Here is a 144,179-nt window from a genome sequence, read left to right on the forward strand (position 1 = left end):
GATGTGGGTAACGTCCGAGTGAAGAATGGTGACTTGGACCGCTATTATCATCACTCTTCTTGACCGGCACATGAAATAGAGGATCGGTGAGTTGGGGAGCCGAAATGTTGAAAGAAGTTGGCCTCAATGTTGGGGAACAATAAGACTTCAGAAAAATGGTGAGGTTTCTCAGAAAATCTGAAAGGGAACGAATGAGTATTGTCGTTATGGAGGTTCCTCCATGACTGAAGGAACAGAGGCAGAGGAATGGATGTTTGCCGATGGAGAGATTAGTTCCTAGGATGACCTCTTGGATGTTTGCCAAGCACAATTTGAGACATTGAAACTGCACCTTGGAGACAGGCTTGAGGTCCGACTTCTTGCGCACCGACTATGATGACATGTTGTGTGCAGTCCTCCTGTCCCGAATCTCCTTGCTCGACCCCTTGAGGCTATTGTCATTGTCATGGCCGTTCTCCATTAATGTCAAATGCTCCTTTGAGCCCATGATGCTTATAATAAGCTCTACAACCAATTCAAATACAACCAAGAAGAAGAAGAATGTAGCAAACCGGAGATCTTTGGTGAAAAAGGGAGTGGTGCTACTATTAATATAGAGAGAACTGTGTAAGCCATTGATATCTGTTGTAAAAATAATAATAAAGGCAGAATGGAACCTATCGATAAACGCTTTCCAAACCGAAGTTACAGTGATGTGAAGTTGTTGTAGGAACATGACACTGGGAATTGCGGGAAGAAGGAGGGATGAGTCATGCCACTTGATCACTCTCCTTAAAACCGCATTTGCCTCTTATGGTGCAGCCGGGTGATCGCAAATCGGTCATCAAGATAAAACAACCCATAGGCTTTTGGTAGGCGTGCACTCGCTTACCAAACCTTCGCGAACCACAGAAGTATGATGCTCAGGTTTCACAGAGAAGACAAAGAAGAAGAATGTCGAAAATGGTGTGTGTAACCTCGATCAACCATCATCCCATTTATAGATTGGTCTCAAACACGAATGGACACAAATGTGTTAGAAGAGACACAAAAATGCTTTGATTCAAAAATGAATTCGAAAATGAAGAGGCACAATTTTAAAAATTGAAAAAGTTTAATTCAGTTAAAACAAAATGATTCGGTGCATCATACGTACAAATACACGTACATGCTCCTGCACCCTTGCCTCGGCCTAGCCCAACTCAGCTCGGCTCGAGATAAAGTACCATGTACTACAGGAGATTGTTGGAAGAGAAGACATTCAAATTCAAAAGGTAGCATCAACAGAAAATGTAGCAGACTCATTGACTAAGCCACAGACATAGAAAGTATTTGAGAAAACATGTGGAAAGTATGAGACTCTAGCTTATACCCGATTGGACCTAAGTGTAAGTGGGAGCTGTTAGACAACGTATGCCCTTAGCTCCAATCATCTTGAACGCATGTGGCTTATGTGGAGATCAATGATAGGGTTTCACACCATATAAAGAGATTTAGCTACCCAACATTAAAAGGGAAAGTGAAATATGTGACTAAATGGGCCTAAAGCCCATTTCGAATTGGGCTTGAGTTAATTAAAAAGGGGCAAATTCTTGTTTATAATCTGATTAGGATTAGCTAAAGGATAAGATAAGTTTTATCCATTTAAGAATCTAGATCCAAATACCATATTTGGATCAAGAAGCTCTTTCCTAATTGGATTAAGAAGTTGATCCAAAAAAGGCTATAAATAAGGGCGAATTCACCTGTTTCACGCACTCACCAACCTGTAGAGTTCTCCTCTAGTTCTTGCCGCCCCTACCCAGTTCGATCTCCTCTTTTGGATCTGATTAAGAATAGTTCTTGATATTGTTTCTTGCTATAAAAATTAATCTAAAGTCATGCTCACTCACCCTTTGCATGATTCTTGCTGAAGAATTAGGGTTCTTGTTGAATAACCACTTTGCTAATCCTGCTTCACCATACGTTGTGCCATCTTCAGTGGAAGCGGGTTTTGGTCACCTCTTTGGGCATGAACACCTATGTTGAGAGTTATTGTTATTCCCTATCAAGTAAATCCCTACCTGCTTTCTTTTGGTTTCAGATTTGGTTCATTTATTTCAAGAACGAACTTTGAAAATGCAATTTTCTAAATTAGGGAATAGGATTCCCGGATGGATCTCCCATCCTTGCATGATTCAGCCATCCATATGATGGATCTCCCATCCCTTCAAGAGCGATCGTACCTTCGCTGAGGTAATGTCTTACCAAATTATGCCTTAAGCGGATGTGCCTTCTTTTATCGTTGTACGTCTAGTTTTTAACTCTGGCTATTGTTGTTTGGCTATCACAATGGAGAGATATGGACAGAACCGGCCGTGGCCAAAGTGGTATCTCTGCCAACAAATTTCTTATCCACTCTGCCTTGTACCCCGCCAATTCTAGTGCAATGAACTCTACCTCCATTGTTGAATTTGTATTGGATGACTGTTTTACCGATTTTCACGATACTGCTCCTCCACCTAGAGTAACACATATCCACTGGTGGAAGTACTATCCTTTCAATCTGAAATCCAATTCGCATTAGTAAAGCCTTTTAAAACAAGAAGATAACCTGAGTAGTGTTAACCAAAATTTATGGTTCCTTTTAAATATTTTAATAATCTTACTAAAACTTCTCAATGTTCATTTCCAATATTATGAGTATGCTGACTTAATTTTGCCACAGCTATAGTTATGCCCGGTCTTGTACAGTTCATTTAGTAAGATACAGATCCAATTATACTTGCATATTTCTCTTGTGAAACAAGTTCTTCTACGTGTTTCCTTAAGTGAATACTACAATCAAGAGGTGTTTTAATCGGTTTACAATCATAGTGTCTAAATTTTCCAATGATACTCTCTACATAATGTGATTGTGATAAAATAAAATTTCATTGTTCTTTATAGATTTTAATCTCCAAAATTACATCAGCCTCACCTAAGTCCTTGGTATCAAATTTGGACATTAGAAATTATTTTATTTCTTTTACTACCTCTACACTAGTTCCCATTATTAGCATATCATCGACATATAGACAAATCATGACCCCTCTATTATTTTCAAATTTGCTATAGATACATCTATCAAAATCATTTCTGTTATATCCATTAGTTACTAACACATTATCAAAATTTTCATGCCATTATTTGGAAGTTTGTTTTAAGCCATACAGAGACTTAATTAATTAGATACTTTATTTTCTTGTCTTGACATTATGAAGCCTTCAAATTGCCTAAAGTAAAATTCTTCCTCTAATTTCCCATTTAAGAAAGTTGTTTTCACATCCATTTGATGAACTACTAGTTTGTAAATGGATGCTATATCAAACAAAACCCTAATTGTTGTTAATCTTGTAACTGAGGAGTAAGTGTCAAAGAAGTTTATATCTTTCTTTTGTCTAAACCCCTTAGCAACTAATTTGGCATTGAATTTATCTATTGTGCCATATGGTTTTACTTTTTAATTAAAAATCCACTTACATTCTAGTGCCTTAGTTCCAAGTGGGATTACAAGTTCCTAAGTGTGATTACTAACTAAAGAGTATATTTCACTTTTTATGATTTTTTTCCAAAATACTGCATCAAGTGAAGTTATAGCTTCCTAATAGGTTATTGGGTCATTGTCCACTAGAAATATGAACATTCCATCACCCAAGTTTGTTTCTCTTCTTTGTCCTTTACTTCTTTTTAAATCTGGTTCTTGCCTAGGTGAAGTACAAACTCCTTGAGCATTCACTTGTTATTGGTTTCTAATTTTGTGTTGGGAAGATTCCCTATTTATTATTTATTTTCTCCAAGGAAAGATGTGCTCAAAGAACTCTGCATCTCATGACTCTATTGTTGTGTTGTTTTCGACAACATTATCAATTGTTTTAATTAAAATGAACCAATAAGGCGCATTGTTTTGTGCATATCCAATGAACACAGTCACAAGTCTTCGGTCCTAAGTTCTTTTTTTAACTTTTGCTAGACAACCCTAAACTCTTAGATGGTTCAGACTAAGTTTTCTGTTATGCCAAATTTTAAAGGGTATTTGTCATTTCTTCTTGGGTGGTATTCTATTGTAAAGATGACAAGCCATCATGATTGCTTCCCCACACAAATTCAGAGGTGCACATGAACTAATTAGCATTGCATTCATCATTTCTTTTAATGTTCTATTTAGTCTTTTTTCAACTCCATTAGATTCAGGTTGACAGTAAGCTGTGGTTTCATGTATGATTCCATTTTCTTCAAAGAATTTTCTAATGGTTTGTCCATCTTATTCAGTTCCTCTATCTATTTTAAATCTTTTTTATTTCCTTTCCTAAATGATTTCTTACTTCATTTTTGTAGTTTTTGAAAGCTTGATTAACCTCATCCTTTGATCTAAGTAGAACTGCTTTTGCATATCTAGAGAAGCCATATGTAAAAGTTATATAGTATATTTTTCCTCATCTAGTTTCATGACATTTTAGGTCTCCTAAATCATTGTGAATAAGTTGTAGTAATTCAGTATCTCTTTGTACACTTGTATGTCCTAGTCTAGCATGCCAAATATCAAAAGATTCAACAATATAAGCAGAAGAAAAAGCAGTTTTATTCATGATTATATCAGAAATATTTAGTACAAATAATCCTCCTATATTGTATCATTTTCCAATAAAAACATTATTCTTAGTTAACACAACCTTGTCTGCTTCAAATGTGAGATTCAGTCATATTTTGTTGAGGAGTGCTCCCGATACCAAGTTCTGTCGGATCTCCGACACATGTAGCACATCATTCAGCACTAAGATTTTTTCTGAAGTCAATTTCAGGAGCACCTTTCCTTTTCCGATGACCTTCGAAATTTATAAGTTTTCCATGAAGACTTGCTCTCCTTCAAACTAATTTGTATACTCATAAAAGAAATTGTGGTCTCCACATATGAGCTTGGTAGCAACGGTATCCAATACCTACTCCTTTGGCTTATCAACTAAATTTACCTCAATTACTACTGTTGCGATAACATCTTTAGTCAAATTAACTTTCGGTTTCCCAGAGTTCTTTTTCTTTCGGTATTGGCAGTCCTTCTTATGATGTCCGGGTTTGCTATATACATAATAAATTCATTTCTTCTGTTGCTTCTTGAATTTCTGATCATTTTTCACATTCAAGTTCTTTTGAATTTTGCAGTATTTTCCTCTATCATATTGGTTTTGGAAAATTGGTCATCATCTTTCTTTCTGTTCATTTCTTTTATCTTAATTCGGACCACTACTTGGTCCAAAGTAGTGTCATTTCTCTTATGTTTCATACTAATCTTGAAGTTATTCCATGTATGTGGTAGTTTCTCTATGAGAGAATTGGTAATGAATTCATCTGAGAGTATCATGCCATCCTTTGCCAGTTCCTCCACAAGAACCTGGAACTTATCTATTTAGGTCGACACATCCATGTCTTTTTTCATGGTGAAATGCATGAAATTGGCAATTACATATTTCCGACATTTTCCAGAGCATACTTATTGCCCAATGCATTGTAGATTTCATAGGCATAGTTGTAGGAATAATAAGCATTTTATAATTCATTAAACAAGCAGTTTAGGATATGGTTGGTGCAGAGGTAGTCAGTTGTAGTCTAGTGTTCTACAACAACAAAATGGGTTGGTTCCTCCATGTTTAATGGGTTCAGTTCAGTCAAAGCAAAAGCAACCCCTAACTGTTCTAAGGCAAACAATAGGCGTTGTCTCCAATGCTTGTAATTGATTCCATTAAAGGGTTCAATTTTAGAGAAATTAAGAACTTTTGACAGTATCTGGTTCCTCATGAAGGGGTTAGCAGGGATAGGTTCCATAAATGCAGTTTTAAGATTGTTGTAAAAATAATAAACAAGGCAGAATGGAACTTATTGGTAAACGCTTTCCAAACCGAAGTTGCAATGATGTGAAGTTGTTGTTGGAACTGAGAATTTCAGGAAGAAGGAGGATTGAGTCATGCCACTTGGTCACTCTCCTTAAAACTGCATTTGCCCCTTACGGTGCAGCCGAGTGATCGCAAATCGGTCACCAAGATAAAACAGCCCACAGTCTTCTAATAGGCGCCCACGCCCACCCCCGACCCGGCTCTTCCCAGCCCGGGTGATCGCAAATCGGTCCCTTTCACACCTGCGCCCCACGCCCAACCCCCGACCCAGCTCAACTCGACTCGACGTGCATGTTTGGAAAGCACCCCCAACCCCTCTCACACGCATAAAATATCTATAGTGCTCGCTCTCCTCTTATGGATCCCTACCTATAGAGAGAGCAAAGCTACAAATATATTCAACTTCCACTCCTTTCCCAAGCAATGTGGGATAGGGAGTCTTCCCATGCACTCAAGGGAGAAGAGGAAAAGACAAAAATAAGAGGGAGGAGAGAGATTCTTGAAAATTTTAATCTCCCTCCAATAATATCTCAATCAAGATTTGGGAGATAAGGGCAAGATTTTGCCTGGAATATCAATGAAAAGTAACATTTTTATAAAATAACTAAAATAAGAGAACTTTTTAGAAAAAATATCAAAAAAGGGCAGTGGCACCGTTCATAGTCTTCCTCTGCCTTCCTCTGTATTCATGCCAGCCATTTCAATGAATCAACGGGTCTTGACAGTCTATCTCGCATGCCGGAGGTTCCAGAAATTGGAAATACAATGGGCTCTATGCGAGACTGGTTCTTCCAACAGAAGAAGTAATGCAGCTCCTTGGAAGGGCTGGCAAAAGGACCCCAGGTGAAGTCAGGTTTGCCGGTGGAGTTTTGTTGTAAAGAATGAAGTAGTCTTCAATGCTGATATCATAAATTAGCCCCAGGTTGGATGCTCTCTCGGGGTTAACATGTCCTGATCCAAATGCAAAAGGTGTTGCTAAATCTGAAGAGGAAGAAGAACCAGCAACAACATCTCTGATTGGAGTAAATTTGTCATTTAGCATATAAGCTGTTGTCATTAGAGCTGATTTGATCGCTGAGGGAGACCAGTCTCTATGTACAGATTTAAGGAGGGCAGCCAGGCCACTCACATGTGGACATGACATGGATGTCCCTGAGATTATGTTGAACTCAACACTTCTTTTATCACTCTTCAGCCATGTCGGGCTCATTGTAGGAGGCCAGGCAAAAAAATATATTCATCCCTGGTGCCGTAATGTCTGGCTTCATCACATCGGGTCTGATTGGGTTGGGTCCTTTTGCCAGCCCTTCCAAGGAGCTGCTCTACTTCTGCTGGAAGAACCTGTCTCGCATAAAGCCCATCGTATTTCCGACTTCTGGAACCTCCAGCACACAGGATGGACTGTCAGGACCCATTGACCCGTTGAAATGGCTGGCATGAATACAAAGGAAGGTAGATGAAGATGATGAACAGTAACACTGCCCTTTTTTGATATTTTTCTATAAAAGTTATTTATTTTAGTTATTTTATAAAAATATTACTTTTTATTGATATTCAAAGAAAAAAGTTGCCCTTATCTGCTAGAAACCCTTAAAATAATAACCTTTCGCTGTTGACACAGCACTGTTCATCAACGCCTTCATTGTCCAGGATCCGACAACTCCTTTATCGTATAGAGAGGTCACTCTCCAAAGCTGTTCTAGCCACCTTCAACCGTCTGTAGGTGCTCATCCTATTTCTCTCTCTCTCTAGTTGTTGCAGACTTACAGGCTTGCAGATTGTACATGGTTGATAAAGAGCATTAGGTGACACTTGAAGGGTATTGGTATCTTTTTCTATGACACTTGAGGGCTGGTTAATAGTAGGTACTATATTGTCGCATTTGAAAATTCGAGTACTAGATTGTCGCATTTTAAAGTTCGTGTACTAAATTGGCACTTGGCCTAAAGTACAGGTAGACCTGTTCATGGGCCGGGCCGGGCTTTGACTCTTTATTAACAGAAAAATGTTAGGCCCGAGCCCAAGCCCAGCCCTAATAAAAAGCCCAAAGCCCAACCTAATAAAAGAAATTCAAAATTTTCCCTATTCAAATAGACATTATCTATTTTAATTCAGATTTTTTCTCCTATTTAAATGAACAATGGGCCTACAAGTGAATCAACAACCTTCTCAAATAAAAAAATTTATTCAAATGGACATCACATAGGGTTTTTACTTAGGTTTAATTATAGATCGGGCCGGGCTATTTTGGCAAAGCCCGAGCCCAGCTCGAATTTTATGTGGGTCGGGCTTTTTGGCCCGAGATTAAACCCTCGTGCCAAAAAGCCTATTCAAGCCTATCCAAGGGTCGGGTCGGGCCGGGCCGGCCTGTCGGGCCACCCGACCCATGAACAGGTCTAAGTACAGGGTACCTATCGGGAATTTTCCCTTTTATTTCACCAAATTTCTTAAGTCACCCTTATGATTTAGTTAATTGAATGGTTCTCCTTTACTATTTAACTATTGTCTACCACCACCATATTGTTAGATAGGAAGCGAATCAATCTCAGTATATGTTTTCCGTTTCCATCTCTGTCTCTACCTCCGCATTTGTCTCCATTTTCCATCTTCCTTTGTCTCCATTTTTTGTCTTACTTTTTGTCTCTACCTCCACCTCAGTCTCCGTCTGTATCCTTTAGGTCGTCTCCCTTACCTGAGTAGAAACTGCGTCCTTCTTGTTGTCTTTGTCTCTGCCTCCACCTCTGTCTCCCTCTCCGTTTGCCTACGCCTTTGCCTTTGTTCACAAGTTTTAAAATATTTTATATTATCTTATTGTAAAATGAATTACTCTTTCTAAAGTTCAAAATTTTTAAATAGAAGAGATGAAAAGGTTGGAGCCTTGGAGGAGGTGGTTACTTTGTGGCGTTTGTGCCAAAGTAAGAGGAAACCGTTGGAGGAAACTCAGTGCAGCAAAGCTGGCACCACCATCACCACTCTTTCTTTATTTAATTGAAAAGGAAAATCTACTCCAAAAGCAATAAAATGGACATTGCCTTTTTTTTTTTATTCCCAGCTCGGAAAGGCAAATGGCAATCGAATGGACAACAAAGCAGAACCGTCTTTGTCGTAGCCCTAACTTTGTGTAGATGGAGGCAGGGGCGGAGCCAGGGGGACCAGGGGAGCCATGACCCTCTCTATGGTTCAGAAACTCCCCATTGAAAAATAGCTTTTCATGTAAATTTTTTCCTTTCCCCACTCTCCATCTCAATGGTTGGCCCCTTCTATGAGCCCATCCATACTTCATTTATGTTTTGGCCCCACTTATAACAATTTCCTGGCTCTGCCCCTGGATGGAGGTGATGGTGATTCTGGTAGATGCTCCCTCCACGCACAGACAAAGCCATGTCTTTGCTAGAAGGTGGTGAAGTAGGATGATCTTGGCAGTTTTGGTGGTTCCCTCCGCAGTATTGGGGAAGAGAACAAGAGGGATATGTCAAAACGGAGATTAAAATTTGGATATATCAAAACATTTTACCCTAAAACGTGTCTTCCACCACAATGAACAACTACAGAAATTCTTGTTTGCCACGTACGATGGGTCTCAACAATAAAAGCAATGATTGTTTATGCTTGTGGCGGCCCTTTCTCGAGTGAATAGGGATGTCATTGGGTCACAGTAAATCCAGTTTTGCTTGACACTATAGGGCCGGGTTAGGATTAAGTATATTTGGTTTAGGGTCGAGTTTGCGTTTGATTCTTTGACCCGAGTTGAGTTTAGGTTTTGACCGATCCGCCCCATCGGGTCATGGTACCTTGCATATATACCAAGTATTCTTGCAATTTTTTGACTTCTAATTTCATAATTTATTTATATGTTGATTTTCTTATTTTTTTTAAATGGAAAAAATAACACCTTAGAATCTATAAAACAATTTCCTTATTTAAATTAATGTAATTTAGGTCTTCAAAATATGTTAAAAATATATTTAAAACTATACAGGTCAAGTCGAGTCAGGATCAGGTTAGACCCTACTGGGTTGGGTCAGATTCGAGAGTCATGTATTTTTAAGCTGGGTCAGGGTTGGGGTTGGGTTGGAGGGTTAGGTTAGGATTGAGGCAAAGCTATACCAAACCTGACTTGTTGACATCCTTACTGGTGAACATCATGTATCGAAGTCAAAACAAACAAACGATGGGTATCAACAACAACAACAACGACCATTTTATTGGCGAACACCGGATCCCTACCGGAGTCGTAGGAAACAAATGATGGGTCTCAACAACAAAATGTCATTGGTTTACTATGTTTTCCAGCAAACTCGCCATCTGGACATGCTTCAACCGCTGAAACCGATTTCATGCCCCGACTCCTTGAACCCATTTTCAAACGGTAAGCATTGGCACCATGGTTGAATAGAAGCAAGCTCCTACTCCTAAGGTTTAGATGGTAGGCACTGGCACCCCCACATTTCAGACGACAAGCATTGGTGTTGGGGGTGAAGACAAGGGTATTACTATCATTTTTTCAAAATATAACAATCACATGGTGTGGCATATGAGCAAATTATGATGTAACCTAATGATAGGGGAGTAATTAGTCAATTATCAGAAATAATAGAGGTGCTTTAAGACAATATATAAACAATAATGATATAATTAGTCAATTAGCTAAACAGTAGGGGTAGTTTGAGAAATTTTCCCCTTTTTCATTGAAATTATATGCCTGAACCAATGAACCGTGATAGGGGTTGTAAATCTTTTTATCTTTTTTTGGTGCAATATTGCAAGTCAACAACACACAATTCACTCATAAATAAACGTGGCAACCAAGGTATAGACTTGGTTAGGTATCGGGTTATCTCTAGTGGGTATTCAATTGAAAATTTGCAATATAATTTCCATGCAAATATTTGAAATCTAAAAGGCATTTTGACCTTCCAAATGGATCTCCATTGAAACAGATAGAAGAATGTATAGGTTGTGATGAGAATGACAATGCTCTTGTGAGACAAAGATAAGCTGATTTCATGAAGAATGTATAGGAGTTTGGGTGCTTCTAAGGAATTTATCATAATTTAACTCATAAGAATGTTGAAGCTTCAAGATCTCAACAATTGTGCTTTGTATTAAGAGTTCTTTTGAGAATTGCAAATTCCAACAACCATTTTATTATAGCATATGTTTAACTTGGATTCTTATGGAAAAATCTCTTTCCCTATGTATCACTTACCTGCACCTATCTCCTAGGTGGGTAAATAACTTTCCCATGTGGGGGAAAGGTTGACAAAACATGTTGGGACAATTTTGCTCACTTTAACATTGACTTTTTATGTATAAAAGAGTCATTGTATAATTTACCTATGAATCAAAAAAACATGGGAAAGTTCACTTGCCATGGTAAGTGTTTCTCAAGTAACACTTACCCGAATAAGTGAACTTACCTAGGCAATTAGCTTGTGTGGTTGCATTGTGTCCTCAACTTTTTTGAGGGTATCCTCCATCTAGGGGTGATCACGATCCGAGCTTCTCACAAGTTATTCAAGCTCGGATTGGCTTGGTTTAAACTAAGCTTCAAGCCAAGCTCGAGCCTAATATATAGGTTTGTTTTCTAATCAAGTCGAGTTCAAGACCAATGAAGCTCGACTCATGAGGCTCGCGAGCCTAATCGAGCATAGTATCATAAATAAATAATTTTCATTATATACATACATACATTGATACATACACATATAAATATATAATAAATATTTTTTATTATATATAATAATATTTTTTATTTTTTTATGTATAATAGTAAATAATTTTTATAATTCTTATTTTTTTGTTATTAAAATAATAATATTTTTATATGTAAATTTTTTATTTTTTAGAAAAAAAACTTGGCTTCCAGTCAAGTTCAAGACGAGCCAAGCCAAGCTCGAAATTGTGAGCTTTGAACCTAGCCGAGCTCGAGCTCAAGTCTCTAGCTTGAACTAAGCTCAAGCTCGAGCCTAACACAATTTCAGTGAGCCGAGCTTGAATAGCCAAGTATTCGGCTCGACTCAGCTCAAATCCACCCTTACCTCCACCAATAGAGGGAACTCAAGGATCATCAACAAGAAAGATTTGACTTCCATTATGGAATTGCCATATAAAATCATATTTAAGGCAATCTGCAACACAGAGCATTTGCCTCCATCATATTGATTGTCTAAAATTTATTTGATTAAAAAAGGACTCATTATTTATGCAATTTATCCTTAATGACTTGGACCCATAATTTATTTGGTTCAATATCGAGTCTCCAAATCTGTTTGGCAAAAGTGCTTTTGTTCATTTATACTTGTTGAGTCTCCAAAACATAAATTGAAACCCAAATATTTGTCATTCATACTCAATTGTTTCATCTAGGGTTGGCATCTTTGACCCTAACCCACCCACCCATACCCACCAATTTGAGTAGTGGGTCAATATGGGTTGAGTTGAGGGTGGCAATTGGGTCATATGAATTTCACATTTAGGGTTTGAAGCCTTATTGGATTTTGTTCATCGTCTTCCTCATTTGAAGACAATAGTGAATAGAACCACTAGCTGCTAGGGGTGCTCACATTTTGGTTAACCGAACGATGAGATAATTTTTGAAACTGAATTGGTACCACCAGTTTTTGAAAAAACAAGAACAAAAAATGAACTGAAACTAATCAGTTAACTGATTGATTGGGTCATATGAATTTTACATTTAGGGTTTGAAGCCTTATTGGATTTTGTTCATCATCTTCCTCATTTGGAGACAATAGTGAATAGAACCACTAGTTGCTAGGGGTGCTCACATTTTGGTTGACCGAATGAGATAATTTTTGAAACTGAATTGGTACACCAGTTTTTGAAAAAACAAGAACAAAAAATGAACTAAAACTAATCAGTTAATTGATTGATTGGTTTGGCTTTTTATTGATTCCATTCATCAGTTTCTCTTTTTTATATTTCAAGTATATATATTATAAAAATATGTAAATATATATTAAAAATATATAATGTATACAAATATATATCAATTGGTTCGATTAACCATCGATTTTTCTTATAGGTTAACTAAAAACCAAACTTCTACCGCTGATTTTTTTTTGCAAAACATTAAAACAATTGTATGGTTAATTGGATTTTTTTGGTTTAATTTCCTCGATTCCATTGGTTTGATTTTTCAGTTTTTATTAAAAACCCTACCAGCAGCCTTTTTTATCTCACATGGAAGACATGATGATCTTTCTATTCTAGTAAATCTCTCTCTCTCTCTCTCTCTCTCTAAGAAGCTTGATCAATTCTAGACTCCTCAACCAATCTAAATCAAAATGAATTTGAACAGATTGAATGGTCCAAACATTGAATTGGACTTGTCCAAATTGGTCCAAAACATTTATTGGATTGGATTGGACCTGGTCCATTTATAATGGACTCACATTGGACTGGATTGGATTGGACAAAATCTAGTCTAATTGACACCCCTACTTCAACATGATAAGGTTTCTTTCAATTATTAATTTGTGCTTTCCTTTTGTATTTTTTCCATGCAAGCACAAGGCCCTCCCATTTCATTGTCTTCATTGATCAACAACCATGTGCAAAATGGTAGAAGCCATGGGGAATTTGCCTAATTGATTGCTCTTAAAGTAACTGAAAGTTGAGGATGAGTCATCATTGATGCTAAGTTCATTGATGCTCCTCCTCACTCAATGGATTCTTTTGCTACGGAAAGAAACCATTTAAATCACATCGATATCAATAGTTGTTGTTTTATGATCTTTTTATTTAATTTTTTCTAATTTCTTGTCCGTTTCTTATAATCTTTCTTTTTTTGCATTTTAGTATTTTTCTTTAATTGTTGGTGTTTTTATAATCACCGTATATAAAGCCTAAAGCCTAATCTGAACATAAATTTTATAATATATTAGTAATAATAAATTATATATTATAATATTATATAATACTTTTTTTTCTACTAATAACATTATCACATAATAATATATAAATACATTATTAATATATATATATATATATATATATATATATATATATATATGTATTGTATTTTTTATTATATACAACATTATTCGACCAAGCTCGAGTTTAGACCAATCTTATTTGGGAAAGCCCGAGTTGGAGCCTGTAGTCTTAAAAATTTGTCCAAGCCCGATATAGAACGTGTTGGGTTGAGCTAGATCATTGTGCTACCTAACCCATGAACATATCTAGTTGTGACCCACTAACAAACATTTTTAATGGGTCATTAGTGGGCCAATGAGTCAATATGGGTGGGTTGGTACCCAACTCGCACCCAACCCACCCATTTTGCCACCCCTAGTTTCATCCCAAACCTTTTTGCAAAATGAATATCCTCTTCTTCCCATGAATGTTGGAATTGAAGAAAATAGAGTGTTTTTTATGTGTTTATTCTTTCTCTTAAGAGTGATTCAAATTGAGCAATCAATTGTTTCACATTTTGCAGCATAATAGTGAAATAAAAGACAATATAAAAAAGGGGATAGAGGATCCTAGGGATGAGCAAATGGGCAGGTTCTACTTGAAACTTATGGAATTGAATTGACCTTGAACCAGCTTTGAACCAACGTTGTCCACTTTGTTATTGGGTAGGATTCAGTTCCAAATTCTTGGAACTGGCCTCCACTCAAGAAGAGTTCCAAAGTCTAAAGGTTTACCCTACCTGAACTAATCTAAAGAACCAACCTTGGAACCAAACTTGCCTTTAAAAAATTCAAACAACAGAAAATGAATTTTTTCTTATATTTGGTCTTAGTAACCAAACATATAATGCAAAACTGAAAAAACACAATTTCTTTTCTCATCCAATCATTTTTATCTTGTCCTTTCTCGACAACCAAACAATATGCCATTAAAGAATAACTTGAAAAGTGTTCATTTTTTACAATCATTTTATATGTAATGCAAATAAACATTATAAAATATTGATCATTTTCTTTTACATGAAAACAAATGGATGTATACATTGCCTTTATTTTTCAGATGCACAACTGAAACATGCTGTAAGGTTGGTGTGAGGTGCAATATGTTGCAGCCTCTCTCAATTGAAGGTGATGTCTTGGACATAGTCTGTGCCCTGTCTCAGAAGCCGGTAGCCACTCCTCATTGGTGAGTTCTCTAACTTCTCCCCACCATCGCTAGGTAAGAGATCCTTCAAATCAGTAAGTTTGTCATTGTCAATCGCTTAAGAAATTCCACCACTCATTTTCTTGTCCACTTCTCTCTTGATTGTCATTCTTTTTTTTTTTTTTAAATCAAATGAGGAAGTTACAAAAAAGAAACAACAGGAAACAAAAGAAAAGAAAATGGCAAAAAACAACAAACACCGTAAGTAGGGAGGTCTGCTGCCAGAGAAGGTAGAAGCCAAGGTGGAGGGCAACACAAACACCCTAACTCTCTTGATTGTCATTCTGTTCAATCTTGGCTTTGGCCTTTAAAAAATTGAACAAACAAAGAAATAAAGAAAGAAAAAGGCTATAGTTTATGAGTTAAAATCAGATTGTGCCCCACAACGTACCACATAGGGGTGTAAACGGTATTTGAGTATCTGATTTCGAATTTAATATCTGATATAAATGAGTTGAATTCAAATTATTCGATTAATTTAATGGTCGAATTCGAATCAAGTTTTAATACTGATTAATTTATCAAATCGAATTCAAATATAGGTTGATTTGATTCGACAAATATTCAAACTTTATTAAATATAAATATAATATATTAAAATATAAAATATATAAATATATTGTAATATAAGATTTCGTGTCTTATACATTTAATACTCTTATACCTTTTCAGGAAAAAGGTGTAATAGTATTATCAAGACAATTAAAGATGCATAGTCTTTTTCAGAAAACTGACAAAACCCTCTGTCTTCATCGAGCCTCTCCCCACTTACTTTCACAAGACTTTTTTTTCTCCCCTTCCCCTAACCCGCAACTCTTTCACTTTTATAGACTTTTCCTCTCCCCATCTTCTAACTTGTAGTTGTGTTTCTCCCCATCTTCATCTCATCTCCCTCTTCCCTGGTCGTGTTATCGTTCTTCATTTTTACTATTTTAAACTTGCAATCAGAGATTCAAAGGTAGAAGAAAAAAAAGAAAGAGCACCGGGTTTCATCGAAGACAAATGAGCTTTATGGCGTTCTTCTAACTTCTTCCATTCATATTTTAGCTTTTTGATTTGTTACTTCTTTATATATCTTTTTTATCTTTAGATTTTTCATGTGGTTTTTGCTATTATTTTCTTCTTATTCTAGTCTTTTGAGGCTTTTTCTTTTTTTTGCTCATAGTCCACAACAAATGGGTTTCTTCTTGTATAATCTAATTTCTAGATTTAGGATTTTTAATATTTATAGAATCAGTCGAATTCAAATCAATTCGAATATTCGATATTTTAATCTAAATCGAATTCGGTTGGAATTTCTAAATATCCGACGGATTTCAAATCGAAATCGAATAAGTTATTTTGTAACCGGAATTGAATTCAAGCCTAAACTAATTCGATTCAAATTCACTCCGTTTATAGGCCTAATTCCACAATACATCTCCGCCATGTATTAGGAATATCTCCAGATGATGACATCATCATTTCTGATACTATTATCGGGAGATATTTCTAATACACGGCGGGGATGTGCTATGAAACGATGTGGGGGCATAGTCTTGTGAGCAGTTGATTTGATCTCATAGTTTCTCTGAGATGACTAAATAGATAATGAATCAGTGGAATGGCGGCCCAATTCCTCCAATTACTCCATTTACAAGCAAAACAACTAAACAAAAGTCTGGAATTTGCTCTCACTCAGTGTTCCTCACACCGACCTTACAACATGTTTCAGCTGTATATCGGGAACATCTCCTGCTTTTTGTATGTTATTATTATTCAAGATAAATGTTCTCTATACAGGGTGGGATGTGACTATAAGGTGAGTGTAAGTATACTGTGAAAAACATATCCCAATTGGCAAAAGAACACTAATTACAAAAATATATACATACTCCTACGTACCACATGTCACTCAAAGCTATATATTTTAAGCAAATCATAAAAACTGGACCAGTCCAATATTTTGCCTTGTCCACTTATTCTTTTATTTGCTATCAAAACAGAACCCATGTGCCAAATTACCCAAGTCTATGTCACTACGTGTAAGCATAGAGGAGCTTTAGGGAATGGGTCATTGACCCTTGTTTTTTTCTTTTTTCCTTAGTTTCCAAAAGCTTTACAGGTATTTATTTATTATTTATTTGTAAAGAAGCATTACAGGTACTTACATCATAATTCATGCAAAGTATTATTCTAACATGGGGTAGTACATCATTATCACACCAATGTTTATAATTATTGATTGAATCGATAACTCTAATTCGTGGCCAAAATTGATCAAAACTTTTATTAAAATACTCTCAAAATCAGTGAGTCTAAAACAATCTGCTCCTTCAATTACCTTATATTTTCAACGTGCTCAGGTCAAATAAAATATACGTCTTCACCATCTTCCTTCATTCAATTAAATTGATTGTTTAAGACTACTTTATCGCCTGAACCCGTACACGACTCTCACACACCTATTGTTTCTCATTTCTCATTCTCATCCTATGGAGGATTTATTCTCAAAAGAAAATCAAAAGTCAAAATAAAAAAAATAAATAATGACAGATGTAGAGATAAAAAAAAGAAAAGCACCAATTGTTCAACCTGGTAGGCTACAGAATCATCCATGTGAAAATATTAATATAATAATAATAAGATACACAACGCACTGATATTCTAATCTATCCGCAAACATACATGGGCATGGGTTATACAGTAGCACTGGCAAATGATTCCTAAATCATATATATTGGGTCAATCCATAGAATATAGATTTTAATTTTACACAAGAAAACTTATTTCAATCCCAAAATATTCTTGCAGAAATGTGCAGAACAACAACTAACTTCTAGGCCTCTAGGGGCTGTTTCGTTCCGTTGTTTTTTATTTAATATATGTTGTATATGTCATTCATATTGCAAAACGAGAAAAACAAAAAGATTGAAAATTATTCTTTGATATTTTTTAGGGAAGTCATTAGGCGTTATTAAGCACCATATACCCAAGTCCGATATGGTCCGGCCCAATTTCATGCCGGGTGGTCGACACGATTTACACCTCACTTCAATGTAAAGCTACGGCCGGGACTGTGCGATATGCGAACGGTGTGAAGACAGTCTGGTGAGAATAATCATAAATTTCCTCCAAAATTTATCAAATTATCATTGACGGTTTGACACCTTGGAAATGAGGAGGGATCCTTTGCATAGCGTCGGCGGCCGCAGCCAAACGGGTGAGTAGGATCCTTTACATAGCCAATGAAAAGCCACCACGTCATTTAAGACGCTTCCGTAAATTAGTGATTCACGTGGTTGGTCCTTGGGGTTGTCTTAAGTGATGCGATATTTTCTTTTTTTATTATTTGAATGAGCCAATGAGGTGGCTTTAACAGCTCCTGGCCCTAAGACCTTGGAGTTGGGGGAAAGTTCGAAAAAAGCAAACAAACCTCCAGCTCAACCCGAACAAACACAGGATAGATTGGGAAAAATTTCCTGTCTTCATCTTATACATATTCGTATTTTAGTACACAAAAATATCTTTTAGGGCCAAAGTTGGCGAGTCCCGACATGCTCCTCAAATAAAGCGCCTCACACCGATCTCTTTAGCCGCACGTCGAGAATATCTTTCCCATTTGTATTTAGGGTAAATTACAAAGACCCCCTATATTATGATCGTGTGACAATGAACCCTTCCAGTCTGCCGTTACAATATTTATTAATCTATATACTACTCTTGTAATAATTATTCGAACAAACGAAAGAAATTCCTCGACCTTACGGTACATGAACAACAACAACAATGTTGCAGCGGTGGTGAATTTCCGTTAAAGTCCTCCCTCTCTCTCTCCCCACCTCTCTTCTTCCCCTTCCCCTTTCTCTCCTCCCCTTTATTCTTTCCGATTTCCTCTGTTTTCTGTTCCTTGCAGATGGAGAGAAATCGGACTGGGCACACCAAAACAAGATCCCTAGGTGAACATCGACACCGGAAGCAGGTTGAGTTGGGTTCCACTAACTGCTCTAAAATTACAGTTCAGCTGATGATTATATAGAATTACAACGACAACAACAACCATGATCTGAGTTCATTATGATACTAACCCATCTCTGATTTGTGAATGTGAGAGGAAGAGCCAGACATTCACAAATTTATAAAAGGTTTGGCTGATTGTCTCATGGCTGTGATTCCAAGCGACAGGCGGTAGTTGGATTGTTGCAAAGATTCTCTGGCTCTCGTCCTCTCTTCACCAGTCACCCCTTTAACACTCCATGATTACTATGTCTATGTAAGTGAAAAAAGAGTCAAGAGAGAGAGAGTATATTATTGTTTGAACATGACAATTGATCCATCCATTTAATTTCCAAGTGGTCCTTAAAAACTTTACCTCAATTGATACCCGTCTCCCTATCCTCCACACCTTCATTTTTCCCTCCCTGAGTCCCAACATAGCCAAATAGCCATGCTAGCGAAAGAAACTGGATTATTGCTGTCATCGTCGTTGTTTGGTATAGATGAGCTTGATTGGAACAATACTAGACGAACGGACATGGCTAATATAAGAGGATGGAGTAGATAGGAGAAGGCGTTCGAGATTGCAATGCACTGGGCTGCTGACGACTCAAAAGACCGATGGAAGAAGATTGCTTCCATGGTTCCAAGTAAGACTGTAGCTGAACTGAAGAAACACTATGAGGTTTTGGTCGAGGATGTAGATGCAATTGAGTCGGGCCAAATCCCGATTCCCACTTACGTCAAGGAGGAGAATGCCAATAGCAAAGATCAACTCTTTCTTGCTTCTGCTTCTGGGACTGTAGATAAGAGGTTGAACTATAATTTTGGAATTGGGTTTTCTGGGTTGGGCACTGATTCAGGCAGGGTTGGCATCAGACCCAACTCAAGCTGCTTCCGGTGTCGATGTTCACCCATAAATCTTGTTTTGGTGTGCCCAGTCTGATTTTGACTGTAGTTGGATGTTTCGACAAAGTGGCCTAACTTGATTGGAACTTTGGTCTTGAAGTCTCCTTCACCCAGAGGGGATTGTCTGTTGATAGTCGATTGGATAGAGCGAATTCGGAGTTCTTCTTGGAGAATGATTTCATGGAGACCGAGACTTGCTTTGCCTAGTGGTGAGTAAGGTCCAGTTATGCCCACTAGATGCATCTTTTTGTAATGATCCGAACTTGCATGCAGAAACCATGGAAAGCTCACTATATTATTAGTTTACCCTTTCTCTCACTCAGAGAGAGGGAGGACTTTAACGGAAGTCCACCGCCATTGCAATAGCTACCGCCGCTGTTCGTGTATCATGAGGTCGGGGAAGATAACGGAATAGGGTCTTTGTCTCACGGTCATACTACAGGTCTTTGTCGCAAAACAAAATATAGGGGTCTTTGTCACATATCCCATAGTACAAGGGTCTTTATAATTTATACTTGTATTTATTATTATTTATGGAGAGACGTGAGGCGCGATTTGTAAGGAGCAGATCCCAGTTCAAAGTTGACTATCGCTTGGCTGCGGTCTTCATTTTCGTTGAATTTTCTCATATTCGAAGATCGTAGAATAGGATTGCCCATGTGTTAACTGGTTTTTGTCGTTTTACTACTCTTGAGAAGGATTGGTCTGAGGTCCCTCCATCTTCTATTAATCAGTTCTTTGTTGATATTACAAAATTTCCTTTCAGCTAAAAATCAAGAGCTACTGGTTCTATTTGCGGTGGATGTTGAAGTTAAACAACGCGTTTCGGCTTTTTCCTTGAATTTTCTGCTTCGGATAGAATCAAAAGTCTTTTCCCTCCCTTTTTAAGTTCGTTTGTACAATGAATCGCTTCTAACTAGAAAAGCCATCGAAATTCTCTTCAGATCTCTGCAATTGACTTGTTTTCCCGGTAAAGCATCTGTTCTCTTTATATTAATGAAACGATGATGAAGCTGCATCTTTTTTCCCCTCCTTTATTTTGCTCGAATTCCTCCTATCTTTTCGTTTTCCCTTCTCTTTTTGTTTGTGAATAGCCTTTCTGGGATTCACCTTTCTTCACCTTTCTCTTTTTGTCTTTCTTAGTATGCTTCTGAAAAAGTGGAATTTTCCGAGATACAGTTCCCGGAATATGTATCTTCGTTTTTGTTTGTTTCTTTTTCGTTTGATGTGCGTCGATCTTTCTTTTACTATATGAGATTATGCAAGATACTGCTCAGGAAGATTATTCGTTCTTATTGGTAATGACAGATATTATTTTTCTCGATTGGATTGGGTCCTCGAGAACAATCATCTGATTCTTGTTTACTCTATTAAGTTCTCACAGAATTTGATGAATCTAAGGCTTTTGGTAACGTTTTGTTGGAACCTTTTTGTTGTTCTGGGGAACAGAAAAGAATTGATTTCCTTCCAAGAAAAAAAGAAAAGAAAAGCAGTTTCTGATCCCCGGACCAAAGTTGACTAAACGTCACCTAACGCCGTCAAGTTACTACTTTCAAGTGTTTTGGTCCTGAAAAATAGGTTTCATTTGTATGCTTGAAAAGGGACATTCTGTTATTGGGATGTAACATTTTGTAGGTTGATTTATGTGCCTGTAGAACAGCTTGAAACTCAAGCCATGCCCCAAAATTTTGTCGGTTGATTTATGTTCTTGGGATGCAAATTTTTTTGTGGGTTAGTTTATATGTTTTGCAAGGGAAATTATGTGCTTGTTCAGTTTCGGCTCGAGAAACTGAAATGACCTAATTTTCTTATGCCAATTGATCTCTCATGGAATGTGGTAAATCATACTTTCTTCCTGATTAAGTCTTCGGTGTATCCATGATCTGGATTATTATAGGAAGAGGGTATAGAAAAGCAAGTTCGTAATGTGATAGATTGACTTTCTTATTTATTATCATCGGAATCCAAATTGGCCAGTTCAGATGCCAATGAGAAGTGGCATGTGAATTTTGGAATTGGCTTATAGCGTGGAGCGTTGGAATATCTTTATGTTCACACTTTGGCTATGTTTGGTTTGAAGGAAAATGTAGGGAAAGGAAGGGAAAGGTAAGGAAACCTTTACAAACCTTGTATTGGTTTCCCTGTCTTTCCCTTCCTTTCCCTACATTTTCCTTCAAACCAAACATAGCCTTTATGCATCTCTCTTTAGGACATCTTAGGTTGCGTTTGGTAAAAGTGAAAATGTAGAATTAAAGTGAATTTGCACTCAAGTTCAGCTTTGCAGTTATTTGGTAAGAATTCATTTTTGAAGGTAAATTTTATTTTTCTCAACTGTTTTTGGATTCAAAATGGGAGCAAAGTTTGCTTCAAAAAGATGGAAACAATCTTTGCACTCAAAGTTGGTTAGTGCAAAATAGGTTGGTTTCAGCCCCAAGATTCATGTTTGCAGCCATCACAACCAAACATGATACTCTAAGTTTCTCAGTGCAAAACCAAACCGGTTTTGCATTTATATGAACAAATTTGCATTCACTTTTTGTACTCTTGCCAAACACAGCCTAAGTTCTTATGATGTTGATGTGATTTAATTTATATAGTTTATGCATGCATTATATAAATAATATGTCACTGCTGCCTTGTATGTATCTATTTGTAAACTCCAGTGGCAAAAGATAAGGTAGGTATAAATGTTTAATTTTCCTATTGATTGTTGATGGTTGATCATCCACTTTAATGCTGTGAAAAGGGTAATAAAAAGAATGAAAGAAAAAAGTAAAAAACAAAGAGGAGAATGCATAAGATTATGTGGTTTGTCGCTTTATACCTATGTCCGTGGAAGATCCATGCAGAATTCATCATTCCCAATCAACAGTGTACAACTAGGAATAGTTGTATATTGAAAACACCCCTCTAGTTCTTTTGGACCTCTTGCTTTTCTTGTTAATTCATCCCTTTAATACAATGTACTATTTACTACATAAACTAATTAAAGATGTTCGGCAGCCTAGTGCACGAGGCTCCCGCCAATGCGGGGTCTGGGGAGGGATAGATGTTTGCAGCCTTATCCCTGCACATACAGAGAGGCTGTTTCCAAGATTTGAACCCTGATCACCCAGGTTGCAATGGAGCAACCCAACCATTGTGCCAAGGCCCCCCAACTAATTAAAGATGTTCATAGATTGAAAATCATATTCGTAGGTGATGGTGTGCGATCTGACTATTCCTAGCTGGACGGCGAGCTGGATCGATCTGCAAAACAATCTATCAAAGAACCTGGGGTAGCTAACCTGGCGAGGTCGCTCCGATGCTTAAGTCGGTAAGTATGCTGTAAATGCGAGCTGAATGCTTGAAATAGGCTTGCCAGGCTGAGCTGTCATCCCTTGATCAGATAGTGCCCACGTGTCCCCTTCTTGCTAGGTCGAGCCAAATCACCCTTCATCAGTAGGCTAGTTAATTATGTAAATGGGCTTTGACATTCAGAGTGGTTTTTAGCGTAGTGGAGGACAATATGGTTGTACAGATTTAAAGTTTTAGGTGACATTATCATCTTTTGCCAGTAGTATCAAGAGAATGGTACTAGGAACTTGAAAGCCATGTCCACTTGTTTTAAAAGGATATTAGGATTCAAGGTGAACTTAGCAAATGACATTTCAGGCATAAACCTTGAGAATGGATAACTTAAGGAATAAGGAGCATGCTAAATGCATGGATGTGAAATCTTTGAGTAGCCACATGAGTACCTTGGTTTTGTTCTTGGAGATCAATAAATTTCTGGAATGAGATAATTGAAAGTTTTTTTTTTATTTATTTTTTTGGAAGAGATGGTGGCATGAAAAAAGAACTACATCTCCTTAGGGGGGAAGGATCATCCTAACTAAGTGTTTTTCTCTAACTGCTGGTTTATTCTTAGTCTTTAAAGCTCCTATCAAGGTGATAAGACAGTGGAAAAAGTTGTGGACGATCTTTTTTGGGATGTCATGAAACTTAAGAAGACCACCTCAATAACTGGAGATTGTTGTAAAATGATAGTGGATGGTGGTTTATGTATAGGATAATGAAGTATATAAACATGCTCCCTCTAGGAAAATGGCTGTGGGAATTTTTTGGAGAGTTCAACAGTATGGTTTTCAAAATAATGGGTGAAGATAGTGGTTCTACCAACAATGTCACTGTGGTATACCCTTGGAATATGCATTAGAATTCCTCCTGTCTCCTTTCTGTCCTTCAGATGTGTTGTTATTAGTATGGGTTGGGAAAAACTTGTGGTGGGGAGATTTCCCATAATACAGTCTTGTGTACCATTTGATATAGTGTTTGGATGAGGCAATTTTGCCTTTTGGAATGTTCTTTCAACACTCTTTCATTCTTGTAAATTCTCTTTCTTCATTTCATTAATGAATTTTACTCTTCTATCAGGAAAAATAAAAGGATTTCACAATGTAGGTTGTATTTTATTTCAAAAAGCGTTTGGGCAAGAGATACATCTTCACTTTTTGAAGAGTTCTCTGAACATTGTTTTACTTTTGTAAAATTTCTTTTTCATTTTATTAATAATTTTTTTGCTCTACAATCAAAAAAAGAAAATTCTGTAGTGATAAAGATTTCTATATTTTATCCTGTTGGTTCTTTTTTTTTTTCTTATCATGAAAGCCTTGCTATCTCATTCAATTGTCAAAGATGTCTTTACTTATCCCAAGGCTATTGGTTCTTGGGTGTGGACACTCGGTCATAATAGACACTTAAGTTTCTTGAAAGTTGAAACAAGTGTCTAATTGACTAATCGTACAGTTTGTTTAATAAATTTCAAAAGCTATATATGGTTAGACCTTTCCTTTTACAAATAAGACTTGTAAATGTGAGATGTTGTAAACATGACAGAGGACTTGGAATTTTCCTCACATGTGTGTCCTGTTCAAGGTAAGCAGGGAATTGGTTAATCTGTTATTACATGTTATACCTTTAAGACATGAAATTATTTCAAACCACTCTTTGGATTCCAGTGGCAACTCCTGGATGATATCTGGGGCTTGTTGGATACTAGCTTCTTCTCACCTCCTGCCAGGAGAAGGAAAATGATATTAAAGAGAAGTCAAGTGTGATCCTATGGAGTAAATAAATTGGAGGACCCTAGAATTTTCTGCAGTAGTCTTGAGATGGAAATGATGACAGTTATTGAGAAGATGGTTGAGGTTGAGGTTGGGTTTTTAAGATGATGCTCTTTTTGGATTTTTTTAGGTTTGAGGTTGACAGCTACTCCTAGCTTGTTAGCTGGATGCATTGTGGTGCAGAATCGGCATGGAGTTTGAAATATGTTATCACGGAGGCAAGATCCCGGTTTATTTTAGTTGTGGGTTAGCCTTTAAAAAAGGATGGTTGTGCTCCCATGATTGAGCATCATGTAATTCTGTGTTTGTCATATCTGTACTTCAATTTTGATAATTTCAACAACTTTTTTTTTTCATTGATAATAAAGAGTTCTGGTGTCCAGAGTGAACTCTAAATGGATTCTAAGGTTAGCCAATTCCTTTGCCAAGAGGCCTTGCTAGAGGGTAAGTTCATAGGGTTGGTTATTTTTGGGGATCAGACATTCAGGGATTGTTAGTTGTTTCTGCTATTTCTTTTGGTGCTTTATATGTTCTGGTGCTTGTACTATTTTTCCCTCTTGTAGTTGCTTCAATCTATTTCATTGTCTCATGCAGATTTTCTAAATTTCCAAGGTTGATGATCTTTTGCAATGTAACATTGCAGTTCAGAAAGAACTATGGGTGATTGTGAATCTGAGCACTTCTTGAGAGACTTCTATATCCCGAGTTACATTCTTGTGCCCGACTTAGAGGTTGAACCTGTTTCCTATATCCCTGCCTGCCCTGTATTGGTGTTCATAAACTCCAGAAGTGGTGGTCAGCTTGGTGGGTCTTTGCTTGAAACATATCATGATCTTCTCAACAAAGATCAGGTATTGCCAATGTACAGTAGGTTTTTACTGACAAGGCAGCTACACTTTTGGGCCATATATTTAACAATGAGAAAGATTCTGTAAGTTCTTTTTGCAATGGGAACTTTCAGGTTTTTGATTTGAGTGAAGAAGCTCCTGAAAAGGTTCTAAACAAGATTTATGTCAAATTAGAAAAGCTTAAGATCAGTGGAGATGGTTTTGCTGCTGAAGTTGAGAAAAGATTGAGATTAATAGTAAGTTGGGCTGAAAATGGTGTTACAATGGCATATGATGCTTGATGTCTTGATGTTTTTTTTACTCTTTTCATGTGCATATCTGATTAGGTTGCAGGTGGGGATGGTACAGATAGTTGGCTGCTTGGAGTTGTTTCTGATCTTAAACTATCTAAGCCACCCCCAATCGCTACTGTGCCACTGGGAACTGGGAACAACCTTCCATTTTCATTTGGTTGGGTAAGAATATCTACTATGGTACTATTTTAATAATGGTTTTACAAGGTGGTTTTCAAATTACTGCAGATATCAATGCAGACAATAACGAGTCAATATATTGGGTTGCATTTCATTTCTTCAACTTTAGCTGCATTCCTTCTCACTTGACATATCTTCTTTTCCTTGTTTTGATTTTATCTTTTGTTAATTAGAAATGCAAGAGTCACATAATACTTCTTGTTCATATAGGTGCATATACTAGGAATTGGGGAGCAGCATTTGTTTCTCCTTCGTGCATTTTCCTAAGAACACATATATCATTTTTTGTATGCAAACATTCTATGGTTCATGATTAAAATCTATTGAGACCAATGCTCAGGTCGTTTGAATTTTGTACAAGGAAACTGCATTTGTTTCAACATTCATATTGGTGGATTTATGCACACACAAGCAACATTGGAGTTACACTTATCATCAGATCCACAATATCCATTTGTGGTAACAACATCATAATGTTTTGTGATAGATCTTAGGTCAGTATTGATTATTTGAAGCCTAAATGAGGTATGCTTAAACTGTGCTTTACTAGCATGCAGGGAAAAAAGAATCCTGGCACAAATAAGGAGTCTGTGAAGTTGTTCTTGAAGCAAGTAATGGAAGCAAAAGAAATGAAAATAGACAGGTATTTCTGGCTTTAGTCAACTTGGAATATGTTTAATGTTATTTATTCCTGTTCTTTCCCACTTCTGAAATTTATTTTTGTTTTCGCCAAGTGCACTAAGGAACTTGGCATAAACTAAATCTGAAATGAAAAAGGATTTCCTATTTGGTATGACGGAATAAGTTCATTAACTTCTGCATGGACTTGGTTTATTTCAGAGTATCATAGAATTTAGAGTGTATCTTGCAGCAAGCCAGGCAAAATTGCTAGGAAGATAACTTATGGAACTTTTACATAGTTGTCAACTTGCCTGACTTTTAGGATGAAAGGTGTATGGTTGGATAACAAACATCTAGTGAGGCTTAAATTATTTAGGCCACATCTGGGGAGTGCTTTTTTGGCCTAAATGGGATTCTGAAAAAGCCACTTTTTTGAATTAGGATTTATGAAAAAACACTTTTTAGTGTTTGTCTAGTCACCAGCTTTTTGTTCAAAGTAGCTTCTTGCAAATGTAAAAAGCTAAATGGAGTTTTTTCCTGCTTTTTCAAATTTTTTTTGATGCATATCAGAGTATGCAGAAACAGAGAAATGATTAGCAGGGTATACAGTAACAGTGAAATGATTTAAAGAAAGACTATCACTATCTCTCAGATGTCTCAAGAGAGTTAATTCATTTATAAAATCACAGAACAGTAGTTGCAGCGGTTTTATAAATAATCAGTTACAGTAGTTGACTGAGTCAGCATCAATAATGCAAAAATCTGTTTTTGTGCTTTTTTGCCAAACAATTTTTGAATGGCTTTTGAGTTTTGGCTTCTTCAACATTAAAAGCACAAAAAACCTGTTGGAGAAGCACTCCCAAATGCGGCCTTAATGGGTTATAGCCATTCTCTGATAAATACGTTCACCTGAAATGTGTTGGAGGATTCATTGTTTGGGATATTGCTAATTTTCTGTAGCCTAGTCAGGTCAGTATATTTTTTTGTTTTTTCCTCCTCTAGATGATCCACCAATTTTTGCACATGGTGGAGAAACATGGGCAATCCAAATTGTTCCTCAGATAGGGGAGCTCGTGGATTAGGTTTTCTACACTTATCTTACAATTGAACCAACTAGGGGTGTTCACAGGTTGGTTTAGTTTGGTTGCGGGCTGTTTGGCCAACCGAACTGACCTGGTCAGGTTGGGGAGTTGGTCACTCGAAACCGACCGACCATTATTGAAAACTGACCAACACGGGTTGTATCTGCTTGAATAGGTTTTCGGTTTGGTCTCGGTTCAAAAGATTTAAATTTTAAAAATTAAATTTAAATTTAAAATATTGCAATGGTATTATTAAAAAATTAAATTTAAAAAAAATTTAAACTTACAATATAAAATATTTTACACTAGGAAATTTGGGAATATCCCACTTTTCCATATTAAAAAAATTTAAATTTAAAATATAAATTATTAAAACCGACCCAACCTAGGGGTGTCAATGGTATTCAAAAATCTGATTTCGAATTCGAGATTCGACATAATCGAATCGAATTCAGATAATTCGAATATCTAACCGGTCGAATTCGGATATGACCTGATTCGCTTTGATAAATATCCGAATTCGATCGATTATTTAATTCTTTATATAATATATAAAATTTTTAAATGTTTTATATAATTTATATATATTATAATTAAATTATATAAATAATTTATATATTTATATACTTTATATAAATAAAATATTTATTAATTGCCTAAAATACTTAATTAGTTGAATTCGAATCGAATCGAATCGAATATTTGAATATTTAATCGGATTCGAGTTCGGATATTGCCTGATCCGATTCGCATTTGATCCGTTTACACCCCTAACCCAACCTCTCGATTTAGCACAATAGCTGAACCAATGCCAACTGAAAATACTAGAAAACCGACCAACTCAGGTTGAGTTGGGTCGGGTTGGTTGGTTTCATCAGTTTCATTGGTTTGATGAACAGCCCTAGAACCAACAACTGGTGTTCTCTAGCACAGACATTTATCTATATGTCCAAGGTGCAGTTTTCTTAATCAGATGAAGAGATTTGCCATAGAAAACAACAAACTTAATAAGTTGACTATCATAGAAGTCACATTTAAACATAAAATTTGATACACTTCTAACAGAAATTCATAAACCCAAAAAACTAAGTGCATTTTTTTTTGTACCCTGTAATTGTATGGGTATGAAAAATACAACATTTTGAGCTTTCGTAGGAAAACACTAAAAGGAACCTGATCCAATGACATTTGAAATTTATGAGTGCTGAATGTGCATAAGGACTTGGGAATCATCAGAGACTAGATTGCAATACTGGGTTTTTCCGTTTTGGTATGAAAACTTGATTCTGGATTGACATTTCCTGTATTTGGGTTTTAGTTTACCTCAGAAATTCAGTTGTTTCCTTATGTTTGATGACCTTTTAGTCTGCTTCCATGTGAATGGGTTTGGCAACAATCAATCCATACTGTTACAGACTTGCAGCAAAAAAGTTCTTTCAGTATATGTATTTTTTCAAGATGGAACTATCGTATATATTGTTATTGATAAGAAAAACTATTGTATGTAATTTCATGGATAGTATTGCCTGGTAAGAATTGTATTTGGCAATATCCTATTACTGTATTCTTGCTCCCTTCTTCTGTTCTCTTACTTCTTAGTAACTCTGTTATTAATATTGCCAAAATATATCAGCTGGCATATTATCATGAGGATGAGAGCTCCTGAAGAAGGTTCTTGTGATCCCATTCCACCTCTGGAGTTACCACATTCTCTGCATGCATTTCATCGGGTCTCTCAAACAGATTCACTGAACATGGTAAGCAGTCCTTTGTTGCATTTTTTTTAGTCACTTATTTTACTTTGTGAAAACATTTCTAATTATGCATAGTATAATTAGATATAGAGGCTGTTCCAATATTTTAAACTCCATAAAAGGATAAACAATGCAATAACATGAGAAATAAATTAATTTGAAAAATCATACTTTTTATATTAAGTAAATAGAATAAAATACATTTTTGATTGGCATCTGGTAACTTTATTAATAGAAAAAACTTGATTTACAAAGGGGAGCACCTAGTGCCCCAAGATTAAAATTTATAATGTTCTAAAGTTTTATAATAATTCAACAGGAAATTTCCAATACTTCTAATACATTTCTAAATTTCCAAGTGGTCGACATTTTCATGGAGATGGACATTTTAAATTCTGGTTGAGTCCCAGGCTTTGATGACATGTGATTGTTCATCCTTTGTGCTTGATGCATCTGAATCAATTATCACGTTTTGGTAATTTATTTTCTGCTATGCAAAAGTTCTTTTTGCAGCCCTTAAGGGGAGAGCTCTCCATAAAATTTCATCTTCTTCTTGTAGTTGCTTGGTTTCTCCTTTTTATACCTGCTTGAATGGTTTTTTTTTTTTTATTTGATGTATTTCCTATTTTTCAAGGGTCACTTACACATATTATTATTTTTTGTAATTCAAAGTTTGAATATTTAGATTTTAGAAGATGATGAACCAGAAAGAATTCTATTGAGTTGGATGATCTATAGTTTGAAGGTTAGGGTTTCTTTTTGAATATCGAGTTCTTGCTGTTCTCTCTATTATATTTTTTAGTATTTTGAATTGGTAACACTGATTTGTGATCCAGTCCCTCTATGGGTTGATGAATTGGATGAGCTTCTTGAAATAGATTCTAAGCAAGACATTCTCTTTGTAGTAGGATTTGTTTGTCATTGACCTGCAAAATCAAAAAGATCCCCAAAAATTTGTCATTAATTCTTTTGTTGGATAATCAAGAGTTGTCATTCTAATTATAGCATAACATGTTCAAAGAGAGGGGGTGGGCCTTGGCACAACGGTTGGGTTGCTCCATTGCAAGTTGCAACCTGGGTGACCAGGGTTCAAATCTTGGAAACAGCCTCTCTGTGTATCCTCCAGGGGTAAGGCTGTCTACATCTGTCCCTTGCCGAACCCCACATTGGCAGGAGCCTCGAGCACTGGACTGCCTATTTTTTACACGTTCAAAGAGAACACAAATGCAGTAGCGTGATGTTCCAATCCCAAAAGAAGAAAATAAGCTTGCTACATACATTAAATTTTTCCCAAAACCTCAATGACCATACTTTAACAAACCAACCTTAATGCATTATTTCTAATTTATATTAAAAGCCTTAGTTTCTGGGAGGTACTCTTAAACTTCTGTGCATCTGAAAATGAAACAGAGAATGTAGAAGGAGAAATGATTACTTTGTTGGATAAAATAATTGTTGAGTGCTGATCCCAAATAGTTGGAAAAATTCCTTCTTGAGTTTACTAAAATCACTGATCATTACCTTCTTTTGAAGATCCTGTCTCAAGTGAAGTATGAATATGACATTATTTACTTCCATACTAACAATCTGTTTTGTTGACCTCCCTTCAGGAAGGTTGTCACACATTTCGTGGAGGATTTTGGAACTACTTTAGTATGGGTATGAATTTCCATTGTGTGAATCCATACTTGGGTTATATTATTTTCCTTACGATTTTTTTTTGCATTGAAAATAATTAGAAGTTCAAAATCGGAAAGTTCCATTTGTTTCAGTGCATTATTAAGTTATTATTGGTTTATCTTAAAACTTCTGAAGAATTGGTAACTCATAGGATCTGTGTTGACCTCATTAGAGCACTCAGCTTTTAACTTATTGATCAGCTAGCGACAGAAAGTATTTAGAGCCATGCTTACATACCTTACAACCAAGTACTAAAAAACCTACTTGGGCAGTTCCATTCTTATCAATTGAAATCTTTTGGAGTAAGGCAGTTATACGTTAATGGAAATTGCTTTTAACTTTTTCTATCATAGAAGGAAATAATAATCTGCTTGCTTGAGGTTGCCCATTCTTCCAGGTTCCTTGAGGCATAAAACAGATGTTTTAACTTCCAACATCCAGTTTAAGTTTGCTAGCTATATCATGCATCTACCTCTGGTTATCAGTTGTAAAAACTGTGTTAGGAAACCAAAAAAGGACATTAGCTAATGTTGGTTCCAGTTATTCAGGATCTTGGGAGGGCTAGACTGGGTTTGGTCCTAACTTTTGAATTTTCACACAAAGCAGCCACCCTTACTTGAACTGACGTTCTCACACTAGATTTTACCTGTTTCAATAATTGATCATTGATCTAACAAAAAATAGAAACTGAAAAAAAGGAAACACACACACACATGCAAAGTTGTTCCAATACCCTAGCCCATATGCCATCTCAAACTAGATTTTACCTGTTTCAATAATTGATCATTGATTCTCACACTAGATTTTACCTGTTTCAATAATTGATCATTGATCTATCAAAAAATAGAAACTGAAAAAAAGGAAACACACACACATGCAAAGTTGTTCCAATACCCCAGCCCATATGCCATCTCATCCAACAAGTTTGCAACTATTTCCCTATGTGTTTTGTCCTCATAATATGGGCTTTCTTGGAATCTCAATTTAGGAGGGGTTAAAGGGGTTGTGAAACTATGTATTCTTGAAACTCTTTGACTCTATGGAAGGTGTGTGTTTTGATTTCTCCATTCTTGATATTAGGTTGCGGTCTTCTAATCCCTTGGGGTATTAATATTTCTCGTATGCTTTGTTCTTCAAAGTCCAATTTTCTCCTCCTGGAGATCCTTCTGATTTCTTGATAAGGGCAGTTTGTAAGGGACCAGTTTCAAAAAAAAAAAAAAAAAGAAAAATAGAGCATTTTGTTGGGAACAAACGTATTGGACACAGTTGAAATTATTTGTATTAGGGAGAGGTAGAACACTCTAGACATGAATGATAAATTCACAATACTTAATATAGTTGCTGTTTTTTCTTCATTGATTTATGTATCCAAGTTTGGCTTTTCTTGTCCGTCAATTATCTAATTAGTTATATAAAAATAAAAATTATCATAAAAAAATATAACTTGAATAGAAGGTGAGTCTTGAAATTTTATTCTTTTTTGCTTGCCTAGTCTGACGCCTTTTACCTGTGTCAGCTACACTAATACCAGTATCCATGTTATATAGTCAAAATATACATGCCTAAACTACGATAGGAAAATGCATATATGTAGATAAAAGCTATATGATTATGATTTTATATAAAATGAATGCTTGTTTGTGTCTGTTAACGTAAGCTACAGAGTACCTTTTTTTTTTTTTTTTAATTTAGAATGGTGCAGGCAGCTCTTCCTATTAGTTTAGTGTATTTTTGTTGCACAAATTAAGTTTTTTTCCTGGAATTGTAATGAGATGTATGGTAGAACTCTGTTATAGAATTCCAGCACAATTGGTAAGTAGCAACTGAGTATGCTATTAAATTAAAATAGTTTTTGAGACAAGAAAAATTCTGTTATTCTTTTATAGGAATGGATGCCCAAGTATCATATGCATTTCATTCTGAGCGGAAGTTGCATCCTGAGAAATTTAAGAATCAGCTAGTTAATCAGGTATAGTTTTATTTTATCTTCTGTATTTGGATTTTTTTAGTCAACATTTACTGCAATCATAGTTGTATTTATAATACACTTTTTCTTTTAACTATGCAAATGATTGTTGAACTACAATCTAGAACCTTGATTTTGATTTCCAGCATAACTGGGTAGCTAAATCGACCATCATATTTTCATGGGCCTCATTGGAAAAAGTATAATGTTCAAATCAGATGGTTAAAAGTCTTGAGCAATGTAAATCTTTTAGGATTTTGAGTTTCGAGTTAAGACCAATTACATGGTTGACCCTTTGGAGGTTTTATTTTTATCAGTATGTAAAGTTTGGATGAACAAGGTACAGTTTTTTGCTCCTATTTTCGTTATTCTTCATGGAGGCATGTATTATTTTTTCTTTTCCTAGTTACAGTCAACATAAGAAGGTGGTCCTTGGCGCAAAGGTTTGGTTGCTTCATTGTGACCTGGGTAACCAAATTTCAAATCTTGGAAACAGCCTCTCTGTATGCGGGGGTAAGGTTGTGTAAATCTATCCCTCCCCAGACCCCGCATTGGCGGGAGGCTTGTGCATTGGGCTACCTTTATTTTGTTCCAGTCAACATAATTTTTCTTGCTTGCATCAGTCTATTGAAGTATAGGGAATATGTGCACTTATGGATTTTATTTTGATCAGAGTACTTACGCGAAGCTTGGATGTACACAAGGATGGTTTTGTGCTTCTCTTTTTCATCCTTCTTCACGGTGGGTAATTTAGTTCATAGCTCATACAACTGTTTGTGTTTATGAGAAATACCATTGCTCTTATTTTTTTCCTATTAATTCTTATCATATATGCACACAGGTAAATGTAGATTTTTGACCCTGAGGTGTTTTTGTTATTTATTGCATAATTCTAGTTGGCTATTCAATTGTTGCTTATTTTTTAAAAAATATTATCATTTGAAATTGTGACTCAGGGTAGGAGAAGCAGAAGGGATTTGCTGCATTATGGATTGGGTAGCATATAAATTTTAGTAGAACCATATCAATAGGGCTCTAGACAACAAACCTTGAAAGAGAAAGGTATCCCAACCTCACATTAGGATCTCTAGAAATCAGTTAATCTTCTTATGGAGATAAGAAAATTCTTTCTCAAAGAAGATAGTTAATATTTTTCATTACCTTTAGAAAGAAAATGCAGCAAATCCAAACCAATCCAAAATAATAATGAAAAAAAAAAAGAAAAATGCAGCACATGAGTAGATATTTGGATTGGAGGTACTTCATGAACAAGTATATTCTTCTCATTGGGAAGAAGTAAGCTGTTTGTCACCTGAGAAACGATATCATTAACATTCATGTTTTGTCACCTAATACCACCAATAAATAAAAATGGAGTAAAACTATACTTAAAAACAAGTATATGTTATTTTTTTTTGATAAATGGTAAATATGTATTTGTATTACTGCAATGGTTGGTGAGAAACCCTCAATTCTTTACAAAAATACGTGACTCTATGTATTCGTAGTGAATACAAAAAGAAGTGGAAGATAAAAAATAATCGAAGACTAATGGTCTCTAAAATTTGAAAATTGAATCCCCACAAAAAGGTTAGAAGTCCCAGCCCATCTCGTCAGGGATCATTCTATCTTCCCAATGATTGATGATTGCTTCCACAGGGATGGTCTTTCCCTCAAAAGCCTTACATTTTCTTTCTTTCCACACTGGCCAAGAAATGGCAATAGGGAAAAACACATAACTATTAGATTATCACATTGTACCCAAAAATAGCATGCAAATTTGATAACTCATTTTTTAATGGAAGATATGACTTAATACTTTAATAGCAGAATGAGGATACTTTCTCTGGATATGTTTTAAGTGGATCATGCAGCCTTAATGCACACTATATAGTTGTCATGAAATCATTTACGTCTTGGGAATCTGTTGTTGCAATAATATATCTTGTATCATCTAGGTCTCTTGTATAAGGAAAATGAATGAGTTAATATATATGCAGGAACATAGCAAATCTTGCAAAGGTTATGGTCATGAAGAGACATGGTCACTGGGAAGATCTCCACATTCCTCACAGGTGAAATTAATGGATTTGTTAATATGCCATTCTGTTGAACTTGCTAAAGTTTCAGCTTCCATATAATTGTTAAGCTTTATTTCTATAATTATCATGGTGGTACCTGGAAAAGATTGAAATATGCTCAAGTTAATTCGTTTCGTATACGTGGTAGCTTGAAGCAATGCTACTTATATGCAGTATTACGACCTGTTTTATTATAAGAAGGTGAGAAAATGTGGTTGATTATGTGAAGGAAATGTTGTCTATATGCTAATACATTAAGGAGTTTCTTTGGAAAAAGAGTATTTATTTCTGATTTGTATCCTCTATTAGAGAACAATAATTTTTATCAACTACCTTTTCTCTTTGGAACTTTTACATGCTAATAAAAACTTGGAAGGTGTTCTCATGGTCAATCTGGCTATCAATTTCAACTGATAGAAAAAAAAATCTGGTTATCAATTTTGCAACATGGTCCATTACTCTCCTGCTTTTCAATGGTTTATTCTCTGCCTATGTTAACCCTAGGTCCAACTTAAGTCGCATCTCTAGTTTTTATATAGCTAAATCTTGAACTTACTAGACATCCCATACCATGCTCCATGCCAAAAAATGTGATTTTTTCCATATTGCTAATGCACATTTGGCATCCGGTGCCAAATGGGATATCTCAACTTTGTTCAGGAGGCTGTTAATTCAATGGAGCTTTGAAGGGGTGTGGAAATCATAAGTTGCACTGGATACTGGAGAATACAAAAGTATTATTGTCCTGTCAAATGGTTAAAATAACCATGAAGTGTGAGAACTGTATAGTCTAGAATTAAGGATGAAAAAAGGTGATATGGATCAATTGGAGGAAAGGGACAATTAAACAACTTAGGTTAAAATTATTGATAAATTTGAGAGAGAACCAGGGAATCTAGGGCTAATTAAATGGCTTGATCAATTGGCTTTATGCAATTAAATGGTTGGAGAAATTGGGGGCAGGGGAAGGGGAATCCACATGATATAGAAATAGTAGCAGGAAAAGAATACCTTTATTCTACAAATGATATTAATCTAATACACTAGGGCTCCCTGGTCCAGTAGATCAAATGGCTGTATTGATCAATCTTGGGTGGTCAAAAAAAGAGCCTTAATCTTGTCAATGAACTAGTACAGCTGGCTTTGGTTGATGCAGTACATGTTTTTGATTGGTCTGTTAGATGGGGGTGCCCTGACATTTAGAGCAGCACTTGGTTGCTTGCCTAATGAGAAATTTACTCCTTACACCTCATATTCTTTTTCTCAGCTACATAATTAGAGTTGTATGTGTTTGGTTTCTCTTCACGTAACAACTGGAGCCTTCCTGTTGTTTCTTTTTACAGGTAAGTTATGTTTTTTTTTTGTTTTTTTTTTCTTTTTATAAATTTAAGACAGCAAGAGAAAAAAGACAAGGAAAGAAGCAGAAATATTCAAGGTCATCAACAGAATATGACTTATCCCTATAGCCCCCACCCCTACCCCCACTTTTAATATTGTTGTGGTCATCCATTTCCTATCAATTTTACATTTTTCATTGCTAACAAAATATAATAGAATACTGATAGCAGAATATTAATTAGTAGAATTTGTAAGATATTTACCAGATTGAGGTCAAATGTGCACTAAAATATGGAAATTCTACAATCTCTGCCATCTGTTATTTGTCACTGTGACACTCTAGCTTTTAATAAACAACAAGAGGAAAACCTCATCTCAACTATATGGGGTGGGTTACTTGAATCCTGTATTCCCATTCCACTCCATCTATGGCAATATTTATGGTTGGAATAATTTCTGCTATTTCAACCTTGTTTCTTTTGGCCTGCTGCTAGCTCTTATAAACCTTTCAACTTGCATGAAGTTGCTAGGCTACACTTGGTTTTGTATGCACATGCCCAAACCATCTTAGTTTGCATTTCCTCATTTTATCACCTTTTTGGTCAACTGTTAAATCTCCATGAATATGCTCATTTCTAATCTTATCTTTTTTTTTTCCATTCTTCCGTTTCAATATCCACACACTTGCTATGCTCATTTTTTGAATATGCTACTTTTTGACTGCCCAAAACTCTGTCCCATATAGCACTGACAGTCACTAGGCTTTTGATAACATATTGTAAAATGCTATGATAGTACTTTTGCTATGACTATCAGCCATCTCTATTATATCATCATCATCATCGAAGCCTTATCCCAACTATATGGGGTCGGCTACATGAATCCTGTTTTTCCATTCCATTCTGCCTTTTATATTATAGTAGTTGATTTATGCTAAAACAAGAAAAATTTGGGTTTTGATGTAAACTGAAATACAATATACCTGGATCAATTTCTGTTCTTTAGGGATGCTGAATGAATGCTCTTGAATGCTTTCCACTAGATCTTTAGTAGTTCATTTATGTTAGAACAGAAAGCTTGTAGAGAAAAAATAAAAACAAGAGAGAAGAAACCTATAATAACTCAATGGGCACCTAGAGTCAGTCGGTTCATGAGAATCAGCTACCATAAACACAATATTTAGAAAATTTCACTCAAATACATTTTTGCAATGGTAAACACATATATAGACTCTCTAGGGTCAGCCAAACAGTCAAAGGGTGGACACAACAATATCTATTTTGCCATTAGTTAACTTCAGTCCAAACTCCAAAGAAACTAAATAACAAGACTATGACTAGACAAGAGTACCTGGCCAAATCTCACATAAAATTTGCAAATGACCATAACGTCTACATTATTTAAATATACAACATATAAAATTCAAGAAATCCAATATCTGATCACTTGGTTCCTTCATTATATGTACATTGTGAGAGCATATTTTACTTAAATATTTTGACACAGGGTATTGACATTATAATTGTTACTTTCTGTTGAGGCTTGTGTATTCTATGTGAATTGTGAAGATCCAATGTGCCATAAGTTATTTTTTTTAAAGCTCTCTCTCATCAGTATATTCTTTTAGCACCACAAGAATGAATTTAAATATTTACATTTCTTATCCAGACATGAGTAGTTCTATTCTCTGTGCAGGTATATCTTCATGGTTAGTCTAATAAATTACCTGTCTTTGATATACAGCATTAGGTCAATTGTCTGTCTCAACTTGCCTAGCTTTTCTGGTGGACTTAATCCATGGGGAACACCGAATAAGAAGAAAGAACGAGATGTGAGTTCTACTTTTTAATACTTGTTTTGGAAAATCAACAGTATCAATGCCATTTCCATACTGCAATTACGTTTACCCAATTGATTTGTTACTTTTCTCTAAAAAAAGTATTTCTGCTTATATTTTTTAACAAAAGTTTCTTGGATTATACTCTACAGAGAGGCTTGGCCCTTCCATATGTAGATGATGGCCTTCTTGAGATTGTTGGTTTTAGGGATGCTTGGCATGGGCTTATTTTACTTGCTCCAAAGGGACATGGAACTCGTCTTGCACAGGTTAGAAGAAAAACTTCTCATGGTGTGATAATTTTCACTTTTTTTTTTGCATTAGGACCATCATTTTGAAATGAGAATGCAAGGTATATCATGAATGAGAATTGAGATGATTGCATAACTTGTAATTCTAGTTGCATGTTTATACTGATATACGAATGCTACCATAGAAAAATCAAGAGAGAGATATTTCTATGCATAAACTCCATAAATTTTATGTCCTTGGTGCTATAATGAGCAAGCATAAGCATTTGATATTCAGTTTTCTATTGGTTGGCCCTTTCTTAGATGGTCAGAGCCTAAATGGGTACTGGTTGACTATGATAATGATCTTTAAGAGAAATATAATAAAAGAGTGGCAAATTAAAAGTAGTTTGCTTTAACACTAAAAGACTTGAAAAATGTTGGCTGGTACTCTTTGATTGATATGCTTTTGAGGGAATATCTATTTCTCCATGTAAGAGGTTTCTCACCCCAATTGAACATCTAACTCTCTTCATATCCCAGACCCATGTTTTTTGTTGTTGAAGATGGATTTTATCACAAAATACTTTACTGGATAAAGTGGTCTTGTGGGGACATGAGAGTTTGTGATTTAGTCTTAAGTTCTGAAAAAGTTTTGGTGTGGGTACAAGAGTGGAGAACCAAGAATTAGAGAAGATATGAATGCTAGGGTTGTCAGCTCCCCTCCCAACATAACAATCTTGAAAAAGATTGTAAGTAGCTTAGGATTACAAAAATACCCTTATTATTTTATGATGGACGTCCCTCCTGGTTGATCAAATAAATCTTAAAATTTGCTGCTTGTCAGTTAGTAGCTACTGTTTTTCATTCAAGATGAAGCTATTCTCCTTTATCTTCCAGATGGTATATGTCTATAAAAGTTGGAGCACATTATTGGATTCATCCTACTTACAGATCTTGTTAGTATGTTGGACCAACTAAATAGTTGTGATGCATATTGATATGCATAATCACAGCATTTTTTTATTTTATATTTACTTTTTTATAATTAATAACAAAAGATATTAATTGAGGATCAAAGGTGAAAGAGAGATATACCAGAGGCAGGCTGGAAGCCCCAAAGAAAGGAAAAACAAAAGGGCTTACAAGATAGAGATATGGAATAGAAGAACACAAAACCAACCTAAACAACCCTGCTAAAACCCCCAATGCAACACTAAGACCTAGACATACTCACCCACCCAAAAGCATAAGTAAACCATAACTGACCTTACTGCTGAACCTCCAAAAACTTCCTCTTCCCTACACAGCCATCACAAAAACAAAAGAAAATAATGCCATCTCATATAATATAACTATTATAGAGGGCAAAAAGTACGAAGAAACTGCGAAAATAGCATCAAGTCTTTAGACTTGCATGATGGCTCTGCTGAACCTACAAGAAAGGAAATGTGGTAGTTTGGATAGTGAAGTCTTTCCAAATGTTTAAATTTTGTGGTGTTCTTGTTGTTCACCACTTCTGACCAAGTAATGTTCTATCTTAATTAGGGTGATTTTAGTGGAAAAAATGTTATTCTATTGAGTAGGGGTGTCAATGGACCGGTTTTGGATTGGACCCCGTCCAAACCAAAATTAATTTGAATGGATTGGATGGACCAACAAGACATATTCAATTGGACCAGTCCAGACTTAATGGTCCTAAGTATTTATTGGATTGGATTGGACCTGGTCCATCCATAGTGAATTTATATTGGATTGAGCCAATATCTGGTCCATTGATAAAAGATATGAATATAGGTGTCAATGGACCAGGTTTGGGTTAGAATTAATCTAAATTAAAACAAATTTGAACAGATTGGATGGTCCAGACATTGAATTGGACTGGTCCAAAATATTCATTGGATTGGATTGGACCTGGTCCATTTGTAACGGACTCACATTGGACTGGATTGGATTGGACCAAATCCAGTCCAATTGACACCCCTATTATTGAGGGCCATTCTTAACAATGGTCATAGTTGAATGTTCAACGACAATTTTTTTTTTTTTTGAGAAAAGGTGAGGTATTCTATTATATTAAAATAAAAGATAAATACTGCCATTAAAACTAGCACAGCAAGGAGCTGTGTAGCTCAGAAAACCCATACATCAATTTGTTCTTTGGTGATTACAAAAAAGAGTATCATAAAAAAAAGACCTATATGGTATGTTCCTGAACATTTTGTGCATTGCAGTCCAAGAGTAGATTCTGCCCCAAAGAGCATTGACAATGTCTTCTTCTGTCCTGCCACTTCCTTCAAAAATTCTGGAATTTCTTTCCAGTCACACAGTCCAAATTAAGCCAAGGGAATAATTCCCAAACAACTTTTCCTTTCCTGCTTAATCCATGAATGTGCCAACCCTTGGAGCCTCCATCACGGTCTAAAGAAAGCTGTTATTCTTTCGTCACTCTATTTTCTTCTTTATCTTGAATTTCTCAAGCAGTTTGGGTGATTTTTGCTGTAAAAATCACTAGAACCGATCTGCTAGACCCGTTCTCCTGCATTAAAAGGTAAGTCTCTGGCTGACACGCATGAGAATGTGGGTTTGAGTTTGATAGGAGCCACTTTATGTAAAAATGCCAAAAGTTAGGTTCGTATCCAGTGATTCAAGTCCACCCCTCCCAAAACCCTAGATAGCTAGGACCAAAATTAGGTAATGGCCTTTTTTTGATAAGTTTTCCTGTTAAATCTGTCGTAATCAATCTTTTGGAAACTCAAACTACACTGACAACTCTAAATAAACAATAGAAATAAACTTAACAACAAATATTTGTTAGAATTAAAGGCAACAAACCAATAATGTCTTTATTTTACATAATCAGGGGTAGAGTCAAGAGACACATTACTGTTGAAGATTAATTAGTTTTATGATGTTTTTCTGAGTAGATGTTTATGTTAGTTGTTGTGAGCTTGAGAGCTGTACTCGAAGTAGAGGAGAGGAGAAGAACACCACTGATATGCTGTGAATGTCGAACTGTACTGCCCAGTCGACCATGCTATTATTTATATTTGAATGTAGTACAATGATACAAGTAATTACTGGAATGCCCCTGATTAGTGATGGGACACCCAGTTAACTTAAAACATTAAACATGCTTAGGCCCATTAATACAGGCCCAGTTACAGGATAACTTAAACTTAAGTATGGGCTAATAAGAACCTTATCAGCCGAACACTCATACAAAGAGACTTCATTCTAACATTCTAACATTCCCCTCAAGCTAAGCATGGATATCAATCATGTTTAGCTTGCCAAGTATGTCCCTGAACTTTGTTGCTGCCAGCCCTTTAGTCAATACATCTGCAATTTGCATCTCTGATGAAGTATAAGGCACAGAGTTCTCTCGAGACAATTCTCTCTTTGACAAAGTGTCGATTAATTTCAATATGTTTTGTCCTGTCATGCTGCACGAGATTGTTGGCAATGTTGATAGCAGCTTTATTATCACAATACAGCTTGAGAGGACCCTCAACCTTAATACCAAGCTCATTAAGAAGAGTTTTGAGCCATAAGAGTTCAACAACCCCGTGTGCCATAGCTCGGTATTCTGCTTCTGCACTTGATCTAGCCACTACATTCTGCTTCTTACTGCGCCATGTGACCAGGTTTCCTCCCAAGAATGTATAGTAACCTGAGGTTGATTTTCTGTCTCCAACAGACCCAGCCCAATCTGCATCAGTGTAGGCTTCAATTTCAAGTCTGCTATTTTTCCTGAATAGAATTCTTTCCCTGGGCAAGTCTTCAAGTACCTGAGAATTCTTTTCATTGCTCTCATATGAGGGATCTTTGGTGAGTGCATGAATTGACTGACAACATGCACTGCATAGGCAATGTCTACCCGAGTAAGGGATAAGTATATCAGCTTTTCTACCAATTTTTGGTACCTCTCTTTATCACAGTATTCCTCACCCATTGATTCTTGTAGTCCATGGTTCGGTTCTATTGGAGTGTCTGTTGGCCTGCACCCCATCATGCCTGTTTCCTCTAGGAGATCTAGCACATATTTCCGCTGACATATGTAGATTCCTTCTCTTGATCTAGCAACTTCAATCCCAAGAAAATATCTCAGATTTCCCAGGTCTTTGATCTCAAATTCAGAAGCTAAGAACTCCTTCAACCTCTTGATCTCTTCAAAGTCATTTCCGGTAATCACCATATCATCCACATAAACAATGAGTGCCGTAAGTTTGTCATCCTGTCTCCTTGTAAACAATGTATGATTTGCACTGCTCTGAGTGTACTCCACTTTCTTCATGGCCATACAAAGTCTCTCGAACCATGCTCGGGGAGACTGCTTCAAACCATATAATGCTTTCCTTAGTTTATACACCTTCTTTCCAACATCATAGCCTGGTGGAGGTTCCATGAATACCTCTTCAAGAAGATCACCATTTAGGAAGGCATTCTTCACATCCAGCTGATGGAGTTCCCAAGAGAAATTTGCTGCTAGTGACAGTAGAACCTGGATTTGAAAGAAGGGTACGATCCATCTAATGGACGCCATAAAGGTTGCGGAATGGGTGGGCGAATTTCAAAAATTTCCTACCTTCTCTCAACTGGGAATCATATTCCCTAAATTTAGAATACAATATTCAAGGATCCTACTTGAACCATAATCAAACCAGATCTGTACCAAAAGATAAATGGGAGGAATATACCTGATCCGGAGAAGCAGTATCTCCCAAAGTTGGTGTTCACGCCCAAAGAATGCTCCAAGATCCGTTCCTGCTGAAGATGACACAGCTGTGAATGGAACAGAACCAGCAGGGTGCGTCCTACACACTGGATCCTTCACAAGAATCCTCTGGAAGTACTAAACACTGAATCCTTCTCAGTCTTTCTTGCAAGACTGATGTCAAGAACAGATTTCTTGACTTTCTTTTCTGCAAAGATCTAATCTTGCAATGGCAGATGGCGGCGGCAGGAGGAGATCTCCAAAAACGAAAAAGGCTGAACTGTTTTTTCTCTTTTTTTGGAGAGTATGAATCAGATCAGATCGCAGGAGGTATCCTATACCTCTTCAAGGTGGTTCGAAATCTCCTCCTTTCTTCTTGATTAAGAAACCTCCTTTTTAGGAGTTATCCCAATCCAAATCAGTATTTGGATAGGGGATAATCTTAATCCTTTCTGCAGATAAAGCTAGCTTACTCCTGATCTTATCAGGAGGTTACCAGATTCAAATCTAATTTGAATTTGGTCTTTAAGAGTGGATAAGGCTAAAGGCCCAATCCTTTTATTAACTTTAATCTCAAATTCGCCCCAAGGATGGGTGATCATATCAGCCCACCTCGAAATGGGCTTTTGGCCCATTAAGTGTTCAGTGTCTAATTACATTCCAATCTGCTGCCCAGTTGGGCTTCTTTGTATGGCGTGGGACCCAAGCATTGATCTACACACCAGCCACATGGGTTCGGCCCAGCCTTTAATACAAGGCCCAGCCGAATTCACTGAAAAACTCAATGAACCCCTTGAGTCCATCATATGGACCCTATGGGCCCAACACATACATTAAGTGGTCCCTGGGCCAAGCCATCTTATAAAAACCCAGGGACTGTGGGTAGGTGCAAGATTAGCCCATCAGGTATTATCTTCAATGGTCTTACACTTAACCTCTCAGCCCTTAATGATCAAGCACTGCCCAACAAGACAGGACCTCTCCCTCGGCTGCAAGGTACAGTGCCGCACTCTCCTCTCACATGGATCCCGGGAATTAAAACCATTTGCAAACAATTCGAAACCGTACATATATATATAAATATATTAATTTTGCAAAACAAAATTCCAACGATTGAAATCAACTGCCGGCAGTTTGGTTTCCATCAGAGAGAGTGCATTCCCGATCATTACCCTTTGTCCGACAAAGTGGCTGATTCTGTCACTATGATCACCCACTCAGATGAATTCTCAAACTGCCCCAACATACCCAGGTTTTGATCCCCGCTAAGGATCTCACTGATTGGCATATCAAAGGCAGCCTGATCCAACACCTAGTGAAATGTCATAATCGAGTCTAGGGGTCAGGTGTAACTTTCCAGTTTTGCCCATCTATCTCCAAGGTCCAGGGCAATACTGGAAATCTGGTCCGGTTCAAGGATTCAAGTAATCCCATACTGCATGTGCCTCGGGTCTTACCCTGATGGCTGAGACAGGCCATCCCAACACTTGGTGGCACACCAGTATCAGCCTTGGCAGGATAAATCTCCCCAGACTTATCCAACGGCTGTGAACATTTAAAACTAACATGAGTCTCTATAAAAGTCCAGTTTTAGGGTTTCACACAGAATTAAACCAAACAACATGAATCAAACATGCACTTTATTTATTTCCACTAAATAACAAAAGTACATCAAATCAGATTGAAGCTAAGGGCATACAAAACTGTCTAACAGGATTGTGTTGAGCTTTGCTACTGGGGCAAAGTTTTCTTTGTAGTCAATTCCTTCATTTTGTGTAAATCCCTTTGCCACAAGTCTGGCCTTGTACCTCTTGATTGACCCATCTTCCCTGTGCTTTACTGTGAATACTCACTTGCACCCAACAATGCCTTTCCCCTCTGGCAGGTCCACTAATTCCCACGTTCTTTCTTTCATTAGGGCTTTCATCTCTTCATTAATGGCTTCTTTCCACCTTGGATCAGATGCCGCCTCGAGTACCTGGAAGGGACACATACAGAGGAAAGAGTAGACACAAAGGAGTGATAGGCAGGAGATAAGTGTGAGTAAGAAACAAAATCAGCTATGGGATTCCGGGTGGTACAAGAACGAACAGGCTTACGGAGAGCAATAGAAGGATCCAAATCCGAAGTGTGTGAGTCAGAATTACCTTGGATTGTAGAGACAGATTGATCTGAGTTCAACTGGTTGCAATCATGAGGTTGAAGGCCCTTCTTCCTTCTGCTGTATGTAAGTATCTCTTTCTCTTGCCTACTGGAACCTTCAGGAGCATCTACTGTATCAGGAGAAGTAACTGGCATAGTAGGAGCCTCACTAGGTTGACCCGGAATGTCATAGCTAGGAGTAGTGGAAGGTGATGAAAGGGGAACAAAAAAGAAGGGAGAATGAGAATCCTCTTCCAACCCACTAGTCTCCCCCTGAAGAGGATTCTGAGAAGACTGGAAATAGGGTTGAGACTCAAAAAAGACTACATCTCTGGTGACATACTTTTTCTTGGAGATAGGATCATTACACTTGTACCCCTTTTGTGTAGGAGAGTACCCCAAAAATATTCCCTTTGTAGCCTTGGGATCTAGCTAGGTTTTCTTTGGATCCTTTACATGTATGAAGCATGTACAACCAAAAACCCGTGGGGGAAGAGGAAATTCTGGAAGAGTAGGACACAAAACAGAGAATGGAGTCTTCATACCCAATACCTTAGATGGCATCCAATTTATCAGGTATGATGCAATGAGTATAGATTGAGACCAATATTGCTTGGGCACTTTGTGCTGGAATAGTAGGGCTTGAGCTTTCTCCAATAGGTGCCTGTTCTTGTGCTCAGCAACCGCATTTTGCTGAGGGGTGTTAGCACAAGATGATTGGTGTAACATGCCTGCATCTTCCATGAATGAGTTCAGGGATCTTTCAAAGTATTCAGCCGCATTGTCTGACTGGAATCGCTTAATCTTCTTATCAAATTGTGTTTCAATCATCTTGCAAAAAGCCATAGTTATCCGTTGTATTTCATCTCGTCCTTTGAACAGATAAATCCACGTGCACCGAGAATAATGGCCAATAAAGCTGATAAAGTAACGGAAGCCATCAATGGAAACAATGGGTGAATGTCCCCAAACATCAGAATGAACCAAATCAAAAGGAGCTCGAATTTCATTACTAGAAGTTGGATACACTGTTCTACATTGTTTTGACATTTGACACACATCACAAATTAAACTTTGACTTGGAATTCCCTTAAACAATTCGGGAAACAACATTGCTAAAGAAGAGAAAGACACATGACCTAGCCTAGCATGCCACAGGTGTAGCCTAGCTATTGACTCTACACTTTCCGGACTAGTAGTAGTAGAAGCTTGTAGGGTTGAGCCAATGTCTGCATCAAAATAGTAGAGGCCCCCATACTCATGACCACTCCCAATCGTTCTCCTCGTCAATCAGTCCTGGAAGACACAATGAGTAGGAAAAAAAGTTATACTGCAGTTCAAATTTTTTGTAAGCTTTGAAACAGACAAAAGATTTGAGGTAAGACTAGGAACATGTAGGACTGATTTAAGAGAGAGGTCCTTGCTTAGGTCAACCACCCCCTTTCCATAGATGGTGGAGAGAGACCCATCAGCCACTCTCATCTTATCCTGGCCAGACAACAAATGATATGAAGAGAATAAGGAGGACATATGTGTCATATGGTCAGTTGCTCCGGAATCAATCACCTAAGAGGTGGAATCAATGGAATGAGTTGCACTAAAGGTAGAGACTTTACCTGATCTGGCAAGAGAGGTGGAAGCTAAAGAATTGTTCTTTAGACGGGCTAATGCCTGACTGAGAATCTCTACCTCACTAGCCGTGAAGCCCAAAGTACTTGGTCCAGAGGAGTCGGCAGCCTGCCCTGTGGAGGAAGAGGACACTGTCGGAGTACTTTGTGAGTTGTCACTATTGTTGTTGGTGGCAAGATTCCCACTTGTTGTGTGACCCTTATGTTGTCTTTTGTCCTTTCTCAAAGCAGCTGGCTTCAGATGAGGATACAAGACCCAACATTTCTCCTTTGTGTGTTTCTCACCACCACAATGCGTACACTTGAGGGACTTCTTGTCTGGATATCTATTTCCCTTAGTGGAGACTAGGGCTGAATGTTCTCCAGATAGTTCAGTTGACTGTGTCTGGGAGTCAACTTGCATCTCCCTTCTCCTGAATTCTTCATTCCTCATCAGGTAATAGACATGGCGGAGCTCCAGTAATTCATCTCTCCCTAGAATTTGTGACCTTATACCCTCATATACTGGGTCTAGGCCAACCAGAAACTTGAAGGCTCTGCTCTCTTCAATTTTCTTGTCATGTCTCTCCTTGTCCTTGGCATTTTCCCAATCCAGTATCAAGTGATGATCAAGCTCTTCCCAAAGGCCTTCCAGGGTTGCAAAATATGTTGCCACGGACATGTCTCCTTTCCTTAGAGCTGCAATATCTTGGTTCAATCTGTAGATTCTAGCATTGTTCTTTTTTTGGCCGTAGGTCTTGGATACTTTCTCCCAAATCTTAGCAGCTGTGGGGAAATGATGAACAGTTCTAGCCACCCGAGGAGTCATGGAGGCCAGCAACCAAGACATGACTGTGGCATTCTCCTTGCGCCACATGACATGCTCAGGACTGCCAACTTCAGGTTCTTTCTTGTCTCCATCTAGATAGCCCGTGAGATCACGAGAAGTAATGAACAGCCTTGCTGAAACGGACCACTCTCTGAAGTTATATTCATCCAGCAACACGTTTGTAATCTGTAAACTGTGCAGATTAGGGTTTTCCAGGTTAGAGAACCTTGCAGCAGGTCTGTTATCTCTGGAGGAAACTTCTCCGGATAGTGAGGACATGCTGACTTCAGTTTTAGAGCAGGTTTAGAGCTCGCCGAAGTGTTCACAGTGCTGGACAATCTGGAGCTGGCAGCTCCCTAGGTAATCTTCACTTGAGCTAAAGCAGTTCGGGTACAGCAGTGGTGAGAGGTTCCGGATTGATAACCAACCTGAACTTGGAGCTGTTTACCACTGTGCTATGCTGGTTTTGCTGGGGCTTCGAAGCTGCAGTTGTGGAGAAGCTCTCCCCCTTTCGGCTTGGGCTAGGACTGCTGAAATCAGTCCTCAACTAGGTCTGTCCTATACAGACCTCTCTTAGTAGCCAAATAGCTACTATTTGCTGAAAAAAGAACCTAGTAGGACATCCACTTTTGGGCCTCACCTCCCTTGAGCCCTACAACCAAGGGAAACCCTAGGTTCGAATCTGCTTTGTTCTCTTACAACCCTAGTTTTTTCAGCAACCCAGAAAAGAAGAAAGAAGATGGAAAGAACAGCAAGAGAAGAAAGAGTAGGAGCTAGTGCGCCGGCTGAAACCGAAGAGAAGCTAGTGCTCTGATACCATGTGAGCTTGAGAGCTGTACTCGAAGTAGAAGAGAGGAGAAGAACACCACTGATACGTTGTGAATGTCGAACTGTACTGCCCAGTCGACCATGCTATTATTTATATTTGAATGTAGTACAATGATGCAAGTAATTACTGGAATGCCCCTGATTAGTGATGGGACACCCAGTTAACTTAAAACATTAAACAGGCTTAGGCCCATTAACACAGGCCCAATTACATGATAACTTAAACTTAAGTATGGGCTAATAAGAACTCTTATCAGCCGAACACTCATACAAAGAGACTTCATTCTAACATTCTAACAGTTGTTAGATAGGAGGTGGGGACCACAGTAGTTATGTGAGTCCAAATTTTATTATGTTTTTTGAGTGTTATATATGCTGTTTTATGTTTTGCCGCCCTATAAGGGCATAGTTGTCTTTGTACTGTTCTATTATTTTAGTATAAATAATAAGTGAAGGGGGCGGCCAGAATTATTGCTCTCTTTTCTTTCAACTTCTCTTCTTCTCTTCTTCTCTTCTTCTCCTTCTCTCTTCCTTCTCTCTTCAAGAAACTACTTTCTTTCATATTTTTTAATTCAGCAGATTTCTACTTGTTATCATAGCATCGGCTATGGTTTCTCGAAGCATTCTCATGCAGCCCTAGATCAACTGATTGCATGAAGAAGTAAAGGGCTGATCGATCTGCTATAGATTGCCCAGTTCTTGGAGTTTTTGGTGGGATCTAGACATCAGGAAGGTGATCTACTGTTCGACATCAAAATCAGGAAGAACTGGAGTACGGGGAAGAGTCCCAGAAAAGTTGGACTCTTTGTTTTTGATCTGATCTTGGGCGCCCAGGTATTGTTAGTTTTCTTTTGATTTTCTGAAGAGGGTGGTTTGGTTTCTGAAATTTTCTAGGCCTCCCGGAGTGATCGATTCTCTTTTCTCTCTGTTGGGAGGCGTGGGGAGGAGAGAGATTTCCCTCCAACTAGGGTTTTCTTCTTCCGGAAGGGTTGGTTTCTTTGTGTGTGGTATTAAATTATTTTTTGAAGGTCTCCAATCTATTTTTTTCTTATTGTTGAATTGTTTGAAGTAAAATGGAGAGTTGGAATACTGAGATGAAATCTACCGGTACTATGGGATTGGGTGTTGGAGGTAGTAGTGATATTTTTGGGTATGAGATCATTACTACAGTAAAACTTGATGGCATAAATTATTTGGAGTGGGCACAATCAGCTAAGATGGTTATTGGTGCCTGTGGAAAATTAGGGTATCTCACTGGGGAGGAGAAGAAACCTGATACAGACTCTTTCCGATGGGTGCAAGAGAATAACATGGTAATGTCTTGGTTGTGTAATTCTAGGTTACCTCATATTGCAAAAAATTTCCTATGGGCTAATACTACCAAGGAGATTTGGGATGGAGTGACTGAAACCTACTCTTAGAAGCAAAGTGAAGCCAGAGCCTATCAGTTAAGAAATCAAGTTATAAGTATGAAACAGGGAGAAAAACCCCTTGCTGTGTATTTCTCCATGCTGAAAACCCTATGGTAGGAAATAGATCACTTAGAAACTGTGGTATGGGAAAGTGTAAATGATGCAACAATTTATCACAAACTGGTAGAGAGGAATAGGGTTTTTGAGTTCTTGGCAGGGTTGAACCCTGAATTTGACATTGCGAGGCAGCATATTCTTTCTAAGGAGGGTGTGGCACTCTCTTAGGCCTATGCTTTTGTCTCTGGAGAGGAGAATAGGAGGAAGTAATGCTAAGACAGCTTGGGATTGATCAGTCGGCTATGGTTGGTACAACAAAACCTAAGCTGAATGGAGATAGGGGGAGTAGTGAGACTAGAAGGGAAGATAAGGACTCGGTGTGTGATTATTGCAAGAAGCCTAAGCATACCAGGGACACTTGTTGGAAGCTTCATCCAAATCTTATGCTTGCTAGGATAAGAAACAAGAAGGGAAATGCAAATGTAGCCACTACAGGAGACTCTTTAGCCCCTCTCTCCCAAACTGATTGGGAATCAATTGCAGTAGTAGCAGTGAGAACAAAATTGGAGAGGTTTGGACAGCTTATGAGTAAGAAAGGTTCACCCAGCCCTAGCCTTCCAGATGGACAACAGAATGCAGGAGCCAACTACACCACTTCCTTTGCACATACAGGTAGTCCATATGCAACTGTGAATCTTGCATCCACTTCAGGTGAGGAGGGACCTCCCTGGATTATAGACTCAGGAGCATCTGAGCATATGACTAATGCCCTTACCATTTTTAGTTCCTATCAGTTGTGCTCTGGTAGAGATAGAGTCTCTACAACAGATGGTTCATATATACCTATTGCTGGGAAGGGGATAGTTAGAGTGACCAATGATATAATTCTGTCATCTGTTTTACATGTCCCTAGATTTCATACCAACCTATTGTCTGTTAGTTCTTTGACAAAAAATTTGAATTGTTCAGTGACTTTTCTTCCTGGTAATTGTGTTTTGCAGGATCTGGAGTCAAAGAAGATGATTGGGAGTGGTCGTGAGGTGAATGAAGTGTACCTTCTGGATGAGATTCCAAGACATCAGGGCCATCATGTTAGCAGTAGCAGTAGTAGTTGGTCAGAGTCAGTAAACCAGATTATGCTTTGGCACAATCGCTTGGGACATCTTTCTTTTAATTCTTTGAAATGTCTTTTCCCAAAGTTAAGAGTCTATTCAATTATCTACTTTGGAGTGTGAGAGTTGTCAGTTAGGAAAGCATTGTAGACAATCTTTTAAACCAAGTAATAAAAGAAGTACGTTTGCTTTTAATATTGTTCACACTGATGTATGGGGGCCATATCAAATCCCTTCCATGGGAGGATTCCGTTACTTTCTCTTGTTTGTGGATGATTATACACGATATTCTTGGCTATATTTGATGAAATCACGTGATGAGGTTCCTAACTTAGTACGGCAATTCCACCAGATGGTTCTCACACAATTTGGAGTGAGAACTAAGGTTTTTAGTTCAGATAATGCCAGAGAGTACTTTGAGAAGGATCTAACCACGTATCTCTTAGAACATGGTGTAGTTCATCAGAGCAGTTGTGCATATACACTGCAATAGAATGGAGTTGCTAAGAGGAAAAACAAACACATTGTGGAGGTGGCAAGGAGTCTTATGGTGCACGCTTCAGTCCCTGTGCAGTTATGGGGAGATGCAGTTTTAACAGTTGTACATGTGATTAACCGTATTCCTTCACGGACTTTGGGATTTAAGGTGCCATTTTGCCTCATTTTTCCAGATGGAGAGATATTTCATATACCTTTGAGGGTTTTTGGCTGTGTTTCTTTTGTTCACATTCTTGGCCCTCATCGCAAGAAATTTGATCCTAAGGCCAAGAAATGTGTTTTTCTTGGGTATGCTCAGAACCAAAAGGGGTATTGCTGTTATGACCTAGTGTCGATGAGCAGATTTGTCACTATGGATGTTACCTTTTTTGAATCCACATTCTTCTTCTCGAGTGGTTCTCCTCAGGGGGAGAGTTTTGGAGAGGAGAACTCACAATCTGTTCCTCTTCCTGTTTCTGTGGTGCCACCATCGGTTCAGCCAGCACCTACACCATCAGTTCAGCCACCACCTGCACCATCGGTTCAGCCAGCACCTGCACCTCTAGTTTCATTACTTGAGCCACTACGGGCAGCCTCACAGCAATATCAACGCCGACAGATGATGGTTGACTCCACACATCCTCGACCCACACCACTCTCTGTCAGTCCTTCTGAAACTCCAGATTCGGCGGATACAGTTCCAGGTATTCCTCTTGAGCCTATTATGTTTTTTGTCCCTAACACCACTGTTGCAGCTGATGCCATTGACTTTGATCTTCCCATTGCACTTCGTAAGGGGAAGAGAAAGTGTACAACCCACTGCATTTCACACCATCTTTCCTACAGTGCCTTATCACCCTCCTACTGTGCTTTTCTTTCTTCCCTGGATTCTGAGTCTATACCCAGGAATGTTACTGAGGCTCTCTCCAAACCTGAGTGGAAAACAGCCATGCAAGATGAGATTGATGCTTTGGTCAAAAACCAAACTTGGGAAATAGTTGATCTTCCCCAAGACAAGGAGACAGTTGGATGTCGATGGGTATTCACAGTGAAGTATAAGGCCGATGGCAAGATAGAGAGGTACAAGGCAAGGTTGGTAGTAAAAGGGTATACTCAGACCTATGGTGTTGATTATCTGGAAACCTTTGCACCAGTAGCTAAGATGAGTTCAGTTTGTATTCTTTATCTCTAGCAGCCACCTATTCATGGCCCTTGTTCTAGCTTGATGTAAAAAATGCTTTCCTCAATGGTGACTTACAGGAGGAGGTATATATGGACATTTTAGCAGGCTTTTATGAAAATGTTGGTAAAGGAAAAGTGTGCAGAATCAGAAAATCTCTGTATGGACTGAAACAGTCACCTAGGGCTTGGTTTGACAGGTTCAGAGGGGCACTCATTTGTTTTGTATACACACAGACACAATCTGATCACACACTCTTTGTGAAGAGGAGAGATACTTTGGTGTCAATTCTAATTGTGTATGTGGATGATATAGTGGTGACAAGAAATGATCTAGAGGAGATTGATGATCTCAAAAAATCATTGCAACAAGAATTTGAGGTCAAAGATCTTGGTGAGCTCAAATACTTCTTAAGGATTGAAGTTGCAAGATCCAAGCATGGGATCTTCATTTCACAAAGAAAGTATGTACTTGACCTACTACGAGAGACTGGGAAGCTGGGGACCAAACCAGCAGACACTCCTATTGATCTAAATCACAAAATTAATGGTGTGGATGGTGAATTGGTAAAGGATGTGGGGAGATATCAAAGAATGGTGGGCCGACTGTTGTATCTGTGTATGACACGACCAGATATTTCTTATGTTGTCAGTGTTGTGAGTCGGTACATGCATGCACCTCAGGTTCAGCACTGGGAAGCTATTGAGAGAATACTTGCATATTTGAAAAAATACCCTGGCAGAGATATTCTTTTCTCAAATCATGAGAATCTGAAGCTAGAATCCTATACAGATGCAGACTGGGCAGGATGCTTAGATGACAGGTCTACATAAGGAGTGTGCACCTTTGTAGGTGGAAACTTGATCTCCTGGAAGAGTAAGAAGCAAGCGGTGGTGGCAAGGTCAAGTGCAGAGGCTGAGTATAGATCCATGGCTCATGGTGTCTCAGAACTTCTTTGGGTTATATCTCTTTTGAGTGAGATTGGGGTGAAAGCAAAAGAACTTATGATGTTATATTGTGACAATCAGGCTGCAATCAATATTACCCACAATCCAATTCAGTATGATAGGACAAAACACATTGAAGTTGATAGACACTTTATAAGAGAAAGGGTAACAGCTGGAGAGTTGCAGCTAGCTGATGTTCTCATAAAGGGGTGGCAAGGAACAAGCTTGAACATGATCTACACAAGTTGGGAATGTGTGACATTTACTCCCAACTTGAGGGGTAGTGTTGAAGATTAATTAGTTTTATGATGTTTTTCTGAGTAGATGTTTATGTTAGTTGTTAGATAGGAGGTGGGGACCACAGTAGTTATGTGAGTCCAAATTTTATTATGTTTTTTGAGTGTTATATATGCTGTTTTATGTTTTGCCGCCCTGTAAGGGCATAGTTGTCTTTGTACTGTTCTATTATATTAGTATAAATAATAAGTGAAGGGGGCAGCCAGAATTATTTCTCTCTTTTCTTTCAACTTCTTTTCTCTTCTTCTCCTTCTCTCTTCCTTCTCTCTTCAAGAAACTACTTTCTTTCATATTTTTTAATTCAGCAGATTTCTACTACATTACCAATACCAATGATAGAGGAAGAATGATTCGTAATTTTGATATCGATGACTATTTCACCATGTAGAGTTGGAGAAATTTCAGAGATATTTTGCTGATTTCGTTAAGATATTTGGAAAATCTAAAAAATCAAGAAAGCTTTCTTGAAACATGGAATTAACTAATAAACCTTCAAAATATAATTATAAGAAATATAATTGCACATTTAAGACTCAAAACCATAGCAAAGAACAATATGAATTAGACAGGAAAAATTAAGAGACTAATAGGTATGTTTCTTTGTCTCCCTTTCAGTATTTAGCCATCTTTTCTTCTTTATATATGACAATTATTTGCCATTTTAATTTTTGTCTTTATTGTTACTATAAGTTTTGATTAGATTGAGAATACACTTTTCTAGTCATATGCATTTTTCTTTTTCTTTTGATACAGTGGCTTAGTAGGTGAATCATATTAAAGTAGTAAGACAATTATCCAATCACCAATTCCCATGCAGGTTCTTTTAGGAAAATATTTTTAAAAAATTACGATGATTTTAATGAAATATTGAAAAGTTTTTAATAATATTCTAAAATTTAAAATCTTAAATATATAGTCTACAATGAAATCTGAAATATTGCTGACATATTGGGAAAATATCAGGGATATTTGAAAAAAAAAGATTCTTGAAAGATTTGTTATCGCCGCCTAGCAAATGGGGATATTTGGAGACATATTGCTAATTATCATCAATATTGCGAACCATGAAGAAGCTGTACCATCAGCCAAGGTGATGTTCTGTGACGTATGAAGAGACAAGGATAGATACAAATTTGGAAATCCAGTCTTATGGTTTGAAGCTCCAGAGTTCATTACCCAAGGTGTAGATTGAAAACAAGAAACTAGATTGGCTATATGGCTATACTTGATTTAGCAAGGGTGGTAGTAGCACTAGAAAAAGAAGCAGCAAAGTTTCTTATACTCTTCAAGTGTGATATCTACTAATTGCTTTATTTTCCCACCTAAATTAGTTGGTGCTCGATCAACTAATGTAACATTACCAGAATGATCTTGACTGTAGCATAATTATCCCATGAGTCATGAGTTGAAAAACAGTCCTAGAAGTAGGGACTGTGCTAGAAAACAAGAAAAAACTAACAAGAGAAGATTAGAGAAGAAGAGAGAGAGAGAGAGAATTGCGGCAAGAAGGGTTAGAGGATGAGGAGTTCGAACTTAACCTCCCTCTAACGCTCTAATACTCTTTTATTAAGTTTATCTTTTAGTAATTACAAGAGAGGTCCTTAGTTGGACAAGAAATTACAAAAAAGGAACATAGAAGAGTATGGGCCTAGAATAAGGCCCATTACAGAGAAGAACATAAAGATAATATACAGTAACAGCCTATGGGCCATTCGGCTCATCTTCTCTACACTCCCCCTCAAGCTGAGCATAGATGTCAATCATGCCCAGCTTGCCAGTATCATGATGAAGCCTTGCCTTGGAAATGCCCTTGGTGAGAAAGTCTGCCAATTGTCCTTTAGAAGTAACGAATGGAAGACACACTTCTCCGGAGGAGACTCTTTCTCGAATAAAGTGTCTATCAACTTCAATATGTTTGGTTCGATCATGTTGTACCAGGTTGTGAGCAATGTTGAAGGACCTTAGCCACAACAATTCCGAGACTCCATGTGCCATGGCTCTATACTTTGCTTCTGTGGAGGATCTGGCCACAACAGATTGTTTCTTACTCCTCCAAGAGACAACATTACCAGCCACCAGACTGCAATATCCTGAAGTAGATCTTCTGTCATCCATATTTCCAGTCCAATCAGCATCAGTATAGGCTTCAAGTTTCAGATGACCATGCTTGGTAAATAGGATTCCTTTCCCTAGAGAGCCTTTCAGATAGCACAAAATCCGTTCTGCTGCTGCCATATGAGTATCTCTAGGAGCATGCATGAACTGGCTAATGCAATTGACAGCATACGCAATATCTGGTCTAGTCATGCACAGGTACAGAAGCTTCCCAAGAAGTCTCTGAAAAACCCCTTTGTCTTCCAACAAAGTTCCATCTGTAGCTGAAAGTTTGTGACTCATATCAATGGGAGTTGCAGCTGGCCTTGCACCCAGTTTTCCAGTTTCAGACAACAAATCAAGAACATATTTCCTTTTGGAAATAAAATCCCATCCTTGGATCTGGCAACTTCTATGCCAAGGAAGTATCTCAACTCCCCCAGATCCTTAATCTCAAATTCTGTACGGAGGAAAGACTTAAGAGCCAGAATGCCTGAGGCATCATCACCAGTCACTATAATGTCATCAACATACACAATGAGATACGCTGCTAGAGATCTACTTTTCTTCACAAACAGAGTATGATCTGATTGACTGTGTCTGAACATAGCCGAATTTAACAAGTGCAGCTCTAAATCTCTCAAATCAGGCTCTAGGAGATTGTTTAAGACCATAAAGAGATTTATTCAATTTACATACCTTTCCTTGGAGGAAGACACATGTAGACCTCATGTAAGTCACCATTCAGAAATGCATTCTTTACATCTAACTGATAGAGGCCAATCAAAGTGAACTGCCAGAGATAAAAGAACCCTCACAGATGTCATCTTGGCAACAGGGGCAAAACTCTCCAGGTAGTCAATCCCATATGTCTGTGTGTAGCCTTTTGCAACAAGTCTGGCCTTGTACCTCTCAATAGTTCCATCAACCCTGTATTTAATGGTAAAAACCCACTTGCACCCAACTGGATCTTTCCCTTCAGGCAAATCCACCACCTCCCAAGTACCATTTGCATGTAGAGCATCCATTTCGGTCTCCATGGCATCTCTCCATTCTGGAATCCCAAGAGCTTCTGAGACAGACCTAGGAATGGGGTTAGAAGCAACAGAAGAGAGATAGGCAAAGTATGAAGGAGAAAGCAGGTCATAAGAAAGGTGTTTAGAAATGCAGTGTGCAGTACATTTCCGCTTCCCTTTCCTAACAGCAATGGGGACATCAAGGTCTGGGAAGGCTGATTCCGAAGGAGCTGAAGCAGTACCTGTTATCTCATCTGTGATTGGGAATGTATGAGCTTCATCTGTTGTAAAGGAAACTACTTGCTCATTCCTGGATCTCTGCCTTTGATACACTTTGGGATTATGGATAGGACGAGGGGGTAAAGAAATAGGGGCACTAGGACAAGAGGTATGAAGTGATTGATCCTCCTTTGACTCATTTGGTGAGGATACAGGTTTGTCAAGAGACTCAATTGGGACAGGAAGAGGAAGAGCAAAAACTTGTGACAGACTCTCCCCCTGTGGACAATGTTCATCCTGAGAGGAACCATAAAAAGGAGAAAGTTCATCAAAGGTAACATCCATAGAGACATGTCGGGTGCCAGTTTTTGGATCAAAACAACAATAACCCTTTTGTGTGGGGGAGTAACCAAGGAAGATGCATTTGTGGGCTTTCGGTTCAAACTTATGTCTTTGCACACTTGGAATTGAACATAGCAGGTACGACCAAACACACGAAGAGGAATTGGGAAGAGATCCTTGTCTGGATGAAGAAGATAAAAGGGGGATTTAAACCTTAAAACCCTGGATGGCATACGGTTTATGAGATAGATAGCAGTAAGTATAGTATCACCCCAAAATCTTGTGGGAACATGTGAGGCAAACAAAAGGCTCCTTGCAACTTCAACAATATGTCTATTTTTTCTCTCAGCAACTCCATTTTGTTCAGGGGTTCTAACACAGGAGCTTTGATGAATAACCCCCATGTCAGAGAGATACAAGGATAAACTCTTCTCAAAATACTCTTTTGCATTGTCAGACCTGAAAACCTTAATTCTGGTATCAAATTGAGTTAAAGCAAGCTCATGAAATTACCTCACAAGTCTTGGGACTTCATTCCGGGATTTCATTAAGTATATCCAAGTGAATCTAGAGAAGTCATCAATAAACAAGATAAAATATCTGTAACCCCCCATAGAGGATAAGTGGTATGGCCTCCACACATCAGAGTGCACAATATGAGAAGGAAAAGATGATCTTTTATTGCTCACAGGGTAATTTTTTCTACAATGCTTTGACATTTGACAGGACTCACAATTGAGACTGGACACACTAACTCCCTTAAACAGTTTTGGAAACAAATGGCTTAAAGTAGAAAAAGGTAAATGACCCAACCGACAATGACTCAACATAATTTGACTAATAGACTCTGAAAAAGTAGAACCAAAAGCAACATTCTTGGGATAATCAAAGCATTGGCGAGGGGTGTCGAGCAAGTATATTCCATTCGCTTCATGGCCACTCCCAATCACCTTCTGAGACTTCAGGTCCTGAAACACAGTGAGAAGGGAAAAAGGTTATACAACAATTCAATGACTTGGTCAGGCTACTTACAGATAATAAGTTGGTATTTAATTTAGGCATATGAAGAGTGGAAGATAAGAGTAAGGAGTCTGTAGCCTTGACAGTTCCCTTGCCGGAAATAGGGGCAAGAGTACCATCAACTAAGGTGATTTTGTCACGGCCAGGAAGTAAATCATATGAAACAAACAAAGTGGAAATGTTGGTCATGTGATCAGAAGCACCTGAGTCTATGATCGAAGGGGTTTTGTGTTTACCTGAGGTGGATGCATGGTTAGCGGAAGCCCTTATACCTGAGTGAGCAAATGCAATTGTGGTTGGACTTCCAGAAGGGATGGATGATGAAGATACACCTTCAAGCTGACTGATCATCTTTCCAAACTTCTCATATTCAGCTTTCATGGCTGCCAACTGTGCACTGGTAGACTCAACCTCTGTATCTGTGCTTGTGGCTGCATGTGCATTTCCTGTCTTTCTACTATCATTCTTCTTCTAGAATCTGATAGGTACAAGATTGGGATACAATTTCCAACACTTGTCCTTTGTGTGTTTCGGCTTCTTATAATATTCACACACCACTTTCTTCCTTCCTGTGCCATTGTGAGATTCTGTAACCCCTTTGGGTTTAATTCCCATATTTGCAAAATGATCATTGATACCGACTCCTTGAACCTGCACTTGCCTCCTACTTTCTTCACTGCTGACCAAAGTATATGCTTGTGACAATGAAACATCTTCCTTGGACAAGATGTTTTGCTTTGTAATGTCATATTCAAAATTCAGTCCTGTCAAGAACTCAAAGACCCTATTCCGTTCAACCAATTTCCTGTATGTTTCTGCATCCTTAGGGGTATCCCATGTCACAGCCTCTATCAAATCAATCTTTTGCCATATAGATTTTAGGGCTGAGAAGTATGCTGCAAGTGGCTTCTCCCCCTGTCTTAGATTCTTCACATCACTTCTCAGTTTGTAAGATCTGGCAACATTCAACTTCTGGGAGTAAGTCTCTGCAACATTATCCCAGATTTTCTTTAGCCGAGTTCATCCATAGATAATGTTGACTAATCTGTGGCTGCATTGAGTTCACAAGCCACACAATCACTGTGTAGTTTTCTTGCACCCATCTCTCATAAGATGGATCATCCTCTGGAAGAGCTTTCTTGCTCCTAGAAATAATACCCTATTTTCCTTTGCTACAAATATGGATTTTCACTGATTGTGATCAAGCCAAGTAGTTGGTCCCATCAAGCTTGACTGTAGTTACAGCCAGTATAGAATCGGTTGGGGTTCCCAAAAACTGTCCATATTCAGCAGCATTCCTGTTTTCAAGGTTTGAGAAATCCATCATGCAAAGTTCGGTGGTAGTTCTTTCTTTACTGTTTCAGCCTTCAAAGGACACCCAGCAAACCTCCAATCACAAGGTATTTCAGGTTCCCAACAGCCGTTGTCCCAAAGAGAAGAAAAAAAGGGCCACAGTCCTTAAGAGACCTTTTGTCGAACACTCAGTGTGCAGTACTTAACAGCCTACTATTAACTAGAAGAAACCACTTCAATGTGTTCAGTATAGGTCCAAGAAGAGGATGGAATGAAGATGAGACTAGTATCATTTAGTTTTAGATCAGTTTCAACAGCTTCCCAGTCCAATAATCAGCCGAATAGCACTTCCAAAACAACCCAGAAATTTCTGAGTAGAATTAGTCCAGCAACAGTGGGCCGAATGGAGGTGGGCTTTAAATGCTTTAACAGTCCTCCCAAACAATAAAAAATAACCCAGCAAAGGACTGAGAAAAGACTTATAGTAAGAGAGTCTTTGGTTTGAACTATAAACCAGGCCGAACACTTGTTCTCTGAGATAATTTCGAAATCCTTTTTCTCTGATTTCAAATCAGGCCAAACAACTTGTTCTCTGATTCTTCCTGGTCATCGAACCCTTCTCCAAGTGTATAGAAACTTGGGCACCGTCCAATGACCTCCAAGAACTAGGGCGGATGACTGTAAACTTTCAGCCCTAGAACCTCCTCATGTAGTTGGCTGAACTAGAACCACATGAGGGACACGCCAAGCAATGGCCTGCTCTGATACCAAGTTGAAAAACAGTCTTAGAAGTAGGGACTGTGCTAGAAAACAAGAAAAAACTAACAAGAGAAGATTAGAGAAGATTAGAGAAGAAGAGAGAGAGAGAGAACTGCGGCAAGAAGGGTTAGAGGATGAGGAGTTCGAACTTAACCTCCCTCTAACACTCTAATACTCTTTTATTAAGTTAATCTTTCAGTAATTACAAGAGAGGTCTGTAGTTGGACAAGAAATTACAAAAAAGGAACATAGAAGAGTATGGGCCCAGAATAAGGCCCATTACAGAGAAGAACATAAAGATAATATACAGTAACAACCTATGGGCCATTCGGCCCATCTTCTCTACATCATGCAAGTCATAAGAGAACTTAATTTTATGTCCTTTACGGTCACAATATGCACCTGCTCAGGTCCACCTCCACTTATGCCACCACCCTAGCACTTCCTCCATGTATTCCACCACCTCTAGCAACAACCATAAAATCTGAGTTTATCATATGAACCATTCAAGAACTACCAGTTGTAAAGTAAGAGTTATAAATCTAGGGTTTTTAGAAGAAAGAAAGGAAAAGAAGAGAGGAGAAGAAGAAGAGATATGTGTTGGTTACTGTTCACACCCTCAAAAGTTCTTTAAATTTTGAAAAGAGAAAAATTACAAGTAAGCCCCTACTTGGGCACCCAAATACAGAGATAATACAAGAGAAGAGAAAAAGACTAAATCACCCCTGACTAAGCATTCTCGACACTCCCCCTCTAATTGAGCATATATGTCAATCATGCCTAGCTTGGCAAGGCTCTTGGCAAACTTTGGATGGTGAACACCTTTAGTGAGGCAATAAGCTAGTTGGTTTTCCAACCTAACAAAAGGAAGGCAAATTTCTCTGCTAGCAATTTGTTCTCTAATAAAGTGTCTTTCCACCTCAATATGCTTTGTACCATCATGTGGAACAGGAATATGGGCAATATTTATGGCTTCTTGATTGTCACAATATAGTCTCATTGGGATATTTACTTGGATGCCCATCTCTGTCAATAAGGTCTTCAACCAGAGTAATTCAGACACTCCATGAGCCATTGCCTTGTATTCTACTTCAACACTAGAACGAGTAACAACAGGTTGTTTCTTACTTCTCCATGAAACCACATTGCTTCCAACTAAGGCACAATAACTTGATGTAGATCTTCTATCATCAATGGAGTCTGCCTAATTAGCATCTATGTAAGCCTCAATCTTTAGAAGGCCATGATTGGAATACAACATCCCTTTATCAGGGCATCCTTTTAGATAAGCTAAAATTCTATTAACTGCTTGCAATATGAGATGTCTTGGGTTCATGCATATTATTGGCTAACCACTCCAATAGCATAGGATATGTCAGGTCTAATCAAATAGAGATACAAAAGGAGGCTCACCAATCTCTGATATATCCCCCTGTTTGGAAGAACTTCTCCTTTAGTGGAACTCAATTGGGATCAATTGGAGTTTTTACAGGCTTGCACCCCAATTTTCCAACTTCATGGAGCAAGTCAAGTACATACTTCCTTTGTGACAGAAAAATTCCCTTCTTGGATCTTGCAACTTCAATGACAAGATAGTATCAGACATCACCAAGGTCCTTAATCTCAAATTCAGAAGCAAGGAAGGACTTTAACTAAGAGATACCTGTGATATCGTCACCTGTCACAACAATGTCATCAATATACACTATCAACATTGCTACTGTACCATAAGCTATTCTAATGAATAAGGTGTGGTCAATCTGAGATTGAGAAAACTCAAATAGCATTTCTGGACTTGTCAAACCAGGCTCTTGGGGTCTACTTGAGCCCATACAAAGACTTCTTCAAGTGGCAAACTTTTCCATAATTGTTAGGAAAGCTTACCATAGGTGGTAAGTCCATATACACTTCCTTTTGCAAGTCCCTATTAAGAAAGACATTCTTTCCATCCATTTGATATAAAGGCCAAGAGTAATGGGCAGCAAGAGACATGATCACACGAATAGAGTTCATTTTAGCAACTGGAGCAAAGGTTTTAGATAATCAATGCCATAAGTTCGAGTGTGTCCTTTGGCTACAAGTCGACCTTTGTACATCTCATTTGAGCCATCTGCCTTGTGCTTAACAATGTAAACCCACTTACACCGAATAGGAATCTTTTCCTTAAGACAAGGAACAACCTCCCAAGTCTGGTTCTTTATCAGGGCCTCCATCTCTTGGTTCATAGCTTCTTTCCAGTGAGGGGACTGGATTGCCTCTATAACCCTGCGAGGGATGGAAACAGAAGAGATGGTAGAAATATAGGCACAGTCAAAAGGTGAGAGAGCATCATAAGGCACATAGTTATTAATAGGATACTTGCTACATGCCCTCTTCCCTTTTTGAATGGCAATAGGAAGATCAAGGTCAGAATTAGTAATAGGATTATTAGGAGGTTCAAGATTACCTGATTTTGGGATATCAGATTGTGATGGGCATTCAGCTTTAGAAGCCATCCTCTTACTGCGCTTGATGAAAAATTGTTGCCAGGACTGAGGCCGATACACGGGAGGAGGAGGAGAAGGAATACCATCGTTACAGGGAATAGAGGAAGGAGGAGGAATAGAGATAGGAATAGGAAGGCAGAAGGGAGTCCGATTTTCACTTGCATTTTCCCCCTGAAGAGAAGGATCATCTGCCTTGTGCTTAACAATGTAAACCCACTTACACCGAATAGGAATCTTTTCCTTAAGACAAGGAACAACCTCCCAAGTCTGGTTCTTTATCAGGGCCTCCATCTCTTGGTTCATAGCTTCTTTCCAGTGAGGGGACTGGATTGCCTCTATAACCCTGCGAGGGATGGAAACAGAAGAGATGGTAGAAATATAGGCACAGTCAAAAGGTGAGAGAGCATCATAAGGCACATAGTTATTAATAGGATACTTGCTACATGCCCTCTTCCCTTTTTGAATGGCAATAGGAAGATCAAGGTCAGAATTAGTAATAGGATTATTAGGAGGTTCAAGATTACCTGATTTTGGGATATCAGATTGTGATGGGCATTCAGCTTTAGAAGCCATCCTCTTACTGCGCTTGATGAAAAATTGTTGCCAGGACTGAGGCCGATACACGGGAGGAGGAGGAGAAGGAATACCATCGTTACAGGGAATAGAGGAAGGAGGAGGAATAGAGATAGGAATAGGAAGGCAGAAGGGAGTCCGATTTTCACTTGCATTTTCCCCCTGAAGAGAAGGATGGGATGACTAGAAAAAAGAAGAGGACTCCAAAAAGGTAACATCCTCAGAGACATTTCTCTTGCTAGAGAGCATCAAAGCACCTATAGCTTTTCTGGACTGGAGAGTAACCATAATTGATTTAGGATCAAACTTACATTGGGAAGGACTCATATCATGAACAAAACAAACACAACCAAAAGATCTTGAGGGGTAGATTAAAAGGAAGTTCATCAGGGAAGAGAAGTTGGTGAGCAGATCGAAGGTAAAGGACCCTTGACGGAAGTCTGTTAATGAGATACATGGCTGTCTCAACAGCATCACCCCAGAAACGGGTGGGAACATGAGTTTGAAATAGTGAGCAACTTCAACCACATGCTTACCCCATTTTGTTGTGGAGTATGACTACATGAATTTTGGTGAATAATGCCCCAATCTTCAAGAAATCTATGCAAATGATGTTCAAAGTATTCCTTGGCAATGTTAGATCTTATTATCTTAACTCTTTTCTCAAATCATGTCTCTACCATATTCATGAAGTTTTGAACAATCATAGGACTTCATCTTGACTTTTCTTCAAGTAGATCCATGTATGCCAATTGTAGTCATCGATGAAGAGGATTGGAGCATTTATACTCACTCATTCAAGGGATAGCATATGGGCCCCAAACATCAGTATGGATCAAATGGAAAGTGTTAGAGTGAGCTAAATAGGGGTAGTTTAGTAATCTCATGTCAGTTAAGTACTTTGCTTATGTGGCTGTTTTATTAGAGTACTCTGCCCTACACTTAAGTGAGGGCAGTTTAGTCTTTGTAAGTGTAATTAGAACCTAATAAACATTAGAGGGTCGACTGAATGGAAGACTAATCAGTTTTGACTAAACCCTCCTGTTCTCTCTTTCTCTTGTCTTCTTCCTCATCTTCTTCTTCCTTCTTCACTGGTTCGGGTTACTGTAGCTGCTCCAAAACATGGTATCAGAGCCTACTGTTGTGTTGTGGTGCTTATTCAGCTTAATTGAGGTCATTTGTACCCCTAGGTAGTCAGAGGAAATTACCACACTAGGTTTCTGATCATTGTAGCCATCTCCTATTGCCGCCATTGTACTCTTTCACAGTTGCCTCTAACCTTACTTCTCAGCTAAGTGAGCATTGCCCTTCTTCCCGGTTTTAAATGAGGATTGAGCTTCCAACACCACTCCTTAGTATGTCTTGCCTTTTTGCAATAATTACAAACAACATCCTCGGCCTTCTCGGTAATAGGGTGCTTGATGGTATTTTGCTTGGGTTGAGATGACATAAAGGTAGAGTGATCAATCACACGAAGTTGCATCATGGTGGTCCTTCGACTCTCTTCCCCTTATACAAGAGAGAAACAGAAGCAAGAGTGACAATGATGACACTAATAATATGTTGCCCGGTAAAATCAAACTCTGGATATTCAAGCCAGCCAAGAAATCAAATACTCTATTCTCCTTTATGTATTTTCAATATTGCTCACCATCTTTAGGGTCCTTCCATATGAGAGCTTTCAAGTAATCCATTTCTTCCCAGATAGATTGTAGAGAAGAGAAATACATAGCAACAGATCTCTCCCCCTGACACATACTACAAGCTTTCCTTTGAAGTTGGTTTACTCTAGTAGTATAGTTAACTTGGGAATAGGTGGCAACAACTCTATCCCAAATTTCTTTGGTCGTTGGAAGAAACATGTAGTTCCGGGAAATATGAGGTTGCATTGAGCAAATCAACCATGACATTACAAGGGAGTTATCTTGTTCCCACTTTGCAAATTTCGGGTCTTCAAGATTTGGCTTCACCTCATTTCCTATGATGAATCCCAATTTATTTCTCCTAGTGATGGTAAGTTTAGCAAATTGGGACCATTCTAAAAAGTTGGTTCCATCAAGTTTAACCGTAGTTATCATCCCACTGGAAATATATGCACTTCTCAGGAGCACACTAGAACCATCTGTACATCCTTAGATGATTCCATATTCTATCAGAAAACTTTCTCACCAACCAAAAAAGACAACCAAAGCTAAAGACCCAAGAACCTAGGTCACCACATGGTTAAGAGACAAAAGGAGGCCAAAAACCAGGTTGGTGGCAAAATAGAGGGAGAAGAAAATCTCCCAAAAATTATGCAGGGCTTAGAAAATTATGGGACTACTTCTCGTCATTCCCAAAGTGTAAAACGGCCTGAATGGTCAAGGTTTTGCAGCAGAGAACTCATTAAACATGATGTATAAGGCTTGACATCAGATCTGGAATTTTTTGCGATTTTCTCCTTGAAAAAACCACTAAAAATCATAGAAGCTTCAAACAGGGACAAGAGTCATACCAAAAATCCTATAAAACCAGGGCGAATCAAACCATGTAAGATTCATTGATTTCCGCCTACACCTATATGGAGTGCTGACTTCATCCGGCAGCGGTCTGACGTCAGTAGTTCATCTCATGGGAGACAATCAGCAGGAGAGGTATTTCCAAGTGCCTTTACCTGCTCTCTTACCAAGTTGTAAATCTAGGGTTTTTAGAAGTAATAAAAGAAAAGAAAGGAGAAGAAGAAGAGAGATGTGCCGAGTGGTGTGTGTTGGTTACTGTTAACACCCTCAAAAGTTCTTTATATTTTGAAAAGAGAAAAATCACAAGTAAGCCCCTACTTGGGCGCCCAAATACAGAGATAATACAAGAGAAGAAAAAAAGACTAAAGCACCCCTATCTAAGCATTGTCAACACTACCAATGCAAAGAAACTCAATAATCTGATTTCCAATCTCAAGAACTAATCAGCCAACCAGAGGATTGCAGCTGTTGCCCACACTAATACCACTAAACAAACACTTCGTAAGCAAACAACAAGACTGTCACCATACACAGGTTACTGTAGACTCATCACTGCAGCATAAAAAAGGCACTTCATAACACAAACAATGTTAGTGATTTCAACACAACAGCTTCGCAACAACTTAAGCACTGACTAATGCTGTCTCCCTCTCACAGTTAAGTCGCACAACAACCAACTTACTCTAATAATATGTGTTTCGACTGTTGCTACAGTAGTCCGAACAGGAAGAGGAGAAGAAGAAGAAGAAGAAGAAGAGAAGAAGAAGAAGGGTCTGTCAAAAATCTGATGGATTACCCATTCAGTCGACCCCTTAATCTATATTAGGTTCTAATCATAGTTACAAAGACAGAAATGACCTTACTTAAGTGTGGGGCAGAGTAACTCTAATAACACTGCCACATAAGCAAGTTACTTAATAAACAGAAGAAGACTAAACTACCCCTTTTCGGCACATCTTAACACTTCCCCTCAAGCTGGAGAATATATGTCATATAACCCCAGCTTGTTACATAGATAGTTCACTTTCCCTGAGCTTAGAGCTTTTGTAAACAAATCTGCCCACTGGTCATTGGAGCCCACATGTTCTGTATTTATCTCTCTGGCAAGAACCTTCTCTCTCACAAAGTGGCAATCAACCTCTATGTGCTTTGTTCTCTCATGAAAGATAGGATTGGATGAGATATGTAGTGCAGCTTGGTTGTCACAGTACAATTTCATAGGTTTATCCATGTGAAACCCAATTTCTTGTAGGAGATTCCTCAGCCACACTAATTCACAGGTAGTGTGAGCCATGGCCCTATATTCGGCTTCAGCACTGCTTCTGGCCACAACCGTCTGCTTTTTACTCTTCTATGTCACAAGATTTCCTCCCAGAAATGTGCAATAGGCTGTAGTAGATCTTCTGTCACTCACTGAGCCTGCCCAGTCTGCATCTGTATACCCAACTACTTCAAGTTTTTCTCCTGGTTTATACAATAGCCCACGGCCTGGAGCACCTTTCAAATTCCTCACAATTCTAAGGACTGCATCCCAGTGAGGTATACGAGGGTTCTGCATGAATTGGCTCACCACACTGACTGCAAAGGAGATGTCGGGTCTCGTGATAGTCAGATAGTTCAGCTTTCCCACTAGTTGTCTATACCTTCCAGGATCTTCAAATATTTCTCCTGTATCACTGCTCAACTTAACATTTGGTTCCATAGGGGTCTCAGTCGGTTTTGCACCTAACAGTCCTGTTTCTTCCAATAGATCAAGGACATATTTCCTTTGGCACAGATTCACACCTTGTTTTGACCTGGCAACCTCTATTCCCAAGAAATACTTTAATGTTCTAAGGTCCTTTGTTTGAAAATGATTTTGTAGAAATACCTTTAGTTTGCCAATCCCCAATTTATCACTACCAGTGATGATAATATCATCCACAGACCACTAATAAAATCTTCCCAGCTTCTGAGTCATAGCTGAACACTGAGTGATCAACCTGGCATTGCTTTATTCCAAAACTCTTCACCACTTCGCTGAACTTCCCAAACCAAGCATGTGGAGATTGCTTCAACCCATAAATTGCTTTCTTCAGCCTGCACACCTTACCACCCCCCCCCTGAGCAACAAACCCAGGTGGTTGCTTCATATATACCTCTTCCACTAGATCACCATGGAGGAAGGCATTCTTTATGTCAAGTTGAAGGAGAGGCCAATCATACATAACTGCCAAGGAAATTAGGACACGAACGGAACCAATTTTAGCCACCGGTGAGAATGTCTCCATATAATCCACACCATACACCTGTGAGTAACCTTTAGCAACAAGTCTGGCCTTCAGACGCTCCACACTACCATCTGGCAAGTATTTCACAGTATACACCCATTTACAGCCCACAACATGCTTCCCAGGTGGAAGAGTAGTAAGTTCCCACGTTTGAGTATGTTGAAGAGCAGAAAGTTCCTCCTCCATTGCCTGCCGCCATCCAGGTAAACTAAGAGCTTCTTGAACATTGTTAGGTAGGGAAATAGAAGAAAAAAGTGAAACAAACTGGCGATGTGATGCAGAAAGACGAGATAATGAAACAAAATTGGAAATGGGATGGAGTGCGGAACTACGTTTACCTTTCCGTAAGGCAATGGGTAGGTCAAGATCTGAAGGTTCAGCAATAGGAGCCATGAGAGGATCCGCAGATGAGGTAGAAGCAGGAGGGGCCAGTATCGTTCGACGTGTATACACTTGTCGGATCGGTGGTCGTTCAGTGGTGACCTGCACTGGATGAGGAGATGAGTCTACTCCAACAACAGCCTCTGGAACAGAATCACTGACAGGAAGAGGAAGAGGAGGTAAGGGTGAGGACAAGGGTGCTTCATGACTGGAGAAGAAGGGTACAGACTCAAAAAATGTGACATCAGGGTAGACATAGCACTTTCGGGCAATAGGATTGTAACACTTGTACCCTTTTTGAGTCCGAGAGTAGCCAAGGAAGACACATTTAATTGAGCGTGCATCTAGCTTGTCTATTCCAGGACTCAGATTATGAACAAAGCACACACAACCAAAGACACAAGGAGTTAATGGAAATGGAGATAAAGTTGGAAACAAGATGGAGAAGGGGGACCGACCATGAAGAATAAAAGAGGGCATCTGATTAATGAGAAAACATGCAGTGAGTACAACATCACTCCAAAACCGTTTAGGAACATTCATGTGGTGAAGCATAGACCGAGCAATTTCAAGAAGCTGACGATTCTTCCGTTCAGCCACCCCATTTTGTTGAGGGGTGAAAGTACACGAGGTTTGATGAATAATGCCATGTTGTTCTAAATACTGTTGAAATGAAGTAAAAAAGTATTCACGACCATTATCTGAACGGAGAACTTTGATTGGAACATCAAATTGTGTGCGTATTTCAGCATGGAATTTTTGAAAAATGGAAAATAATTCACTTCTTTCTTTCATTAAGTAAATCCATGTCATTCTTGAACAATCATCAATAAAGGAGACAAAATACTTGTATCCATTATAAGACTATTTTGATCGGACCCCAAACATCTGAGTGAACCAAAGAAAAATGACTCAACATACAACTCTCAATTCTTGGACTGAAGGACACACGACGGTGTTTACCAAACTGACATGACTCACATTGTAAAACTGACAACTGACTCAATGATGGAACCAACATCTTGAGGACCTTGAGAGATGGATGTCCCAGTCGGCATTGCCATTGTAGAGGAGTAAGGGAAGTCTGAAGTGCAATTGAAGATCCACTGTCGTCAAGGTAATACAATCCACCAGCTTCATGCCCCCCACCAATCTTCTTCCCCGTCTTGAGATCCTGAAAAACACAAGTGGAAGGAAAGAAGGTAACAGAACAGTTAAGAGCTTTGGTTATTTTACTAACAGACATAAGATTGAATGGAAACTTAGGTACGTATAAAACAAATGATAAAGGGATAGAAGCCAAGTCAAACAGCATTTGATCTCATAAGATCAATAGGAGTTATTTGAACTCACTTCAAACAACATTTGATCTGCCCAGAATAGGGGTAGTTTAGTCTTCTTCTGTACTCACTTCAAACAGCATTTGATCTCATAAGATCAATAGGAATCTACCCAGAAACACTTGCTATCATAACAATGAACTTAAACCGATCAGCAAACTGAAAAAAGCATACTTCAATTGATAGAAGCCTAGCCCTCTTTGAATTGATCCAATCAGTCACAGGATTTCAATTCTTGTTTCTTTACACCAAAGGAAAAAGTTCTATGCACAGACTTCTTAAATCCCAAAGAATAGAATCAGGTTGTTAATAGTAGCTCTGATACCATGAAAACAACCTGAAATTGATTCAAGTACAAGAGAAAATATAAAGAAACCAGAAATAATGAGAAGAGAAGAGAAGAGAAGAGAAGAGAAGAGAGAATTGGGTTCAGTCAGTAGAGAATACCTCTATCTGCTGCCCAACTTGTTTTATTATATAATAACTGGTAAAATTACAACTCTACCCCTGATTATGTAAAATAATAACTGTAGAGAAGATGGGCCGAATGGCCCATAGGCTGTTTATTCTTTCTTGTTATTTATGTTTTTCTGTAATGGGCCTTATTTTGGGCCCATCCTGTGTATATTATGTTCTTTGTAAATTCTTGCCCAACTAAGGGCCTCCTTGTAATTATTCAAATCTATCTTAATAAAATAGTGTTAGGGTGCTGAGAGAGAGTTAGGTTCGAAACTCTAATTCTCAGACCCTCATTGCTTAACTCTCAAGCTCTCCTCTCTTCAGTTTTCTTCATGGTATCAAAGCAGGCCTGAACTTCAATATTCTAGGGCTGGAAGCTTAGGCTCGTGTTGCTTGATTCTTGGAGGTCATTGGTGAAGGGATAGGAAATCCATCACATGGACGCCCAAAGAATGCGGAATAAGGGGGCGAATTTCAAAAATTTTCTCTCTCCCTTCAATTGGGAATCGAATTCCCCATTTAGAATATCATATTTTCAAGGATCATTCTTGAACCATAAACTGAACCAGATCTGAACCAAAAGGAGTAGGGAGAGATAATACCTGACACAGAGAAATAATATCTCTCAATGGAGGTGTTCACGCCCAAAGAAGGATCCAAAATCTGCTCCCACTGAAGATGGCGCAGTGCAGGGTGGAGCAGAATCAGCAGTGTTCTTCCAAAAGAACTTGATCCTTCTCAAGAAACACCTGGACGGCTTGTGAATACAACTCCCACCAATCTTTTCTCCAAAAGATTGGAATCAAGATCTAATCTTGATTTCTCCCAAGAACTGGAGATCGAACTGCTGTAGGTGGCGGCTGCAGGAAGGAGGCGGTAAGAGAGTATTTGCAGGGAGCAGAATTCTCTCTTCTGTGATTTCAGCTCTGAAGACAAGACTATCTGTTGCTTGCTTGTGATGGGATGTTGTGTCTAAAGGCTGCCGCCCCCTCTTCCTTTTCTAGACCTAAAGGGATCAGCTCCTAATCCCATTAGGAGTTGCTAACCCAAATCATATCTGGATTAGAAGTCCCTTTAAGATAAGGGATAATCCTTATCTTATCTGCAGATTAGATTAGCCATCTCCTAATCTAATTAGGAAGTTTCCAAATCTAAATCTCATTTAGATCTTGGACTCTCTAAGTGGATAGGGTGTGGGCCCAATCCTATCGGCTGATCTTATCTCAGAATTCGCCCCTTAAGCGACTAATCAAATTAGCCCAGTTCGAAATGGGCTTAAGGCCCATTTAAGGTTTTGTATTCATTTAGCCTTCCATACTACTGCCCAGTTGGGCTTTCTTGTATGGCGTGGGACCCAAACATTGATCTACACATCAGCCACATGGGTTCAGCCCAACCTTTGTTACAAGGCCTGGCCGAATACACTGTTATGGACAGTGCACCCTCTGAAACCCATCAGATGGGCTCTATGGGCCCAACACTTACCCTAAGTGGTCCTTGGGCCAAGCCACCTTGTAACATCCAAGGACTGTGGGCAGATGCAAGATTAGCCCATCAGGTATTATCCTCAATGGTCTTACACTTAACCTCTCAGCCCATAATGATCATACACTGCTCGACAAGAGAGGACCTCTCCCTCGGCTGCAAGGAACAGTGTTACACTCTCTCAAGTATGGATCCCGGGAATTAAAACCTTTTGCAAATCATTTCGAAACCATAATGTATATACTTTTATATCTCATATAAAATATATTTTGCAAAACAAATTTCAACGATTGAAATCAGCTGCCGGCAGTCTTGGTTTCCATCAGTGAGAGTGCATCCCCGATCATTACCTTTGTCCGAGAAAGGGGCTGATCCTGTCACTATGATCACCCACTCAGATGAATTCTCAGACTGTCCCAACATACCCAGGTTTGACCCCCGCTAAGGATCTCACTGATTGGTACATCAAAGATAGTCCAATCCGACACCTAGTGCAGTATCATAATCGAGTCTAGGGGTCGGGTGTAACTTTCCAGTTTTGCCCATCAATCTCCAAGGTCCAGGGCAATACTGGAAATCTGGTCCAGTTCAAAGATTCAATTAATCCCACACTGTATGTGCCTAGGGTCTCACCCCGGTAGTTGAGACAAGCCACCCCAACCGACTTGGTGGCACCACAGTGTCAGCCTTGTCAGGATAGGTCTCCCCAGACCGACCCACTGGCTGTGAACATTCTAAAATAACACGAGTCTCATTAAGTGTCCAGTTTAAGGGTATTCCACAGAAACATACCAAGGGAACATGAATCAAATATGCACTTTTATTCATTTACAATAAACTCATAAAGTACATCATCTTGATTGAAGCTTAGGCTCGTGTTGCCTGATTCTTGGAGGTCATTGGAAGTGTCCAAAACTAGAATCTCTTGGAGAAGTGGTTCGGTGGCCAGGAAGAATCAGAGAAAGAAGGGAAGGGGAACAACTCGGTTCTGGTTTGAAGCTCGAAACTGTAAGTTGTGCTCAGTTTTCTGGGTTAGTTTCTAATGTGTTTGGATTGTTGAAGTGTCCGAAATTTCTGATTGTTTTGTACTACTTTCGGCTGCCATTTAATCTGGTTTAACTTAGAAATTTATGGGCTGTTTCTTGGACTGTCAAAACTGCCGAAACATCCTTGTAACAAGGCTGTGGATTGTTACTTCTATTTGGCTGTTTTTGGGGGCTGCACGGATTGTTCTTGAGACCTTTTCTCTGTTTTGACAGTGGGGTTGTCTCTATTGCCCACACTGTGTTTGTAAAAAGGCCTTTTCTACAATACCAATTGGTATTTACTCTTCTTGGCTATTTCTTTGCTGATTACCTTGAAGCCCCAGATTTGAAAAGGAATTTCGGTTGAGTGCACAGTGCCTAGAAGTTTTTGATTACTTCTTGAAGGCTGAACCAAGCTGTTTTTGGTGCCTCGTGTAGAAGTTTCTTGGTTCTCACAACTTTCGGGTGTAGTTTGACCTTGTGTATTGCCTTCTTGTGGTCGGCTGAACTCAGTTCTTGCTTGTCCTCATTCAGTATACTTGTAGAAGTCATCTGAAATCATATTTGAAGTGTTTACATGATGTACTCCTCAGAGTTTGAAAACAAGAGTGGTGCTGAATATGGACTGGTTCAGGGGACTCCAAGTGATTCCTTATTGACTGTGACCATAGTAAAACTAGATGGAACTAATTATCTGGCATGGTCACAATCAGTAAAGATTTATGTATGTAGTAGAGGAAAGTGGGGGTTCATTTCCGGGAGTAAGAAGGCTCCCCCAGAAGATGACCCATCCTACGAGAAGTGGATGCAAAAAAATTACACTGTCATTGGGTGGCTTGTGAACTCAATGCAGCCACAAATTAGCCAACACTACCTATGGATGAATTCAGCAAAGGAAATTTGGGATAGTGTTGTAGAAACCTATTCCCAAAACTCAATGTAGCCCGAGCATATAAATTGAGAAGTGATGTAAAGAATTTAAGGCAAGGGGAGAAACCTCTAGCTGTATATTTCTCAACCCTGAAGTCTCTATGGCAAGAGATTGACCTAATAGAAGTTGTAACTTGGGACACCACCAATGATGCAGAGACCTACAGAAAATTGGTTGAAAGGAACAGGGTGTTTGAATTCTTAACTAGACTAAACCCATAATATGATATCACAAAACATAATATTCTTTCCAAGGAGTGTCTCATTGTCACAAGCTTATGCATTGGTGAGTAGTGAAGAGAGCAGAAGGGCTGTCTAGGTTCAAGGGGCTGATATTAGTGATCACTTTGCGAATATGGGGATTAAACCTAAAGGGAATGCTGGAACTTCTGGTGGCACAAGAAAGAAAGAAGTTATATGTGAGTATTGCAAGAAGCCGAAGCACACCAAAGACAAGTGCTGGAAATTACATCATAATCTTGCTTCCATTCGGTTTTAGAAAAAATATGATAGTAAAAGATCATGAAGTGCAAATGTAGTTGCCGGGCCAGATAGTGACAAGTACTATACTGAAGAGATGTCTGTACAGTTGGCAGCCATGAGAGCAGAATATGAAAAGTTTGGGAAGATGATCAGTCAGCTGGGTGATGTGACTTCTCCTTCCAACCCTTTAGGAAATTCTGCTTCTTCTGCATTTGCTCATTCAGGTATAAGGGCTTTTGCCAATCATGCTACCACTTCAGGTAATCTCAAGATCCCTTGGATTATTGACTCAGGTGATTCTGACCATATGACCAATTTTTCTACCTTGTTTCTTTCATATGACTTGCTTCCTGAACGTGATAAAATCACTTTAGCTGATGGTTCACTTGCCCCTATCTTTGGTAAGGGAACCATCAAGGCTACGGATTCCTTGTTCCTACCTTCTGCCCTTCATGTACCTAAGCTAAATACAAATTTGTTGTCTGTAAGTAGTTTAACCAAGTCACTAAATTGTTGTGTAACATTTTTTCCTTTTTACTGTGTTTTTCAGGATCTGGAGTCTCAGAAGGTGATTGGGAGTGGCCATGAGGCGAACGGAATATACCTGCTTGATACTCCGGAACAATGCACTGATCATCTTGGGAATGTTGCTCTCGGATCTGTTTCTTCAGAGTCTGTCAGTCGGATTATGTTGTGTCATCATCGTTTTGGTCATTTGTCTTTTTCTGCCTTGAGTCATTTATTCCCTGAACTGTTTAAGGGAATTAGTTTGTCCAGTTTTCATTGTGAGTCTTGTGAGTTATCAAAGCATTGTAGAAACAATTATCCTTTGAGCAATAAAATATCTTCTTTTCCTTTTAATATTGTGCACTCTGATGTGTGGGGGCCTTTCCACTTACCCTCCATGGGTGGCTACAAATATTTTATCCTGTTTATTGATGACTTCTCTCGGTTCACTTGGATATTCTTGATGAAATCCCGTGATGAAGTTCCAAGACTTGTAAGACAATTCCATGAATTTGTTCTAACCCAATTTGATACCAGGATTAAAATCTTCAGATCTGACAATGCAAAAGAATACTTTGAGAAGAACCTATCTTGCTATTTCTCTGACATGGGGGTTATTCATCAAAGCTCATGTGCTCGGACCCCAGAACAAAATGGAGTTGCTGAGAGGAAAAATAGGCATATTGTTGAAGTTGCAAGAAGTATCTTATTTGCCTCACATGTTCCTACAAGGTTTTGGGGTGATGCTGTTCTTATTGCTACCTACCTTATAAACCGTATGCCATCCAGGGTTTTGGGGTTTAAGTCTCCCTTCAATATCCTTCATCCGGACAAGGACCTTTTTCCTATTCCTATTCGTGCCTTTGGCTGCACCTGTTATGTACATGTTCCAAGTGTCCAAAGGCATAAATTTGAACCCAAAGCTCAAAAGTGTATCTTCTTTAGTTATTCCCCCATAGAAGGGGGGTTGTTGTTTTGATCCAAAGACTGGCTCTCGGTATGTCTCAATGGATGTCACCTTTGATGAGCTTTCCCCCCTTTTATGGTTCCTCTCCAAAAGGACATTGTCCATAGAGGGAGGATTTGTTAGAGGTGTTTGCTCTTCCTCTTCCTGTCCCTGTTGAGTCTCTTGATGTTTCTGCTTCTCCTTCAAATGTATCAAGGGTGGATCAGTCGTTCCATTCTCCCTGTCCCAATACTCTACCTCCTCGTCCTATCCTCAATCCCAAGGTGTATCAAAGGCAAAGATCTAGAAATGTGCAGGTTGTTTCTCCTACAATACATGAGCCCCATACACTCTCAGTCACAGAAGAGACAACAGGTACTGTTTCAGCACCTTTGGAGTCATCCTTCCCTGACCTTGATATTCCCATTACTGTTAGGAAAGGAAAACGGAAGTGCACTGTACACTGCATTTCCAAGCACCTTTCTTACAGATTGCTTTCACCTTCATACTTTGCCTATCTCTCTTCTGTTGCTTCTAACCCTATTCCCAGGTCTGTGTCAGAAGCTCTTAAGATTCCAGAATGGAGGGATGCTATGAGATCTGAAATCGATGCCCTACACAAGAATGACACATAGGAAGTGGTGGATTTGCCTGAAGGGAAGGATCCAGTCAGTTGCAAATGGGTCATTACTATCAAATACTGAGCTAATGGCACCATTGAAAGGTACAAGGCTAGGCTGGTTGCAAAAGGCTATACACAGACATATGGGATTGATTATTTGGAAACCTTTGCACCTGTTGCCAAGATGACATCTGTGAGGGTTCTTCTATCTTTAGCTGCTCACTTTGATTGGCCCCTTTATCAATTGGATGTGAAGAATGCATTTCTGAATGGTGAATTACACGAGGAGGTTTATATGTCTCTTCCTCCAGGGATGTATGGAATTGATATGAAAGGGAAGGTATGCAGGGTGAAGAAATCTCTTTATGGACTAAAACAGTCCCCTAGAGCATGGTTTGAGAGATTTAGAACAGCACTTGTTAACTTTGGTTATGTGCAGACACAGTTCGATCATACTCTTTTTGTGAAGAGGAGTGGACCTCTGACAGTATACCTCATTGTGTATGTAGATGAAATTGTAGTGATTGGTAATGATGTTTCAGGAATTCATGATCTAAAATATTTTCTCCATACAGAGTTTGAGATTAAAGATTTGGGGGAATTGAGATACTTTCTTGGCATAGAAGTGGCTCGATCCAAGGATGGGATTCTTATCTCCCAAAGGAAGTATGTTCTTGACTTGCTCTCTGAAACTGGAAAGATGGGTGCTAGACTAGTTGCTACTCCTATTGATATGAGTCATAAACTCTCAGCCTCAGATGGGACATTGTTAGAAGACAAAGGAATCTTTCAGAGACTTTTTGGGAAACTTTTGTACCTATGCATGACTCGGCCAGATATTGCATATGCCGTCAGTTGCATTAGCCAATTCTGCATGCTCCCCGAGACACTCATATGGCAGCAGTAGAGAGAATCCTATGTTATTTGAAGGGTTCCCCAAGAAAGGGTATTCTGTTTGCCAAGCATGTTCATATGAAACTTGAATCCTACACCGATGCTGACTGGGCCGGAAACATTGATGACAAAAGATCTACTTCTGGGTATTGCAACTTGGTGGCTGGTAATGTTGTTTCTTGGAGAAGCAAGAAACAATCGGTTGTTGCTCGGTCTTCCACTGAAACAGAATACAGGGCCATGGCACATGGAGTTTCTGAATTATTATGGCTAAAATCATTGATGGAAGAACTTGGGGTTGAATATGACAAGCCAATGATGTTGTACTGTGATAATCAGGCTGCCATCAACATTGCTCACAACCCAATGCAATATGATAGAACTAAGCATATTGAAGTTGATCGATACTTCATTAAGGAAAGGGTCTCTTCGGGTGAAGTGTGTCTTCCTTTCATCACATCTGAAGGACAGTTGGCTGATTTTCTCACCAAAGGCATTCCCAAGGCAAAACTTCAGCATGATGCCAGTAAGCTTGGCATGATTGACATCTATGCTCAGCTTGAGGGGGAGTGTAGAGAAGATGGGCCGAATGGCCCATAGGCTGTTTATTCTTTCTTGTTATTTATGTTTTTCTGTAATGGGCCTTATTCTGGGCCCATCCTGTCTATATTATGTTCTTTGTAAATTCTTGCCCAACTAAGGGCCTCTTTGTAATTATTCAAATCTATCTTAATAAAATAGTGTTAGGGTGCTGAGAGAGAGTTAGGTTCGAAACTCTCATTCTCAGACCCTCGTTGCCAAACTCTCAAGCTCTCCTCTCTTCAGTTTTCTTCATGGTATCAGAGCCGACCTGAACTTCAATATTCTAGGGCTGGAAGCTTAGGCTCGTGTTGCCTGATTCTTGGAGGTCATTGGAAGTGCCCAAGACTAGAATCTCTTGGAGAAGTGGCTCTCCTCTCTTCAGTTTTCTTCAATAACATCATTGTTTTGCCGCCTATGATTCTAACAATATCAAAAGAAAAAACTAAAAATTACAAAAAATTCCACTGGCCATCATTAGGAGAAAATCTCTGGATAACTACTACTTGATCAATGGACTTAAAGTGCCGTTTTGTGTTGTAAGGTTTAAGTGTTCCTTGTAACTGATGTTAGTGGGTCAGTTTCAGCTACTAGTCCTTTCTTTTTTTTCTTATTGTTCTTATCCTAGGATATGCTGCCAGGGGCATACTTGTAATTTTGTATTTTTTATAAAGATTAATATAAATAGAAGACTGGCGGCTGCCAGTATTGAGTTTGCTTTTCTTTCTATCATCCGTACCTCTCTTTCTCTCTCTCTCTCAATCACCACAAGCAACAACTTGGTATCAGAGTGGAATTTCTGGGCTGGAGAAGACCTACGATCCTAGCATCAGCCTTTCTAAAGAGGATTGGACGTGGCTACTTTTGTATCAAAAAAAAAAAAAGACCCTAGCGGCATCTGGTCTCAGTTCTCTCTGGCGGCTGCACTTACAGAAAACCCTAGCAGCGGCTTGTGTTTTCAATCTTCTCTGGCGGCTGTGCTTGCAGAAACCCTAGTAAGTCCTGCGACTGTACTTCTACTGAAACCCTAGTGGCCCCAAGCGACAGTTACTAAAAAACCCTAGCTATGTCTGGCTGTGGGATGGTGCTGGTCTGCTGAAACCCTAATCGAAGGAGGGTGTTGATGGTGCAATGAAACCCTAGCAGGTTCTGATCTAGTGTTGAACAGGTGTGGTTTTGTTTCAGTTTATCTCAATATTCTTTATCCAATGGTGCGTAGGGCTATGCCTTGATTATATGATTACTAGTTTGAATAATTGGATGGTTAGAGTGGGGGAACCACATTCAGACTGACAGTAATGTTTGTATTGGTGGTGCTGAACCGGTGACCGGACTATTTATTGTTCTGTTTGGACGTTGTAGTGACTGATCTCTTATTCTCAGTAGTAGTTCTTGTGCTCTCAGCAATATTCAATTGTTTGTTGCTCACATTCTAGGAGTAAACCCTGAGTTGCCACATTCCAGTTGTGGCGGCTGTGCTGTTAGGTGGCATTTGGACTGGTTGGTTGTAATATTCAATGGCAAGTCATGAACTGACCTCACCGGGGAACACCCCAACCCGCAACACAGCAGGTATGGGAGGTGAAACCATGGTTTGTTCCATGCCAATTACCCCTTTGAACGGTCTGAACTACCTGGAGTGGGCTAAGAGTGTAAAACTCTATGTAACGGCAAGGGGTAAGGCCGGTTACATCAATGGAAGGGTGAAAGAACCCAAGGGTGAGACGGCTGAACATGATAGGTGGGACCAAGAAAACAGTATGGTGATGTCTTGGCTCCTTGCAACCATGGAACCTGATGTGAAAAAGAATTTTATGTGGGCAGACACCGCCAGTGAGATCTGGGAACAGGCCAGAATTACCTATTCTGAACAAAGGCATTATTGCCAAGATTTACCAACTACAAGTTGAGTCCTCAACATGTAAACGGGGAAACCGTAGCTTGTCCTCATATTATTCAGCTATGGAAGGAGTTGGACCATTATCGGGCCATAGAGTGGAAGCATGATGATGATGCTAAGGCCTATAGGAAGCTGATCTCTCAGCAACGAGTGTTTGCTTTCTTGTTAGGGATGAACCCTGTATATGAACCATTAAGGGTGCAGATCCTAGGAAGCAAAGAATTGCCTACAGTACATGAAGTATACCCCCTTGTCCAATCTGAAGAAAGCAGGCGAAGTGTGATGGTTACAGCTGAGGGGGAGCAACAAGTTGCCTTGTCTGCGGTGAATAACACCTCAACAGGGAAGAAAAGTGATCCTAAGAAGGAAGATGATAAAGATAAACTCTTTTGTACCCACTGTAGAAGGTCACGACATACATGTGACACCTGTTGGGACATCCACAGGAAACCAAAGTGGGCAGCAAAGAATCAAGAACAGGGTAAAGGTCACTTGAAAAGAACGAGTGCAGCACATGTGGCAACCCAAGACACTCAGGTTGCCGGTAGTACCCGGGACCCTCCTAATAAGCCTGACCCCAAGGAGGATATAATGAATTCATTCAGAGAGCATCTGAAATCTTATGGTAGGGCATTGCGGCAATTGGACAAATTATTGACTCAGGGGCCTCAAATCACATGACCGGTAAGCCTAACCTATTCCATTCTTATAGCCTTTTGTCAGGAAGGGATAGAGCGAGACTTAAAGATGGTTCCTTTTCTTCCATTGCAGGTCAAGGATCGATATCCCTTCCCCATGGCCTTAACCTAAATTGTGTGTTGCATGTCCCTCAACTTCCCATAAATTTGCTTTCAATTAGTAGCATTACAAGTTCTTTAAACTGTAGTGTAACCTTTTTTGCTGACTCATGTGTTTTTCATGACCTAACTTCTGGGAGGATGATTGGTAGAGGAAGCCTGGTGGACGGTCTCTACATTCTCGACAACAAAGCTGGTCTCTCCGTGTCATCCTCAGAGTCACATAGTCAGTCAAATAAGAGTCAAATTTTGTTGTGGCACAGTCGTTTATGTCATGTTTCTTTCGAAGTAATAAAATGTTTGTTTCCACTTTTATTTAAGTCATGTTCAGTGTCAGAGTTCATGTGTCAAACGTGTCAGTTGAGTAAACAATGTAGAACAACCTTTCATTCAAGCAATAAAAGATCAAATGTTCATTTTCATGTTGTGTATTCTGATGTATGGGGGCCTACAAATGTAATCTCTGAGGGTGGATATAAGTATTTTATTGCATTGATTGATGATTACTCTCACTATACATGGGTAATCCCTATGCGTAGCAGAGACGAGGTTCCAAAGATAGTGAAAGACTTCCAGAGGATGGTGTTTACACAGTTCCATGTTGAAATACAAATCTTCCAATCCGATAATGCGAAGGAATACTTCCATGGGGAGCTAAATGAGTTCTTCGCCACCCATGGGTCTATTCATAGAAGCTCATGCGCCAGAACACCACAGCAAAATGGGGTTGCAGAAAGAAAAAACAGACACCTCCTTGAGGTAGCCCGCGGGATGATGTTACACATGAATGTCCAAAAATGGTTTTGGGTGGATGCTATACTTACAACTGCGTATGTCATCAACCACATGCCCTCCAGAGTATTGAATTACATGGCCCTCATCAGTTACTGTACCCTCAGTCACCTTTATTTTCCATCCCCATGAGAGTCTTTGGTTGTCGGGCTTTTGTCCATGATTTATCTCCATCCAGAGGTAGGTTAGACCCTCGGTCCATTCCTTGTGTCTTCCTGGGGTACCCATCCTCTCAAAAGGGGTATCGGTGTTTTGACCCAGTTAGTCGTAAATATTTTGTGTCTATGGATGTGTCATTCTTTGAGTCTGAGTGGTTCTTCCGTCCTCAGGGGGAGAGCCGTAGTGTGGAAGAGGAGAAGCAGGTTCAGGTGTCTCTTCCTTCTATTCCGAACCTCACTCCCTACCGTGTCTTCCAACGTACTCGTCGGAGAGATCAACAGTGTGATAGAAATGTGGAGCAGCCAAACACTGAGCAACTGACATCATCAGAATCCTAGGAGGTAAGTCCAACCCCTAACCCTACTCCCACCGTGGACGACCTAGACATCCCTATTGCTCAACGAAAGGGAGTCAGGTCTTGCACTACCAAACACCCCATTACCCACTTTGTTTCCTATGACCACATCTCTCCCTCGTACCGAGCCTTCCTATTGGCAGTTGACTGCATCCCTGTTCCCAAGAATGTTGCAGAAGCCTTAAAATACCTTGAATGGATAAATGCCATGAAGGAGGAGATTGATGCCCTCCACAAAAATCAGACTTGGGAATTGGTGGATCCTCTAGAGGGGAAAGAACCCGTGGGGTGCAAGTGGGTGTTCACAGTTAAGCACAAGGCAGATGGAACAATTGAAAGGTACAAAGCAAGACTAGTAGCCAAAGGGTACACACATGTATATGGAGTTGACTATGATGAGACTTTTGCTCCGGTGGCTAAGATGAACTCGATTAGGGTTCTCCTATCCTTAGCTGCTAACTTTGATTGGGAATTGCATCAACTGGATAGAATGCCTTTCTGAATGGTGACTTGGAAGAAGAGGTATACATGGTTCAACCTCCTGGATTCTCTGCCAAGGGAAGTGAAAACAAGGTATGCAAGCTACGGAAGTCTTTCTACGGCTTAAAACAGTCTCCCAGAGCCTGGTTCAGTAAGTTTCACATGGCAGTTCAAGAGTTGGGGTTCTAACAGTGCCAGTCTGATCATATGCTTTTTGTGAAGAGATGTCAGGAGCAGGTTTCCGTATTGATAGTGTATGTAGACGATATCATCATTATAGGGAGTTGGAGTTCAGAGATATAGAAATTGAAACAATTCCTTGCATCCAAATTTGAAGTGAAAGATCTAGGACTCCTAAAGTATTTCCTTGGGATCGAAGTTGCCCGTTCAGAAAGGGGTATCTTTGTCTCTCAAAGGAAATACACCCTTGATCTATTACGGGATACAGGTAAATTAGGTGCAAGGCTGGCAGACACTCCTATGGATGCGGACCACAAGCTAGGTGACTGTATTGGTGAACCTCTGAAAGATGTAAAGCAGTTCCAAAGGTTAGTGGGAAAGCTGATTTATCTATCCATGACCCATCCAGATATTGCCTATTCAGTTGGAGTTCTGAGCCAGTTTATTCACTCTCCTAAGAAGCCACACATAGAGGCAACAGAGAGAGTCCTTAGATACTTGAAGAAACATCCAGGAATAGGCCTACTATTCAGTAAACACAATCACCTAAAGGTGGAAGTCTTTACAGATGCTGATTGGGCAGGAGCTGTGGATGATAGAAAGTCCACTAGTGGGTATTGCACATTTGTGGGAGAAAACCTGGTGACCTGGAAGAGCAAGAAGCAAAGTGTGGTGGCAAGATCAAGTGCAAAAGCTGAGTATAGAGCTATGGCACATGGGGTGGCTGAAGTCCTTTGGCTAAAGAACCTCCTAGGTGAGCTTGGAGTTGCTGTTCATAATCCTATTTCTCTTTACTGTGACAATAAGGCTGCAATAAACATCGCCAGCAACCCGGTCCTACATGAGAGGACTAAGCATATTGAGGTGGATAAGCACTTCATAAGAGAGAAACTGGAAAAAAGGGAAATTTGTATCCCTTATGTCAACTCCAAGGAACAACTTGCTGATGTCCTCACAAAAGGACTTCCGTGTTCGTGGCACAATGAGCTATGTGACAAGCCAGGCATGATAACATCTTCAGCCCAACTTGAGGGGGAGTGTTGTAAGACTTAAGTGTTCCTTGTAACTGATGTTAGTGGGACAGTTTCAGCTACTAGTCCTTTCTTTCTTTTTTTTTTTTCTTATTGTTCTTATCCTAGGATATGCTGCCAGGGGCATACTTGTAATTTTGTCTTTTTTATAAAGATTAATATAAATAGAAGACTGGCGGCTGCCAGTACTGAGTTTGCTTTTCTTTCTATCATCCGTACCTCTCTTTCTCTCTCTCAATCACCACAAGCAACAACATTTTGAAATGTACCAAGGGACAGTTAGGGTTCTGGCTTATTGAGGCCATACAAACCCCATAAAGAAAATCACCATATCACCTCCCATTTTCTATCAAACTAGAATTTCTTTTCTAGGCTCCTCCCCTTCAGCTCTTATTCTTCTGGATCTGCATCAAATAGGTGGTAACATTGTTCCACCATAATGAGACTTTAGACTTTGGCTTCTAATTTTTCATTCATCCATTTGGGCATCTGTTACACTGTCAGTTTACTTTTACATTAACAGTCCAGATGACCCCGTCAAAAGATTATTTTTGACCTTAGGACACATTGAGGAATATTGGGCTAGATCATTGAAGCTGATCTTTAGATCTTTTTTTTTTTTTAAACTGTTAAGGTCTTGTTTAATCAAAATAACTGGTCTTGTAGGTTAGACACAAAGTTCTACCCAGACATGTTATTGAATTGACAAAAAAAATATCGATTTGATGCAAAATTTGGTATGTGGCTCAAAAAATTCTAACCTTGTAGATGTGGTGTCTTGCTTCTTGTATACTGCACACTTCCCAGCGTACTGCAGTTTGTGATGCCTAAAGCACTGCATTTGATGTTTCTTTGCATGAAAAAAAAATCTCAATGATCAAGGCTAATCTTGCATTAATTGCAGAGGTATAGATGTGCAGTACTTTGGATATGTCACCTACACTAAGGTACTTGGAAGGATATCCTGAACATTTTACCAACTATCTGGTTTGTTGAATACCACTAAATTCCATTCAAGTAAATAAATAAATAAATAACCAATGGTTCTGGGCAGGATCAGAGGTGAGGTTCTCCCTCCAATCATATCCACTTGAACTCCATGCACAGTACTTTTCCCTCTACCCGAGGAGTGGATCCTATTGCCATAAGCAGCTAAAGCTCAACCTAACAAATCAAGCTACCTTCTTTTAGTTGTTTCCTGCATGAATTCTGTTTGTTGTCTTATTAGTTTAATTTCATTGCACATTAATTAAGTTGCTATTTGTATTCTGTTTCTCATGTTATTTTTACCTTTGGTGTAATTTATTTTTTAGCAAAAAAAAAAAAAAGATTTTTTAGCCTCTCTTTTATTAAGGAGGTGAGTGATTATATGTTTGGGAGATTAAGATTGGTGGGTAGGAGAGGTGCTTAACATCTTTGACTCCCAACAAACTAAAGCACTCTCGTTTAAATCTCAGTTGTCTTTAATTTTAATGGAGTCACTATGTTATGAGTTTTAAAATCTGTCTCCAAAATACTATTTTTCAAGTTGGGCATTCCATTTTAAAATACATACAATAAAGATTTTAAAATCCGTAGCTATTGAAAGGAAAAAGGCATCGACTCCTGAAAGGGGAGCTGCTTCCCTAACCACATCATCCAAGTCACACTGCAGCAGCTAGGAATTGACGTTGAAGCCTAGATAAGATCTAAGGATTTCCTTTGCCTGGTTCTTTCTTCATATGTAGGCACATCGTATCCGTTTTGAATTTCACAAAGGTGCTACGGACCATACATACATGAGGATTGATGGGGAACCATGGAAGCAGCCCCTCCCTGTTGATGATGACACTGTTGTTGTTGAAATCTCTCACCTTGGTCAAGTAAACATGCTTGCCACCCCAGATTGCCGATCCAAAAGTATTCAAGACCCATTGGCACCCAGCAGTCATTATAGCGAAGAGGAAGATAGTAATGATGAAGACTCCGAGGAAGATTTAGAGGAGCGGAGGAAGTTTGGAGCAGCAGATACATTCAGAATTCCTGATGAAGTTGATATTACTCATCTTAGTTAAGCTCGACATTGTCATTCATTGTTTTTTCTGTCATTGTCTTGTTTTCTTTTTCTCCGATTGAGGTTTAAATGTTGTCTCCCATTTGTAACATAAGATTCGTATTTTTCCCTTTTGTAGAATATTTGATTGCATGATTGATATAAATATGGTGTTCGTAAGCTTTATGGGTGAAGTTTTGATTTGAAACTGTCTAACTATGGGTGAAGTTGATTGCATGATTGATTTCCTTATGTCTTGTTTTATCTCTCTCTCTCTCTCTCTCTCTCTCTCTCTTGTTGTTGTTGTTTCCTGTAAACCTTCTATTATGGCCTTTCATTTTGCTTCAGATGCCTCTCGCCTCTCAGGCCGAGTTCACATTGGCACCTCACAGAGTGCGCCCAAGATGCACACCCCAGTGACAGTGTGCATTGGGAACATCTCCCATACTTATGATTTGGAGATGTATCAAATGAATGTGCTGTGGGGCACCAATAGGGTGCGCTCTGTGGGGCACCGATGTGAATTCTCTCGAATTCGGCTTCGGTCAGGGCAAAGCCCTTTCTAACAGCCTTTACAACCTCGTATTGAGAATATCTCCCTTCTTATGTGCTTTATTTCAATGGGAGATATTCCCAATGCAAGATCGCAAAAAAAAAAAAAACGGTTGGAATGGTGTGGGAACGGACTGTAGACATTATACTAACGTGGAGTTTGATAAATCTGAAGTCTGAAATCTGAAAAGTTAAAAAGATATTATTTGTGTTTGAAATATGAAAATAAGCATAGGTGCTTTTCTATTATTTAGAGGCTCTAAATCCATAAGTTTGTTTGTGATGGATCAATCATTTACCATTTGAAATTCATTGATTTTACTATTTTATCACTAGAACATACTATTTGAAAATGTTGAGTTCAATTTACATTATTTAAAAAATAATAATTTTCAACTTCAAAATAATATTGAAACAATGCAAATAAAAAATAAAAAATAAAAAATTATTAATTAATAAATGAAATGATTAAAATTTAAAAAATAATTGACCATAAAAATATTAAAATAATCAATAATTAATAATTTACACAAATAAAAATTAAAACAATTTTAAAAAAATAATAAAATAATTAAAAATTATTAGTTAATAAAAATAATTAATAATTAGTAAAAATAATTAATGTAATCATTCATGGAGAGAGAGAGACGAGAGAGAAAGAGAAGAAGAGGAAGATACAATTGAGAGAAAAAGAAAAACCTACTTCTGGTTGCCGCCAGTTCATTATTTATATTAACTTAATATAAAAAGAATGGAATTACAAGTATGCCCTTGGTGACACTCCCTAGAAACAAACTAATAAGAAAGAAAGAAAATAACTAACTGATAGCATCTTAAGAGGACAACCCACCACCAACAACTATCAAATAACAATTAAATAATCCTCACAACACTCTCCCTGAATTTGGGCTGAATATGTCTATCATGCCCAGCTTATTAAATAACTCATTGTGCCGCGAGTATGAAAGTTCTTTTGTGAGGACATGAGCAAGTTGTTCCTTGGAGTTGACATAAGGGATGCAGATTTCCCTTTTTTTTCAATTTTCTCCCTTATGAAGTGTTTGTCCACCTCAATGTGCTTGGTCCTCTCATGTAGGACAGGGTTGCTGGCGATGTTTATGGCTACCTTGTTGTCACAGTAAAGAGACAGGATTATGAACAACTCTAAGCTCCCCTAGAAGATTATTTATCCAAAGGACTTCAACCACCTCATGTAACTTTATATTCAACTTCAACACTTAACCTTCTTACCACACTTTGTTTCTTGCTTTTCCAGGTCACTAGGTTTCCTTCCACAAATGTGCAATACTCACTCGTAGACTTTCTGTCATCCACAACACTTGCCCAATCAGTATCTGTAAAGACTTCCACCTTTAGGTGATTATGTTTACTGAATAGTAGACCTGTTATGGGATACTTTTTCAAGTATCTAAGAACTCTCTTTGCTGCTTCCATGTGTGGTTTCTTAGGAGAGTGCATGAATTGGCTTAGAACCCCAACTGAATAGGCAATGTCTGGACAGGTCATGGACAAATAAATTAGCTTTTCCACTAACATTTGGAACTGTTTCACATCTTTCATAGGTTCACCATCATAGTCACCCAACTTTTGGTCAACATCCATGGGAGTATCTGCTGGCCTTGCACCTAATTTGCCTGTGTCCTATAATAGATCAATGGTATATTTCATTTGAGAAATGAAGATACCATTTTCTGAGCGGGCGACTTCAATTCTAAGGAAATACTTCAGGGGACCTAAATCTTTCACTTCAAATTTAGATGCAAGAAATTGTTTCAATTTTTGTATTTCTAAACTCCAACTTCCTGTAATGATGATATCATCCACATACACTATTAATACAGCAACCTATTCCTGACATCTCTTCACAAAGAGTGTATGATCAGACTGACATTGTTTGAAGCCCATATGCTGAACTGCCATGTGAAACTTACTGAACCAAGCTCTGGGAGATTGTTTTAAACCATAAAGAGACTTTCTCAGCTTGCACACCTTATTTTCACTTCCCTTGGCATAGAACCCAAGGGGTTGAACCATGTATACATTCTCCTCTAAATCACCATTCAAAAAAGCATTATTTATGTCCAGTTGATGCAATTCTCAATCAAAATTAACAACTAATGATAGGAGAACCCTAATTGAGTTCATTTTATCTACTGGAGCAGAAGTCTCATCATAGTCAATCCCGTACACTTGAGTGTACCCTTTGGCTATTAATCTTGCTTTGTACTTTTCAACTGTTCTGTCTGCCTTGTGTTTAATTGTAAACACCCACTTAGGAGAAGTAGGGAAGAATGGCTCAGACTCAAAGAAGGACACATCCATAGACACAAAGAACTTAGAACTAACGAGATCAAAGAACCGATACCCTTTTTGAGAGGAGGTATACCCCAGAAAGATACAAGGAATGGACCGATGGTCTAACTTACCTCGAGACGGAAACAAATCATGGACAAAGGCACAACAACCAAAAACTCTCATGGGAATGAGAAATAAAGGGGACTGAGGAAACAACTGATGAGGGGCCATGTAGTTCAGCACTTTGGAGGGCATGCGATTGATGACATAAGCAACTACAAGTATAGCATCCATCCAAAACCTTTTTGGAATATTCATGTGTAACATCATCTCGTGAACTACCTCAAGGAGGTGTTTGTTTTTTCTTTTTGCAACACCATTTTGTTGTGGTGTTATGGCGCATGATCTCCTATGAATAGATTCGTGGGAGGCAAAGAACTTATTGAGCTCACCATGGAAGTATTCTTTTGCATTGTCGGATTGGAAGATCTATATTTTAACATGGAACTACGTAAATACCATCCTTTGGAAGTCTTTCACAATCTATGGAACTTCATCTCTACTACGCATAAGGAATACCCATGTATAGCGAGAGTAGTCATCGATCAATGTGATAAAGTACTTATATCCGCCCTCAGAGATTATAGTAGTAGGCCCCCATACATCAGAATGCACAACATGAAAAGGAACACTTGATCTTTTATTATTTGAGTGAAAAGTTGTTCTACATTGTTTGCTCAATTAACACGTTTGACACTGGAACTCTGACACTGAACATGACTTAAATAAAACTGGAAACAAAGACTTTATTATTTCAAAAGAAACATGACCTAACCGACTATGCCACAAAAAAAATTGATTCTTATTTGACTGTCTCTGTGAATCTGAGGATGACACTGAGAGACCAGATTTGTTGTCGAGAATGTAGAGACCATCCAGTAGGCTCCCTCTACCAATCGTCCTCGCAGAAGTTAGGTCCTGAAAAACACATGAATTAGGAAAAAATGTTACACTATAGTTTAAAGAGCTTGTGATATTACTAATTGAAAGCAAATTTATAGGAAGTTGAGGGACATGCAATACACAATTCAGGTTAAGGCCATGGGAAAGAGATATTGATCCTTGGCCTGCAATGGAGGAGAATGAGCCATCTGCAAGCCTCACCTTATCCCTTCCTAACAAAATGTTATAAGTCTGAAATAAGTTCAACTTACCGGTCATGTGGTTAGAGGCCCTTGAGTCAATGATCCAAGGGGAACCAGTGGGAGTGACATGGTATGCTGAAGCCGTATTGCCTGATGTAGATGTAAATGAAGTAGGGGTACCAGTGACTGAGCTATCCATCTGTCGCAAAGCCCTACCATAAGACTCCAAGTGGTCTTTGAAGGAATTTATTATATCTTCCTTGGGGTTAGAATTATTAAGGTGGTCCTGGGTAGTACCGACAACCTGAGTATCTTGGGTTGCCACATGTGCTGTATTATGTGCTGTGTTCATCTTTTCTGACCTTGCCCTTTACCTTGTTCTTGGTTCTTCACTGCCCACTTGGGTTTCCCGTGAATGTCCCAACATGTGTCATGTGTATGCTGTGAGCGCCGACAGTGGGTACAAAACAACTTGTCTTTATCATCAACTTTCTTGGTTTCACTTTTCTTCCCCATGTTGTTATTACTCATCGCAGCCAAAGCAACTTGTTGCTCCCCCTCAACTGTAACCATCACACTCTGCCTACTTTCTTCTAATTGAACAAGGGAGTATACCTCATGAATCGATGACAACTCTTTGCTTCCTAGGATCTGAACTCTCAAAGGTTTATATGCAGGGTTCAGTCCCAACAAGAAGGCAAACACACGCTGCTGAGAAACCAGCTTCCTATAGGCCTTAGCATCGTCATCATGTTTCTACTCTATATCCTGATAATGATTTCTTTCCGTATGGAAGTAAGGGCTGAATAATAGGAAGACATACTACGATTTCCCTGTTTACAGGTTGAGGATTCAGCTTGCAACTGGCATGTTCCCAGATCTCACTAGCGGTGTCTACCCACATAAGTTCTTCTTCACATCAGGATCCATGGTTGCAAGGAGCCAAGACATCACCATACTGTTTTCTTGATCCCACCTATCATGTTTAGCTGTCTCATTCTTGGGTTCTTTCACCCTTCCATTTATGTAACCAGCTTTTTCCCTTGTCGTTGCATAAAGTTTTACACTTTTAGCCCACTCCAAGTAGTTTAGACCATTTAGAGGGGTAATGGGCATGGAAAACATCATGTTTTCACCTCCCATCCCAGCTGTGCTGCAGGTCGGTGTAACCCCCAATGAGGTTGAATCATATTTTTCCATAGATTACTGTTGAAATCAGTCCAAATCCCACACAACTACACAACAACCACAAATAGAATACCAACCCTCAAGAAATTTACTTATGGGATGTGGAAAAGACAACAAAAACTTGCTGAAATCAACTCTGTGATAGTTCAGTCATTAAACCAGCCCGGTAAACAGTCCAACACTAGCCAAGCCAGACGTTGGAATAGTATACTATCAATTCGACTACAACCCATACAGTCTAACAATCCAGCATCCAAACGAATGTATAGAACCAAGGAATAATGCCTTCACACCATTGGTCAAAAACAAAAGAACAAGAACACATACCCTATCCAACACCTGTACGAAGGTGCCAACCAGAATCTGACTTCACAGCATCGAACAAAAAAGAAGGGGAGTCTCTTTCTGCATCGCCCTTCTTTGACTAGGGTTTCTTTGATATTACGACCAAGGAAGAACCCAAAGGAAGAGCTGCAAGTAGTCTAGTAGGGTTTCTTTGTCTACCACGTCCAAAAAATCAAAGAAGGAAAAAAGAGGACGAAGTAGGTTCAAATAAGAGAGATTGAAATTCTTTTATAGCCCAAAACCCTGCTTTGATACCATGTAATCATTCATGGAGAGAGAGAGACGAGAGAGAGAAGGAGAAGAAGAGGAAGATACGATTGAGAGAAAAAGAAAAACCTACTTCTGGCTGCCGCCATTCATTATTTATATTAACTTAATATAAAAAGAATGAAAATTACAAGTATACCCCTGGCGGCACTCCCTAGAAACAAACTAATAAGAAAGAAAGAAAATAACTAACTGAAAGCATCTTAAGAGGACAACCCACTAACAACAACTATAAAATAACAATTAAATAATCCTCACAACAATTAATAATTAATAATAATAATTATTATTAATACTCACCCTCTTGAGAGAGAGCCACTACTACCGCAAGTTGCAGCGGTAGTGGCAGCCGGCAGGAAGACGAGAGAGAGAGAGAGAGAACCATCATTGCTACAAGTTGTAGCGGTGGTGACAGGAAGATAGGGGAGAGGGAGACATCAAATGAAATAGGGGTATTTTTGACTTTAGACCATACTTGAAACGCATTTGAACATGTTAAGTGACAAGCTTGAATCTTAAAATTTAAGATTTAGATTATATTTCAGATGCAATACCAAATAAACATTGTATCTAAAAAGCAGATATTTCAGACTTCAAACATCTGAAAGGTGTTGTCCAACGCCACCTAATATAACGGGATTTACGAAGTGTAACTTGCTTTGAGTAAAAACCTTCTTGCCTTGTAGACGTGAGTGTCTGTAGTATCGGACTCATGTAGATGGGCAATTATTGTCTTCATGCGTAGTGTGTTAAGGATATCATCTGCCATGCAGGGGTCAAGGCCCACCATTCACTGGTTGATGCCTTGATGGGTTAACTTTAGCTGTTGGGCCCAACAGCATAGACTGTTGAGACAGTTTTTGGGCTGGGCACATTGTGAGCAGTTGATCTATTCATGCCCATGCTTTGATTTTTATTTTTTAGTAAAAATAAATTAATATATAATTATTAATTTACCCATTCTCTGCATTCCCAGAAACTGTCTCAACTCTCAACAGCCTATGCTGTTTTTCCCCTTGATGGCTATACTCAAGGAACAGAAGTGCTATAGAACTTGGTAAGGTTTAAAGTATGACATGTGTCAGGCAATACGGGCATAAATGCATGTGTTTTTGAGGTTAGGGCTACAGACGCACAATAAATAAGTAGAGTATCAATATGTATCCACCAGATTACCATATCCTATATGTAGGATTGGCGTGAATCTTCCAATATGTAATCAACAATTCAATTCGCATCAAAACTCTTCAAAGATACGTTCTTTTCATATTTTGCATTTTTTATTTGATCTTATAAAAATGACTTGGTTTACTTGTAATAAACTTTGTACTTCATATATTTACTAATTTTATGTTAAACCTAAGCCATTTTTACTTGTATTAAAAGGTTGTATGGGGTTTCCTTGAAATCTTTTGGGAAAAATTGAAATTTCATTTTTCTGTTGTGTTTAATTTCTTAGTCCTTGTGATGAGATTGGTGATAATATGATGGATGTAGGGATAGTATATGAGATCTGTATACCCATCAATACATTTTATTTAAAATTCGGTTTTAGCTTTTCAGTTTTGGAAAATTTACAGTAAAAAAAAAAATAATAACAAAATAATTTGTTTAATAGCTGCATTTGTTCTATATTTATATATCATATGCATCTTATGGATTTTCTAACATCCCCACAGAAACAAGGCAATTTTGGATTTTTTTCTTAATTTTGAGCAATTTATAGTAAAAAATAAATTATACACAAATTTTATCATAAGATACGTCAACAATTGTATATATAGTTAGTTATATTTAAGGAAATTTTCACATTAAAATTAATTTCAGCAATTTACAATGAAAAATAAATAAGATATATAATATCTATACCAATAATTATTTAATACCTGCACTTAGCATGTAAATTTTTAAATCTTTGTTGCACTTATGTACACACTTATTTATCCATTGAAATTAATCCATATAAAGGAAAAACTTCTAGTAGAACAAAAAATTGATTAAAGCATATCATTGATAAAGTCATCATGTAATGTCTTTACACCTGATAGACTTATTTCTATGCCTGACTGCATATGAGCTATAAAAGTATGTTTTTCTCATGTTTTCATACCTCATTTACAATTATTTGAGCATTAGATATTATTATTGTGTTTATGAGATTTATGTGAATTTTCATAAATATCTTAATTCTTCCATCATTTTGAGGAATATTTCCCCTGCATATCCCAGTAGGGGTGTACAATCGGTCGGTTTAGTTCGGTTCAAACTCAGGACCTAACTGACTATTTGGTTTTATCATTTCTTCTAATCGAACCGAACCAAATTATATTTTAGAACCAAATTGATCCTAACCGAATTTGGTTCGGTTGGACCCTGGTTCCACATAAATGACAAGCATTTAATAAGTATTATTAATGAAAAGTTAAAATGGCCCCAAAACCCAATGGTTTTAATTAATTAACTATTAACTATTATTAATTAAAAGTTAAAATAATCCCGAAGCCCAATGGTTTTAATTAATTAGCTATTATTAATTAAAGGCTAAAATAGACCCATAACCCTATGTCAATGGGGGATTAGCGAATAGGCCATTTTCAAAAATAATTAATGATTAATGAACAATTAATGATATTCATAAAAAATATGAACAATTAATGACTAACAAAAAATAAAAAATGGGACTAGGTTTTAATTAAGGGAAATTGTCTAAAACTCACCACGAGTTTTGAACATTTCTCTTAAACTCACCACAAATTTTCAAAATGTCTACAATTCACCATGTCAGTAAGTTTTTATTTTCCAAAACTCACATTCCATTAGTGCACCGTTAATGCTTCTTAACAGAGGTGTCCATGTCAGCATAAATGACAATTTTCATGATCAAATTACCCTTGAATGGCGAGTTAGAGGAAAAATGGGATTTCTCAGTTTTCAATTTTATTGTTTTTTTTTGCATTTTTAATGTTTTGTTATAATTTCTGTTTTTTTACATGTTATATTTTTCTACAATCTATAATTTTTCTTGTATTTTTTGTAATTTCTGTGTTTTCCTATATTTTTTGGTGTTTTTTCTACAATTTTTATTTTCTGATTTTGTTTTTCAATTTCTATAGTTTCTATAATTTGAAAATAATTTTTATTTTGTTTGCAATTTTTATTTTTTTTTATTTTTTGTAATTTCTATGTTTTTATGTATTTTATATTTGAAAATGTTTTTTGAACTTTTTCCTTTTTTTCATGTCTAAATATTAAAATGGTAATATATTAACAATTTTTAATTTATTTTGTATATAATTTATATTTTTTTATGAAGGTTAAAATGGTAATATATTAACACTCGTTAGTTTGTTTAACGTCAAGTTAGTGACATGGTGAATTTTAGACATTTTGAAAAGTTGTGGTGAGTTTAAGAGAAATGCTGAAAACTCATGGTGAGTTTTAAACAATTTCCCTTTAATTAACTATTATTAATTATTCATTGAGAAATATAATAATTAATTAACATAAAGTATTAAATAAAGCTTTAATGTTTAATATACTTAACTAAGTAACAGCATCAACATGATTTTTGGTTCGGTTCGGTTGAAAATTTCAGTCAAAACGAACCGAAACCGAAAACTGATATTTTAGAAAATAAAAACCGAACCGAACCGATAGCCGAATTAACCAAACCAAATTAACTTATTCGGTTAGGTTCGGTTCGGTTTTTGGTTTATCAACCGAATTTGAACACCTCTATATCCCAGTAATTTTGAAATTACCTTGTGAAACGGTTTTTCATCTGATATTGTGAACCTTGCTTATGGTGCACTTAGTAGCTCTTGTGCACTTAGTAGCTCTTATATTGAAAATTGGCTTATTGTGGAGAATGCTGATCCAACATTTGTATGTTGTACTAAATAAACACAAGTGGAATACATTTTGAAAGAAAATCAGAAAGATGAAGAAGAAAGAGGGAAAAGCCAAGGTGATAGGTGAATACAAAGGATGTATTTGGGTCATCATACTCCATATTTCAAAATAATACAAGAATTACAAACTTGTATTTTGGTGGGTAACTCAGATATTATGCTCTTGATCCAAAAGCCATAAGAGAAACACGGAGTTAAGTTTCAGAGTACTTGGAACAGTAGGTTTGTACTATTGACCTGAACATAGGAATTCTCCCACGCATTTTGAAATGGCCTCATTAGCCTTCTGAGACCCCATCCTTTCTTCTCTTTTCTTCTTTTCTCTGGCAGCCAAAAAACATTGCATAAATTATCTGTTATTATCTGGAAACATGAGAGTCCTACAATTTATGCACAATGGATTGACCAGTAAGGTACACCCAATGCTTAATCATTGTTCAATAGAAGTAAAACCATTGAGTTCAAGAGTAAAGGTTCCAAATATATAAGACAAATTGTTCTGTTATTGTCTAGAAATAACAGATACTGTTGCAACAGGGGTACACTCCATCCTTTTGAGTATTAATGGTGTAGGAACTTGAATTATCCTTAGGAGGTTCAGTTCAGGGGAATTTTTCTATTTAAGGCTTGTTGTTTTATAGAGTCCCACCCCATGGTACATGGTTTGGACTTTAATAGAAGATTAGTGGTTTAATACATATCCTCCTTTAAGGTACTCTCTGAAAAAGGTCATTACCCAATGTTGGTCTCAGCTATCTGGGATCTTGGGATGGGGTAGACTGAATACGGTCCTAATGTTGGCATTATTCTGTATGAAGTGACCACTCTCAGACTAAACCTGTGTTGCATTTTTGCCAGCCTGAGATTTTATCATTACACAAAGTAACAGCCCCTCTTCAAGGTACTCTTTATTAAATTATTATATCTAAACATGAATGGTTTAAGTAATACTAAGAAACCATAGCATCATGCTGTGCAGAAGAGATGATTGAGGAATAAGGATTACCTATCTACATACTCCTTTAGGAGTTCCTTTGCTTGAACCAACTTAGAAAGCAGGTTGCGATACACATCAAGGTCTCGGTCTACACTTCTTTTGTTTATGTTTAAGGCTGCACAAAACTGTTGAACAACAAAAAAACAGCATAAAGTCATCATTCAGAAACCTAGATGAAAAAAAAGCATATTTCCCTGCTTAACCTTTACTATTTCTGCCACGTGGAGGGATGATATGCAGATAGAAACCATTCACTGAGTAGGGGGTCCTCTGTAATGGTCTTATGACTGTGTTAAATCCTCCATTCCATGCCAGCCCCATACCATCCATGCATTAGCTTTTCACTCCAAGTGACTCTGGACTTCCACAGTACCACCATTTTAATTTAGAAATTGTCCACAGAAAGGGCTTTTATGTTGGACATGCTGCAAGGGCTTTGGGGATGAAAGCTCATGAACAGATAGGGGCAAGTAGGGGATTTAACAAAAAAAAAAAGTGGCTAGTAGGGGGGTGCTCAACAAAAACCAAAAAACTGAACTGAATCGAAAAATCCAGTTAACCGAAGCGATCGGTTCGGTTTTGGTTCAGTAATTTTCAAAAACTAGTGGTACTGATTCAGCTTCAGTTAACCTAAAAGAAAAACCAGTAGTTAATAGAACCAACTGGTATATATATTTATGGGTTTGACTATGATACCGGAAAGACATCTGAAAAAATTATGACCAATCAATTGGTTAACCGATTGGTTTCAGTTCAGGATTTTACAGAAACTGAAGAACTGGTTTGGTTTCAAAAAAGCCCAACCAGACCGTGAGCACCTCTAGACCTCTAGTGTCAAGAGGAATACAGACCTTTTTTGGGTGCTCAACCATCTTTTCACGTGGAAAAGCCTAGGTCATTTAGACCTGTTCACTAGATCACCCAACTATGATCTGCTCTTCTCTCTCAAAAGGATAGATACTTGGGAAATATAGCAGAACGTGGATTCACATACATGGGGGAGCTCATGCAAAGAGGGCGGGTGGCCTGCCGTTTGATAGATTCCGCCAATTTGGGAATTAGAATTACCTATGTAATCCTTACAATTTGATCCCATGCATTCACTGGGATAGTGAATACATACAGGACATTGAAAATCGAAGAAAAAACAATTATTTAATGGTTAGGAACACCCAATGGAATAAATTTCCCTGACTGCCACAAGTAGTGGCTGGGACCCTATGCCCACCACAAGAGTGGATTTAATAATCTCTATTTTGGCAAAACTCTTTTGAAACATATTACATGGTTTAGAGAAAAAGAGTGCTGATTTTTTCCTCATGTGAGTTAAGGGTTTGTTAATGTCCCCAGAAGGGTGGGGGGGGGGGAGGGGGCGTAGAGATCTGTATCTTCTTCCTTCACCCAAATTAGCTAAAAAACTACGTTTTAACTTGGAGATGGAATGATTGTAGTATCTGTCCTCAAAACTGGCACAAAGGATTTTTAGAAAACCTTCTGCATCATAACAGAAATCAGGTTCTCAGTGGTCTCTTCTAACGTCTTGTTCTTGGCATAATAAAATCAGCTATGGGCCACATTGTATTCAAAGGGATTTGTAGGGATTCTTTTGCACTTCCCAAAGAATTGACTAGTTTTTCATGATTGACTACTCTGTACTCATGCATTCTGATATAAGCCTACTTAACAACATAAACTTATAAGAAAATTAATCTAAAAGCAGATTTATAATGATATTGGCAAATTTAACTCAACCATTACAGAGAATAGGTGGCAAGAGGCCCAACCTGTTCTAAGATAGATGGCTCTGTTGCTTTTGCCAATTCCAGAAGACGAAATAGCCCAATAGCAAAGAAACGACTATAACTGAAACTCCCATTACTCCTAGCCTGTTCTGAAATATCTTTCAAAATCCCTTCAACTTCTCCCTCTCTATAAGGAAATTCAATTAATGAATTGGCATTTTGAGTCCGGGCCCAGTCTTCCAACTTTTTGGCATCAGATCTGTATCATACAAAATCAGTAAACTCAAGTTATACAGAATTCAGAAGTTCTCAGACTTCACATCACTTGAAACTGCAAAGTATGGATATAGTCAAGCCCCAGCAAGTAATTGTGACCATTTAATTTAGTCTCAAATGGTCAGAAAAGGTTAAAGGAAGAAACAAAATAATAAAATAATTCAAATCACTTCAAATACTTAATCCCCCCCCCCCAAAAAAAAAAAAAGAAAAAAAAGAAAAAGAAAAGAAAAGAAAGGTGGTGTTTGGAATGACCTATTTTATAACCATTGCAATGAGTTTGTCAAATCAGCCTGCCAGAGGAAACAGGCAAAAAATGTGTTTGCTAATGCTTGTTTTGTTTCAAACAGCAACACAATGCAACACCTAAAATTTTATACTGGGGGCGTTGGAGGAAACACCTTTTTTATGTTTTGAGAATTTGGAGGCTGTTGCAGCAATTGCCTCACTGAAGTGGTGTATTGAAAAGTAAATCACCAGAACACTTAATGAGTTGTCACATCCTAATTGCTGCATAAATTTTAAATAACAGAAATAGGATACTCTAAACACCATTTCAGCATTGTGCTTATCAAATGTTGCATTTACTAGAAGTATTGTGACAATGTTTATGGTGTTGCCTTACTGATTGAGGAAAAACAACAGCCAAGCCAATCACTGCCGGAAAAAGAGAAAGATGATACAGGGAGAGGCCGGGGGGAGGGTTATTGGGGCAGACACTAGAATGATCAAAAAGCTAACAAAACCATCCATACAAGGAAGAAGTTTTACACCGGATGGGTATCTACAAGTACAAATTAAACCTAGAGATCTGTAAGTGTGGGTCTCTTTTCCTTTTCTTGTCTTTTCCATTTTCATAATGATGTTTCAAGGGAGACTAAATATTTCCTATTTTACCTTTCTGATTAAAATAAATTAGAAAAATGAGAGGAAGGGTTTTATCTTCAAAGTAAGGAGTTGATTACCTCATTCAACGTAGTGGTATTGCCTGTGAATGAAAGGACAAATCCCTTAAAAGAAAAGAATATCAAAAGCGAGCTTGCTTTTTTTTATATTGCATTTTTTATCTTGTATTTCCATACTATTTAATTTTCATCCTTTATTTTCTAGTTACTCCCTATTCTTCCCTTTATAAAAGATTTTAGTAAATGAAACAAACATGTTTTTTACTTGCAAAGATGATAAAACATTTTTGAGCATTTCCACCTATAATATTATAACTTCTAGTCATGTAATTTTCAGATCCTTATTTTCCTTACTATTTTCTTGGAAACCACAAAATTTGCTAAAATGAAACAAATACTTTCAAGTGTAAACTATTTATAGTCTATATTCATTAAGTGTCACCTTTCAATTTCAATGGATCAGCAACTTTCAAGGTTCAAGATCCAAAAGGTCAAACAAACACACATCAAAATCATCATCATCTGCATCTTTGCTAATACAAAATCGCTTACCTAGTCCAGTGTAATGCCATATCTTTTCTTAAAGAATGAAACATCTTTTTCTATTTCACCACCTTAAGCTTATGTTCTTGTTCTTCCTCTTGTCCTTTCAGACACCTCAACATGCACCAAGTAAAGTTATATTGTGTATGCCTTTTATTTGAGCTAACATGTCTGGAAGACCCCACATACGTGTATTTTAGTTGCCCATGAGGTCTAATGTTTTAATCTACTAATCCTCAAAGAAGGGAGTTTCAGAATGCACATGTAATATCTTATATAGACATGTTCATCAATTTGGATAATGAATTTGGTTGTTGGCATTTTAGGTGGGTGAGCAGGTACAATTCATGGCTTTCCACTTCCAATAACAACTACCTCAAGGAACTAACAGCTCTCAGAGCAAATTAGGTTAACCAAGATAAAAAAGAAAAAAGAAAAAAAAAAGAGAGGTAACAAGTATTAGACAGACCTGTATTGTTCAGGATCCTCCTTCAATGCTTTGATATAGGCTTGGAAGATGGCATCTCGATCCTCATCATTTGGGTACCCTTCCATGAGCTGATCATACACAGTCACAAAACCAAGAGCAAAGACAGCGTCATATCGGTATGTCCTCTTATACCTCATCAGATGCTGTTGGACAATCAGCTCTTGCAGCACGGTGTTGTATACGGTAGGGATAGGCCTCTTGTATGCCTTGAGAAAGCTTAATTTTGTCTCAGATACTGTGGGCACATCTGTTACCACAATAGTGAGCAAAGTAAGTAGCCAGATACTTGAGACTTCCATAAATTTGTTTTACTCTTAACCTAAAAAGTATTTTTATCTCCCAAGAAATAAAAAAAAAAAGAAAAAGAAAGAATAACTTCAATTTAAAAAGTTCAATTGATAAGTAAAAACCGCGGTTCTACTATAGAGAAGCAAAATGGAATAAAGAACACCGTTTCGATGAGTGCAAATAAGCGCAAAGAGAAATTAGAGATTTTCAATGTCTAATGCTCTGGCTCACTATGAGAGTTGTAAGAATCACAATATCTACACGTATGAGTCTTGTGGTATGAGTCAGGCAACAACACTTCATACTTATCTTTTACAATTTTTTTTGTTCCCTTCAGATTTAGAGGAAAACTCATTCTAAGATAGGCTCAAGTATATCAGAACTCTAATTAGAAGAAAAGGAAATTATATGACGGAAAATCAAATAAGAAAGTGAACCAAGAAGAATCAATGCAGTAATTCACGAAGATAACTAACAGATTGCTAGAATCTGAAGAAATTAGGAAGTAGAATGCAATGGCTTTTAGGCAGGAAAAGAACTTCAGAGGTGAAAGAAAACAATATTTAAAAAACAAATTGGAGCATTAACTTACCTGTTGCAGATGACATGCATTGAATAACCATTCGAGAAGTCGAATTCTGGGTTCGAACTCCAGGTGAATCGGAAACAGAAATGGTTCGGAATCGAAAACCATAAAAAGTAGAATCTAATGATCGAATCGAAGAAACCGCATGCTTCCTCTCCGACGCTTGGCCCAATGCAGTAAAAGATAAAGAAGAAATAGCCGCCATGAAAGACGATCCTTGAGCAGAGAATTTAGGAGTGTAAAATCGAAATGAAGAAGCCGGGGGGGGGGGGGGGATTGGTTCACAGCCGGGGATGTTTTCTCATCGTGAAGGCTAAAATCCGTGAAAAAATCGCATTTTGTCAGATTTTCGTCTGGGTTTTGGGTTGACAGGGAGTGGGAATGGGAGAGAGAGGAGGCTCTTCGAGCTTATCCCGTTTACGAAGAAGATTTTGTAATCTTAGCCATAACCCAGTAGAGAATTGACACGTGTCACATCGTGTGGAAACTGACACTTACCCATCGTCTCTTAGCAGATGGTGGTTCTTGTGGTCGTCGTGAGTCTCAGACGTGCAAGCAAGAGGGTTAAGTCAAGGCTTCTCCACTGGATTTGGAGAGAAGAAATGGAGCTCTTCTTTTTTCGTAAAATACAAGACCCATCCCCACACTGATTACTGATTACTGATTACTGATTCCCTCCCTCCCAAGCAAAGCAAATAGCCGTAAGCTGATCAAAGTTTATTCTGAATTCATTGCTTCTACGTATACCCAAACGCTATTTAGAGAGACTGAGAGCGCACTAAATCCCTTATTGAGTGAGTATTGACAAATGCCAGGGGCAAAGGACAAAACATGAACACTTTTAAGGCTTTTAATGCATTAATTATTAAAGAAAATAGCTTGTTTTAAATTTTGCATTTTTGTGGTTTGTTGATTTCACGTGCAAATGTGGTTTTACAAATAATCACAATAATGAATGCATGCAAAACTTATCTGCTTGGTGTCAACTGTTCATTGAATTTTTTCATGGTTTTCAAAATTGGACCGGACCGAACGGTCAGGCGGGAAAACCGGTAACCGTTCAGCCCATGGGTCCAATTAGGGGTGTCAACGGTATTCGAAAATCCAATTTCGAATTCGATATTCGACATAATCGAATTGAATTTAGATAATTCGAATATTTAATCGGTCAAATTCGGATATCCTATTCTTACCGAATAGTTAATCGGATTTGAATTCGGATATGACCTGATTCAATTCGATAAATATCCGAATTCAACCATTTATTTAATTCTTATATATAATATATAAAATATTTTATATAATATATATAATAATTAAGTTATATAAATAATTTATATACTTTATATCAATAAAATATTTATTAATTATCTAAAATAATTAATTAATCGAATTCGAATCGAATCAAATTCGGATATTGAATTTTCTAATCAAATTTGAATTTGGATATTGCTTGATCTGATTCAAATTCGATCCGTTTACACCCCTAGGTCCAATAATAATGTAAACCACTAAATCCTAAAAAACCGTTGAAAAGGTAAAAAAACCGTTGACTCGGGCAATTGTTCGTGGTTACGGATTTCATTTTCGTTTTAAAAAAATAATAAAAACAAAAAAAAGACCCCATATATCCCCGATTACCAACTCTTACAAATTAGGCCTAGGGTTAGAACAAAAGTCATTCATTTTCGTTTTAACCCTTCCCTCTTCTCAGCCCTCATACCTCGATCGACGACCTATGGCAGACATGACCTATGGTGACCTATGGCGATTCACAGCGACCGACAATGGTGGTGAGCTTCATCTACGACAGTTTGCATTTTGTAACTAGCAACAACCTCTATTTGTCAGGGACTTGTAGCGGTGGCTGGCAATTTTGCAGCAACGACCGACAATTTTAGGGGTATTCACGGTTCGGTTGGGCTAATTTTTGAAACTAAACGGGGTTAACCGGTTTGGTTTGGTTAACTGAAGTCGATCGGTTCAGTTTGGAAAACTAGTAACGGAAGTCGATCATTTAACCGATTGACTAGTAACCAATGGAGTCTGGACTCTAGTGGATCCGCCCCCCGGGGTAAAAGCAATTGGTTGCAAATGGATCTACAAGAGGAAGAAGGGCCCCGATGGCAGGATTGAGACCTTTAAAGCTCGCTTGGTGGCGAAAGGGTATACTCAGAAAGAAGGCATCGACTATGAGGAAACCTTTTCGCCCGTGGCCATGCTTAAATCCATTAGGATCCTGCTAGCTGTAGCAGCGTACCATGACTATGAGATTTGGCAAATGGATGTCAAAACCGTGTTCCTGAATGGAGATCTTAGTGAAGATATCTACATGCAGCAGCCGCAAGGCTTCATTGCTGCTGGTCAGGAACACATGGTATGTAAACTTAATAGATCCATATATGGACTTAAGCAGGCTTTTAGGAGTTGGAACATCCGTTTTGATTCTGCAGTCAAAACGTTTGACTTTGAGCAGAATCCGGATGAGCCCTGTGTTTACAGGAAGTCCAGTGGGGATAAGATCACCTTTTTGGTGTTGTACGTGGACGATATCCTACTCATTGGGAATGATGTAGGAATGTTGACTTCGGTCAAGGTATGGCTATCACAGCAGTTCTCCATGAAAGATCTTGGAGAAGCTTCATACATACTGGGTCTTCGACTCTATAGAGATAGATCGAAGCGGATAATTGGATTATCCCAGGCTGCTTATATTGACAAAATTGTCAAGAGGTACAACATGGAGAACTCCAAGAAAGGAAACGTTCCTTTCAGGCACGGAGTCACTCTCTCCAAGAAGATGTCTCCCAAGACTTCTGAGGAGATTGAGAGCATGAGAGATGTTCCCTATGCCTCAGCCGTAGGGAGCATCATGTATGCCATGCTGTGCACTCGCCCTGACATTGCTCAGGCGGTGAGTGTGGTAAGCAGATTCCAGGCAAACCCAGGGCAGGAGCATTGGACTGCAGTGAAGAACATACTCAAATACCTTCGAAGGACAAAAGAGTTTTGTCTGGTATTCGATGGTAGTTCACTGCAAGTTCTAGGGTATACCGATGCCGATTTCCAGTCGGATCCAGATGATAGAAAGTCTACATCTGGGTATGTTTTCACGATAGGATCGTGTGCTGTTTGCTGGAAAAACAGCAAACAGGGGTCCACTACAGACTCCACAACCGAGGCCGAGTACATTGCCGCAAGTGAAGCTGCCAAGGAAGCCGTGTGGATGAAGAAGTTCATACACGAATTGGGAGCGATTCCATCCAGCACATCTCCCATCCCGTTGTTGTGTGACAACAATGGAGCGATCGCCCAGGGTAAAGAGCCTCGGGCTCACTCGAAGTCGAAGCACATCGAGAGAAAGTACCATGTACTGCGGGAGATCGTTGGTAGAGGGGACATCCTGATTCAGAAGGTAGCATCAACGGATAATGTGGTAGACCCATTGACTAAGCCACTGACATAGAAGGTGTTTGAGAATCACGTGGAAAGTATGGGACTCCGGCTTGTACCAGATTGGACCTAAGTGCAAGTGGGAGCTGTTAGACAGTTTTGTATGCCCTTAGCTTCAATCTGATTCAATGTACTTTTGTTATTTAGTGGAAATAAATAAAGTGCATGTTTGATTCATGTTGTTTGGTTTAATTCTGTGTAAAACCCTAAAACTGGATATTTATAGAGACTCATGTTAGTTTTAAATGTTCACAGCCGTTGGATAAGTCTGGGGAGATTTATCCTGCCAAGACTGATACTGGTGTGCCACCAAGTGTTGGGATGGCCTGTCTCAGCCATTAGGGTAAGACCCGAGGCACATGCAGTATGGGATTACTTGAATCCTTGAACCGGACCAGATTTCTAGTATTGCCCTGGACCTTGGAGATAGATGGGCAAAACTGGAAAGTTACACCTGAACCCTAGACTCGATTATGACATTTCACTAGGTGTTGGATCAGGCTGCCTTTGATATGCCAATCAGTGAGATCCTTAGCGGGGATCAAAACCTGGGTATGTTGGGGCAGTTTGAGAATTCATCTGAGTGGGTGATCATAGTGACAGAATCAGCCACTTTATCGGACAAAGGGTAATGATCGGGAATGCACTCTCTCTGATGGAAACCAAACTGCCGGCAGTTGATTTCAATCGTTGGAATTTTGTTTTACAAAATTAATATATTTATATATATATGTACGGTTTCGAATTGTTTGCAAATGGTTTTAATTCCCGGGATCCATGTGAGAGGAGAGTGCAGCACTGTTCCTTGCAGCCGAGGGAGAGGTCATCTCTTGTCGGGCAGTGCTTGATCATTAAGGGCTGAGAGGTTAAGTGTAAGACCATTGAAGATAATACTTGATGGGCTAATCTTGCACCTGCCCACAGTCCCTGGGTTTTTATAAGATGGCTTGGCCCAGGGACCACTTAATGTAAGTGTTGGGCCCATAGGGTCCATATGATGGACTCAAGGGGTTCATTGAGTTTTTCAGTGAATTCGGCTGGGCCTTGTTTTAGAGGCTGGGCCGAACCCATGTGGCTGGTGTGTAGATCAATGCTTGGGTCCCACGCCATACAAAGAAGCCCAACTGGGCAGTAGATTGGAAATTAATTAGACACTGAACACTGAATGGGCCAAAAGCCCATTTCGAGGTGGGCTGATATGATCACCCATCCATGGGGCGAATTTGAGATTAAAGTTAGTAAAAGGATTGGGCCTTTAGCCTTATCCATTCTTAGAGACCAAATTCAAATTAGATTTGAATCTGGTAACCTCCTGATAAGATCAGGAGTAAGCTAACTCTATCTGCAGAAAGGATTAAGATTATCCCCTATCCAAATACTGATTTGGATTGGGATAACTCCTGAAAAGGAGGTTTCTTAATCAAGAAGAAAGGAGGAGATTTCGAACCACCTTGAAGAGGTATAGGATACCTCCTGCGAATTTAGATCTGATCTAATTCATACTCTCCAGAAAAAAGAAAAAAAAGCAGTTCAGCTTTTTTTTCTGTTTTGGAGATCTCCTCCTGCCGCCGCCATCTGCCATTGCAAGATTAGATCTTTGCAGAAAAGAAAGTCAAGAAATCTGTTCTTGACATCAGTCTTGCAAGAAAGACTGAAAAGGATTCAGTGTTTAGTACTTCCAGAGGATTCTTGTGAAGGATCCAGTGTGTAGGACGCACCCTGCTAGTTCTGTTCCATCCATAGCTGTGTCATCTTCAGCAGGAACGAATCTTGGAGCATTCTTTGGGCGTGAACACCAACTTTGGGAGATACAGCTTCTCCGGATCAGGTATATTCCTCCCATTTATCTTTTAGTACAGATTTGGTTTGATTTTGGTTCAAGTAGGATCTTTGAATATTGTATTCTAAACTTTGGGAATATGATTCCCAGTTGGGAGAAGGTAGAAAATTTTTGAAATTTGCCCACCCATTCCGCAACCTTTATGGCGTCCATTAGATGGATCCTACCCTTCTTTCACTTACTACTATTAGTTCAAGGTACAAATCTCCTTCATATCATAGTTGCAGGACCAATTTGTTGAAGGATTTAGCTAAGGAGGTTCAAATGTCAATTGATGAACTCCGTAGGGTTTGGGCTACATATGGTTGTACAATAATGGTTGATGGTTGAACGAATACATGTAGCCGAACATTGATTAATTTTTTAGTGTATTGTTTTACAGGAACTGCATTCGTGAAGTCTGTAGATGATTTTTAAACAGTCAAGAGTGCAAAGAATTTATTTCTTTTGTTTAAAAAAGTTATTGATTGGTGTGAGCTCCAAAAAGCTCATGGCTAGACCAATAGAGTTGCCACCCATTTTTGTTTAAGAGGAAATGGGTCATCTTTTCTGGTTAAACGATTTAGATTTTTAGACAAATAGGAACTCCACTCTTTCACTAGCCTAGAAACAGAAAGTCAAGAATTCTTTGAATAAGGGGAGGGAAGGGGTTAGGCACCCCTCTCCTTAATTTCAAACACAATTCAGTTTGAGATCTATCTAGGCTTCTAGGAAACAAACTAGGTTTACTTAATCAACAAGCAAGACTAGAATATAAGGAAGGGCTAGGCACAGACGTGGCACCGTTTTTTGAGGAAACGCCCAAAGTACAATTGGGGTAGGTACCAGCTCGGAATTGATGCCGATTCACGGGCGGGCATTGGTGTATAGAGTAGGGCTTTTTGACATTTTGAATGTTTATAGGTCTGCAGTGGAATTCAGAAATCAGCATTGGGCCTGTCCATACTTTTCCGTAAAAATTATCAGTTCAAAATGAATCAAATACAAATTAACTTAAACTATGGTGTATTCATCGATCTTGGATGCATGTTACATCCAAATCTCAACTAAAGTATGCGTAATTTTCATTGATTCAAGTTTCATTTAATGTATTTACCATCACAATGCAATCAATTATATTTACCATCACATTCAATCAATTATATTTTTTGTACACAATGCAATGAATACACTATAAATTTAGCCATATAAATCATATGTAATCAGTTTGTGATGTATCTTTATATAATTCCTGGTATGATTGGGTCTTGAAAACACTGGTTTGGAGTTCAACATTACTGATCTTGTCATAACACCTCGAATAATAAGTCACAAAATATGGTTGTGGTAGAAGTGGAGCAGCTTCAATGCTGCCTCTAACTATTCAGAGTGTTGGCACCTCTGTTCCACTATCGATGTTTCCACCTAAAAATTTCATGCATGGAATTGGTGGAGGGGATGCAGCAGCAGCATAGCTCACAACTCCAAACATTGGATTGTCATCAATCTGTGCTTCCAAAAGCATGAGATCTAGGCGGTAAGTTATTTATCCAGATAAATGCACTTACATGGGTAAGTATTTTTTACTCAGGTAAGTGCATCTACCTGTGTTTTTTTTTTTTTTTCAGGTAAATATGGCAATGACTGTTTTAACCATAAAAATCCATTATTAAAAAGGGTATTTTTGTTCCATTAAAATGTGGACAATTTTCCCTCCATATAATAAAGTTATTTACTCACCTAGGAGATAGAGTGATACCTGAGAAAATAAAATTTCCCTGTTCCCCACATATATCTGAAAAAAGAACATAAATTATTTAATCAATCGGAACACCCCCTAGAGGCAAAGAGAACAAGATCCATGAACAGGAGATGCAATGGCCTTACAATAAATTCAATGAGCTAGGACTTCTCAGTAGTAAGAGACATCTCCAACTTCCCCAGAATGTGGAGGAATTAATTGGTAATCAATTGGCACAGCACATAACATTAGGGCCATTCGCCAGTTCATAGAGAAAACAAAGAGTGGGAGAACATGGATTCTAACTATAACTATAAATAAATACTTTTTATTTTACCCAAATTTTAATTTGGATTTTGGCTTGTAAACTGTTTATCTCTCGATTATGACATTAGTCCAGAGCCAATTCATGAAAATTCATTTAACTCACTGGGCTGACCTGCAAACCTATTCGTTAGACATTAAATACAAATTGATAAAATACTTTGTTCCATGGGATTTCTAACTAGAGCCCAAGGCCCAGCAGTGAAACTTGGGTTGGCTCCAGTTGAGAATTTGTTAAAAAAATCTAAGGGGCGAGGCCTAGGGAAGTAGGGCTTCTTCCAAATCTAACCTGACTTTTATGTACATTAGCTTTGTTTTTATACGTTGAGGCCAAAATGACTGAACTTCAACTCAAGAAGATTTGGTATATTTTTTTTTAAACTCCAGGTTTCTAGAGTAGTAGGGCTTCTCCCAAACCTAACCTATTTTCTATGTACCTTTGTTCTGTTTTTATTTGCAGGTTATATATTAGTTTGCCTCTGAAGCAATTCTCTTCAATCTCCCAATTATGTGCTCAAGATGATCGGGTTTAATTTTCTACTTTTGAACTTTCTATATGAGCTAGAATGTTCATAGAATTTGTATACACATATCAAAAAGGTTGGCCAGAATTGCACATTAAAGCTTACATATATATATATATATATATATATAAATAGAGAGAGAGAGAGAGGGAGAGAGAGAGGCTAAAGTCAGTGCTGAGATCTTATATGCGACTCTCAGATTGAAATCCAATTCAATAAAAAGACGGAGTGAATAAAGAAGACAAACAACTTTTATGGTTGGGGATTGGGAGTTGTAACAAATACTTTTCCATTAATAAGAACGCCGAGTAGAACAACCTATGATAGATTTTACTATTTGGATGATTAGAAAAGGAGAAAAAAGATTACTATTTTGCAACATAACTCAAGACGTTTTTGTAATAGCAATGAGCCAAATGATCAATTACCGGGTCCCCAACATATGAGATGCATGACTTTCTCAGCCTTCTCAGCTTTCCTTGCGAGGAGTTTATCATCCCTGTGGGCTTTATATGCGGGATTTAGATGACCGGAAAAGCCTTTTGACCTGAAAGGAAATGCTGGGTATGACAATAGAGAATTTGAATTCGGTCATTGTCCCTTGAGTGCTCTGGCCTTCAATACCTGAAGAGCTCGGATTCAGACCCTACACACGTATATATCTAAGATTTGTCTTGTTACTTGTGATTTTGCTTTTCTGCTAATGCATGAATTATGTGAAACGGCCCCTTACCGTTTGGGAGTGCTTTTCCATTTAAATTAATTTAAATGGTTTTCTAGAAAAGCTACTTTTTAAAAAGTGTTTGTTTTTTTAAGCATTTTTGGAGGGACCGGATCTAGTAGGTACATCAAATTAAGCACATTAAATGAGCATTTGATGAATACTTTGACAATTGTCAAAAGTGGGTATTAATCTCTTTCAAGGGTGGGTGTGTTAGACAGTTGTATGCCCTTAACTCCAATCAGTTTGATGTACTTATGACATTTATTGTAAATGAATAAAATACATATTTGATTCATGTTCTTGTGGTGTATTTCTGTGTAATACCCTTAAACTGGACACTTAATGAGACTCGTGTTAGTTTAGAATGTTCATAGCCGTTGGATAAGTCTGGGGAGATTTATCCTGTTAAGGCTGACACTGGTGTGCCACCAAGTGTTGGGGTAGCCTGTCTCAGCTGATAGGGTGAGACCCAAAGCAAATGTAATGTATGCTTACTTGAAATCCTGAACCGAACCAGATTTCTAGTATTGCCCTGGACCTTGGAGATTAGAGGGCAAAACTGAAAAGTTACACCTGACCCCCTAGACTCGATTATGATACTGCACTAGGTGTTGGATTTGACTGTCTTTGATATGCCAATCAGTGAGATCCTTAGCGGGGGTCAAAACCTGGGTATGTTGGGACAGTCCGAGAATTCATTTGAGTGGGTGATCATAGTGACAGGATCAGCCCTTTTGTCGGACAAAGGTAATGATCGGGGATGCACTCTCTCTGATGGAAACCAAGACTGCCGCCAGCCGATTTCAATCGTTAAGATTTGTTTTGCAAAATATATTTTATATGTGGATATAAAAGTATATATATGTTACAGTTTCGAATTGTTTGCAAAAGGTTTTAATTCTCGGGATCCATGTGAGTAGAGAGTGCAACACTGTTCCTTGCAGCCGAGGGAGATGTCATCTTTTTTTGGGCAATGTATAATCATTATGGGCTGAGAGGTTAAGTGTAAGACCATTGAGGGTAATGCCTGATGGGCTAATCTTGCATCTGCCCACAGTCCCTGGGTGTTACAAGGTGGCTTGGCCCAAGGACCACTTAATGTAAGTGTTGGGCCCATAGAGTCCATGTAATGGGCTCAAGGGGTTCACTGGGCTTACTAGTGAATTCGGCTAGGCCTTGTAACAAAGGCTAGGCCGAACCCTTGTGGCTGATGTGTAGATCAATGCTTGGATCTCACGCCATACAAGGAAGCCCAACTAGGCAGTAATTTGGAAGGCTAAGTGAGCACATACTATTAATGGGCCTAAAGCCCATTTCGAACTGGGCTGATTTGATCAGTTAAAGAGGGGGCGAATCTGAGATTAGATTAGCATATAGGATAGGGTCTTACCCTATCAACTCAGAGAGTCCAAATCTAAATACAGATTCAGATCTAGAAACCTCCTTATCAGATTAGGAGAGGGCTGGTCTAATCTGTAGATAAGATAAGGGTCTATCCTTATCTCTTAAAGGGAATTCATATTCAAATATGATTTGGATAAGCAATTCCTAATGGGATTAGGAGCTGATCCCTTTAAGGTTATAAAAGGAGAAGGGGGTGGCAGCTTTAGAAGATCAATCACATTCGAAATTCAGAGAGAGAACACAAAACCTAGTGAGACTGAGCTGTTTTCTCCTTGTCACCTCCTTTTTGCCGCCGCCATTACTGCCAGTTCGAACTCCTTTTTCTAGTAGGAGTGATCAAGATTGTATCTTGATATCTGTCTTTGGAGAAAGGCTGATCTGAAGGTGTGCTCACTGCCTCCAGCGAATTCTTGTGAAGGGTTCGGTTCTTTTGGAAGAACACTACTGATTCTGCTCCATCCTACACTGCACCATCTTTAGTGGGAGCAGTCTTTGGTTCATACCTTGGGTGTGAACACCTCCATTGGGAGATACTGCTTCTCCGTATCAGGTATATCCCTCTCCTGCTTTTGGTTTCAGATCTGGTTTAGTTTATGGTTCAAGATTGATCATTGAAAATGGAGATTTTCTAAAACAGGGAATGTGATTCCCAGATGAGGGGATAGGAAATTTTGAAATTTCTCCCAACCTACCTACAGGGTTCGGCCATCCATATGATGGATCTCTTTTCCCTTCAGTGGTATCAGAGACATGGTTCAAGTCTTGAACCGAATTAATGCAGATTTGAACCTGCGCAAATGGGCAGAATGTGTTCTACCCGATTTGCACAGATTAAGGTTTTCTCTGGAAAATAGTTTCCCAGATAGAGGGCGATTGATCTGAAATTAAATTTTATAAATCTGATTTTTATTTAGAATTGTTCTTTATAATTTTCTTGATTTATTGGTTGTTCATACAACTAGAGATCAAGATCTTGATTGGCATAGAAAACTATGACTTTGTAGTTTCTTGATTTATTTGTTACATTTGGTCTGTAAAATATTTGTTATTTTTATTTTTTAGACTGAATGTAAAGGATTCTATCTGATGTAATATTAATAGAATCTAGGGTTTCTATTTTTATTATTTTTGGATCGAAGAATGTGGCGTAGGAAGGAGATTTCGCAGATGGGATATTGTAATCTGCGATTTGCAGTTTATGAAATTGCATTCTGTGATCTAACCTCTGTTTTGTAGGATGTGATGTGCGAACAGCCCTCTTTGATTGATTCTTGCTTTTCTTTGATCAGTATTTAATTTTAGATCATTTTCTTAGATTAAATCTTTAATTAAAGATCAAACCCTAGACCCATTTGAACCAGATTGGTCCAGGACCGAATCTAGGGTTCGATGGAGGCTGATTGTCAGCCCTAATTTTCCACTGATGGGCCTAAGGATTGATAATTAATTAAGAATTTAATTCGGCCCAACTTGTAAGGCCCAGTTTTAAAGTGTTAAAACTAGTAAAAGCCCACTTTTGTAGGAAAGCTATATGGGCCGAACTACTAAACCCTAATTCGGCCCATATACCTAGATAATGTTAATTGTTAATGTTATGGTTTAAAAATGAGATTTATTTATGGGCTTTACATATATTTAATTGATTGGATTTATCCCTGCACGTGATGTATGGATGTGTGATGTGCAACGTTCATGGGCCATAAGTACTTGGTCCATGCAGATACGATAGTGGCTCTTGCGCACACCATGGCTGAATGCACATCATTGCCATGGTGTCCCTAAAGGTCATTGGATGATCTCCCTTAGTGGTAGGCCCCACACCTCCTGGAGATGATATGCGCGGAACCCTAGCCGATCAGGGCCCACCTAAATCTGGCTTTATGAAAGTTAGTGGGAGCCACTATGGTTTGACCTAAATTAAGCTAGGGCATAATTCTTGTTCCCTCCAGCAATATGAGTGCATATGATAGGGAGATTCATATGATGAACTCTCTAAAGACCTTCCATCATTAGCATGAAGATGTGTCTTTCAGTAATGAGGAAACACACTAGAAAATGGGCTATCCATTTGCTGTTGGATTTGTCTGAGTGTTTCATAAGATGATAGGGGTGTCATAGACTGATGTGGGAGGGGCTTCACCAGAAAATGGGAACTCTCTCACGGTACTTTGTCGTTCTCGAATATGATGGGTGAGCACTCACTAGACATAAAGGTTTAACCTAAAATGGCTATGAACCTTGTCTAACAAAGGCCAAAGGGAAAGCTCATATGATGAGTGGATGTAATCCTTCATAGAAATGCGGTGGGGTTTTGCAGCTGAAACGATTGGCTCCATGCACCCTATGTGATTTTCCACATTTCCAGAGACAAGTCTCTATCTCCGTCACTGAGATAGGAGGGAAATCTCAGATATGAACCAATGGTAATGGAACATAGATTAAAAGCCATATCTATGTAATGAACATGAATCAAATTAGGTTGTGGACTGATGTTTGCTCTTTTATCAGAAAATGGCAAATGGACAATTTGCAAAGCTTCTTGGTGACAACAAGCTTAAGGGCCCAAACTATGCCGACTGGTACCGTAACCTCATGCTGGTTTTGACCTCTGAAAAGTTGGATATGGTGGCAAAGAATACCAAGAATGGGAGGAGAAAAACTCCCTTGACCACTACTATATCATTGCCTCGTTGGATAATCCAATACAGAGGCAGTTCGATCAGATTGAACTAGCCAAGGACATATTGGACAATCTCAAGACAATGTATGAAGAGCAGAATCGTTCTACTCGGTAGAAGGTCTTGAAACAATTCATGACCGTGCAGATGTCCAAGGGCCAACAGGTTCACGACCATTGTCTTTGGATGATGGGTTATATCAACGAACTGGAGACTCTTGGATCTGGGCTGGATCTGGTAACCCAGATCGATGCTATTCTTAACTCTTTGCCTCCGTCATTCAATCCATTCATCATGAATTACAACATGAATAAGCTGAATGTCATCTTGTAGGAACTTAGCAATATGTTGCAGAGGGCCGAAGAATTGATTAAGAAGGATGAGCCCATTGCCATGCTTGTTGAAGTAGGCAAATCGGGTAAGAAGAGGAGGGCAAAAAGAAAGCCCCAGAAGAAGGCCACCAAACCCAAGAAGCAGAGGAAAGACAAGGCATCAGATGCCTGTCACTATTGCAAGCAGACCGACCACTAGAAGAAGAATTGTCCTTAATACCTGGAATCCAAGAAAGGTAATTTCAAATCTTGTGTCATAGAAACCAATTTGTTGGTTGCTTATGCATCCTAGTGTATTGACTCCGGGGCTTCAACTCATGCGTATAACTCACTATAGGGATTCAAGGTAAGCAGAAGGCTGAGTGAAGGAGAAGTAACACTTTACTTGGGGACTTCTGCAAGTGTTGCAGATCGGATCGAGGTGGCGAGTATCTCTCTAACCAATTCAGGGACTATTTGAAGGTCAATGGGATAGTATCACAATTGACTCCTCCTGCTACACCACAACTTAACGGTGTTTCAGAGAGGAGGAATAGGACCTTATTGGATATGGTCTGGTCACTTCTCGTACGCTCAGAGTTAACCACATCCTTTTGGGGTTACGCATTAGAGACTGCGATATACATGCTGAATCGGGTTCCAACCAAATCGGTTCCGAACACTATACGAACTTTGGATAAGAAAGAAACCAAGTGTCAGACACTTGAAGATTTGGGGTTGTCCTGCACACATTAAAAGAACGAGTGCGGACAAGTTGGAATCCAAGACTAGCCGTTGCCTATTTATAGAGGCTCTGTGGGTTACATATTCTATGACCCAAGTGAGCAGAAGGTGTTCTGCATCCAAAATGCATAATTCTTGGAGACTGATTATATCTGGACTCATACTGTTAGGAAATAGTTCTTGATGAGGAGAGATCAGGGTCAGTGGGAGGTGTCCCACAGGTTCCAGGTATTGGCCAACCTAGAAGATCTACCCGGGTGTCCAGGCCACCAGTCCGTTTTGGCTATGACTAGGATAGTTACCTGGTGGAAGCCTTGACTAGTGAATTGGATCCCGTGACTTATGCAGAAGCTATGTTGGACATAGATTCCCTGAAGTGGGTAGATGCCATGAGAGGTGAGATGGACTCGATGGAGACCAATGGAGTATAGACTCTAGTAGATCCGCCCCCGGGATAAAAGTAATTGGTTGCAAATGGATCTATAAGAGGAAGAAGGGCCCCGATGGTAAGGTTGAGACCTACAAAGCTCGTCTTGTGGCGAAAGGGTATATTCAAAAAGAGGGCATCGATTATGAGGAAACCTTTTCGTCCGTGGCCATTCTTAAATCCATTCGGATTCTGCTACCTGTAGTAGCATACCATGACTACGAGATTTGGAAAATGGATGTCAAAACTGCGTTCCTGAATGGAGATCTTACTGAAGATATTTATATGCAGCAACCGCAAAGTTTCATAGTTGTAGATCAAGAATACATGGTATGTAAGTTAAATAGATCCATATATGGACTTAAGCAAGATTCTAGGGGTTGGAACATCCGGTTTGACTCTACCGTCAAAAAGTTTGACTTTGAGTAGAACCCGGATGAGCCCTGTGTTTTCAGGAAGTCCAGTGGGGATGAGGTTACGTTTTTGGTTCTGTATGTAGACGACATTCTACTCATTGGGAATGGCGTAGGAATGTTGACTACGGTGAAAGTATGGCTTTCGTAGCAATTATTCATGAAAGACCTTGGAGAAGCCTCCTATATACTAGGTCTTCGACTCTATAGAGATAGATCGAAGCGGATAATAGGATTATCCCAATTTGCTTACATTGACAAAATTGTCAAGAGATACAGCATGGAGAACTCCAAGAAGAGAAATGTTCCTTTCAGGCACGGAGTCACTCTCTCCAAGAAGATGTCTCCAAAGACTTCTGAGGAGATTGAGGGCATGAAGGACGTTCCCTATGCCTTAGTCGTATGGAGTATCATGTATGCCATGCTGTGCACTCGTCCTAACATTGCTCATGCAGTGAGTGTGGTAAGCAGATTCCAGGCCAACCCAGGGCAGGAGCACTGGACCGTTGTGAAAAATATACTTAAGTACCTTCGAATGACAAAAGAGTTTTTTCTGGTATTCGATGGTAGCTCACTACAGATCCAGAGGTATACTGATATCGGTTTTCAGTCAGATCTAGAGGATAGAACATCTACATCTGGGTATGTTTTCACGATAGGATCATGTGCTGTTTGCTGGAAAAGCAGCAAACAGGAGTCCACGACAGACTCCACAACCAAAGCCGAATACATTGCTGCAAGTGAAGCTGCCAAGGAAGCCGTGTGGATGAAAAAGTTCATTCACGAATTGGGAGTAGTTCCGTCCAGCACATCACCCATCCCGTTGTTGTGTGACAACAATGGAGCTATCGCTTAGGCTAAGGAGGCTTGAGCCCACTCGAAGTCCAAGCACATCGAGAGGAAGTACCACGTACTGCGGGAGATTGTTGGTAGAGGGGATGCCCTAATTGAGAGGGTAGCATCAATGGAGAATGTAGAAGACCCATTGACTAAGCCATTGACACAAAAAGTGTTTGAGAAACATGTGGAAAGTATGAGACTCCGACTTATACCAAATTAGACCTAAGTGCAAGTGGGAGAAACCACTGAAGGGAATAGAGATCCATCATATGGATCGTTGAACTTACAGGATGAGAGTATTTTAAGGGACAGGTGCTAAAAAAATTTTCATACCTTCGTGCCTATCACATCGTGCCTATCACATCTGAACCCATTTTTTGATTGGTGCATTTTCATACCTGTTTTTCTTATATATTTTTTATGCTAATAAAACATCTTCTTGCAAATGATGAAAAAGCTGAAGGAGTTTCAAACACCAAATGGTTCTTCAACTTTTTGGTGTGCATTGCGGAGGGATTTCACCCATCAGCTTTTGACTTTGCAAGGTGGATGTGGGGTGGATTCTACGGAAAAAGTCTAAAAGCTATACTTGGTAAAAATTTTGAAAAATTAGACTACACTTTAGGCCCCATTTGTTTTTCACTGTGTTCTTTTGTTTAAGTTAGACAATGAAGGTTTTACCCATAAAATTCCATTATTAGAAGGAATTTTTGAATCTGACAACCCTTCAACTTTGTAAAAATGTGACTTCGGATGTTAAAGAATTGAAAGGAACATTTTTGCCCTCATACTATGATGGAAATGCCGTTTTTAGGAAAGAATAGGTGACGTTAGAGACACCTCAACAAATCCATTAGGCATTGAATAAAATAATAAAATCATGCTTATATGGCATTGCTCAAGTTAAAAAATTCCACTTTAATCCTTTGATTTGAAAAGCCACTTTAATAAAGTTAACTTAGTAAATTAAATAAATTGCAATAATTAAGATAATTAAGTAAATTAAACAAATAAACAAATTAAATTAATTAAGGGATCTAAGTCAATTAAATAAATTAAATAAGCAAAGCTAATCAATTTAGATAAGTAAATTAAGCTAATTAAACAAGGTTTCAAAAAATGACCCAAAATAGAATCACTTTAGTTTTGGAAAATAGGTCTAATTAAACAAGGTTTCAAGTCAATGATTTGATCATCAAATCTAAACGGATTAACGTGTGACGTTTTGGAAAATAAAAATAAAAAAGGACTCATAAGCCATTTATCAGTTTGAACAGTTTAATGGTTTATCTGTCTGGATCAGCGGTTTGCTAACTAAGTTAATGTTTTCTTGGAAACACCGAGCTTTACCAAAGTTTGATTAAGCTTCCCTATTGATTACTCTTATTTCTCAGCAACAATAACATTTCCATCACTAAATTATCATGGTAGCCATCTATCCTGTTTTGTCCACAGATTTCATTCTTAAATAATATCTAAATATACATTTCATTGCAATGCAATATGAGTCATAACAGAATATCATGAAGGGGCTTTAAGGTGAAAACTCTACCATGACTTAGTCATAACAAAATATCGAGACCTCTTGGAAAAGTTTTAGTTTGGGGCTGAACCCCTACTATGATTCATGTTAGAGCAATGAGACAATTGTAAGAGATGGGACTTGGGGCGACGGGAGGGGGAGTTGCAAAGACCGGTTTTCTCCCAACAGAGAAATGTTTCAAGATGACATGTATTTAATTTGCACATCTGAGACATGGTGGGTCTCAGTTTTATGATGAAGTGGTGATGCATGTTGCAACTTGGAAGCATGTTGGGACAATTTTTCTTGGGAGGATGGAGTGGCAAAGTTGAAATGCATTGAGAATAGAAACCAAAGGAGGTTAGTTTAGAGTGGATTAGATGGCATAAGATGGACTCAAATTATTCCTACAACAAATGGTGGGGTAAAGAGTGGTTTCAAGATCTTTAATTGCTATACCTTATAGCAATAAAAGGACAGTTATGGGCCTACTTGTTGTGGTGATTCATTTCATCAGAATTAAGAACTAAGATGGCTTTGGGTCTTTTGTAAAATTGATGATAGTAGGGTCTTTTTAAAACTTAAGGGTTGGTTTAAGAGTATTTTACAGGCTAGCGGTTGATGAAGGGGATGTTTGGTATCAATATCATTTACTCATTTATCAATAAAACGATGCCACATTGAAGCTAGCTCGACATTTCTACTTTCTGTGATCTATAATGGTGTTTTTTTTTTTAAAATGGTAAAAAGCACACATGCTTCATGAATCATGATACCAACAGTTCATGCATCGGCAAGCTGTTGCTACCAACAGTTCTCTGACATGGCACTGATTTGTACCAATTAGAGTGAATGTGCAAAAAAATGGTGATGAAAATCACATTACCAAACAGGAAAAAGATGAAAAATGTTTGTTACTGCCAACCTGGTATAAACAAAAACGATACCAAACAAAATAATATCCACCATCATGGGCATGGGCATTTTTCTTGAAAATTGAGCCAAAAAAATGCCCATGATACCAAACACCATCAAAATTTTAGTAACAGAATGTAGGGTGTATAGAAGTTATTTATTTCAAAAAAGAAGAAGACATAAGTCTTAGGAGAACTTTCTTCATATATAATTTAATTATTTTTTAAATTCAACTATTTACTTATGAATCAAATATAGCTTCAATCCAAAAGTTCAAATTACTTCAAAGTACTATTCCTAAAAATTATTATGCCAATTTTTTCAACAAATTTAAATTAATTAATAACATTTTATCTATACCATGAAGCCTTTTTGTGCCTCAATACTTAACATATTGGCTACCAAGGACTACGTTATGGGAAATTTGTAAAATCTATACAAAGCATGATCAGGTAATGAGTGGAGATCCATTTTAAGTCTACCATGTTGTGAATTGAGGGGATTCGTCAAAACTTGGGGTTCATACACGTACACACGCATACACAAGATAGAGACACGACAACAAAGCTATTAGGTTATTGCTTTCCAATGTGGGATTCTCTTCGACTTTAGATGTGGTACTCTGAAATCCAATTCAATAAAAAGATAGAATGAATAAAGAGGACAAACAACTTCTACAGTTGGGGATTGGGAGTTGTAACATATAGTTTTCCATTAATAAGAACGCAGAGTAGAACAACCTACGATAAATTTTACAATGGGTGATTAGAAAAGGAGAAAAAAGATAACTATTTTGCAATATGACTCAAGATGTTTTTGTTATACAATGAGCCAAATGATCAATTACTAACAAGGTCGCCAACATATGAGATGCATGACTTCCTCAGCCATCTTAGATTTCCTTGCGAGGAGTTTATCATCCCTGTGGACTTTATTTGCGGGATTTAGAGCACCGGAAAGCCTTTTGACCTGAAAAGAAATGCTGGGTATGACAATAGAGAATTTGAATTCGGTCAATGTCCCTGAGTGCTCTGGCCTTCAATCCCTGAAGAGCTCGGATTCAGACCCTGCTCACATATATATCTAAGATTTGTCTTGTTACTTGTGATTTTCTTTTTTGCTAATGCATGAATTATGTGAAACGGCCCCTTACCATTTTGGGAGTGCTTTTTCATTTAAATTAATTTAAACGGTCTTCTATAAAAGCTATTTATTAAAAAGTGTTTGTTTTTTTAAGCATTTTTGGAGGGATTGGATCTAATAGGTACATCAAATTAAGCACATTAAATGAGCACTTGATAAATACTTTGACAACTATTAAAAGTGGGTATTAATCTTTTCCAAGGGTGGGGTGAGGGTATTTTAAGGGACAGGTGTCAAAAAAATTTTGAAGTATTCATTTTTGGATTGGTGCATTTTCATACCAGTTTGTTTTTATATTTTTTATGCTAATAAAACATCTTCTTGCAAATGATGGAAAAGCTAAAGGAGTTTCAAACACCAAATGGTTTTTCATCTTTTTGGTGTGCGTTGTGGAGGGATTTCACCCATCAATCATTTGACTTTTCAAGGTGGATGTGGGGTGGATTGTACGGAAAAAGTCTAAAAGCTATATTTGGTGAAAATTTTGAAAAATTAGACTACACTTTTAGGTCCCGTTTGTTTTTCACTGTATTCTTTTGTTTAAGTTTGACAATGAAGGTTTTACCCATAATATTGCATTATTAGAAGGAATTTTTGAATCTGACATTGTAAAAATGTCACTTCAGATCTTAAAGAATTGAAAGGGCCATTTTTGCCCTCAAACTATGATGAAAATGCCGTTTTCAGGCAAAAATAGGTGACGTTAGAGACACCTTAACAAATTCATTAGGCATTGAATAAAATAATAAAATCATGCTTGTATGGCATTGCTCAAGTTTAAAAATGCCACTTTTGATCCTTTGATTTGAAAAGCCACTTTAATAAAGTTAGCTAAGTAAATTAAATAAATTTCACTAATTAAGATAATTAAGTAAATTAAGCAAATAAATAAATTAAATTAATTAAGGGATCTAAGTCAATTAAATAAATTAAATAAGTAAATTAAGCTAATTAAGTAAGGTTTTAAAAACTAACCCAAAATAGAACCAATTTGGTCACCAGTTTTCAAGTCAATGGTTTGATCATCCAATTTAAACGGATTAGTGTGTGACGTTTCAAAAAATAAAAATAAAAAAAATGACTCATAATCCATTTACCAGTTTGAACAGTTTAATGGTTTAACCTGGATTAGCGGTTTGCTAACTAAGTTAATATTTTTTTGAAAAATTCTAGGTGAATTATAAAATAAAATTGGATAGTTGACCACTTCTTGGATCAAGCAATTCGACCATGTAGGCCAACGATGATTTTAAAACCATGAAATTAACTAATTGATTATGTAAATTAAGCTAAGTAAATAGAGTAACTAAATAATCAAAGCTAATTAAGGTAAATAATTAAGTTAGTGTACTGTTAACTAAGTAAGTTAATATAAATAAATACATTCACTAAAGAAATTAAGTAAATTGGTTTGATTAAGAAAATTGAGTTACTAAGTTAACTAAGGCCATGTTTGGGAGGGCTTAAAAATAATTGCTTATTTTGGCGGGGGACCATTTTGCACTTGTTAGTGTTTGGTAAATAAGTCTTAAATAAGTGCTTATTTTAAAATAAGGGCTTATATATTCAGATTTCTTTAGGTGATCATGCAATAAGCACTTATTCAAATTTTTCTTCCATAATTGCCCCTAGTGAATTTTTAGAATACCAATTATAACGCTTTTACAAATGCAATTTTACAAAGCCACTTTTATAAAACAAAGGTAAAGTGTTTTTACGAAAGCACTTTTATGAAAGAACTTTTGTAAAAGTTCTTTTATGAAAGCACTTTTGTAAAATTACCTTTACATGAAAGCATTTTTATAAAAGTACTTTTATGAAAGTACTTTTACTAAAGGACTTTTATAAAATTAATTTTACGAATGCACTTCTGTAAAAGTACTTTTATGAAAGAACTTTTATAAACGTACTTTTATGAAAGTACTTTTACAAAAGCACTTTTGTGAAAGCACTTTTATGAAAGTACTTTTACGAAATCACTTTTATAAAAGTACTTTTACCAAAGCACTTTTATGAAAGTACTTTTACGAAATCACTTTTACAAAAGTACTTTTACGAAAGAACTTTTACGAAAGCACTTTTATGAATGCACTTTTACAAAAGTGTTAGCACTCAATTTTTGCTCAGTCCCTTCACCCGAACTCTTTGTACCCCCTCGTAGAACTCAAAAACTTAGAAACACAACCAGATTGACTTGACACTCTTTAAAACTTGAAATACCTCCTTTTGATTCAACTCACATGATAAATATGAACTTTTATAGACATCATCCCCAAACTTGGAACATTACAACTTAGTTACACATCACTTTTTATGATTAAACTGTAAAGATCTATCATTCATCACGCCAACCTCCTTTTCTAACGGCCCTGATCTATGCGATATCCAAATTCCAACTCCTCTAAAATCAAATCCAACACACTCATCACCTCAAGATCACTAGGAAGCAATCAACTATTGAATCCCACCACAAATCTACAACAACCAACCGCAAAAACATCAAGATCCCATTTGGATGGCCCTGAATGATTATCAAGATCGACCATATCTTTCTCAAATCAGAACCATCCACTTGAATCCTCACCCTAACCCATCCTTACCTACCAAATTGTAGCTCAAAATTCCCTCATTTAACCCATCATTAAGCCTATATCCTATTTCAACAAATCTCATTAATTGGAGCTTACCATCTGTCATCCCAACCTCATATGACCAATCATACCTTACGATTGTATTCGGAGGCCCAAAAAACCCTAGCACATCAAATGTCATGGCCAAACACCTCTGTTTGACCATTGAAAAAGTAAGATTCTATTTCAAACCCTTTTGTTGATTGGAAAACCATAAGCTAAGACCATGTTCTGAACTAAAACAAACAATCTACACCTCTAATCAAATATCCATCACTTCCATTAGATTTAGGACATTCAAAAGTGCAAACCCACCAAATTGCATCCCAAAATTCCCACATTTGACCATTCATAAACAAAGATTCTATTTTAGCAAATTTCATTGGTCCAAAATTGTTAGTCATAGATCTCAATCATCTCGACCCTATTTTACCAATCAGGCATCACCACTACGTTCAGGAACCCAAAAAACTCCATCACACCAAATTTCACATCCTAATTCATTCGTTTGACTGCTAAACCAAAAAGATACTATTTTGGCGCACCAGATTAAATTGCCACATCATCTGATGCAACCTGAAACCTTAAAAGGGTGATGGTTGATTTCAGATCCATTCTTGACCCATTAGAACACATGGACCAATGAAACAAAGCCTAATAGGCTTTAAAAGCTCAAAATACCAAACAAACCCTACTTGAGATCAAGACAAGACAAAATAACATTTAAAAGTTCATCAAATTTACATTTTCTGCCACTAACAGCCCCAAATACGAGATTGCCATGACAGACACGTGCTCAACTCCCATTGGCCACACAAAACCCATAAAAACCACCCCCAAATCAAAGAGAACGTTTCACCAAATAGGATAACTTGACTAGACACTTATTTCTTTGAAGAATCTTTGCCTATTTGTGGGAAAAATCTCTGTGGAATTCCAGGCACTGTAGTTGAGAGAATTCAGACTTGACTCCTCCCATTCTCTATAATTACTGATCTAATTCGAGCTTAAGGGGGGACTAAAGGGAGGAAACCTAAGAGAGGTCCTTAGATAAAGAAAGAGAGAGAAGGAAGGGAAAGTTTTCCAACATCTGTGGTATACCCATTCTTCTTATAATCTCGAAATCCCTGAAGCCAAACTCAAGCCTCATCCCCTGTATTCCAAACTTAACACTAGAAATGCTTAGCCTGGCTCCTGCCTTACTCAAGTTCCATTTGAAATCGTCCTAGTTACTGGAAATTTTTGACAAGGTGCACACAAAAGACTTAACACCAGAAGCGCTCAGCCCAGCTCCTGCCTTCTCAAGTTTTAATTGAAGTCATTTTAGTTGCTAGAAAGTTAGTTTGAAGTTTGTACATGAGAGGTAAGCCTCTCATTCCACTCTCTTTGCTTTTAGTTTAGTTTCAGATTCTTAATGTCCTAAAATCTTGGGAAACTTGTATTCCCAGCTTCCTATAGATTGAGAAAAAGAGGTAGAGAGGCGAAGGTCTTATGGAAGCTAGTACCTAAGACACGATAACATCACCTTAAATCAGTTCAAGGTGAAGTTGGAAACATTTTTGCCAAATTTCAGGAGCTTTGAACAATTTTGTTAATTTGTGTTTTTTTTTTTTAAATTTGAGCCTAAACTTCTCTTGTTTTGGACTGCTATAACAGCTTGGAGAGAGGGGTGCCTAATACCTTCTCTCTCCCAATTCTTAGAACCTGAAATCTCTTGGTTGTATGCCTTTCCCATTGAAAATGGCGTTACTATCAAAGACTTAAATCGAGTTTTCAAATCTGAAAATGAGGGCCCATTTCCTCTAAAAAATGGGTGGCGACTTCAACTCTTTGAACCGACCGTGAGCTTCTCGGATTGAGCTCACAAAAAGTACTTTTATAAAAGCACTTTTTCAAAATCACTTTTTACAAAAGCACTTCTATAAAAAGTATTTTACTGAAGTGCTTTTTATCAAAGTACTTTTATGAAAACACTTTTGTAAAAGTACTTTTATAAAAGCACTTCTATCAAAGTACTTTTATTCATTGACTTTGGATTGGAAGTTTTGAAATTTTGAATGAAAATGAAGGACAAAAGAGTCAGAATTGCTTATTTAAGTGCTTATTGGAGAAAAAGACCACCAAAAATCCAATATAAAATAACAAAATAAGCACTTGAAAAAGTTGGGTGCCAAATGCAAATAATTGCTTATTTGAATAAGCATTTGTTTTTAAGCACTTATTTTTAACATAAGCACTCCCAAACATGGCCTAAATTGATTAAGTGATTGTTAATTTACTATTAATTATGCTAATTAAGTTAGTGTTTAGTAATAATCTTAATTGTTGTTAATTATTTACTATTAAATTAACTATCGTTAACTTAATGACTATAATTTGATAAAATCTTTGAAATAATTTATTTTTTAACTAATAGATTATTTAACATCTAAAGTGACTTCTTTTCAAACTTTAGGGTCTAAAGTGGCTTTTTTCAAACTTTTAATGCCACATAAGTGTGCTTTTATTATTTTATTCATTGTCTAATGGATCTGTCAGTGGTGTCTTTAACGTTTGTGTTTGCCTTAAAGTGGCCTTTTCCATCATAGTTTGAGAGAGAAAATGACCCTTCTAATTCTTTAGGGTCTAAAGTGGTTTTTTTTTTTTTTTTAATATATAGAGTGGCTCCTTTTCAAACTTTAGGGTCTAAAGTGGCATTTTCAAATTTGAGCAGCGTCACATAAACATGATTTTATTATTTTATTTATTGTGAACCATATCCATTGATGGTGTCTCTAATGTTGTTTGCTTTTGCTTTAAAGTGGTTTTCCTTTTCATCATAGTTTGAGGTCCAAAATGGTCCTTCTAGTTTATTAGGGTATAAAGTGGATTTTTAACATCTAAAGTGGCTCCTTTTAACACTTTAGAGTCTAAAGTGACCTTTCCAAACTTGAACAATGCCACATAAGCATGCTTTTATTATTTTATTCATTTTCTAATGGATCCGTTGATGTGGTGCCTCTACCATTGTTTGTTTGTTTTTTTCCTTAAAGTGGAATTTCTATCTTAGTTTGAGAGCAAAAATGGCCATTCTAATTCTTTAGGATCTAAAGTATTTGTTTTTTTACATTTAAATTGGTCCCTTTTAAACTTTAGGGTTTAAAGTGAGCTTTTCAAATTGAGCAGTGCTACATAAGCATTCTTTTATTGTTTTATTCATTGTCTAAAGGATGCGTAAACAATGTCTCTAATGTTGTCTATTTTTGCCTTAAAGTGGCCTATCTATCATAGTTTGAGGGTGAAATGACCCTTTTAATTCTTTAAGGTCTAAAGTGATTTCGTTTTGCAAAGTTTAAGGGATGTTAGAACAAAAAAATCCCTATCAGAAGAGATAATTTTGTCCTGTCATGTGTTAGAAACTTTCCATCAAAGCGGGAAAATTAATCGGGAGATGGATATGATTTATCTAGGTAGGGAAAGGTCATTTGGTGTCAATTTGTGTTTAGGATAAGGTCCACATTTAGGTATTTGCATCAATGACCTTGGCACCACCCTGGTAGGCAAAACTGTGAATAGCTAGGCAAGACCTAAGATCGGTGTTAGAGGCGACCTGCTTCTACCAATCTGACCTAACTTTGGTTAGCAACCTGCCTGACGTGTCGAGTGACCTCCCCCTTAAGCAGATTATTGCCTTTGAATTCTCCAGGATCACGATGCCACGTTGGAAGAGTTGATTATCACCCTGCACACTTTGGGCGGGATTGGATAAACATTTCCATGTCTAGGCATGAAATCACCTCTGAACCAAACGGGTCGAAGATCTTGGAAGCGTTTCATGAGGTTCATAGTAGCTCGCCTTTATAAGGGCCTCACCTCCAACCTCATAAGGTACACACAATTTAACTCTCACATTTCACTAGCTCTCTAGTTCTCTCACTTTTAGCTCTGTTAAAGCTCTTAGCTGACTTAAACATCGGAGTGCCTACTCCAGGTAAAGTGATCCAAATAATGTAATGTCTGTCTTCTTGCAACTTGACAAACACCCTACTCAGTTCAACGTCCGACCTATCTGCCAAGCAGGGCTCACCAGATCGCACACTATCAGACTTATAGGGCCTTTTTAATATTATAAGATGGTTTCCTTGTGTTTGTAATGTACCCTCTTCTTATCTCCTTGGTAATGGACCTAATGGTCCCTCTCTCACTTCTATGCAATTTCTCCTCTTTGGGCTTTGGTAGTGATTTAGTAAATAGATTAAGTAAATTAAGCTAAGTAAATAGAGAATCTAAATAATTAAAGCTAATTAAGGTAAATAATTAAATTAGTTTACTGTTAACTAAGTAAGTTAAAATAAATAAATACATTCATTAAAGAAATTAAATAAATTGGTTTGATTAAAAAAATTTAGTTACTAAGTTAACTAAGGCCATGTTTGGGAGTGCTTATTTGGGTGGGGCACCACACCATTCATCACTTATTAGTGTTTGGGAAATAAATCTGAAATAAGTGCTTATGTTAAAAATAAGGGCTTATATTTTCAGCTTTTTTTAAGTGCTCATGCAATAAGCACTTATTCAACTTTTTTCTTCCATAATTGTCCCCATTGAATTTTTAGGATACCAATTGTAACCCTTTCACAAAAACAATTTTACAAAGGCACTTTTATAAAGGTAATTTTATGAAAATTACTTTTACGAAGGTAAAGTATTCTTACAAAAGCACTTTTATGAAAGCACTTTTGTAAAAGTACTTTTACGAAAGCACTTTTGTAAAAGTACTTTTACATGAAAGCACTTTTATAAGAGTACTTCTACAAAAGTACTTTTGTCAAAGCACTTTTATAAAAGTACTTTTATAAAAGTACTTTTACGAAAGCACTTTTACAAAAGTACTTTTATAAAAGTACTTTTATACAAGTATTTCATTGAAGTGCTTTTATCAAAGTACTTTTATGAAAGTTTTTTTTTGGTAAAAGTACTTTTATAAAAGCACTTCTATCAAAGTACTTTTATTCATTCACTTTCGATTGGAGGCATTGAAAATTTGAAAGAAAATGAAGGACAAAAGAGTCACAATTGCTTATTTAAGTGCTTATTGCAGAAAAAGACCACCAAACATCCAATATTAAATAAGTGCTTATTTTTTAAAATATCACTTGAAAAAGTTGGGTGCCAAATGCAAATAAATGCTTATTCGAATAAGCACTTATTAAATAATCACTTATTTTTAACATAAGCACTCCCAAACATGGCCTAAATTGATTAACTGATTGTTAATTTACTATTAGTTATGCTAATTAAGTTAGTTTTTAGTAATAATCTTAATTGTTGTTAATTATTTACTATTAAATTAACTATTGTTAACTAAATGACTATAATTTGATAGAATCTTTGAAATAATTTATTTCAAGGTTAATAGAATTTATTTTTTAACTAGTAGATTATTTAACATCTAAAGTGACTCCTTTTCAAACTTGAAATACCTCATAAGTGTGCTTTTATTATTTTATTCATTGTCTAATGGATTTGTTAGTGGTGTCTTTAACTTTTGTATTTGCCTTAAAGTAGCCTTTCCATCATAGTTTGAGAGAGAAAATGACCCTTCTAATTCTTTAGGGTCTAAAGTGGCCTTTTCAAATTTGAGTGTCACATAAACATGATTTTATTATTTTATGTTTTGTTTAACAGATCCATTGATGTTGTCTCTAATGTTGTTTGTTTTTGCTTTAAAGTGATTGGCCTTTTCATCATAGTTTGAGGGAAAAAACAGTCCTTCTAGTTCATTAGGGTCTAAAGTGTTTTTTTAACATCTAAAGTGGCTCTTTTTCAAACTTTAGAGTCTAAAGTGGCCTTTTCAAACTTGAACAATGCCACATAAACATGCTTTTATTATTTTATTCATTATCTAATGGATCTGTTGACGTGGTGCCTCTACCATTGTTTGTTTTCTTTTTCCTTAAAGTGAAATTTATATCATAGTTTGAGAGAAAAAATGACCATTCTAATTCTTTAGGATCTAAAGTGGTTTTTATTTTAACATTTAAATTGGCCCCTTTTAAACTTTAGGGTTTAAAGTGAGCTTTTCAAATTGAGCAGTGCCACATAAGCATGCTTTTATTATTTTATTCATTGTCTAAAGGATGTGTCAATAATGTCTCTAACATTGTCTATTTTTACCTTAAAAGTGGTCTATCTTTCATAGTTTGAGGGAGAAATGACCCTTTTAATTCTTTAATGTCTAAAGTGATTTCTTTTTGCAGAGTTTAAGGGTTGTTGGAGCCAAAAATCCTTATTATAAGAGATAATTTTGTCCCATCATGTGTTAGAAACTTTCCATCCAAGCGGGAAAATTAATTGGGAGATGGATATGATTTACCTAGGTAGGGAAAGGTCATTTTCCTCCCTCTATGTACAATGGGCTTAACAGAAGTTAGGTTTTGGTTAAAAAATTTAGGTTTTTTGTGTCAATTTGCATTTAAGATAAGATCTATATTTTGCCCAACTCTAAGTATGAATCTTAGGCTAAACCTAAATTGATGCCAAAAACCTAAATTTGCTAACTAAAACCAAAGTTTGGTTTTGGTTTGAAAAATTAGGTTTTTGTCATCAATTTTGACTTAGGCTAAGGTTTATATTTTGAGTTGGGCACAAGTTAGGTTTTAGTTTGCAAATTTAGGTATTTGGTGTTGATTTGTGTTTAGGATAAGGTCCACATTTAGAGTTGGTCATGGATTGGCCCTTAACTTGACTCAATCTATCTAATTTTTTGAGAACAAAAGGGTTTGAGAATTATGTGTGTGTGTGTGTGTGTGTGAGAGAGAGAGAGAGAGAGAGAGAGAGAGAGAGTTTTAAGAATGACCATATTGAAGAGAGTAATGATCAACCTTATTAGAGACAATTGAGACTTAAAACATTTTTCATTTTTCATTTTTCTATTTTTAATCATTTAATTTAAAAATAAATAACCACACTACATGTGTGATAAATGGGAGGAGGAGGTTCGTGTAGTTTTTCAAAAATGTATATCTTAAGGGAAAAATGAAGTAACATTGATTCACCAAAGTTGTTATATGTAGATAGTTCCTTACATATAAAATAGTAAAAAAATAATTTTCTTTTCTTTTTAGTTATTGATTTTTAAGTTTATTCCTTTTTATATAGCTTATATATTATGAGAAGCACATAAACCAACCAATGATGGCTTAGTTGGTAGGTTCGTTCACTTATTTGGCAAGTTGTAGCAAAAGACTTAGGATCAAATCCTATTGCCACTAGGGATGGGGGGACACTCTACCCCTCGTTCTATAGCCTTATAAAGCCAAAAAATGTGATTAACATGAGATCAATAACCAAGTTAAAAGAAAAATAATTTCAAGCTTGAACTCATGTTAAGTGCTTTCTCACTGCATCTTATTAATTATCTAGAACAATCCATGAAATAAATCTACATTAAGTTAATTAAAAAAGAGAGAAAAACTTGATAACCCATGGAAATGAGCAATGGTATCTTTAAACTTGATAACCCCTCACCTCCCTTCTTTCCTCTTTCTATTATATATATAGATAAATAGATGTGACCTTAAATAAATTAATAAATCAACTTTTCAGCTAATTTCAATAGCTTTTTTAATGCCACTTAGTCAATACAGCTCAACCAAAGCCGAAGCCCTCCCAAATAAGCTCTTGAAGCTTCTTCAACATGACGAAAGCCACAAAAGCGTGTTGAAAAAACAACCATTGAAATGAAGTTTCACAAGTCTAATCAATCAATAATATAGATTGTTATGTTTGTCTTGAATTCTTTGTGGCGATCCGTTTCATGAATCCACTCTGAATTAATTTGAGAAAAAACTAAAGGCAAAATTTTATAGTGGTTTGTGGTGGACGCGTAGGGCTTGGACGCCCCCGCGGCAATATGGAACTGATCCATATTCTTCTTATAGGTTTAAACCAAATACGAAGAGTTATATATTTCTGGGGTTTTATCTCTTGTAAATAGTCTTTGTCTTGTGAGAGACGAGTGAGACATTGGGTGTATTTGGGGCTTAGGGTTTTCTATAAGGGCACAACTCTGTATTTCTTCTCCATTGACAACTTCATAGTGGATTTCTGTTCCTCCTTTGCACATGGATGTAGGCTATAAGCCGAACCACGTAAATCTATGTGTTTTTGTGTTTGCTTCTCTTTATCTCTACTTTTACTTTTAGTTCATGTGCCACTCAAATATGTTTTCTTGGGTTTTTCCACAACATAGATAATAACAATTGAATTGGATTAATTACTTATATATACACTGTATATTTGTATATTTGAGAAACTACTTATATATACTTTAAACTTTCAAAACCAACTTAAACATGTCTATAGATAAAATGTAAAAGACAAAAAATGACCTTTAACTATTCACTAAATTTTCACAACTTGCCCCCAATCTTCTTCTACAAGATAAACAACTATAATGGTGTTGGTGTTTGAATACCCTTTGAAGAACTGAAAATTCCCCTTTGAAGAAGCTGAGATTTGTGACTTCCAAACTCCAAATAAATAGAAATACAAAATAAAGGGAGGGAGACTTCACTAAACTCTATGTCTCTTAAACTTAAATCGTTATTGGTCCCATAGAGCTCTATGTCTCACCAAACTCCTTAACCTATGCATCAATGAATTGTCTTCTTCCTCATTTTCTCTAGGCATTTGGGATGGTACATGTTCACCTTTAAAACCCTTAATACTAGTTTAGAGTTTCTTCGTACCAAAAGCTTGTATCACCATTAAAGTATTGTTCTTTAATATGGAGTGCATTAGATAATTTTTTTAAGTACTTGGATTTTGGTTCTTGACCAGTTTTCGTATCTATGGAGGAGATGCTTAAATGAGTGGTGTTGCACGAACTCACTAGTTGAACTTTGGAAGAGAAAATGGATGATACCGGACTATCGCCCATGCTCATATCAGAAGTTGTCATTGTAAATTCTTTAACTGTAATTATTGTTTTTAGGATTAGTTTATTGCTCTTAGGTGTCTCAACTCATATATATAACTGCCTAAGAAATTGGAAGAGGAAATTTTGTGCAAGTCAGATACTCTAGGGCTCATCTGCATCCACTCCCTCTACACTAGCACCTTCTACATTGGCATCAAATTTGTCATCTGCACCGCTGCCAAACACATCGACCTCGTCCTCCTCCTCCTCCTCGAAGTCATGCTCTTGATCAACCTGACCCATCATCTTGTCGATGCACACTGAGGACTTTAATTTTCTAAGGTCGAACTTTAGGCACATTGAGGCCACTAGCATCTGACACAGTTTGAATCCCTGACGAAAAATGCTGGACCCGAACTCCTCCCTTTCCTTCAAGAAGCCAAACGAAGTTTTGTACTCATCAACTACACAGACCTTGGTAGTATGGACATTGTCAAGGAATTTTGACTGTTGCTCAGTGAGCTCGGCTTCTTTCTCCTATAACTTCTAGGCTTTAAGCCCGAGCTCCTCAGTTAACTTCTTAACTTTCCTTGTTAGGTTTGTAGTGTGACTCCGCTCCTCCATGAGCTTGTCCTTTAGGTTGCCATGAGACAAACAACCTGCTAAATTTGGGACCTATACTTTGCCACTTCCTCCTCGACAGCTTGGGTGCTCACCAAATTTCCCTCAGCCTACCCCAATAAGGAATGTGCCAAAGTGTTCATCTACAAAATACAAAAAAGGAAATAAGTCTAGAATGGAGATCTGAATGAATACAATGTGAAGGTCGGGAAAATACTACCATGGGGTAATGCATAAGCTTTCCACCGAGCTCACTGGGGTGTGATTCACAAAGCTTCAGAGTGTCTTCGGGAAATACGACCTCCTTGCTCTTCACCAGGGCGGTCCAGAAATTATAATGGTGTGCCTCTCCTCGGGATCAATTTCAGTGTTCGAACCACCGGTTGCCTTGATCCCGGGTGGTGGAAGGGGCTCCTTGAATGTACAGGCATCCTTGGACTCTAGTGAGGTCCTTTCTGATTGGTCTCCCTCGATCGGGTTAACTAACGACATGACTTCATCGGTACTTCACACAATAGTTTCTGGAGCAATGATCTGAGGTGCCTCTTGGTGAGCCACCTTCCTCTTCTTCCTCTTTACGACATCGAACAACCAGGAAGTTGGCATGCCTGACATGTTTCTTGCATGAGAAATCTAAAGGGATGGAAGATCCATCATATGGATGGTTGAACCCTGCAAGAAGGCTGAGCAAAATTTCAAAAATTTCTTTCTCTCCCATCCGGGAATCGTATTCCCTAATTTAGAAAACTGCATTTTCAAGGATTGTTCTTGAATCAAAACTGGACAAGATCTAAAATCAAAAGGAAAGTGAGGGATATACTTGATACAAAGTAATACTAACTCCCAATGTAGGAGTTCATGCCCAAGGAGAAGACCAAAACTTGCCTCCACTGAAGATGACAAAGTGTACGGTGAAGAAGGATCAATAGGATGGTTCTTTAGCAAGAACTTGAATTCTTCAGTAAGAATCAAACAAGGGCTGGTGAGCACGACTTTAGATTGTTTCTTCTAGCAAGAAACAATATCAGGAACCTTTCTTGATTAGTTCCACAAGTGGAGATCGAATTGGGTAGGGGTGGCAAGAACAGGGGAGAATTCTACAGGTTACTGAGTGTTTGAGAGTGTGTTTCAACTGAAGAATTCACCCCTTATTTATATCATTCTTTGGATCAGCCTCCTAATCCAATTAGGAGAGAATTTCTTGATCCAAATCTGATATTTGGATCTAGACACTTAAATGGATAAGGCTTATCTTATCCTTCAGCTAATCCTAATCAGGTTATAAATCAGATTTTGCCCCTTTTAATTAACCAATTTAAGCCTAATTCGAAATGGGCTTTAGGCCCATTAAGCCACATAGCTCACTTACCCTTTAATCTGCTGACTAACTTGGTTCTCTTTGTATGGCACGGGACCCTAACATCGATCTACACATCAACCACATGGGTTCATCTCAGCCTTTGTTACAAGGCCTGGCCGAATTCACTATAGGACACTGTGAACCCTTAAGTTCATCACCACGGGCTCTTAATGGGCCCAACATTTACACTAAATGGTCATTGGGTCCAGCTACCTTATGAAAACCCAAGGACTGTGGGCAAATGCAAGATTATCCCATTAGATATTACCTTCAATGGTCTTACACTTAACCTCTCAGCCCATAATGATCCAAAATTACTCGACATGTGAGGACCTCTCCCTTAGCTACAAGATACGTGCTCCACTCTCTACTCACATGAATCCTAGGAATTAAAACCTTTTGCAAACAATTTGTGAAAACATAATATATAAGTATATCTCTATATAAATATATTTTGCAAAACCAAATTTCAAACACATTTGAAATCCACTGCCAGTAGTTTAGGTTTCCATCAGAGAGAGTGCATTCCTTGATCATTCACTTTGTCCGACAAAGGGGCTGATCATGTCACTATAATCACCCACTCAGGTGAATTCTCGAACTGCCCCAATGTACCCAAGTTTTGACCCCCTCTATGGATCTCACTAATTGTCATATCAAATACAACCCAATTTGACACGTAGTGTAGTACCATAATTGAGTCTTGGGGTCAGGTGTAACATTTCAGTTTTGTCCATCTGTCTCCAAGGTCCAGGATAACATTGGAATTTGGTCTAGTTTAGGTTTCAAGAAAACCTACACTACATGCACCTCAGGTCTCACCCTCGCAGCTGAGACAAGCCACCCCAACCAACTTGGCAATACATCAGTGTCAGCCTTGGTAGGATAAATCTCCCAAAATATATCCAATGGCTGTAAAGATTCTAAACTAACACGAGTCTTATAAATGTCTAGTTTAAGGGTATTACACAGAAACACACCACAATAACATGAATCAATTATGCACTTTATTCATTTACAATAAATGACATAATGTACATCAATTTGATTGGAGCTCAGGGCATACACTGTCTAACAAAATCTAAGGGTGAGTCAAATTGTAAAAAGAAAAGAAGGAGAGAATGTAAAGAAGAAAAAGATGGAAAATGCCCAAGCCTTAGATGACCTACCTAGAGGGCTCAGCCTGACCTGGATCAACTTCTCCTTGGCCAAGTACTCAGCATTCACTTTTGACCCACTAGGACCTGCACCCTCATCTGTATACACTCACTTAGAGTTTCCTCCCTGGTGTTTTTCATTCCCTCTTTATAGGTCATCAAAAATGGCCATTTGCCATCTCGGTCAAGGAAGAAATACCTCCTCTTCCAAGCCAATACTTTGGAAGGGAAGCCGTTCAATAGCTTACACCTCATAGTAGGACAAGTAATATTGTACATTTTGGGAGTACTGGAAGAATTTTTCTTTATATTGCGTATGTCTGCGAAGGTCTTAAGATATAGGTGGAAACCGACATGGTAACAGAAGAAGATGGTGCCAACCAAGGTCCTAATAGAGTTGGGATGATGCTGATCTAAGCTAATGTTATAATAGTTCAACCCCTTGGGAATAAGTGGATGAAAGGGGAACCAAGGACCTGCTTTTAGGATCTCCTTGAAGACAATGACCTATTCTTCCTTGTGTTCCCATGAGTACTACCCAAGGGGAAGGGAATATCCAAACCCGTTCGAAACCCTATATCGAGTAGCATGCTCATAGATGTTCTTGATGGAGACTTGGTGGGACTGAATTGGTCTAGCGCTTTAACCCTACGGGAAGATGAGACCCTCTTGTGAGAATCTCATCGATCTTGAGCCGAGGTCTCTTCCTCGGCTTGGAAGGACGGACCCCTCTCTTACCCGAACTAACTATCAGACATTATGAACAAAATAGAACTAAGGAAGATGACTCACCTAGGGCAAATAAATCGACCTCGCTAACAACACAGATAACTCCGATAATGCCGAGCTCCACAATCTCACTAGAACTCCAAAGATAGGGATGAGAGAAGTGGGCTCTAGAGAGTCCTATTTGTAAATGGATGAGCCAAACTAAGCATGGTTGAGATCAGTTGGATCCAACGGATCGCAAGGATGCGGCAGTTCGTAAACTTAGGTGAAGTCAATTTAGTGCACTTTTAATGTCTACGTGTCCTTAGTACACTACATTGTTCCTAAGCCAGACCAATTGAAACAACCTGATCCCAAGCCATTGGTCGGACCACAATCAAGGATCAAGGATGGAACTCAGACCAAATCACCTCGGGTTAAGACTACTCCCTTACTGGATTGATTATGTCAGACTTGGGAGTGGGGGGCAATTGATGAGAGCTATTTTGGTCCTCCAATTATATTATGACATGTGGCATTGTAGAATAGTAGAGTGACACCTCGGCACCACGTAAGTAGACTCTAGGAGCATCTCTAACACTTCACAACTGCACTGATGACCTTGGCACTACCTTGGTAGGCCAAACAACGAACAACTAGGCAAGACCTAAGATCGGTGTTAGAGGCGACCTGCTTCTACCAACCTGACCTAACCTACTTTGGGTGGGATTGGATAAACATTTCTTGCTTACGGAGAGTCCACCTCTAGGCATGAAACCACCTTCAAACTAAATGTGCCGGAGATCTCGGATGCATTTCGTGAGGCTCATAGTGGCTCGCGTATATAAGGGCCTCAACTCCAACCTCATAAGGTATACGCGATTTAACTCTCACAGTTCACTATCTCTCTAGTTCTCTCACTTTTAGTTCTTTTAAAACTCTTTCCTAACTTAAACATTGGAGTTCCCACCCTAGGTAAAGCAATCTAAACACTCTAATATTTGTCTTCTTGTAGCTCAACAGATGCCCTACTCAGTTCAGTGTCAGAGCTATCTACCAAGCAGGGATCACCAGATCGCACACTATTAGACTTATAGGGCCTTTTTTAATATTCTAAGATGGTTTCCCTGTGTTTGTAATGTACCCTCTTCTTATTCTCCTTGTTAATGGACCTAATGGTCCCTCTCGCACTTCTGTGCAATTTCTCCACTTTGGGCTTTGGTAGTGATCATGGTGTGGTGTTATGGTTGGATTATACAGAGCATAATCATTTTCTTAAATATTAAGGGCAAATTTCGTAAACTATGCTTATGGTTTAGCTATTTGATAATTAATTCTATCCTTACTATTTACATATTGTCTTAGAGTACCCCTATGTTTTATGACAATTGCCTAAAACCTCATTGTCATTAACGTTTATTAACGTAAGATGAGAAAAACTATTTTACCCATTATTCTTTAAATTTTCAAAATGAAACTTTAACTTCAATTCAATCCTCCAGTTCTACAACATCAACTGACGGAATCATCACTACAGCTGCCGCTGACAACATCAACCTTTCGGGGGTTCATCCTTCCTTGCACAATTATTCCAAAAGGAATATCATGACCAAATCTTCTGTCTTGATGAATCAGGGGGTCGGCTTACATAAATCCTGTTCCGCCATTTCTCTCTGTTCAATGCAAGAACATCTTCTCATCGATCAAACTCACCAAGTCCGGCATAGGTTCCGTTTATGTTGTTAGATATAGGTGGTAGTATTCCTTTTATTAATATTAATCCTGCGGTCCCTCTCCCCACCGGTGAAACCGGCTCTGCTATATTACGTCCACTGCCCAGATCCAGTCTCGGTCTCTCTCTCTCATTGATGGAACTAGACATGTGTGTGGCTGATCTTGTCAGCCCTCATTGGATTAAACGATTTGGGCTGTTTGGCTAGCTGAATCCATGATGCAACCATCCAAATGACTGAAGAAGCTCAATAGTTTCTTGGGGCCGTGGATGAATCTATACCTTCCTAAAACTTAGCACATGTACAACATTTAAAGGACAATAACCCACCATTAAGATCTCGCCTCAATAATTGACTACATATAAATCAGAGACTATTATAGTCATTTCATCTGAGTTGAATTTTAAACACTATTTGCATTTTTCTTTTACATAGTAATCCTTTAAAGCAGAATTTCTTCTTCTGACAAACTATCTATTCCCATCGTCTAGATATACTCTCTTCAGAGATCTTTCTCCTCCTTCCTCCTCACCGCCCCTACACAATGCCGATTCAGCCGGAACCTCCATCGCCCAGGATAGAATTAGAAATGAACAGGGTCAATGTTAAATAAGGAAAAAAAACGAAAGAAAAAGAACCATTACTTCTGAAGGTTGCAGTGGTAGTATCATAGATTTTGAATCGCCATTGACCCGAATGGTCAGACAGTTTGGCCCAGGAATCGTCCCGGCAACCGGTTCTGTTTTACCTCAAATCTGGGCCATGGTAAAAAACCGTTAAATCAGTCAATGACTTGTTGACCCAAGTGGTTGAACAAGTAGATCCTCGGGTCAGCATTCGCAATAGGTCATCGCTGAGAAGAAGTAAGTCTCCGTATAAAAGCAATAGATCCTCGGGTCAGCATTCTCATATCCCTCCCATCCAGAATCGTAATTACACTACACTGAACTTAAAGAAGGGAGAAATTCTGATGCAGACCAAGATGGCAGAATAAGTCAAATGGCCACCTCGTATGAGAGGATATTCTGCTAACAAGAATTCAAACAAATATTGCCACTTTTGTCAGGACATTGGACATGACACTAAGAATTGCGGTAACCTCAAAGACGAGATTGAGGAGCTGATCCGTCAAAGTTACTTGAAGCAGTTCATCAAGTGGGAGGACTAAAACAGACCTGTTGACCTGCTAAGAGAAGTGCCACAGTTGAGTAGGGATCAAAACAGAGACCAGCCTCCTTGAGACCCAACACTAGCAAAGCGGCCATTCGTGGTGTTATTAACATGATCATAGGAGGGTCCATAGTGGCAAGATGCAGACCTCAACAGGAAAGAATTCAGTTCGGGAGGTCGAGCATGAGGACAAAAATCCATCGAAGCACCTTCATGTGGAGAAAGTGATTTACTTCACCGAGGATGACACTCATGGGATCCAATATCTGCACGATGATGCCCTTGTAGTAAAGATAGTCATAAATGACTTTGAGGTAAAAAGGATTATGGTCAACTCCGGAAGCTCGACTGATATTATCTTCTTGGAGGCATTCAAGTGGATGGAGCTCAAGAGGAAGGACCTGCAACTAGCCGACTTCCCTCTGGTTAGCTTTAGCATGGAAGTCGTGCAACCCCTAGGTTGGGTGAGAGCCAGTAATAGTAGGTTCGACACCGAACTCAATACGCTTCGATCATGACTTTCTAGCGGTTGTGACCCCTTTGCCCTACAATGCCATTTTGGGTTGTTCTATCTTGCACGTCCTCCGAGCGGTAGTGTCGACTTACTATTTGTTGATAAAGTTTCCAACAGACTATGAAGTAGGGGTGGTGCAAGGTGATCAGCTCGAGTCTTGCAAGTGCTGTATGGCCACATTGAAGGGAAAAGCAAAGTAGGCTATTGACATTGACTTGGAGCTGTCTCTAGAGAATGGTGACGAGAAAGCTCGCCCCCATGGAGAGCACTATCTTGGTGTCAGTCTTGGATATTGACCCCAAGAAGACAAAGCAGACCGGAGCTCGCCTCATGGAACCATTGTGCTATGAGTTGGTAAGTTTTTTTAATTAAAAATATAGATGTTTTTGCTTGGTTAGCAGTAGAAATGCTCGTCATATACCCCTCTGTCATAACTCATTCAATAAATGTTGACTCTTTAGTCAGACTAGTCCGACAGAAGAAGAGGAACCTTGCCCAGGAGTAGTGAAGGATAGTAGATGAGAAGGTCAATAAGCTTCTCACAACAGACTTTGTAAGAGAGATCCAATACTCGAGCTAGATTGCCAACCCAGTGCTCGTGAAGGAAGCCCATAGTAAGTGGCAAATGCGCATTGACTACAATAGTTTCAACTGAGCTTGTCCAAAGGACAACTTCCCACTCCCTAGGATTGATCTCCTAGTAGACGCGATCTAAAGGTTCAAGCTATTGAGTTTCATGGATGCATACTCCGGTTATAACCAAATCCAAATGGATCCGGCCGATGAAGAAAAAATTGCTTTTGCAACTAAAATGGGCTTGTACTATTATAAAATTGTGCCTTTGGTTTAAAAAATGTTGGAGGACCTATCAACACCTTGTAAACAAAGTTTCTTTTTTTCTGATTTAATTAGAAATAAAATTGATGCTTATGTTAATGATATGGTTGTGAAAACTCAGTTTTCAAATTCTTTAATTTCTGACTTAATTGTGTTTTTGACATTCTAAGGAAATACAACATGAAACTCAAACCGAACAAGTGCATCTTTGGGGTCATGCTAGGCAAGTTCCTCAGGTACATAGTGAACTAATGTGGCATCGAAGTTGAAGGGATGGGAGATCCATTAAATGGATGGCCGAACCCTACAGGAAGGTTGGGCGAACCCTACAACATGAAACTCCCGTAGTACCTGGTACTTCCTCTCGATGTGCTATGACTTCGAGTGGGCTTGTGGCTCCTTAGCCTGAGCAATGGCTCCAGTGTTGTCACGCGACAGTGGAATGGGTGATGTGCTAGATGGAACTATTCTTGTTCATGAATGAACTTCTTCATCCATACGACTTCCTTGGCAGCTTCACTTGCAGAAATGTACTCGGTCTCGATTGTGGAATCTACATTGGACATTTGTTTGCTTCTTTTCCAGCTAACTGCACAAGACCCCACCATAAAGATGTATCCAAATGTAGACTTTCTATCATCTGGGTCTGACTAGAAAATCGACATCGGTATACCCAAGGATCTGTAGTGAACTACCATTGAAACCAGACAAAACTCTTTTGTCCTTTAAAGGTATTTCAGTATATTTTTCATAGCGCTCCAATGCTCTTGTCCTGGGTTAGACTGGTATCTACTTACCATACTCACAGCCTGAGCAATGTTTGGCCGGTGCACAGCATGGCATACATGATGCTCCCTATGGCAGAGGCATAGGAAACTTCTTTCATGCCCTCAATCTCCTTAGGTGTCTTGGGAGACATATCCTTGGAGAGAGTGACTCCATGCCTAAAAGGAACATTTCATTTCTTAGAGTTCTCCATATTGTATCTCTTGACTATTTTGTCAATGTAAGTAGATTAGAATAATCCTATTATCCTCTTTGATCTATCTCTATAGAGTCGAAGTCCCAAGATATAAGAGGCTTTTCCAATATCTTTCATGGAGAATTGTTGTGAGAGCCATACTTTCACCGTAGTCAACATTCCTACATCATTCCCACAGAGTGGAATGTCGGCTACATACAGAACCAAGAACGTAACCTTATCCCCACTGGTCTTCCTGTAAACACAGGGCTCATTTGGATTCTGTTCAAAGTCAAATTGTTTGAAAGTAGAGTCAAACCGGATGTTCCAACTCCTAGAAGCTTGCTTAAGTCCATATATGGATCGATTAAGTTTACATACTATGTGTTCCTGACCTGCAGCTATAAAACCTTGTGGTTGTTGCATATAGATATCTTTAGTAAGATCTCCATTCAGGAATGCGGTTTTGACATACATTTGCCAAATTTCGTAGTCATGGTATGCTGCTACAGTTAGTAGGATCCTAATGGATTTAAGCATGGCCACAGATGAAAAGGTTTCCTCATAATCGATTCCTTCTTTCTGAGTGTACCATTTCACCACAAGATGAGCCTTATAGGTCTCAACCTTACCATCGGGGTCCTTCCTCTTATAGATCCATTTTTAACCAATTGCTTTTACCCCAGGGGGTAGATCTACTAGAGTCCAAACTCCATTGGTCTCCTTTGAATCCATCTAAGCTCTCATGGCATCTACCCACTTCAAGGAAACTATGTCCAACATAGATTCCGTGTAAGTCACGGGATCCTCCTCACTGGTCGTGGCTTCCACCAAGTAACTTTCTTGGTTATAGCCGTAACAAAGTAGAGACCTGGATGCTCGGGTAGATCTCCTAAGTTGGTTATTAACTAGAGGTTGTGGGACATCTCCCACTACTCTTGACCTCTCCTCATCAAGAACAATTTCCTGACAATGATTGTTCAGGATGTAATCTTCCTCCAAGAAATGAGTATTTCGACTACAGAACACCTTCTATTCTCCTGGGTCATAGAATAAATACCCTACAGAGCCTTTTGGGTAAATTATAAATAGGTAATGACTAGTTTTAGATTCCAATTTGTCAGCACTTGTTCTTTTAACATGTGCCAGACACCCCAAATCTTCAAGTATATTATACTTGGTTTCTTACTGGTCCAAAGCTCATAGGGAGTCTTTGGAATGGATTTGGTTGGAACCCGATTCAGCACGTATATCATAGTCTCTAATGCGTAACCCCAAAAGAATGTAGGTAATTCTGAGTATACGAGAAGTGATCGGGCCATATCCAATAAAGTCCATTTTCTCATTTCTAACACACCATTTAATAGTAGTGTAGCAGGAGGATCTAGTTGTGACACTATCCCATTTTCCTTTAAGTAGTCCCTGAATTTGTCAGAGAGATATTCGCCTCCTTGATCTGATCGAAGGGCCTTAATGTGTATCTCCAACTATTTCTCGGCCTCTTGCCTGGACTTTTTGAAAATTTCAAAGAATTTAGACTTGTGTCTCATTAGGCACACGTAACTATACTGAGAGTGATCATCGGTAAATGTTATGAAATAAACGTGCTAGTTATGTATCCTAACATTCATGGGGCCACATACATCAGTATGTATAAGGTCAAGCATGCCCGTTGATCTTTCAGGCTTACCGTTAAATGATCGTTTCATCATCTTACCCTGAAGGCAAGGTTCACAGGTTGGGAGATCTTCTACAGTTAGAAAATCCAAAGGAGCATCATTTACCAACCTTGTGATACGATCTATGTTAATGTGGCCAAGTCGGTAATGCCATAGGCATGTGGGATTAACTGTAATACATGTTATTTTCTTGGGGATATTATCCGACATATTTTCAGTTATATTTGTTTCTAGAGAAGGATGGAGAACATAGAGACCATTCTGAAGTTCTCCATATGCAAGGAATTTGTTATTCCATTTGATAGTAATCACATTACTAAAGAGAACATAATAACCATCCACATAGTTTTGAAATGGAAATCAATTTTCTTCTCAAATTTGGTACATAAAGACAATCTTTTAATGTAATTATTCGTTCTCTAAAATACAATTCTACAGTTCCTATGGCTATAGCTGCAATGCTTGTAGAAGTCCTCAAGTAAAGAATCACTTCACTGTCACTCAGTCTTCTGCTTGTCCTGAACCCCTGCAATGTGTTACATGCATGAGTAGAAGCCCCGGAGTTAATACACCAGGAAGCAGAAGTCACCAACATATTGGTTTCTACGACAAAGGATTCAAAATTACCTTATTTCTTGGTCTCCAGGTATTGAGGACAATTTCTCTTCCAGTGGCCGGTTTGTTTGCAATAGTGATAGGCATCTGATGCCTTGTCCTTCCTCTACTTTTTAGGCTTGCTAGTTTTCTTTTAAGGTTTCTTCTTTGCCTTCCTTTTCTTCTTGCTTGATTTTCCACCTTCAACAAGCATGGCAATGGGCTCATCCTTCTTTATCAGTTCTTCAGCCCTCTACAACATATTGTTGAGTTCCTGAAGGCTAACATTTAGTTTGTCCATAT

At 38.2% G+C, this 144,179-nt stretch overlaps 3 protein-coding genes across 16 annotated transcripts; 2 read left to right on the forward strand and 1 right to left on the reverse strand.

Annotated features, from left to right (window-relative positions):
* Positions 1-18,917: 18,917 nt before the first annotated feature.
* Positions 18,918-86,671, forward strand: LOC148875682 (diacylglycerol kinase 5-like). 14 transcript variants are annotated; one of them, XM_088965067.1, is made up of 14 exons: positions 20,472-20,880; positions 25,610-25,866; positions 25,977-26,099; positions 26,190-26,318; positions 26,894-26,979; positions 29,673-29,796; positions 31,404-31,452; positions 33,360-33,442; positions 34,113-34,180; positions 35,440-35,514; positions 38,602-38,689; positions 38,848-38,964; positions 85,350-85,392; positions 86,173-86,671. In XM_088965067.1, exons 2-13 carry the CDS (start codon positions 25,672-25,674, stop codon positions 85,389-85,391), a joined length of 1,179 nt encoding a protein of 392 aa, XP_088821193.1. In that variant the 5' UTR covers positions 20,472-20,880; positions 25,610-25,671; the 3' UTR covers position 85,392; positions 86,173-86,671. The 14 variants fall into 14 exon arrangements, with proteins under 14 accessions (XP_088821186.1, XP_088821192.1, XP_088821185.1 ...); XM_088965069.1 differs by lacking the exon at positions 86,173-86,671 and adding an exon at positions 85,500-85,782; XM_088965068.1 differs by having other exon boundaries at positions 20,475-20,880; positions 25,659-25,866.
* LOC148875683 (uncharacterized) lies at positions 19,591-20,127 on the forward strand. The gene is made up of 2 exons (XM_088965325.1): positions 19,591-19,869; positions 19,960-20,127. The coding sequence occupies exons 1-2, from the start codon at positions 19,591-19,593 to the stop codon at positions 20,125-20,127; spliced, it is 447 nt and encodes a 148-aa protein (XP_088821451.1).
* A 9,491-nt stretch (positions 86,672-96,162) lies between the features above and the next one.
* LOC148875684 (protein THYLAKOID FORMATION1, chloroplastic-like) lies at positions 96,163-102,841 on the reverse strand. Its single transcript, XM_088965071.1, has 5 exons — positions 102,035-102,841; positions 101,134-101,401; positions 98,983-99,199; positions 97,208-97,323; positions 96,163-96,524 (listed from the first exon to the last, which is right to left on the reverse strand). Exons 1-5 carry the CDS (start codon positions 102,231-102,233, stop codon positions 96,431-96,433), a joined length of 894 nt encoding a protein of 297 aa, XP_088821197.1. The 5' UTR covers positions 102,234-102,841; the 3' UTR covers positions 96,163-96,430.
* Positions 102,842-144,179: the final 41,338 nt, after the last annotated feature.

This window comes from Nelumbo lutea, chromosome 1, assembly GCF_056320005.1.
Source record: "Nelumbo lutea isolate HS-2025 chromosome 1, American lotus-T2T, whole genome shotgun sequence".
NCBI classification, from domain to species: Eukaryota; Viridiplantae; Streptophyta; class Magnoliopsida; order Proteales; family Nelumbonaceae; genus Nelumbo; species Nelumbo lutea.

Bases quoted from the DNA above. Each gene is read 5' to 3' on its own strand.
- LOC148875683 (XM_088965325.1), top strand. From the start codon at position 19,591: ATGCACTGGGCTGCTGACGACTCAAAAGACCGATGGAAGAAGATTGCT. The intron at 19,870-19,959 runs GTTGGCATCAGA...TTTTGACTGTAG, and splicing joins TGGGCACTGATTCAGGCAGG to TTGGATGTTTCGACAAAGTG.
- LOC148875682 (XM_088965060.1), top strand. From the start codon at position 25,672: ATGGGTGATTGTGAATCTGAGCACTTCTTGAGAGACTTCTATATCCCG. The intron at 34,181-35,439 runs GTGGGTAATTTA...ATATATATGCAG, and splicing joins CTTTTTCATCCTTCTTCACG to GAACATAGCAAATCTTGCAA. The intron at 35,515-38,601 runs GTGAAATTAATG...TTTGATATACAG, and splicing joins GATCTCCACATTCCTCACAG to CATTAGGTCAATTGTCTGTC.
- LOC148875684 (XM_088965071.1), bottom strand. From the start codon at position 102,233: ATGGCGGCTATTTCTTCTTTATCTTTTACTGCATTGGGCCAAGCGTCG. The intron at 99,200-101,133 runs GTCTGTCTAATA...TGTATGATACAG, and splicing joins GAGGATCCTGAACAATACAG to ATCTGATGCCAAAAAGTTGG. The intron at 97,324-98,982 runs GTTGGGCCTCTT...GTTGTTCAACAG, and splicing joins AGCCATCTATCTTAGAACAG to TTTTGTGCAGCCTTAAACAT.